Raw genomic sequence first — 117,987 nt, 5'->3', positions numbered from 1 at the left:
TCTACCATAATTGCAAGCAACAATTCAGCAATCCCAGTTCTCCTAATAAGCATCAATGTAATACTCGGATTCGACACAATGCGTAAATTGTTAATACAAAATATACAAATAAGAAGCGCCTCGCCTAGCCCCTTCACCTCCAACAGCTACTTCCCATGAAGACTGAAGAGAAGAGTCCAGAGTCTCCACTCTCCAGACCCCATGCGTGATTGAAGTTTAGCTTTTATTTTTATATTTTTTATATTTTTTTCATATATTTATATTTAGACCCCAGAAGTTTTGAAAATTTATAAAAATAACCCGTGCGTGTCGGAATTTCCGACTCGCGTGTCGGAGCGTGTCGGACATAGTTGACCGCGCGTCGGTTTTTCCGACTCGCGTTGACCGCGTGTCGGACACGTGTCGGAGTGTCGGACACGACACGAAGGGTCCCGGAGAGTGTCCGTGCTTCATAGCCTCCCCTTGCCTTTGCTCCTTTTTAGTGTGTTTTTAATTTTTATTTTATTTGATTAATTTATGGTTAAAAAATTAAAATTAAATATAAAACAATATTTAATTTTTTATCGTTTTAGTCTAGTATTGTAGGAGAAAGAAAATATTTAAAAAAGTGATGCCAACATTATCCGTTAGTCTAAATGGACGGAGTTTACGGAATGACTTAATTATAATAATTTGATAAGCTGTAGAATTTTTTATTGAGTTTTTTTTCACAAATCTTAGGATTCAATCACATATTTCTCCTTAACTATGTCAATTTAGATAAACGAGGAGGCCCACAGATTCTAAAACAGGAACGGGGTCAAAACCAGTGAATTCCAGCCTTTTCTAGGGTTGGAGCTTTGCGCCTGCACTGATCGCAGCTCTCATCTCCTCGCTCGCCTCCTCTCTCTCTCTCTCTCTCTCTCCTCTATCTGCAGCCGGAGCTGCTCGCGTCCCGACCGCCATAGAACACCGCTCCGAGGCCGCGGGTTTCTCCGCTCGGCGCGTCCTCTCTCGTCCATCGCGCGTCGGTTCCGGCGTTCCGCACCGCCGCCGCCGACGATCCGCCACCTGGGAGCGCGCGTTCCGTCCCGCGGGTTCGCCGGCGAAGTGACCGCCGTTGCTCGGGGCTAGCGACTGTGCTGCGGCGGCGATGGACGCTTTGAGGAGCTACGGAGCTCGGTTGAGGGAACCCGCTCTCGAGTCGCCGCGTCTTAGGAGGAGCGATGCTTGCAAGAGGTACGTTGCCCATGCGTGACTCCTTCCGTGGCTGATTACGTGTGCATGATGTCGTGTCGGATGACGCGATGTTGGATCGAATGGTTGACCGCGTTCTCGGCGACTCGTTCTTTCCGGCATTTGTATATTTAGGCGGCGCTTTCTTTAGAGAAAGACGAGCTCTTTGTCCTGTCCAGTGGCGGCTGTGAATATTGCCGGAAGAAAGCCGTTGAATTTGACGTGTTCTATGCGTGCCTGAGATGGTTTGAGAATAACCCGAAACGAAAATTCAGTTCGGTCTTTGTGAAAGGGCATTGGCTTTGTGATTGATTCTCCTCTGATGCGCATCATTGATGAGACCATGTGTAAATGATAAGTAGAGCGAGTTCGAGGATTTTATCTACCGTGGAGATCTATTCCAATGACGGAGAATTTAGAAATGATGAAGTGGGAACATCGGAGTTTACGGACTTGTGCATGGAATAGTGATTTTTATAATGCCACCAGATAGGTAGTGGCTTAAAAGAAGTAATTTTGGGCGACTGTGTTAGAAAATTGTGCACTTGATCTCTTCATTTCGTTCTATGTAAGCGGATTAGGTGGGGGCATTACAAGTTTTGCGCCACCCAAAACAATGACTTTTTTTGGATATGCAGAGTAATCTACCCTTTTATCAAGACAATTTCATGGAATAGTTTTACTTTATTACGCGCTCAGGTGTCGTGGGAAAAATTTTCAGTGTCTGATAACCGCTTGGACAGTTTTATCTAGTTTTAAGGGATTTTGTTCAAGTATGTTACCTCGAGTTGTGTATTCATTTAGATAGTTTGTATATCTCTAACAATGATCCTTGCCACGTGGAGCAGGAGGAATGTGCAATGGAGGTCTCCACGAGCAGCTGTCATACCTAATTTTCATCTCCCTATGCGTAGTTATGAAGTTAAAAACAGGTAGGCCATCTGAGAATGATGACGGTGGGATTATCAGGAGTTTGCTGCAAATGATGGATATTCTTTCCTTCTTTTCTTGTTTTTTTTCGTGTTTATTTGGGACATAGTTCTACTCCTTGCTTGCTTTCTCTATGTGCTTCCATGTGATGGTGGCTTTCAGTTTTCCAGCATCCTACTGAGATTTACTATGGTTGGAATTGTATAAGGGAAATTTATAGCAACATATGTTCCCCAGTTCTCATTCTGCTAAGAACTTGATAAAACATATTCAGCTGGCAGCCAATGTTCTCTTCCTCACTTGATTGAAGTGGCATCTGCTATCATTAACCCACGTGTTCTCCTGCTGTGTTTGTCAGAGTTCTTGTGCTTTGCTTTAGCAACCTCTATCTGATTTAGAGGAAGAAAATGAAGAGTGTTTGACAGAATTGAGAGAAATTTTATGATATTACATCTTTGAGATAGTGCATACCTTAGGAACCAAGGTGTCTGTCATGTTGTCTGTGCTGCATTTATTTAACAGTACACGCCCTTTTCACTTGGATATATTGTGTCACTGTAAGCGTAAATATGGATGATCTGGTTTCTTATAATGCGTCAACCATTGTTTGAGTAGTTGAGCTATAATAGGTTGCTGTGATGTGGTTGATTTTGCTTGATCGTATGGTTTGCATACTCCTCATATGGCTTATAGGTGCCATTATATTCGAACAGAAATCTGAGAAGACATCAACTATGCTGAGAATCTAGACCAAGGCTTTAAGATTTGGCACATTGCTTCTGCCGTTTCTTAGAAAAATTCCAAGTGAAAATATTGGTAGATTTGGATGCTTCTCCTATGCTAGCACAATCTAACTTTTTTTCAGTTGGTTCTGGTAGTGTTTTACAACAAGTGGGGTGGAGGCTTGTGTTGAACCTGTAACTTGACTGCTTAAATGCTATTACGTAATTCGTGAAGAAGATTACACTTGCGCAGCTGTTTCTTTTTCTTTTTTTCTTTTTTTGAGTTCATAATCCTCTCTTGTTTTCATCATGAAAATGATTGCACTCATCAACTGACAAGATGACAATAGGTTTTGTATAGCTTAGTTTTACACAACCATTTTGTGCTAGTTTTAAAATGGCTACATGGTCATAAAATGCAAGTAACTTTATTATTATTATTATTATTATTAATTATTTATACTTGCAGGACATCAACAGATGATATAAAGGCTCTTCGATTGATAACAGCCATCAAGACTCCATACCTACCTGATGGCAGATTTGATCTTGAAGCATATGATGACTTGATTAACATGCAGATTGTACAAGGTGTAGAAGGTGTAATTGTTGGCGGCACAACTGGTGAGGGTCAACTGATGAGTTGGGATGAGCACATCATGCTAATTGGTCACACAGTTAATTGTTTCGGTGGATCGATTAAGGTGATTGGGAACACTGGAAGCAACTCAACCCGTGAAGCAATTCATGCCACTGAGCAAGGGTTTGCTGTTGGAATGCATGCTGCTCTCCACATTAATCCGTACTATGGGAAAACCTCCTTGGAGGGCTTGATCTCCCACTTTGATTGCGTGTTGTCTATGGGCCCCGCCATCATATATAATGTGCCAACAAGAACTGGCCAAGACATTCCACCCCGTGTCATTCATGCCTTGGCTAAGAGTCCCAATTTGGCGGGTGTTAAGGAATGCGTTGGGAATGACCGGGTTAAACAATATACAGATAATGGCATTGCTGTTTGGAGTGGAAATGATGACCAGTGCCACGATGCCAGATGGAACTATGGGGCTATGGGAGTTATCTCTGTCACCAGTAACTTAATTCCAGGTTTAATGCGGGAACTCATGTTCGGAGGGAAGTATCCGTCTCTTAACTCGAAGCTCATGCCTTTGATGGAATGGCTGTTTCACGAGCCAAACCCCATTGGCTTGAATACTGCCCTTGCCCAGCTTGGAGTTGCAAGACCAGTTTTCCGTCTACCTTATGTACCGCTTCCTCGGGCTAAGAGGGTGGAATTTGTGAACATAGTTAAGGAGATTGGGCGGGAGTATTTCGTGGGAGATAAAGAAGTTGAGGTCCTCGATGATAATGACTTCACCTTGATAGGTCGCTACTAGACTGGTGCGATCTGCATCCTGGAGACTGGTTTTTTGCTCGGAAAATTATGTCAAAGAAAATATAATAGAGAACACTAAGGCGTGTAGGAGCTTTGGCTTGTGATGTTTGTGAATCCAATATGGATCTGTGGCTGTGACTACTTGAGTTAATGAAATATATTTTGTACCAGTAGATTTGGTAGACAACAACAGGTGTGCTGATTGGTTAGTAAACTTTGCTTTGAGGTATTACCTATGTTAAACCAACGGTGTGTCGACCCTTTCCGTTGTAATTTCTTTGGATTTTCGGAGATCAAGGGAAGTTCTATCTTGCATTTAATTTGTGGTTATCGTTGGGTTCCAAAGTCCCGATTAATACAAAAAGAAGTCTATCTGTAATCATCACGTTGCTTGGTCGATGAAACAGCCTATCTCTCTCGGCAGAGAAGTAGCACCTATCATTTACACCGGTGACCATCATCACATCCTCTGCACTCGGCGCGGGCCGCCGTGGCCATCGTCACTGATCTATTGCTTTTCGACTATTAGATTTTTTCGCGAGGATGGGAAATTTCCTTTGTTCTTTTTGTTGGGTTTAGGTCGTTAGTATAAAATGCTTCGCTGAAAAGCAAATTCCATGTTGAACTTGAAAGCAGTGTCCAGTAGCAGAGCCTCACACCCAAGATGCATATTTGAAATATAAAATCGGATATAAACCTTCGTCTGGATCAATACAACTTAGTGCTTGCTAGTTCGATTGCTTGCTACACTAGAGGACTACAGATGATCAAACGTACTAAGTGCAAAAAAATCAATATGAATACGCTCACTTAGAAAAAGCAGAGCCGTGGATTTTCCATTATTCCATCCCCACACCCCTAACGTTTACTCTAGCTTAGAATTCATAAAGGTCGATCGTTGATTGTCGTCGTCGTCGGTTCATTCGATTTTTTTGTGTTGTGTGCAGGTTCGGAGACTCGGGTTTCAGCTGGTTGGGCGAGTGAACTTGCTCTGGAGCTGAACGAGCAGAGCCCTGTTCTCTCGATGGAGAAACAGAGCTCTCTGCCTCAGCCGCTCGTTCGCCTCCATGATGCTCCGGTTCTCCACGTACAGCCTCAGGTTCTTCATCTCCATCTCCTCCTTCGCACCCACCAGCCGCCTCTTCGCCTCCTTCTCTTCCTTCGACGATCTCCTCGTCCTCCTCTTCCTGCAACAACGGAAACAGGGTGTCTCTGTTTACTTAATGAAGCCACGAGAAAAGAGGATGCATTGGAAACTGCAACCGAACGCGCGCCCCGAAATCGGTCTCTTTCCACGAAATCCATTTACGTAGAGAGAGCGGAAAGGACCTGCTCAGCGAGAGGACGCGAAGGTGACGTTGCTTCAGTGGCCGCCGACGGAGACTCCACCTCGAGGAACTCACACCCATGTTCACCCGCGTCCTAGAGAGAGAGAGAGAGAGAGAGAGAGAGGGTGGGGGCAAGAAGAGTAATGAACTGATGGAGATGGAGGGGTCGTTCGGTTACAGACGAACCGGATCGTCCGCGACTCACTGTTCGATGAGGAAAGGAGGAAGGAAGCGTCGGATTATATAAGCTGGAGCAAGAGACGTGTTCGCTGGTGTTATTCACCGTCATGGTCCTAGAGAGAGAGAGAGAGAGAGAGAGAGGGGGGGAGGGTCGTATTTTCGTCGCAATGATGACAGAGGGAGACTCATGATTACAGAGACTGATGAAAGGATGCAGGGGAAGAAGACGAGGAAGGGCGGAAGATGCCCCTGTTTTTCTCCTTCTCGTTATCTCTCTCTCTCTCTCTCTCTCTATTAGAAAAAAGATGAACTGTGTTGCTTTTTCTCGCCATGATGGCGAGAGCAGAAGAAGCAGCAACGCTGAAAACGACCCCCCCGGTTCTTCCTTCCGCATTCCACCCCACCCCTCGAAGCATACCTTTTTCGTTGCGCCTTATGGTTTTAGGGAAGTACATGTGAGGCCCATTTGCTAGTTCCGCTTGTGCCGAGCGATAAGTATGGTCTGAGTATTGTCTGCGTGGATGGTTTTAATTCAAGAATCGAAAACTACTCGTTAAGAATCGATTTCGAAAAATTGAAGTCGAAAACCATCAATTAATTTCACGGGTCCATCCAAGAACCAGACCGCCGGTTTAATATGGTATCCAGATGGGTCTATGGAGTTGATCCCATCAAATTTCCCACTTAGTGCGATATTTTTTAGAAAGCTAAAGTAAAGCAAAAAACAATATTCCATACTCTCAGTTGCAATGTCAAAAAAAAAAAGATTGAACTCTACTAAAAGTTGAGAGTCGAAACTATGGGTCGATGGGTGTTGAGTTTGAGAATAGAGGCTGTGAGTGAGAGATAGTGAGACGACTCAGATGAGGTAAGAGTGGGATGAGATGAACACTTAGTTAATTGGTGTTGAGCTCCAAATTAAAGGTTTTAGGGTTTTCATTTTTTTTTAAAATTATTTTTTGGTCGGAAACTTTTCTTAAAAATTAAATATATATTGTTATATAATTGGATGGGCGGTGGACGGTTTCACACCTAAAACTAATAATTGGTCCTAACAATTGGACCAGTAACCACTGCCTCCAATAAATTGAAATCAAGAATCGGATCGGCTCCCTAATCTAATTCCGAGTGATTTCCGATTCTTTTGCAAACCCTTACTTGCGCCACCCTCTCCATCGCCGTCGGTGAAGTCGTGATCGGTGCTCCGGGCCAAGCCGTCCTGGTTTTGTCTAGATCGGGTCCCCTTGCAATCGTGTCCCTCTCCCTCCCCGTATTTTTGCCCCGAGTCGTCGAGTTTGGCAACCCTAGAGGGATTGCTGCCTCCGGATCTAGGAGACTGTTTACACACACAAGTCTTGAAAGAAAAATCAAGTTCTTAATACAATGATGAAAAATACGTAGATGTCTCCATTTGAATCCCGTCGTGGAAGAAAGTTTCTTCATCACGTACTTCATCGGCGCGGCAAGGTCACAGAGTACATACATACATACATACATACATACATACATACATACATACTTTGGCTAATGACATAAATAATTTTTGAATTTTGGCTCAACATGCAATGTAGTCTTTAAATTTTAAATTTGTTTAATATAACCCTTGAACTTTTACTACTTGTTTAATGTAGTCATTAAATTATATAAAGATGTTCAACATTGTCATTCTATTAATTCAAGATCGGAGATAACATTGACAACATTGTACATTTTCATATAATTTAAAAATTATACTGAATAGATACTAAAAGTTCATAGACCACATTAAACAATTTAAAAATTTAAAAACCACATTGCATATTGGACTAAAATTTAATGACAACATTAAATAAATTAAAAGTTCAAATACCACGTTGCACATTAGAATAAATTTTAAGAATCATTTGTATCATTTACCCTATAAACTTTATCGATAAATTATATCATTAGCACTTTACCAAACCTCTTTGTAGCGGCCAATTATATATTTGAAAATGGACCTACTCAAGAATCCTTTTTTCTTCATTTTTTTTTCCTAAGAGACATGCTGGTATTTGATTGACGTCTCTCAAGTTTTTGTCCTACTTAATTTTACTAGTTATCTAAAATGTTTCGGGTCATTAGTTAAAGTATATCACAATGACTACTGAGCTCGTTCAAGTAGTTATATAGAATCCTAAGGCTCACGCATATACATTAGGAGTTAAATCAACCGCGGACTCTTTAACTTTGCTGCGAGCCATTATGAAGGTGACTTTCACTTTATAGGAGTTGAAAACTGGTACCCTATAGTGTGTAGGAAGACAATTCAGGAAAATGGAAGTGAGATAAATGTGAAAAATTCAAAAATATTATTTAATACTCTCAATCGAAGCAATTCGTCAAAAGGCCGTGTTTATAATAATACCCAAGGTATGTACCAGTCAAGGAGAGAGGGGGTTTGGTTTGAAAAGAAGACGGGAACTTTCTGAAACATCTTCGCTTTTTACACAGCTAAGAATGTCTGCTTGTCGGACAAATCAAATCCAAAACTTCAAGTCAGCTACAGGTTTAAGGTTAATCATTGGGATTATTAAGTAATGCTAATTGTGGGGACCATTTTTTAATTGGTGGTGAGATTTCCTTGGACTGACAAATTAGAGAGAGAAAAAACAAGTGCAAAGTTACCAACACTTGTATAGAAAGTTCGTCTAATCATATTAGTATTTTGGCATAAGCATGTTTACCTAATTGAAAATGCTTAGAATACTGAGAAGCCTTGTTATAGTTTACCCATAAAATAGAAGTTTTGGCAAGTTTCGATTTGGTATAATAACAAGTGAAGCCATATATTGAAGTATTGGGTTCGTCATATATCTAATATAATATTCTCACTTTCTAGTAATAAAATTTGAGTACGGTCTTTTGATATGGGTCATAAAAGGTGGCTCTAAACTTGACACCTAAGAGTTTGGACCGAGCTTAACCTGTTCATGAAATTCGCGCGGTGTTCCACGACCTTTCGGGCGGCCGGACCTCCATGCTCATGTCTTTGACTCGTCAAAAAGAAATTGCGTATGGAAAAATGAGAATTCATGGATGGTGTTCTTCCTTGGAAAGCAGGAGCCATGCATGTTGTGAAGCACGGAATGCTTGACCTGTCGGTTCATGTCAATCTATAATTGTTATTTCACGGGCATATATAAAAAGAAAGGGAGAGATAGTGATGAGACGTATTCGAAAGTACAAAAGGAAGGCCACGTGAGAAGAAGGTGGCTCATCAAGCGCAGGCCATATGAGAAGATAAAAGAGGGATGAGTGGGAAAAGGAGAGGAAGGTGAGAAGGAGCGCAGTCAATGGGGTTAGGTTCCTCCTTTCGTCCCTTTTCTCCATGCAATCGAGTGCCCCTCCCCAAAACCGTGCTCCTTCACTTGGAAAACGATAACCCCATCTTTGGCCTTTCTTCTTCTTCCTGGTCATCATCACCTAGCTCTCTCTCTCTCTCTCTCTCTCTCTCTCTCTCTCTCTCTCAGCCCACACGCATCCATTCCACTGCAAAAGTGACCATGATGATAATGATGATGATGGTGGAGGTGGTGGTGGTGGTGGTGATTTTTGTCCAACTTGTTCTGGTCCACTTCACATGGCTATCCTAGAAATCAGCTGATTTCTAATCCAAAGTACGGTGCCCGATTGAATCTTTTGGACATTGTGAAGTTTTATATGTTGTCTTGGGAGAACAATAAGAGATAGTCGGTCATGTGTTCACATGTGATCATTTAATACCGCATGTAATCCCGTCTCAAAATCTTTTTGCAAAATTGATCTCTCAGCAAAGGTGACTTGAATTTAAAAAAGAAAAAAGAAAAAGGATGAAACAAAACATTGTGTTGAATTGTCAAACAATTGATTGGATGTAGATAAACTCAATATATATAGTAGCTCGATATAACCTTGGAAGATATATATGCTGGTAATACGTTGCGTAATTTTGGTGCATAACAATTATATGGTGAATAAAGAGAATTTCCTATGTAGTCTATCATCAATGATTAAGTGCACATAGATAAACTCAATAAATAATCTTAAGAGCAAAGAAACCCATATAATCCCGAAAGCAATTTATATGCCCGTAAGATGTTGCCGTGTAACAATAGTAACAGCTTTATCATCTATACTATTATATATCACTTTTAAGGGGTTTAAATTATTTTGTCCTCTCCAGATATACTCAATTATTTATGAATTTTATAGCCATGAGTGAATATATACGTTAGTAGTTCTATATTCTCTCATATATTTTAATCTTGAAATTTATTTCTTTTTTCCCACATATGTGCATATTATTTTTTTGCACTGTCCATTTTTATTAATGACCTCTTCCTATCATTTAACGGTTCAAATCTTCCATATATAAATGAATTTTTGCTTAATTTTTCAAATGCCGATTTCTTGCATCATGCAACCCGTTTGCAAATTTGCTAGTGTTAATAGAAAGAAAATAAAGGGTTTTCCTGAGTTAAGGTATTAAACAATTTAAAACTGGTTCTCAAAAAGAAAAGACATCTTCCCATTGGCAATGGACCTAACAATCAACATAAATGAACAAGGGCATATTCCACGTCCAAAGTAAAGTGCATTGCTCCTGAGTCATCAATCTTATCTGCAGATGTCAACCCACAGCTTGTCTCATAAGACTATTCATACGCTCAACCACTTTTGGCTTGAACAGGTTCGTGTTTGATCTCACTGTCCTTGCTTCAAGATCTTAATTTGGTTTCGTCAGATACCTCTCTATCTTAATGAGAAAGAGTTTTTGTCGGTTCACGTCCCACTTGAACTATCCATACCAATCTTATGGAGTTGGCTCTTCTATTAAGAATAATATAGACAGTACACGTAATGATGCATCATAAATGAAAGATAAAAAAGCGATAAAGATAAATCTTGATGAGAATACGATCCTCTTCCTTTATCATCACCTTCCTTATCAAGGTGCATTCAAGAGCAGTACCCAATAAACAATATTGTTCCATACTCCCAAGTTAATAATCACTATAGCAATAGACCAACGTGAGACATAAAATATTTTCGTTTGATATCCTAACTTTTCCATGTCATATTCTTTGATCTCTGTTAGGCTGTTTTACAATTGCTTTATTGGCGGGGATCATTTAAAATGATCCTTGTCTTTTCTAACATGGTCAACCCTAAGAGCTCTATCCATCTCCTTTATCGGATAAATTTATACCAAATGCATTAGACTATGTGCATATATAAATTGGAAGGTCCACATATAAGCAAATCGAAAAAGGTGGGACGCTACACCATTTAATGATGGTCCCTTTGAATGAAATTCATTTATTGAGCTCTTTATGTAATTGAGGACTGTGTCTCCTCATTCCATTATATATATCAACCATCGTATATATCCTGCTGTGGAGTTTGGTGTTTATGTAGTCAACCAGGAAATGAAGCTCATCTTCTCTATTTTCAAGAATTACCTCAATTGCCCCATATGTGGATGTTTATACACCACATTCTGTATTGATGAGGCACAAAGACTTTTCAGAAAAAGTTTTCCTTCCATGGTACATCTGATTTTTTGTTGGTTTAGTGGGCTGGAGCATCAGAGGGTTTCCAACTCAAGAACTGAAGATCTAAAATCCCACAAATGTGTGCATGTAAATCCCTCTAGGTCAACGCGGCCTACAAATTATCATTATATCCATCATATTGGAAAATTAATAATCATAGTCGAGGGGAACACTTATACTAATGGTCCATAAACTTTGATTCAGTATGCAATGTCGTCCATAAACTTTAAATTTGTTCAATTTAGATCCTAAACTTTAGTTTGATGGGCTCGTTTTTTAACTTCTAATTTGCATGATGTGGTTTCTAAATGCTTAATTGCCGATAAGCGAACAGGATACTATTTCTTACAATTTCACATGCAGCCCCACTTGATAAGGACTCAGCATGAACTTCTCTCCACTCATGGGGTCCATGTAGACCACCAAATCGCCATCGCCATGTTCTCAGTGTTAGTCGATCATGCAGTGCAATCGATTGCGCTTCAGATATGTGCAGGGCCGCTCATCATCTTCACCTCCTAACTATTACCATCCTGACACTTTACATGCACAATAATGGCGTATGAGAATTATGTACTATCATGGTACAATGTCGAATGCGACAAGTTCGTGAAAGAGGCCAAACCCTATAACTCCTTTTACCTAAATTACGCTCAAAGGAATCATCATCATCATCATCATCATCATCATCATTAACGCCTTATCTTACTATCTATGCACATTAATCAGATGATAAAAACATGTTTATCCATGGCCAAATGGCATAATTAATGCAAAAAGAAGGCGCAGCTTACGTGGGTTTATTGACAATTTATATACGAGTTTAAGACCCTAAATAAAGGTGAGATTTAATAGTTTCAACACTTTTATCATTACCCATTTCATGTATATCAAGATATATGATCAACACAAGTTAGGTCTGAAACTAAAGCGTGGCAACTGACAATAATAGAGATCTCATAGTGCAATGTTCATAGTTCCCTACGGTATAATTTCTCTTAATGATATATACTTTTTGATAAGTTGACAGCGATCTTTGCCATATTTATAATAATGGCATGGGAATCATGCAGCATTCACGTGGCAAAATGTGACGATGTCTCGTAAAGGAATTTAAGAAGTGGAAGCAACGGGAAGGAAGATGCATGAATGCGGCATAAATATGGGAAAAGATGGGCTAGTGGGAATTGCATATGAAGATAAGACTCGTGGACAAAAGCACCGGTTGAAAAGCATTAACTCGATTCAAATTGAGTCGGCATGGATTGATTAACTTCATCTAATTCAAATCGACCTAACTCAATCCATCTGATTGCCAAGTCAATACAAAATGCTCATATAAATTGCGAGCAAGAGGATTTGGGCTGTGTTTGGTTCAATTTTGAAAGGATATAAAGCCATTTTCTCAACATTGATTAAACTTCATTGAATTTAAATTGAATTCATCCAATTGCCAAGTCGATACAAGATATTAATATGAATTGCGAGCAAAAAGATTCGAACTACAGATTCAACTTTGGAGGTATGTGAAGCCATTTCCATAAGGATCTTTGTGTAAAAAGTGCATTTGCTCGAAGAAAAACAATTTGGTTAAGGTGTATTTTCGCAAAGTAACTTGGAAATTGAAAGAAAAAAAAAAACATTTGCTCTCTGTCTCTATCGTCTCTATGAAAGTTTCATCGTCTCCATCGTCAATTGGAGAAAAGTGTGAGCCTAGGTGAGGGATCTGTGTCTTCATCGCCTCATCTCCATCTTCTCCACATGGAATTTCCTTTGCTCACTCCAAGCTTGGGCAAGGCGTTCAAGGTCGTGCAACCTCAGGTGGCCGAGGCAGCTCTAGCAACCCCGACGAGGACTACCTCTCCACCTCCCTCCATTTGCCTAGCACACCTTCGCCCTCTCTTGTCCCAACTCTTCATCTCAAGATCTTTCCATCTCGAACTCAGATTTGGCTGCATGAGGCCTTGGTTAGCGTTGCCCAACCCTCAGCTATTGTTGTCCAATCCTTGACCAGCATCCCTGACCTCCTTTGCGAATTCCCAATGAACAATTTCAAAGTTTTCTGAGATCTGGCCATGCAAGGTCTCCGTTGGTGTCCTTGGCCTCCTCCTTGGCCGTCGGCTCTATCATTAAGTATGGTCTTCAAGGGTAAAAATGGAGTCCAAGAATGGTAGGGAGGACAAGATGAGAAGAAAAAAGTCATCATGCCCTAGAATTTGCCTTAAAAAAATGTTGAAAGCTAAGGGCGTGCATGATAAAATTTATACTTCTCTATTTCTCTTTTTTCGTTCATCGAATAAGTTTGGAACATAAATCTATTTGGTAACACAATTTGATTTTTCTATTTCTAGAATATATTTCTATTCCAAAAATAGATTTGAAGAAAAAATCAGAAGTTAAAATTTTTAACTTCTCAATTTTTGTTTTAGAAATTGAGAAATCAATTTTTAGCCAAAAATCAATTTCTATTCCAGAAATTTTGTCATATGCACCTTAAAGGCGTGCATGATAAAATTTCTACTTCTCTATTTTTCTATTCCCCATAATAGGTTTGTAATAGAAATCCGTTTGGTAACGCAATTTGATTTTTCTATTTTTGGAATAAATTTCTATTCCAGAAATAGATTTGAAGAAGAAATTAGAAACTAAAATTTTTAACTTCTTAATTTCTGAAATAGAAATTGAGAAATCAATTTCTGGCCAGAAATTAATTTCTATTATAGAAACTTTGTCATGCGCATCCTAAATTTCCCCAAAGTTAAAAAAAAAAAAAAAAAAAAAATCACCAAACACCTCAATTTTTTCCCAAGGGCTCTAGGCTCTAAAGGTTCTTGGCAAAGCTGGACCGTGGCCTTAATATCTCTGAATCCACCATATTTCCTTGAATCATATCTTCCCAACACTAATTAATTTATTCAGTCTTACCTTAAGGAAACCTAACAATGTCAATGAATTATTTGAGTGATTCTTGAGGCACTGGTAATTGTTTGAAGTCCACATTAAGCTCTGCTCCATGCAAAATTCCACATGAAGCCCACATGGGCTAATTGGCTGAAAGCGGGCTGGCCCATTTGACTTACTTTTTGGGCTAGGCTTACACGTTTCTTTTTGGGCCAGGCTTACACGTTCACTTCAACTCTTTTTAATTGTCTCCTCTCTTTTATTTTCTGTTTTTGGGTGTTCATTAGAAAATAATTTATGGAAAGTTAACGTTGTGTAACCAGCTAATCGCCATTTCTTATATGCTATAAATCGCATCCTACTAAAGCGCCACTTAACATTTGATTAGCTTATTACATTAAGCGAATTAGTTTAACACATTTTATTACGTGTCGCCGTCACATGATGTAACCGTCACATGAAATACTTTCATTTTATTAGGAACTTTAACACATGAGAAGTGTACTTCAGGCCATAATTCTATTTCATAGCTCTTGGTGTAAAGATATCCATGCTGATATATTTTGAAATTATCTTAACTGCTCAAATAATTCAAGATATTTTGACATGATTGTTAAATTTCCTCACAAATATCAGAAATTATCAAATGATTGTGCCATGTTTATTGATATTGAATTCGGACATTTAAATCCGACGGGTTCCATGTGGTACATGTAGACCATGTCCTACACTCACTTAATACTTTTTCCAAATGCATCTCTAATACTAGTGATCTAGGCTCGAAGTGAACTAAATATCAATTCATAATACACTATATATACTTCATTAGGAACCCATTTATTGATTGACTGAGTTGAGTCAAGTTAGAGCTTATTGAAAACCTAATTAGAGTCGAGCTCGAACGAAGTACTAAACCTCTTGAAAATCAAGTTACACCAAACTTGATAGAGTAACGAGCGGTGTCAACTCGATCACACTCTTAATAGATATGAATTTCGGGTACCATGAGTTGAGGCTACTCTTTTGCTAATTTTCTAGAGGTCGGTCATTCCAAATCCTTCTCACCACCGCCCTTTAGCTATTCTTGGTTGAAAGGGATAGCTATTTCCGCTATCTAATTCCTTAATATGAGGGAAATGATTATTTTTCCGAACTTGCAGAATTCCAAATAGGCGTTGTCCCTTCTCTTCCGGCACGAACCCGACGGACATTATAACGAACCAGATCGATCGCCACCTCCGTGCTGTCTCGATTTGCATCCTCCAAATCTTCTTCCTCCTCCTCCTCCTCCTCCTCCTCCTCCTCCTCCTCCACCTCCTCCGCCTCGTCTCTCTCTTTGGACGAGCCGCTCAAATCGAAGAGTGAATGCCGACCTTGTACTGAACCCGGCATTCATACGAACCAATGCCCGTCCTTCCTCCCGCTCCCGGCCGTCCTCTGATGCTATAGCCTCTCCTGTGGTCCTGAAATACTTCAATTGTCTAGCCATAAGGATGGAGCAGTAAACTACGTGATGGAGAGCAACCGGGATGGAGACTACGTGAGATTAGAGGACGGAGAGGATGGTGACGGCGGCGTGAGGAATGTGGCGCCGCCGGACATCGCCACGAGTAGCGGAAGATGGTGGAGGTGGGGGGTCAAGGTGATCGGGCTGTGCATCTTGGCGGGCATCTCGGTGGTGATCATTGTCAATTGGCTCGGCCCACCGCTCATGAACAAGGTAGTCTCGCAATGATCGGGTAACAATAATCCACGACCACGAACTGATCTCTCCTTGGGCCGGAAAAACACGGCCGCGCTGATACCAGGATCTAAATTTTTCAATCGATGTAAACACCGAGTATATACAGGCGCTTAGCATTTCGGAAACACACGAGCGAAACTATTGAGAGAATTGCGAATCTGATATGACGCCGACACGGCTCGTTTCGAAGATTTTCTTGGAAAAGCACATCGTTCATCATGTCAGCTAAAACATAAGCTGTGGGACAAACGGAGGGTGCGATTCATATTGTCACCACCATGTTGCATATGCAGTCAACAACATAGATTGTTTGTATTTGGTGAATTCTTTTGGCATTGTTGATAGGCCTCGGCACCGAGTCTAAGTTGCAAATTGATCGAATACACGTCGGAGTTGCTTGGTTGATGATGAAATAGCCTATACAATGGACAAAGACGATGATGTCCGGGGTAGCGAAAATATCGAAGGCATTGTGCATCTGATCACTGGAAATGAACAATAACTAGAGTCAGGATACTTCTTGGACTTTTTTATTAATGGTGCATGTAGTATATCCAATTTCTGGTGACTTCAGATACAAGTTCTCCCAACTTTTGCAGTTTAAAATCCTTCGAACTCGAGCAAAACAACCTGTTTCGGTTTATCTGATTATCTCGAATTTTTTCCGGCTTCAATGTGCATCGTTTTTTCTGATGCTCCAGCTCTTTTCTAGGTGATTGTCCCGACTATTGATTGGGTGACGCGAAGCTTCGACCGTCCGACTCTGGCATTCCTGATTTTCGCCACGACCGCTCTATTCCCCGCCTTGATGTTGCCGTCTACGCCTTCCATATGGATCGCCGGGATGTCCTTTGGTTATGTGACTGGGTTCGCTATAGTAATGGCCGGAATTACGATCGGCGTAACCCTGCCTTACTTCATCGGTCTGCCCTTCCGGCAAAAGATTCAGGTACATGTATCTTGTGAATTCTTCGAACCGGTCTCCGTGAAGACAACCATTTCTCAAGGGTCACCTATCTTTCCAGAGATGGTTGGCGAGATACCCGAAGCAGGCGTCCGTTCTCCGACTAGCCGGCCAAGGGAGCTGGTATCATCAGTTCCAAGCGGTCATGCTGATCAGGATTTCTCCGTTTCCGTATCTACTGTTCAATTATGCCATCGTCGCTGCAGATGTTAAATACGTTCCGTATCTGCTGGCCTCACTGGTCGGAGTGGTGCCTGAAGTCGTTCTTACACTCTACGGGTCAGAGCCCTTCTCCATTTTTTTCTCTCAGACATTCTCGTCGTTCTCGTCGACTCTGCGTAAAACTCTAATGCCGGGCAATGCCTGCTACATATGGACGTGCGAATGTGCTTTAAATCGGCACTCGGGGAAGTTTTATGATTCTCCAGTATGACTTTTATCTCGATGCCGTCGGCCTAATGGGATCGAACTTTGTGTTGTTCAGAGGCAAGTTGATTCGCAAATTGGCAGACGCAACGGAGGATCATCACAGGGGCCTTTCGAGGCTGCACATAGCTGTCAATATGGTCGGTTTCAGCGCGAGCATGATCGCGACCATGATGAGCAGCCGATGCGCCAAAGTGCGGCTCGAGGAGCGGCGGAGGAAAGAGGAGCTGACGCTGGGTTAAACTTGGGAAGTGCACGAACGGACACGGACATGGAACGCGCTCCCTCGAAGAGTTCCGGCTCGGAATTTCGGAAGCAAAAGGAAGTTAAAAAGATGCGGATTTCGAAAGAAAGAACACTGAACGTGCGCCACATTGTCTGTAACGCTAAAGGTTTCTGTCGTTAGGCTGTGAAATCGTCGCAGTTTCTCTAATCTAAAGCATTTCGATTCGTTAGTTTTCAGCTACCTTTCCGAGTTAATCCGAACGAGGAGATGGCAAACGAAACAAAACAAGAAACAAGCCCCAAAGAGAGTTGAAAGGACCCCATTCGTTGATGTCTCATTGCAGATAATGCTGATGCAGAACTTCGGCTCGTGGCTTGGGAATGAACTCGAAACTCGTTGGTTTTATTTGTAAGCATAATTACACAAATAGTTCCTAAACTATGACCAAATGTGCAATATCATCCATAAACTTTTAATTTATTCGATATAATTAATAAACTTTAGTCCAATGTGCAATGTCATTCCTAAACTTTAATTTGTTCAATGCGGTTCATAAATTATTGATAAATATTACAACCGACCTATTTGAAAATATCCAACGTTATCCTTCCATCAATTCAAGTTTAAGAACAATATTGAATAGTTTTATATAGTTAAGATCACATTGATTTTAGGGATGACATTGTAAATTAGGCTAAAGTTTAGTGATCATATTGAATAAATTAAAAATTAGGAATGACATTGCACATTAGACCAAAATTCAAGGATTGTTGTAACTATAATAGTACCTATCGAATTTGAAATGGATTTATTTTTTGTGTTAGTATATAAAAAAGATTTGTGAATGTCAAAATGCCGTTGGTAAGAAAAGTTACCGGTCATTTACAAGCTTCAATTTATGTTTCTTACTAACACCTTGAATTTGTCTACTACTGTATAAAATTACCAACACTTACAGGACTTATCATTTTATCTTCAATTAAGCTATTTGACTTACCAAATCTCATTTAATTTTCTCATTACCAATCTTTATTTTTATTTTTAAATTTGCCAACTTTTCTGTTGAGCCACAACATTTTATTTTATTTTTGGCCTTTCTCGTCAACTTTTTGAATTTACCAGGGCGTTTTCAAAACCCCCAACTTCAATTAGAGTGATTCCCTTATTTTGCATTACTAACTCCTATTTGAGTTAGTTACCAATATTTATTTGATTATTTGTTTCAAACTACCAAATTCTCTTATACCTTATAAAAACAAAAACCTCTCTTATTGTTTAGCAACTTTTTTTAGACAATCGAACAGGGGAAGCGTAGAAAACGTTATGGTTCGAAGGAAAGAAGGCAAGGGTTATGGAAAGGAAAGACCCAAAAAAAAAATGACAAGCAACAATCTCAACAATGATTTGAAAACTTCTGCAGAGGACCAACAGGAGGCTTGCACTCACACGAGAATTTTAGTAATTCGAAAGAACTTGATGAAAAGTTCCCTTCTCAAATGCAGCTTTTGGAGGTATATCTCTGATCGTTGATCAATATGGAGTTAAGGTTATTGATGATGAGACTGATAGAATACGCTATTTGATGTAATCAGAAGATCCAGAGAGGTCATGGAATGAATCCAGCAGATAGAATGGGCATCCTAAAGACAAGAATGGAAGTAGTTCGAGGGGAAGTTGAAATCAGGAACGTTCAAGTGAAAACTGATGGATAACAAACTTAAACGTCCCCGAATATGATCCAATTGTTACACCAGTGATACAATAGAAAAATGGGGGAAAGCTTTATATATAAGTTATGCTCTAAAGGTAGCATTTATCCATCCTCGAGAATTTCTCTATGCAGATGCATACATGTAGTGCTGCAGTATTTGTAATTATACCTATGAAATGGTATTTTACCATCCAACGAGACATAACAACAGGAGCAGTTACTATCTCCACTTAGCGTGCTTTTTGGCTGTGAAGAGCTTGGCGCTGAGTTTCCACTATTGCCTTGAGCACTAAGGGCTGCGGCTGCAGCCATCCTTCTCTCGGCAGCAGCTGCTCTCTTTTCTCTCTCGGTAGCCTGTGCTGCCTTCAATTGCTCCTGAGTAAGATTGAGAGGAAGAGAACACAACAAAACATCAGTACTAATTTCACAAACTACTTCAGTGTACAATTTTCTGGATGAGATCAGTGAACCAAATTTTGCATGAATGGGCAGTGTTAGAAACAGCAGAAGAGGGGCAAAAAAGGATAGATCAATTGCAACTCCTAAAAACAAACAAAAATAGGACTTAGTGAGGGCTTGGCTTCTTGAGATTGTTTTCTTACCTCTTTGGACATTCGAGAAATTCCGCTAGGTTGAGACAGTCCTTTCCTAGCAGATGTATCTCCCGGAGCTTTCACATCATTTTGAGAGGCTGCAGCCTCAGCCTGGATTCACCCATTTGAGAAAAGGATGAAATAAGAAAGTGACATGATAGCATGTGGCATACCAACGTCAATTGCTAAGTTTAGTAGTTACTAATACTAAATAACACTGGCCTATGGCCCAGGCTTACGTCAGAGGCATGGCTAATCCTTGGCCAGCAAGGCAGAACACCACTAGCTTCTATTAGACGTGATAAGTGAACCAATCCATAGATGACATGGGAAAACCTAAAATTTCATCCCTCCTAACCTAGCTCTTAAGTAGGAACCTAGACAAAATCGAGTGAGCTCATTTTTCCCTTCACTGCTAAAGAAAAAGGGAAACCAACCATCATTCTCTTGCAAAAACGCCAAACAAACTCATGCACGAACAATCACCAAAAATGCCAATGATCTTTCAGAAGATATTGTCATGCACCCCAAAAGCCTCTATAATCACACATAATCTGCATCTAGGGGAAATATATAGAAGAAAACTACAACAACCTAGGGAAAAAATTACTGTAAGTATCAGAAAAAACAACTAAATACACACCTGAGCTTTCTTTTCTTTGGCCTTACGTAGTTTCTTCAACTCTTTTGCTCTGGCTTTTCTCTTGGCATCTTTCTCTGCCTGAAAACCTCCAGCAAAGTTAGTAATAAGATCGAGTGTGTAAAAGAATGACTTGACTGCTATAACAAAGGATGACAGAACAACAAACTAACACAGACAAATAGAAGGTATCACTTACCAAGAATAAGACTGACACTAAAAGACATAAAACAAATGCTCCCCCAGAAGACTGATGCCAAATCTTACAGTAATAGATTTTTGAAGTTTAAAGTACATCTGATGTGACCAATGGTACTAATGCCTTCATTGCACAAAAGAAGAATATCAAATTTAAGCAAAATTGTAGAATGAATGAACTGATTCTCTTATCATGCAAGACAACATGATTTATTGGAAAAATAATTCGAACCAGAACCAACTATAAAAAGTTTGACAAGATAGTCAGCCAGACAGATATTAAATCCTAAAGTACGAATGCTTCATGTATAAAACTCTTGTAGAACTTAACCCAAATCAATTGCTGATAGGAAAAGAGAAGAATTGACAACTACTAGGATCACAACCACAAAGTAATTAGCATGGCGCATGAAATCTACCTGTTTAGCAGCTTGAGATTCTTCCATTTCTTTTGTTAATGCACTGGGTACTTTAGCAGCATGCCAGTCCCACTTATCAAGGTTTGAGGCCATAAAACGTCTGTAAACATTTCTCACTTCCCTTTCACTTGCCAACATATATGGTGTCCGTCCCCTTTCATCTTTTGCGCAAGGGTCCCTCCCCTCTTCCAGGAGTTCCCAAACCTTCTGAGCATTTCCCAGTTCTGTCGCTTCATGCAATGGTGTCAATCTACCAATCACTTCATTATGGTCACTGTCACTTGATATTAAACAAGTTTCAATGATCTCCATATGTGCCAATTTTTTACCCAATTCATCCTTGATAGCAACCAGTTCATCGTGGAGCACAGCACTGTGGCTTGAAGGTGACTTATCTGCTTCCACCGATATTATTTCTTTCTCACCATTTTCATATGCAACTTGGGTTAATTGGTTGTATATACGTTTGGCTTCTTTAAGAGTAGGTCTCCGGACAGTAAAGGAAATGTTACGTGCAACGGATTGAGAATGACCAAAGTATGGCTTCTCTCCACTGAAAAGAAGCTGGCGGTTATTTGAAGGTGCATAAATGAAAACACTGGTACAAGCATCAAAATAAGGCTTCCAAGAAAGAAGTAACTCTTGAATATCCTGGAACACAGAAGTTTTCAATCTGTTAAGGATAGAGAGGCATAGCTATGCTAAACATGTTTATCTTCTACTTGATAATCATGCATGGAAAGGGAAAAGATAGTCATTCAGACAGTTTACTCTTACAAGCTCAGGAAAAATCTATGAAGAAATAAGGATAAAAGGCTTGATCACCCGAGACTGATAAAGATTTATGGAATAGTATGAAACTACGAAACAATAGCAGTCGAACTGGAAAAGACAAGTGCAGCAAAACTCCTTGCGGAGATACAATCAATTTGCTCCCCATGTTTATTTATTTTGCTTAAAGGGCTTTTACTTCACCACCAGCAAATAGTTTCTTGTAGAAGCATGATATCACAATTGCAGGAAATTGCTAAGTACTTTATGAAGGAGTCTGGCAAGATACCTTTTTTAAGGCAAGTTCATTATACCGCCGAAGTGAGGCTCCTGCAGAATGCGCAGCTCTGCCACTTCCATCCTTAACCGACTGCTTCTTGCCTGCCTTAGCCCTCACAACATATCTATATGCAAAGAAAATGAATTCAGAGAACATTTATTCCACGAGTATATTGTTAGGAGTATTATTCAGTGTACAAATCATTAATTAAATACAAGTGAAAATGAAAGTTAACTCAAGATGAAGTGAATCTACATTATCGTGAAAGTTATAGATGCATAATTGAATGATCTGAAACTTTGAATGCTCACAGTGAAATCCGGTTCAGTTTATTTTCTGATTATTTAACCTTTCAGACAGTAGAGAACTGACCTATGGAATGTCTTCTGAGCCACGACATTATTACCATCAAAAACACATCCAGCAAAGTGCCCCCCACTGGCAAGCAAGACAATCCTCAGACGAGTTTTATCCCTCGGTTCACAAACCAGATCGTTCAGCCTCTGAATGATTACATTCGCATTTAACGTGGTTGAGGAACTGCCGTCATAAACGGCGACTGCTTTACCATTTTCGAAGAGTATGACTTCCGACTCACTCTGAAGAAAGGACTTCCAGACAGAAACTATTTCGCCAGTCTGAAGCTGCAGAAAGATCTTCTGCTTAGTAATCGCATCCGAACCCTTGTTAAATTCACTGTGGACCCTCGGTCCCTGCTCAAGTTCATCTTCCGAACCTGATATGCTCGATATCTCATAGTCATTCAATGAATCAGACGCCAGATTATCGAAATCCTCCTCCTCCATTATATCTTTCCCAGCAACACTCAGCTTTACCTACACAAATCGCGCACGCCAATTCGTCGATCATCATCATCATCATCATCAAAACATTCGAATGAAGGCTCTCATCAATCAATCTAAGCTACGATCAAACACAGCCGCATCTACCTAATCCTCGGAGAATCGAGGTAACGAGAGAACGGGGAGACCGCGAAAGGTCAAAGGAGCTCACGTTGAGGCGATGGAAATCGGACTTGAAATGCGAGCGCTGGTCGAGGAGCGACTCGAACTCGACCTTGCAGGTGTTGCACGTCCATCTGGCCAGGGCGGCGCCGTCCGCGCTGCCCTTGCCGCCGCCCTCGCGGCTATCCTCTGGGGCTCTGACGTCGGAGGCGAGGGAGGCCTCGGCCTCGGGAGGCGGGACGAGGGCGGTCGCGGCGGAGGCGGCGGTCGTCGATGAGGAGGAGTGCGGAGATTGAAGGAGGACGCAGGAGTCGAAGAACCCGGGCGGTAATTCGAAGACGGACCGGCGGCCCTTCTCCGCCGACGGCGCGGCGCTCGTGGCGGCGGGGGTTGTGGCGGCGGCGGCGGTGGCGGCGGCGTGGGTATTGTCCGCCATCGGCGTTTATTTGGGAGGGTAACAGGGGGATGGCTTTTGACTTATCGTCGTGCGATTTATATGTGTGGAGACGATGTACGCGTCGTTAATTTTTTTTTTTATTGGAAAAAACCATTAAAAATAAAAAAGGCCATCGGCGTTTAAACACTAATCCTCACTTCTCATTTTATATTTTGTTATATCAGACGGCTCGATAGATTTATAATTGAAGATATTATGTTTACAAATTATAATTACAAAATTACAATATATAGCTACTTTGGTAAAATTTACGTTGACATGTCATAGTAAAGTTCATTCGATGCGATGAATACTAAAGATTGCAAGTGCGGATCATACTCAGACAAAAGAAATGTTTTGAAACTATTTGATTCGACGAAATTTTTGAATTTTCATTACCTTTTTTGTCTCACTCCTCTTTTTAATCTACATATATATGTGAGCGAGACTTACGAGGATTGGATCCCGGATCTAGTACTCTCTGACGTCATCCCCAATCCCTATAGCGACAGGGCTACATGGCCATCAGCTTTGAATTTTCATTGTCATTTGCAAGATTTTCCCCGCAATTTCGTTCGGTGAGAGAATGAAGGGAGAACGGTTTCTCATTTTTGCCTGCTGTTGGACATGACTTGGACATGTATCCTCCGTTTTCAGTCCGATTGAAAACCGGGGATACACTCATATCAGCAAATATAGGGCCCGTTTAGTTCGGCTTTTGGGGAATGCATTTGCCAAAACGCAAATACCTTTGGGTGAATGGGGTTTTCCAAATGCAAATATCGTTTGGTAAAATTTGCATTTGTAAATGACTTTTATTAAATTAAAAAAACAAAAAAAAAAATTCTATTTTCTTTTTAGAAATCCGCCACTGCACCCAGGATCCGGATCCGGCCACCGACCGGATCCGGCGGATCGGATGGGTCGACCGCCGATCCGGCGGCGGATGGCCGGATGGCGATCGCCCGGGTCGCGCGACCCGGGGCGTCACCGGGTCACGCGACCCCGGGCGGCCGTCGCCGAGGTCGCGCGACCCCGGCGACGGCCGCCCGAGGTCGCGCGACCCAAGCGGCGACCGTCGCCTGAGGTCCGGCGACGGTCGCCGGGGTCGGGGGACCCTTGGCCGGCGGTTGCCGGCGCATTACCGGCGCGCGCGACCCCTTGGCCGGCGGTCGTCGGCCTCCGGTCGGCTTCTCTCCGGTGAAGATGAACAGTGGAAGTTGCATTCCGAAAATGCAACTTCCCAATAGACCTCTCCCCCCTCCATTCCCCCAAAGCCCTTTCAGGGTGCGTTTGGGAACCACTTCCCAAAGCCCCTTGAGAGTCTAAAGCTCCTTGGGCCAAGTAAAGGGTGTTTGGCAAAAAAATTTAAACCCCCATTCTCCAAATGCTAGCCTTGTGAAGGCTGAAAGCCCAAGGCAGGGGTGGCCCTGCCTTGGGCTTTCGGCTTTTTCGGCATGCCCACGCGGGCACTGTTCATGTTTTTTATTTCCAAAATTACCCTTACGAACTTTTTGTTTTACCGTCTTTTGCCCTTGTGAGGACACTGTTCATCTTCACCATCTGTTCTTCGTGACTGCGAGGGGCCAGTGACGGCCAGAGGGACGCCGGCGTGATCGCGACAACCTACACGATCGTCGTTGGAGAGTCGGGTGACCTCCACGAGTCGCGGTGACTCAACGACGATAGCGAGGGGCCGCCCCGGCGAGTCGCAGAGGCCCAGATCTGGGTCCTCACGGCTCAGATCTGAGTCGGCGACGGCCGATCGAGGTCGCGCGACCCTCGCCGAGGTCCCCCGACCTCAGGCGAGGGTTGCCTAGCCTCGGCGACGGCCGATCGGGGTTGCGCTACATCACGAGGTCGAGGCGGCGCCGTAGCCGAGGCTGTGGTGGAGGTGGACGATGACGGAGTCGACGGCGCGGGCGGGGAAGGAGAGGAGGAGCTCGAGGAAGGCGAAGAAGGGAGGGTCGTCGAGGGTCCAGGGGCTGGTCTCGTCGGAGTACCGGCGGGCGACGGGGAGGGAGTGGGTCGGGGGCGAGCCGGTGGCGGTGGACCTCGAAGTCGGTGCTCCGGTAGGAGGGGACCAGGAGGAGCTTGACGCAGGCGGCGGCGGCATGGGGGCAGTGAGGTTGGGGATCGCCGGCGAGGGTCTAGGTTGAAGAAGGAGCGGTGCGAAGGAGGAGCTGCGCATCGTGCGGCACTGGGAAAATGACCAAAAGAAAGACTTTGATTTTTACTTGAAATTTCATTAAAAAATAGTCTAAACTTGGATTTTATTTTAGGTTATAAGTTATAAACTATTTTGATATGAATTTAATTAAAATCTTAAGTACATAATGTCTGTATTTATGACTCACACTAGTCAAATTTTTTTATTTTTCTTTTAGTAAATTTTTTTTTATCATAAAAGTCCTTTGTCCCCCAAACACCATTTTGTTCAAAGGTACTTCACAAAGGGCTTTCAAAGTACAATTTACCAAACACAGTTTGCATTTTGAAAAACACCTTTAACTCAAAGGTCTTTGCATTTCCTTAAAGACTTTCCCCAAAAGTCTTCCCAAACGTACCTTCAATTCCCTTGGAGATGCAATTGCATCCCCCCAAAGCCCTCAAAAAGTTGAACCAAACACCTTCAGCATTTGGCCAAGGGCCTTTGGAGCCCCAAAGTCCCTTCCAAATGCTGAACCAAACAGGGCCATAGTCCATGGTCCTTTGTCAACACCGTTCTCTCTTGGTCTTCCATCTCTCTCTCTCTCTCTCTCTCTCTAGGTTTGACAGTTTCCTCTCATGGCTAACGGCAGACTTGACAATTCTCGGGCTAGTGCAAGTTATAAGGCCGAAATGTCGACAATGCTAGTAGTGCCCGAGTGAAGTTGGTGGCCATATCATCAATGCCAACACGTTTTCTTTGAATGGCTTTCTATTTGTGAAACGCAACGTAAGAAGAAGTTCCTCTTCAAGTCGCCTTTCTGCAAAACAAGTACATTGATGCGCTCTCAACAACTTTGTATCTCAGAAAGCATCATCTTGGTTCGGAGGAAAGTCGATGGCCTGTATTTCGAAGCCGTCCTAAGCAGAAAAAGGGACACCAGCAAATGCTTCTGCCTCCGACAAAACATCTCAACTCTTTGCTTTTTCATCATTCCAATGAACGAACTTCCATTTACAACATACACAGCAAGCTAAATTACTATTTTGGCGTCCAATGATCCAATGGACCTCGTACTCGGATGTCATCCTAAACCTTCGCAGCCAAAGCAAACTCACACATTGCAGATACCCTCAGGATTTGCATTCTTGGTGATCCAAGGGTGATCCATTATCTTCTGAAGGGAGAGCCTCTTCGAAGAGTCCTTAACCAGAAGCTGCAAAAGAAAAGGAAAACAATTCAGTAAGCTCTTGAATATGCCCACTGCCACCACTCCTGCTGACAATGTAACAAGAGAGAACCGAATGCTAATATGCTTATTACCTGGCAAATAAGATTTTTGGCTTCTGGAGATACATGAGGAACGGGAGGGAATTCCAAATCCACCTTCATTATCCTGCATCCAAGTACGGGTCACACATTTGGTTTCTTGGACCGGAGCAAATTGAAAGAAATCGTATTTCTACCTCTTAAATGTATCACTTTGGCTCTCAGCCTCAAATGGAGGGACACCGTAGAGGAACTCATAGCAAAGTATGCCCACAGTCCAGTTATCTACAGCCTGGTCATGAGCTTTATTTTCCACCATTTCCGGTGCCAAGTAATCTAAAGTTCCACACATGGTGTGTCTCTTGCTCTTCGACTGTACAGACCATCCGAAGTCTGCAATTTTCAGCCTACCCTGGACAAATAACTTGTGTCACCAAACATCAATGAAATATTCTTCCATTCATCTTTTTTGCCAATGGGTTAGAAGATCTATCCCAGCTGACCTACAATGAAAATGATCTAACCAGTGATAGAATGGCCTTAAATACACGAGTCCAATTTCATCGAAGCTCAATATTGACAGACTCCAAAAGATAAACAACGATTCCAAGGTCCTGTTACTGTGATCTACAACATGAGAGGGTAAATATGCAAATGCTTGTTCAAGCAGAAACACCTCTAAATGACTAGTTAGTTATGCTTAATTATCTCATAACTGGATAAATGGCTTTATTGTATAGAAATCGTACATGGGGATAAAGCAGGACAACAACATGAGGAAGATAAGAGAAATAAGAACCATCACCCAGTTCCAAAGATCTTCAGCACAAACTGAACACCAAATCAGGTTCAGCTCTCTCCAAAAAGCAAGAATTCAAAAAATTAATCTTTCATAATGTCAGCCACATCCTTTAATGTGTGATTCTTAGAAGAAAATTTTTCCACGAGCAGATTCGAAGAAACCCAAACAAAACTTTCTCAAAACGAATTATGTCACAACTTTAAACTTTTTCCCTACCACCTCCATATGAACATGAAGTTAGCATATTTTAATTTCAAGGAAATGAACCGACTAAAGAACACAAATAGAATTGGGCGAGTACCTCATGATCAAGCAACAAATTTTCTGGCTTGATATCCCTGTGAATCACGTGGTTCTCGTGGCAGTAGGCCAACGCTTGCGCAAGGCTAGCAATGTACTGAAAGTTCAACAGTAAGAGGCACAATCAAAAACAACAAGGCTAAGGCCATAACCCAACTCCGAAATTGCATCGAACACGAAGAAAAATCCGGCGAAAAGAAGTAGGGCGTCACCGTGGCGGCGTGCTTCTCGTTGAGGCGGCCGTGCTTCCTCAGCACGTTGTACAGCTCGCCTCCGTAAGCGAACTCGAGTATCAGGAAGATGCGCTCGCTGTCGTGAAACCAGCCGTAGAGGCGGAGGATGTTGGGGTGCCGAAGGCTAGTTTGGATCTCCATCTCTCTCCTCAGCTGGTGGTGGATCCGGTACTTCTCGATCTGCTCCTTGAAAATCACCTTCAGCGCCACTATGTACTTGCTCTAAAAGCCAAAACCAATTGAAAGAAGAGAAAAAAAAATCAGTTCGAAACTGCAAACGGTCCTGAAAGGACAATTTACAGAACCAATCGAGAGCCAAAAGTAGCAACCGAATCCAAGTCCGTTCGCTTCAATAGCTACACAGATCAGGACGAAACGCGGCGCGCGATCCGACCGAATCGAGGCGAAACTCCGAACGCCCGGAGCGAGGACGCCGATAGGACCGCGCCGCGAAACCGTCCCCCGTTCAACGCGCTAACGGATTCGAACCGTCGCCGCCGCCGTCGTCTTCCGCGGATCCCCGCCGCCGCCGCGGCGAATCGGAAGGAGAGGAGGAGGAAATGGAGTTTACCTTGATCTCGCGGGCGAGGTAGACGCGGCCGAACTTGCCCTTGCCGAGGGGCTTGCCGATCTCGAAGTCCCGCAGCGACCACCCTCTCCTCGAGCTCCCCTCCGGCTTCATCTCCGCCGCGGCTCGTCGGGCTCGCGCTTTCCGCTGCGAATTTGCTCGCCGGCGGTCTTCGACGTGGGGGGAGAGAGAGAGAGTGTTGAAGGGAGCGGAGGGGAGGGAAGAGGTGGGAATTTGAAATCGCGGACGTTTTGCCGCCCAACGACGCCGTAAGGGGATTACCTCGTTTGATGGTTACATTTATTATTAGTTTGGGTTAATACCCTAAAAAACCCTAAACTGGTACACTTGTGACAAATTTATCCTAAACTATTTTTTTGACCACCAAAAACCCCAAACTGGTATACTTTTGGCAAATTTACCCCAAACTGGTACACATGTGACAAATTTACCTGATGTTAGTTTTCGTTAAATTTTATTCTCAAATTATTAAGTTAAATGACACGTGACAGTTAATCAGTATACCAATTTAGGATTTTACGCTCCGTTTGTCACAGTTTACAATTTTTGTGATTTTTTTGTGGTATTAATCCAATTTAGCAGAGAGTATATTTGTCACAAATTTACCAGGTTTAGGGTTTTTTTTATCAAATAAATTAGTTTGGGGTAAATTTGTCATAAATGTACCAGTTTAGGGTTTTTTATAGTCAGTCGGGGTAAATTTGTCACAGATTTACCAGTTTATGGTTTTTCATGGTCAAAAAAATAGTTTTGGGTAAATTTGTCACAAGTGTACCCGTTTTGGGTTTTTTAGGGTATTAACCCTATTAGTTTTGATTGCGGATTTATTATATTTTTGGCGTTTCATTTTAGGGCCTGCATGTTTGTGTTTCTTTTTTCTGTTTATGAATAAATTTTCTGTTTTTTTGTTCCTAAAAACAAAAAAAAAAAAAGAACAAAAATGCGTTTGTTTACGTTTTTGGTTAAAATCTATTTTTTTTTTTGGTTTCGGGAACAAAATTAGAACAGAAATAATAAACAAAAAAATTATTTTTTTTATTTCAGAAACACTTTTGAAGAATTGAAAGAACAAAACACAAGAAACACTTTTTCTTCTTCTTTTTCTTTGGCCGGTTGCCGCCTCGCCATAGCCGCAACCGGCCGTCGAGGGCCGGCGACCTCGCTGGAGGGTTGCCAGCCCCGGCGAGGCCGAGCGTCACCAACCCCTGGCAAGGCTTGGCCTCGCCTTGGCTAAACGAGCTCGAGCTCGCCCGGCCATCAACGAGGCTTGGCGAGCCCAAGCTTGCCCAGCCAAGGCGGCCGAGCCTCACCCAACCATAGCCGGGCTCGGCCTCGCTAGGGCCGGCGAGCCTCACCGTGGTTGGGCGAGGCTTTGGGCGAGGCCGTTGACCAAAAGAAGAAAAAAAAAAAAAAAGAAAGGAAAAATAAAATAAAAATATTAAAAAATATTAAAAAATTAAAAGAAACAAAAAAAATACAAATTTACTAAACATGTTTTTATTCATTTTTTATTCTCGAACAAGTTTACAAAACGTGTCTTTTTGATCAAAAATTGTTTTCTGGAATAGAAATAATTTTTTCTATTTACGTTAAAACAATTTTTGAACAAAAACACAAACAAATACACCCTTATTATCTGCACACTTTGTTTGGGGCCATCCCAACAACCTTAATGAGAGTGTGTATGATAACATTTTTATTTTAGGAATAGTTTCTTTTAGAAATATTTTTTTTTTTTCTATTATTGTTCTTGAGAACAGTTTCTAAGCATTTAAAAGCGTTTAGTAATTGAACAAAATTTTTATTTCGGAAGAAAATGCGGAAACCCTAAATATTTTTATAATTTAGAATTTCTTTTAATTTATTAATAATTTTATTCTTTTTCTTCTCCTTCCTTTAGCCGATCATGTGCACATGATAAAATTTCTACTTCTCTATTTCTCTGTTTCTCTGTTCCTTGGAACAGGTTTGGAATAGAAGTTCGTTTGGTAAAGCAATTTGATTTGTCTATTTCTAGAACATATTTTTATTCTAAAAATAGATTTTAAAAAAATCGAAGCTAAAATTTTTAACTTTTCAATTTCTGAAATAGAAATTGAGAAATCAATTTATGTTTTAGAAATTTTATCATATGCACCATAGCTGGCCATGCCATGGCTTAATGAGGTGACCTTGCCCAAATCTAGCGAAATTGAGTGTCACTCGACCATCACAAGGTTGGCATTGCCTGGGTGGGCGAGGCTCGACCTCGCCTGGCCACTATGAGGTTAGCGTCAACCTTGCGGTGGCTAGGCGAGCTTGAGTGACCTCACCAGGCCTCGTCTGGCTAGTCATTAGCCATCATTGAGGTTGGCAACCGGGTAGGGAAAGAAGAGAGGAAAAGAAAGAAAAAAAATTGTTTCTTATTTTTTGAATTGTTTCCGAAATAAGAAATATATATATTTTATTTCTTATTTCTGTTCCAAATCTATTCTGAGAACAAAAAAAAATTAGTAAACGCATTTTTGTTATATTTTTATTTCGAGAAAAAAAAATACAAGTGTTCCTCATAACGTTATTGAACAACACCTGAGTATGCATGATCACATAAATTCACATGTCTAGAAATAAAATAAAATAAATTAATATCATGAAAAATCATAAACTAAAAGTATATCACATACTAATTTTAAATTCTAAACTATTGCATCTATGAAAAATTTACCCTATGTTATTTTTCGTTAAATTTGATTAATATTATGAAAATCCAAAAATTGGAACGAAGGTGGAAATTTCAAAAAGGCCTCGAAGTGCCCTCGTTTTTTCCAATAAGAGTTCAAAGTAAACATTATCTCAAATAAAAATATAAAATGCCAATTCATCTCAAATAAGAGCCTTTAGTTGACCACTAACGATTCCGGCCATCGATGAAATGGTATTTTGGTAAAAAAAATTGTAACTTTACTATTTTTAATTTTTTAATTTTTGTTTTTTTTCCCTCTTCCCTCCCTTGACTATTGTTGTTGGTGGCCAGTGGACATCGCTTGCCTCTAGCAAGGCCATGCAAGGGTGAGGGTTTGCCCTTGCTAGATTCGATAAGCAACATCCTTGTTTGAGTTTGGCGACCTTCACCATGGCCAGCAGACAAAAAGGGGAAAATGAAAAAAAGAAAAGAAAAATAAAAAGGGAAGAAAAATAATAAACATAAAAAATTAAAATTAAAAGACGAAATGCCCTTTGATTAGGTAGATTAAGCCCTTTTTTTTTTTAAAACTAATATGGCTACTTCAAATCCTTATTTTAGACAATTTGACTACTTTGAGCCATTATTTAAGAAAACAAGACACTTCCAGCCCTCATGAAATTTTCCCTAAATAGAAGGTAAAATTTTAAATTAATACACCTATCAATTAACACGTATTATCCAACTCAGCAATTTAACAGAAAAATTTAACAAAAATTAATATAGGGTAAATTTATAATGTGTACTAATTGAACGGTTTTGGTGATCAAAAAAAGGTTAAGCTCCACTCCCCAAATAAAAATCAATGGAGTCAACAAGTTGCAATCGATGCTTGATCAAATGTGCAAATTGCTAACATGTTCGACACAAAAAGAATCCTAAATTTGCCCCTTTGAACGTAACGTGCGATTTTCAGAAGCGATGAATGAGCTGTCATTCTCCCCCAACAAAATTAGAAGCCCTCATTAGAAACTATAAAAGAAAAAGCAGAGAAATCAAGTGGTGCGATTAATAGCGTGTGCATCTCATCCATAATTCGACACGAAGTAATCGGAATAATATACACAATGCGAACTGGCTCAACCGAAGAGCACGATACAACAAATGAATTACACTGAATTGAAATTTATATACAACTTAATCCATCGCCACACAGTCTACATATCTGCATACAATTCAGTCAAGCTCTGCATTTGGCGACGGCTTCTCAACAAGCCTCGACAGGAATTCGTCGAGGAACTGAGATGAACCCTTTAACTGGAGCCAAACTCTTTGTTCCACTGCTCAAGTTCCTCCCACTTGCTTCTGTGTAAACTTGGTCTAATCACAGTCATTGCCTTTTGAAAATCTTCGTATCTGAGAGGCCTTACCTGGTGAAAACAGAATACCAATCATGGGAAATGAGGTATTCAATAGGTAAACAGGACGATGAGGGATTTTCATTGAGTTGCACCAAATGCAATGCTAATTTCGAACTATATCCATAGAAGCCCTTGCGGGTAATGCAGCAGTAAATGGAAAAGCTCCAAACATCAAATTAAATCACAATTTCCACAAACACGGATACTTCCAGGGTGATGTATTAGAGAAAGGTTAACGCTAGTATATGAATCAATGTGCTTATGAAATACAACAGCAAAAGTGCTGCATTTTACTGGAAAATAAATGCTGCAGATTTCTCCTCATTGGATTCTAAAACCAGATGGCCGCAGCAAAGGATATTTAAGATATGTATGTGGCTAAGGTGGGTACAAAGATGACAGGATGAAAACAAATAGTTGATAACACTCCTATTAGGCAACTCGCCCAATAGTCAGGCAAGGAGTCCTACAATCAGGCAACTGATTTGCCTGATAGTTAGATGATAAAGATGGTCACCTCAGAACAGGCATAACTTCGCTGTGTGACCTCCAATTTGAGCAATTCTCACATGTTGGAAAGCTTGTAATCTTTAGTCTCCGAGATCAATTATCAGCTAATTCTTTATGGATCCCTAGTTCCAAGGCCAAATTTGAATATGGGAGGGCAGTTCACTTTGAGAATGTTTAATGGGCGACTTGGGGGGACTTTTTGGCACCAACTTATGGCACTAGGCATAAAAACTAGGAGCTAGAAGCGAGAAGCTAGGTGTTGGCTTCTAACTTTATATCTTTCAAAGGGATGGGCATAGTTTAGTTTGGTTCGTTTTAGAATCCACACTGAAACAACCAAGCCAATTGAATTCAAGACCTAAAATAAACTCCAACCAAATAAGGATTTGGAACAGCGCTGAACAGAACCTACTTTTGGTAACTAATTTAGCTATGTAATCTTCGCTTAAGGTAAGATTGTCTACTAAATTAATGATTACTTATAAAACAATAAACCAGTCTGAAAACATACAAAAACAATTCAGTTTTAAAAAGAGCCCTCATGTCCAATCTGAACCAAACAATTTCAGTTCACTTCTGTTATTTTAACTGTTTAAAACAGTTCTTTGCCCATCCCTATATTTAGTTGACAAAATACTAATTTTAATGATTAAAAAATATTTAAACAACTAAGTGTAGATTTCCATCTGTTAGAAGATTTGAGTTGTTACAGATTGCTATCATACACAAAAAGTCTAATTCAATTGTTAAATAGAAGACTAATCACTAATGCAGGTTTCTGTAGCTGAAGCCAAAAAAGATACAGAGACAGTAAAAACCTAGTTAGCCACAGATAAGCTAATTCCTAAGCTCCCAGATATTGAATACAGTCCAGAAATCTTCTTCTGGCAAGAAGAAACTCACTACTAGGTTTGATGCCAAAATAGATCCAACCACTGGATTTTTTTCATTAGTAGCAACTTTTTCTTCACCCTCACACTGGATTTTTTCATTAGCAATAATTTTTCCTTCACCCTCACATAAAACCAAAATTTGCAACCTAACAACTCAGACACGGCCAAATATGTTGCATTTAAGCCAAATTTTACCAAACCCAATCTCTTTGTTCCCGCAAGAATGGAATAAGTATAGAGAGTAGCTTGATTATACTACCTGATTTGCCTTGACTTTGAGAATATTTGTTCCAAGCTCCCTTATTGGCATCATAGCGGCTTCTTCACATAAGGCTTGCAGATCACTTCCAGAATACCCTACATTGGTAGTTGACATTAATTTTATGGGGTACAGTAATGAGAATCACCCCAAAGTTTACACCGCGAAGCATCAAGGACTAGCATGAGCAAAGAGCTAAGTTACCTTCTGTATCTCTTGCAAGTCTTTCTAAATCTCCACCTGTACGTGATATGAAGTTAAACCTTTCTTTCAGCAAAAAAATTAAAGCAGCACATCAACTAGAAAATGCTCTAATGACATAACATACATCACCAAAAGCAGAAACCAAAATATTTTCTTGGCGACTGATACAGTAAGAATACATGTAAGTATAAGTGGATGAGCAGGAATCATTTTTTCCCAAAAGGGTAGAAGAGATTTGAAAGCTGAAAAGAAAAATTCCAAAAATATCATTCAAAAAGAATTTCTCCTAAATGTGAATATTCATGGAAGTGTGGGTGACGGCCAGGAGCTTAGAATAGAAAGAATCAGAGAAGTTTGAAACAAGCAAGTAGCAAAGAAGCAATTTTGGCTTTGTCAGGCACTGATTATGGCTTTGTACCATCATAGGAATCAGGTGACCTTGTTCACAATTTGAGCTTTTCTGACCTAATCGTAGCTAATTGGTAAGTGCAGAAATTGAGTATCAGTGAGCCAAGGTGAATCCTTTTTTCTTCTGAGCATCCTACTTATTCTTTGCAGTTCCACCATTCGCCATAATAAGCAAGAATCCCACCCTTTCTATATCTTTCAATTTTTAAGGCAAGTTTGACTACATTTCCATCACCAAGATAAAACCCATTAAAAAAAATAAAAAATAAATCCACAACTGCTCAGCCAAGTAATAAGAGAATCAAGCCAGCAAGAACCCCCTTGCAACGGTCACACTGGCCACAGTATAGAACCTCTCACCCAAAGCTATTTGTACCATTGACAAATGGACTACTCCTCTGAATCTATTAGCTATTTGGTTTCTGTCTATAAGTTGACCTCCTGTAGTTTGGGCAGAATGTAAGATCATCCTCTGTATCAATCAGCTATATGGTTTCTGCCTATTAGTTGACCTCCTGTACTATGAAGAGGAATTTTTTATCCCAAAAAAAAAAAAAAAAAATCACGAGGTCAAATTACAAATGGCTCAAAGTGCATAAGGTGTCTAGACACATTGCCCAACAAATCACCAAACACAAATAATGTAGTTCTTTAAAATCGGACATCTATCTTGCAAAGAACAGAGTAAGAACATGTATCCTTACTAGGTAATGAGAATGATTGGCCCTTGAGTTTGTTTCTCAAAAGAAGTCTCCTCACATTTTCATCTGGTAGCGGTATGTAGATTCTCTTCACCTGTTTATTTTCAAATTTCAGAGTAAAATCAGTCCAGTAACTCAACCATTATCGGTCAAGATTCTTCCTATTTCATATCCCAAAAGCATAGATTAACAATTGGAATTGCACTTCACTATGCATTTGCTGTGACAATGACTCACCAAATCTCAGTATTAGGACAACAAGATACCTAGAAAGATATTAAAAATAAGTAATGAGCACTAGAAAATAATAAGGCTGTTCCTCGACTATAATCAGTGCATTAACCAAAAAGACGTAAATGCCATTCAATAAAAGAGCATGGATGCAGACTTCCATGTCGATCATGACTACCAAAAAGACAAAAATGCCATTTAAATAAGAAATACAGATGCAGACTTTCATGTCGATCATGACTACAATAAACGAACACAACCGTGTAACCAGTCACATCACATCCCAAGCATATATAAAGTTAGCAATTACCCTCAGAAACACAAAATACTATAAGTAATCAACAAAAGAGTCATCACAGACTAGAGTCGATTTTGCCACTATTTTTCTTGCCAGTTAAAATTACTCACCAGTCTCCTCAGAACAGCATCATCCAATTCTTGTGGCTTATTCGTAGCACCTGCATTTGACACAAGTCATGCTAGTAAAGTGAAAAGAACTGAGCCACGTGATACAATCATACATCTTAAAGGCAGCAGTTCAGTTGCCATTAACTTCAAGGAGTCAGTAAAGGACCCAGATATCACACAGCAAATTTCAAATATACATGATAATTTCCTCTCAAATTAGTGCATTACATATTTATAAATTCTAAAGACAATATAGATCTCTGCACACAGAAGGTCTTAAGCTTATTCAAATATCAACATACACACAAGAACCATGTCCTCAATTGATCCAAGAGATGAAGAAGCCTCTAACTTGGAAATTTTCTGGAAGCAATCATTGCATTTAGATAGCTAAAGTCCAACACACTTGACATTCCAACAATTGTTGGATTGTTTACAAATTCATGAATTAGTTGACAAAATTAAGGAGGTACACCTCTGTTGGACTACATCAATAAGGACAAGCATCAGGAAATAATTGCATTTGCACTTGTGGTTTAGCCCAATTTAAAAAAAAAAAAAAAACTAATGTAAAAGCATAAGACATGAGCTTTGCCCAAAAAACGGGAAAGAGAAAAACTATTTCAACTAAGAATCCAAACTCACCAATGACAATCACCGAGTCGTTAGGGTTAGAGGTAACACCGTCAAACTGTATTAGGAACTCTGATTTCAATCGCCGGCTAGAATCATTCTCATTTGCTAATCTTGTAGACATTATGCTGTCGATCTGTTGAGAATTGAGAAGTATCAATTCCTCAGTCAACTTAAATTCTATATGTCACCATGCAAATATAGAATATGTCCGACAAATCAGACAACATAAGCCAGGTCCATTGAACAAGTTCTCATGAATAAGTCAGATCCAAGAGTTCAAACCACCACACAAATAGACAAAATAAAAAACCCCACGTTATAGCCACATATAATTGCACTTGTTGATGCTAAATACTGCCAATGGTGCCAAATAACCCATAAAGAGATTGCAAATTGACAAATGAGGCAGTACTTAAGATGAATAGCCTTTGGAAAACATTTATCAACATCCTTCCCTCCCTTAACACACACACACCCCCCCCCAAAAAAAAAAAAAAAAAAAAAAAAAAACAGAACAAAGAAAAAGAACACCCGCGAAAGGGAAAGCCATAATAGAGAATATTCCCATGAACACATTCAGAATTATAAAGACAAAGCAAAGCAACATTGTTCACATTATGGTATTTGGCCTTGAAAGAAAAGTCCAAAATGTCATGTGGCTTTTTTCCTTCAAATAGTAGTTATCTTCACTTTGATGTGCTATTTCGAAATTAAAATGTCTGAATAGAAAGAAGAAGCAGAAACTGACAAGGCAGATTATATAGTTTTGAAGGTTGTAGAGTCTTCAACATACTTCGTCCATAAAAATAACAGATGGCTGTCTGGAAATAGCAACCATAAAGAGAGTCCGCACAAGCTTTTCACCCTCGCCCACCTAGTACACAAATCACAAATAAATAGTCAAATATTACTGCTATTAGTGGTATATGAAGAGAATCCAGGTGAAAAGCTAACCCATTTCGATGTTAAGGAAGAAGCAGAAACGTTAAAAAATGTTGCCTCTGACTCTGATGCGACTGCTTTGGCAAGCATGGTCTTTCCATTACCAGGTGGACCAAATAAAAGCAGACCTGTAAAACAAAGTCCATAGTATTCACCCATTAGGCAAATTCTGGAAGGTCACAAGTTGATTACACAAGAGCATCTACATATATCAAATGAAATATTACCTCTGGCAGGCCTTCTCAGACCCGTGAATAAATCTCTTCTCTTTGTTGGCAAAATAACCATTTCCATCAAAGCCTGCTTAGCCTTGTCCAGACCAGCTGAAACAGACATCATTGGTCCATCACTCAAGATAGTAAAACCCAACCAGCAACGTTCAATGATAGAGGAGTCAAATCATAAGTTCTTACCAACATCTTCCCATTTGACTGATGGACTTCTATCCACTATTGCAGTATTTATCATTTCGACCAGTTTTGCTTCATAACCATTACCAGAATCCTGTGCTGGTTTTGCACTAGCAGCTTTCTCTGTCTGACTCCTCACTAGTCTATTGTTTCGACTAGGAGGAGAATTCTGAATTGCGTACCCAAGACCATTTGATGCCGTTGATGAAACTGGAGCAGCATGTGCATTGGTTAAGGTGCTCTGCATACAAGTTAGGAAAAAAAATGAACTAAAGGTATCCATTATCTAGCTCAATCGCCTGAGGATGACATACTTTTGGATGAATGATGCACTATACTTATTGAAGTTATAAGGGAGCAAAGGTCTTTCAATTTTCCAATGGAAGACAAAAACATTGCAGAGAAAATGATCGAGAGGAAGTAGCCAGAAAAAGACTAGCAAGCAGAGTCATTAAGCAGTTATTCAATTTAACCTATATGTATCATGTTATGACACTTGACCTACGTCCATCATGTTATGAAAAGTCATTTTCAGGTATCTGAGTAGAAACTTATTACTCAATTCACGTGATTTGTAATTCTCTGAAGTAATGATTCCATTCATAATTGATATCTTCACTTGGCATCTTTCGGGCAATGCCAACTGAATTCTTGGAGAAGAAATCTAGAAGAAGTATATATGCAACAGCAGACACACCTTGCTTGTCGATGCAACACCTGTTTGAGAAAGACAAAGAACAAGTAAGAGATGAAAGAGAAAAAAAAAATGACAGATGAATGGAAACAGTTTTCCTCATAGAAGGTACTCAACATACCAGCTCTCCGACCTAAAGCTTGCAATCTATCCGAGACTTGATCCTGCCATTTTGATATCTTCTGTCGATAGGATTTTACCTTCTCTTGCTCCCTAAAGAATTAAGGAAATCATACAGAAAAATTACATTTCCAATTTTGTTCGCAAACTATATAGACATGCTGTGCCTCTTTTGTATATGAATTAGCATTACTCCACTCTCTCAGTGAGATTTAGTTCTGTTGAGTTATAAAACAGTGTATATTTTATGTAATTAGTTTCATTTATTTCACATGCAAAAGCCATAACAATTTTATCTCAAATAAAGTAGACTTTATTCATGAGCTTCTCGTAAATTATGTACTACAAGAACTCTTCTGCACCAATTGCTGCATAGAACACTTCCCGACTAGCACTGCTCTACTACCCTGCAGACATAATGTCGGTTGCCCATTTAGGGCAAACACGGCATAATTGCATATGTAGCACATCACCGAAAATCTAAACTTTTCCTTATATAACCCAATTCAATATGCATATGTTCCAATCACCTCTCTCGGAGCACATGCGACGACTTTAGGGGGAAGCACGAATGCACGAGCGCATACTCCAATCATCACCTAAACAAGATGATTCTAGTAGCTAAAGCAAGCTAAATTCTCCGACAAGATAGTTCCAGGAGCTAAAAAATTAGCTAAATTGTCCAGAGCAAAATGGAGCCAACCAATCCGAAAGGCAAACCATACTATCCCCACGCAAACATCATCTCCGAGCACAAGAAAAGCAAGAAGAAACCGCGTTCAAACTCCAACGATCGGCTCACCGAGAGCTGATATACGAAGGCACCGGCGTCGAGCTGCCTTCGAGCAGGATGCGCTGGGCGTTCCGGTAATGGGCGATCGCGTCGTCGACCAGCCCCCACTCCTCGGCCCGGACCGCCTTGGCGATCTCTTCCTTGGCCAAGTCGAAGTACCCCTTGAGCTTGTAGGCCGTCCGCTCGTTCGCGACCGAGGTCACCGCGGCCCCGCCGCCGCCGGCGTCCATGGACGGAGGGGGATCGGGGGAGCCGGAGCCCTGCCGCCGGTGGGAGCCGTACGGGGGGGAGTCGCCGTCGGCGAAGATCGAGCCGAGGGAGTCGACGATCCCCCGGAAGAAGCTCATCGCTGCGAGGAGCGGATCAAAACCGGGTCGAATCGAATCAAATCAACGAGAGAGAGAGAGAGAGAGAGAGAGATTACGTGAAATTGAGGTTCCATTGAAGAGTTCAGGAGCGAGTGCATTTGATTCGAGGAAGGGAAAGCGTCTGTTTGTTGTCCATTAGAAGAAAAGCCAGCAAAACTCAATTCAACATTCCTCAATTTTTCCTCTTTTTTTTTAATTTTTTTAATTTTAAAGGAGATAAATTCAAATTCGAGACTAAATCGAAATTGATACGACTTGACTTGTTTTTTGTCAAATCATAATTATCGAATGCGTAGTGCATTTCAGAGTTAATAATAACACAAATTTACTGATTTGCCAATTAAGGTGGCCTTCGATTTCATCCGCTTTCATTTGCTCGAAATGTAAAGTTTTTTTTGTTGTTATTGGTAAATTGGACGGAAATGGGTGAGATTAGTGATGTGGGAGTATTGGATTGGATGAGATAATTACACAAAGCCCAACTCCAAATTAATCAATACATTCACTCAATCATTACTCATGCAAGTGAAAATAAATTTCAGCCACAACGTGATTCAATAAATCCAAATTTAAAGATGTCCATTTTTCATGCTAATTATCGGCTCTATAGATCGATAGTGGATCGTCTATCAAGATGTTGATTTTACAAGTTTGTTATTGATTTGAAGATTAGTAATCACCTACCTAGCAATTGAAGAGTATTCTTTTGACCAAAAAAAAAAAAGCTTGAGTGTGTTGTAATCTACATCCATTGCTATTTGTCATCATCTAAGGAGGCCGTCCGACCACCTTTAAATGCATTAAGTTATTAAGCCTCTTGAGGGTTGGTTACCAATTGAATTTATGAATCTTTATTACAATATCAATTTCAAGAGTCTTAATTATGTAAATGCTCTAATAGTCATATTGATTTTTAGGATTCCAAAAGCCGATTTCTTTTGTTCCGCAGGATCCCCTATTTTGTAATCTCATCGTACGCCTACCAAACTTGCTTGCGTTTGAATATATGTAAAATTTTCATCAAGTAAGCGAATTTCTTATTTCAATTCTTTATTAAATTTTTTTCAGTAAGCCTAAAAGTCCTTTATCTTGGCCAATGGTGTTCCACTTATAAAAATATATATATTCCGAAGTTCGACATATCTTATTTGTCACTCAAAACAGATTCCCATCAGACATCAATTAATACCTAGAACCATCCCTAAGCCGTCGAAATGGGATTATTGCTCAAAGGACGTCACCAATTGAATGATGGCGACCCTTGCTCCTCATGGCAAACTAGACAAGAGTCGTCGGCCCAAGGTTGGGAAAAAAAAAGAAAAAAAAAATTCATAACTTTAAAAGTTACCAAAATTTGTCCACATCAATATTAACTATGTGTTAAAAATCAGCTAACGCTAATTAGGCCGCTATGTCAAATTTGTTCAGAAAGACTAAATTGATAAATCATCAAAATATCTTAAATTAAGTCGGTATAATTAAAGAATAAATTAACAAATTGCGAAAGAGAGTGTCGCGGCCCTTCAACGATAATCGATTAAACTCCTCGCACCTCGTAGTAACTGTGAAATCACTGTTCAGCTTCGAGATGTCAATGCGTCCAGTCTAACAGCGCACCTTGCAAGCACATGTAATTAATGTTATGTTTGACGGTTAGGATAAACGTCGCAATCTTTTGAACAGATTTCAGGCCGACCGACCAACCACAAGCACCGAGCTCCTCTCGCTTCTCCGATTAAGCTCTCGCCTGCCGAAGCGAAGCACATGGCTTTTCGCGTCCCGATACTGACTCCTCGTCTAAGCACGACAGCTGTCGTGCGCGCTCGTCCGACGTGTCCCCAACCAAATAAAACGAGAAAAACCAGCCTGTCAGGTAGTGCGAATCCCGCTGACCACGATCGCTCCGCCGCCCTCGCGACTGACCCGCTCCGAACATGGCCCCGGGTTTCGTCTCCGACCCAATCTTCTTCACGGCTTCGGCTCTGGTCCTGGCTCTGGCCTTGGCCCGTCTCTTCGCCAAGACATGGGAGCGTCGCCGGAGCAGGAAGTACCACCCCGTTGCCGGGACCGTCCTGAACCAGCTCCTGAACTTCGGCCGCCTGCACCACTACATGACCGACCTCGCGGGCCGGCACCGGACCTACCGCTTGCTCGGCCCTCTCAGGAGCGAGGTCTACACCTCCGACCCGGCCAACGTGGAGCACATGCTCAAGACCAACTTCGAGAATTACGGCAAGGTGCGTTGGGGTTCGGGGGTTGATGATGGATTTTGCGAAGTGCCCATGAACTGTTTGGGTTTATGAGTGAGTGCGTTTGGGGCTCTTTTTTCCTTGGGGGAAGCAAGTTCACTCGGTCTGAAATATTGTGCTCTGCATCTGTCGATCCAGACGACTAGGTGTCCATAGGCAAAGTGCCCGCGTCGATGAACATGTGTGGCTTGGATTTTAGGGGGAAAGATGGGAGATATGTTCACGGTCTCGTACCCATTTCAGAGTTTCGATTTGTCTCGATATGTATCTGCTATGTGGCCGCGCTGAACTGCACGTATTGATTTTGAGTCGTCGATAAGGGTTGAATCTTAATTCTAGTAATTAATTTCCCGCAAATGGGATTTTGGTTGCATCTTTTCGATAATACGGACGGAAATGCATTTTGATTATTTGGTAATGTCTCAAACGTGTTTTTTATACTAAAAAGCGACATCAATTCATCAATTCTTGCCATTCGTGGTTGATGGGCCAGTGACTGGTTATCCATTTACAGTGCTGTTGGTGTTACAAAGTTGAGTTATTATTTTTTGCATGGCAGCGTGGGTGGTTTAGTTCTTCTAATGGGGTGGGCGGGCAGATTCCCTTCAGAGCTGGTAGCCATGGTGAGATGTCGGTGGTGCCTGACTGAAGTCTGTGGCATGCTGGGCAGCTTTCTAATTGTGATTGCTGTTTGTTAGCTAATAGCAGTGGTGTTAGCCAAGCAGAAGCCAGATAGTCAATTAGTGTTAAATTTACTAGTTGAAAAGAATATGAGATCGCACTGGTTAATGGGTTTCTAAAAAATTGTGGATTTCATTCACCCGAGAAATCCACTTAATAGTTATGCTTTTAAAACTGGAATTGTCATAACAAGGTGAAAGTGTTTCTTGATATCAATTCTGGATATTAAATCAGCTGTGGGAAAGTTGGATGCTAAAGATTTGGTTATTCATAGAGATATAGTGCAGAAGCCTAAGTCTGAGGATTGCGTGATATGACAACCATGTGCAGGGATGGCACAACTACACCATTCTAAAGGATCTATTAGGGGACGGAATTTTCGCAGTCGATGGTGATAAGTGGCGCCAACAGAGGAAAGTTTCAAGCTATGAGTTTTCCACGAAAGTGTTGAGAGACTTTAGCAGTGTAGTTTTCCAAAGAAATGCTGCTAAATTGGCAAATATTTTGTCTGAAGCAGCAAGTGCCAACCAAATTGTAGATATACAGGTAAATTTTGCATTATCAGATATGACTTGGCTAATCTTGCTGTAGTTTCTTCATCATATATATAACCAGATGTTCTATTCAGGATTTATTTATGAAGTCAACTCTGGATTCCATTTTTAAAGTTGCATTTGGAGTCGAACTGGATAGCATGTGTGGAACAAGTGAAGAGGGCGCTGAATTCAGTCGGGCTTTTGATGATGCAAGTGCAATGACCCTGTGGCGATATGTTGATGTCTCCTGGAAGATTAAGAAATTTCTGAATATTGGATCAGAAGCAGCACTGAAGAAAAACGTCAGAATAATTGACAATTTTGTGTATAAGCTCATTAGGAGGAAGATTGAGCAAATGCACAACTCGACAGACAATACTTCGGTAAGTTAACAATCCTCTGGCTCCAATATTTTCATGGAAATATCATGACAGAATGTTGCATGAATCTTGCAGATGAAGAAAGAAGACATATTGTCGAGGTTTCTCCAAGTGACCGAGACTGACCAGACATACTTGCGGGATATAATACTCAACTTCATTATTGCTGGCAAAGACACAACTGCAGCCACGCTTTCCTGGTTCATTTACATGCTCTGCAAACATCCAACGATACAAGAGAAGGTTGCACGAGAAGTGAAACAAATGAGCAATGTCAAAGAGATTTCAGATTTTTCCAGTTGTGCTGCTAGTATGGGTGAAGAGGCTCTAGAAAAGATGCACTACCTCCATGCAACGATAACAGAAACTCTCCGGCTCTATCCTGCACTTCCAGTGGTGAGGAATATCTCGATTTTTTCTATCTGCACAGTCCATGGAAAGCTTGTGATCCTAAATTTATTCATAAAAGATATATAAGTTTGCCTTATTGAGTTATTTGATTCTCAGTGGTTAGTTACATTAGCTTTGAACTTTTAAGGGTTGGCCTACTAGGTAAAGGCCATTTTTCTTCAGGAAGTAGACCCACGCTCAGGCCTCAACCCTTCCCTCATCTTAGCTTGCACAAAATGCGTTCAAACCCCTTCTTTTTTCACATAGAAAATGATAACAAAGATGATCAGTTAGAATTCTTTTCTTAAGCTCTTGTGATCTTATTCTTTAATTTTATTAAAGTTGCTATCAATTCACTTTTCAATTTAGACATATCTGTTGGCTTTTCCAATAAATTTTGAAATTATTGTTCAATCAGGACGCGAAAATCTGCTTTTCTGATGATGTTTTCCCAGATGGGTTCAATGTGAGGGAAGGAGACATGGTATCCTTTCAGCCGTATGCAATGGGCAGGATGAAATTCATATGGGGTGATGATGCAGAAGATTTTCGTCCAGAGAGATGGCTGGATTCAAATGGAGTGTTCCAGCCCGAAAGCCCTTTCAAGTTTACAGCCTTTCAGGTCAGAAAAAAATGCACTTAAATTCATTGGCATTAACCTGGGTTGGACCTTCATTCACTGCACGTGCCTTCAGTTGGACCTTTATACTGGAGTATTGCCAGAATTAAGTAATCTGGATAGGAACAAGATTACTTGCATCATCTCATTCACTTCTTCTCCCGTTCTTCATCTCAATATGAACACCTACATTCAAGTTCTCTCAGATCAAGGAAACAGACTATTCGAATATTGACTTTAGCAAGTAGCAACACAGTTCTTTTCTTTTCTCCTCCTCCCCCCCCCCCCCTCTCCTTAAGTTTTGTTTATCTTAGCGTCTATTGTTGCTTAGCAGGCTGGACCAAGGATTTGTCTCGGTAAAGAATTTGCTTATAGGCAGATGAAGATATTCTCCGCCGTGCTGCTGAGCTGTTTTACGTTCAAATTGGCTGATGCAAAGAAACCTGTCAACTACAGAACGATGATCAATCTTCACATTGATGGAGGTCTCCCTGTTTCCATCACCCGCAGATATGAGAGTTAAGATCACCAATCTGTTAATGCTGTATATGATAATGAAGTAGTAGTGAGAACCCAAACAGAAAATGAAGACTACCATCAAAGAATGCAGACCTTTTATTCCACTACAGTTCTGCAGTCTTCTTTCTTTGTGACAATGCTTGTCCATGAAAGCAATCTATTGAAGAGGTGAAATGATCTCCAGGCTTATATCTGATTCGTATTTGCAAAGACGTTGTGGGCCTTCCATCTCTAAATTTCTCCCAGTTAAGTTTGAAGGATTCTGAGGATTCTTACTGATATGTGCTTGCTTGAAGATGGCATGATGACTTCGAAGTTGCAGGGAAGGCGCAAGCTCTTCACGGAAGGTTTGATTGGTAAAATTCGTCGGTAACACGTGTGAACACTATGCTTCAGATGGTGTTTCACAATGAATTAACTTCCTTGATTTTTCAGGTGAAGCACGACTTTCCTTGGCAAGTTGAGCTGCCAATACAATCAGAATATGAAATGTGTTCAAGAGAGCAAAAGAGGCAAAGAAACTACTACTGTTATAAAAAAGCAGATGGAAAACATGCTAGAACGTTTATTTAGGTGCTTTTGTCACCAAAAACTCTAAATTTAAAAAATATTTTTCAAAAATCGATTGTTTATATCTTTTAAAATAATTAGTGAAAGAAAAAAGATTTTCATTATCAATGAAGCTGGTTAGATATAAAATGTCGTCCATAATAAAGAAACTAATTTTTTTAAGTGATATAATTAATTATTTTTTGAAAAATAAATATTGACTGAGTGATGGATGTGATAGATTACACTCAAGTAACCATGGAGGCCGTGTCCCCCGTTCTGTAAGTGCGGTGGGGCGGCTAGTGTACATACGAAGGAAAGTCAAAGCTGAATATTTCGAGATTCTATATCATTTGGGTAAAAATAATACTTAGTCCCCTTGGCCAAATGGCATGAATGCCTGGAAATAGCAATAATTTCAGCCTTGTATGCCTCCACCGAAATTCCGCTTCATTGGATATGTCAAGGGGGAAGTCCAGCAGATGCTACATATGCGGTGGGAAAGGCCAATTTGCAAGAGGTTACATGCAAGCCATGGAAAAATGGAACACGTATGATTCAACAAATTGAGTACCAACGAGTGTCACGCTTTAAGAAGATAATCTTGAGTTAGTCTTCTCCTTAGAAGATAAGACTAACTCCAAAATTAGTCTCTGCTCTCCCGGCTTTACTTGATACCAGCAACAACAATTAATCCAGTGATAAGATTTTTATGATTACCCCCATATATTCCAGAGGATTAATAATAAGAAAAATATCAAATTGCTACATTTTTGATAAATTTATTGCAAACTAATTACTACAAACCTGTAAACCTTGACAAATTCATATTTTATTACTTTCTATTAAATTTTACCATAAAATTGATGAGTTGGACGACAATTGACAATTGATGAGTGTACTAATTTGGGTTTTATCCGCTATTCATCACAAGCATACCGGTTTAAAGTTTTTCGTAATATCTAATTTAACGGAAATTAATATAAAGTAAATTTATCACAAATGTATTAATATTGAATTTTTTTCAAAAAATTAATTTTAGGTAAATTATCATAAATATACTAGTTTTGGATTTTTTTTTTTTTTTGTGATAATCCAAACCCTTGATACCTAGAGCATCAAGCATCTCTTCATGTTTCAATCTATATCTTCCTTACCAAGTATGATAAGCCCATCCCTTGGCAGTATTCAGAGCCGCTGGAGTAACAGCAATTAACATAAATTCTTCTTGAAAAACTATGGGAAAATCGTGCCTAGTATTTCCAGTCAGCTTGGGGGAAAGCTTTGGCTACTCGATTGAGGAGCAAACTCTTTGAAATACAATTCACCATTAGTTGAAATCCCATGACCAGCCCAAATTAAGACTTTTGCCTCAAGGAATTCGATTGAAAAGCCAATTCCAACCTTTCGTCTACAGGTTCACCTAGGCCAGTCCCCTCAACGAGAACCAATTATTGTGTTGGCTGGGGGTCCACCTCTTGTGGAGCCCAGCTAACATAAAACAAAACAAAAGAAAAGTCAAAAGAAAAGAAAAGACCAAAAAGAAAAGGTGAGTGTCTGCTTCGTGCAGGAGACCAGAGGAGAGATGAGCAAAAAGGTGAGCCCCCTCGTCCGAGACCACCAAAAAAACAGAGGAGAAAGAAGAATAAAGAGGACTACGACTTTGTGGTCCCTATTTGAAAGTCAAACATTGTTAGGATCGGCTCAAATTTTAATATGTTGTCCCTGAAACCGATGGCTATGAGTTGATAGTTTTTGTTCGTCAATAACTGCCTTTGAATTCCTCAATTGCAGTTAGAATTTTCTAATATTATTTATGTTTTACACACCTTTGTGGTGAATAAATAAGCTTGTAATGCTTATGTGAAGTCGCTAGTGTGTGATTACAAAAAATTACTTTGTGTATCCTACTATTCTTAGTGATTAGTAAAAGTTTTTGGACAGTTTGTGAATTTTCCCACATTGGGTTTTCACATTAAATCTTTGGTGTTATTGTTGACTTTATTTTCTTATCAATTTGGTGTTATATTGCTTATTCCGAGATTATATTAGCTGGTTGTTGTTGGGGCTAAGTTAATTTTGGTCGGGTTAGTTTTAGGAGAGAAATTGATTCTAGATTATGTTTGGCTTGTGGTGAATTGGTATCCCCGGTTCTCCCCAACACTTTGCAACCATAACAATAGCTTGAATAGATTCACACAATTGTCCTAATCCATTATGGAAGAATCTAGAGTTCTTACTTCGGCTTGGAAAAAATGAAGGCATTAATCCAGCCAAGGCTAATCATTTAGGGGATGAATCTAGAACATGAAAAGCCAGCCCTACTAGAATGTGATGAATTACTTCCGCAAAATTTGACGAGAACCTTGAAATTGCCCAATGGATTTGTGAAGCATTTTTTGTACCAAACAAGCCATAGGAGAGTCTAAACTTGCTATCGATTATCACTCGTAGGATGATTAGTTTCCCCTTCCAAACAAGAACACATTTGTTCTCAAGTATCCCATAAACCAAAATAGTTCCTATATAAGATATCAAAGTAGGATTTTGGCAATTCGGTATTCACAAAGAAAAAAAGGCCTAAAATAGGATTTTCTATTCTGATCCAACATTTTCCATGGGTGGTGATGTTGCTTGGATTTAGGAGGAGAACCTTCATCTTCCATGTTTTCAAAACCTTCACTATTTCAAGAGGGTCATGCGCAAGATTTTTCCCACCTATTCTCCTCGGTGCTCTCATCTACATGGATCTTGGAGACAAAAAGTTTAAGCCACGAGAGCACAAATTTCCTAATCAAAATATCTTTCTCAAAAGCAAACCCAGCAATTCCTTTGCATGGTCAACTATCTTAGTCCTTTGCAGAAGCTGCTCAAAAAGAATCTACCGCCATGGATACAGACTCAAACCAAAATCATCTAGGTTTGGAAGAAAAGCTGCAGCACCTTCCGCCTCTACAAATCCCTTCTCATGGGAAGAGGATTCTCCAAACAGTTGCGCAGCAGCACTTCAAAAATTTAACTCCAAAATGTAGCAAAATAGTGGGGTCAATAGTTAAATAGCAAAAGTCATAAAAATTGATTGAAAAATATTTAAATTGAGTGGGGTCAATTTAATGGTACATTGTTATTTGAATAAAGTATAAGAATAATGGAATAATTAAATGAGCAAGATAGAGCATGTATAAGCATAGAATATACTCCATGATTTCATAACTATTCAAAAACTTTGATTTTGTTTGGTTCATTAGAATTCCTCCGAGGAATAATCTACGTCCTTTAAAGTTGGAAAAACATTCCCCGTATAGTTTAAACTACATGATGATTAAATCCATATTTTCTCCCCTTTCCTTTTCATTTCATCCTAAACTGTGAGTTATAAAAATATTTTTCTAATTAGCTGCCAATATTTTATCGATATAAGCCCTAATACATTTATTTCTAATTAGAGATTAGATATGTGATTTCTTGATTACTTGTATTAAGCAATATGTCATTACCGCGTTTATATCAAAATTGGTGATAATTCTAAATTAGGATTAATTGGAAAACCTTGTCATCGGGAGTGTTCAATTTGGTGATGTTAAAGTTACGCTACTTAAATTAAATTTCAGAATGACTTTAAATCTTCAATTTCTATTTAAACAATAATAACCAAAATAACAATAGTAGTAATACTAACAATAATAATTGTAAAGAAATAATATGTGTGAGTGCGCCATGCTTGCGTGTGTGCATATATAGGTTAATATCACGAAAAATTTCAAACTGATACACTTGTAATAATTTTACTCTCAAATTTATTTTTTGACAGCCAAAAACCTTAAATTGAAATATTTATGACAAATATATCTTTTGTTAAATTTGATTAATATCACAAAAACTTTGAAACGGATATAACTGTGACAATGAAGAGTAAAATCTCAAACTAGTACACTAGTCAACTGTCATTTATCATCTAATTTAGTAATTTAACTGTAAAATTTAATGAAAACTAATAAAGGATAAATTTGTTGGAAGTGTACCAATTTGAGATAAATTTGTTAAAGATGTACCAGTTTGGGATTTTTAATAGGGTTCTTCTATAACCCTTGTATTATATAAATATATACGCGAGTGTTTGATCAAAATATATATACACACGCGTGCGCGCACATATTACACCTTCATATTACAATTTAGCTAGCTTTTAAAATAATCAGAAATGGTCTCACATAATCTCGCAACTTCAAAAAGCATGAGTGATTCGATGGTTCTTAGGAGGTGTCGTCACTGAGCACGAGCAAATCCCTCAACTTTAGAATATCCATGATAAAGACCAGCGCGAGGGATTCACGGTTGTCGCGAGGCATCGTCACTTTGTATTTCAGCCGAGCTCGAATAATCCTATGGTTGTTAGGAGAGCCGCCGTCACCTCATATTCTCTCACTGTCAAGGCGTGCCTTAAATCTTTGCGTCATGACAATGACTTCTTATCTCGCGACATGGATTCCCATGCACCCTCGTGTGGACAAACAAAACGAGACAAGAACCAGCCTGTAAGAAAGTCACGAATCCCGCTGACCAGCGACCGCGATCACTTCCTCCTCCAAACATGGCCCCGGATTTCGTCTCCCACCCGACCTTCTCCACAGCTTTAGCTCTGTTCTTGGCTCTGGCTTTCGTCCATCTCTTCGCCAAGACATGGAAGCGTCACCGGAGCAGGATGGCGGCCGCGGCGGCCAAGAAGTACCACCCCGTTGCCGGGACGGCCTTGAACCAGCTCCTGAACTTCGGCCGCTTGCACCACTACATGACTGACCTCGCGGGCAAGCACGGAACCTACAGGTTGCTCGGCCCTTTCTGGAGTGAGGTCTACACCTCTGACCCGGCCAACGTGGAGTACATGCTCAAGACCAACTTTAAGAATTACGGGAAGGTACGTTGGGGTTCAGGGTTGATCATGGATTTTATGAAGTGGTGACTATTGTCAAAGTGCGTGCGTCAATGAACATGTATGTCTTGAATTCAGGATTTTCGCCTCTGATATCATACGATGTTTTTGACCGTCAAATATTCTAAAAACTTGAATCAAATGTTCTAAAAACTTAAATGATTAGATTCAAGGCATGATTTTATATTTAAATATTCTATCACATCTCTTCAAAAATACGGAGAGGCGTGCATTGCAAATATTTGATAATAACTGGAACATGTTTACAACTAAAACGACATCAATTCATCGATTCTTCCCATTCAGTGTTGATGGGCCAGTGACCGGTTGTCCATTCGCGATGCTGGTGGTCCTATTTTTTGCATGGCAGCGTGGCCGATTTAGTTCTTTTAACGGGGTGGGCTGGCAGGTCCCCTTTAGAGCCGGTGGCCACGGTGAAATGTCGGCACCACCGATGTTTGTGGCATGTTGGACAGGTAGATAGTTGGGGTTGTTGTTTGTTAGCTAATACCAGTGACGTTAGCCAAGCAGAAACTAGACAGTCAATTAGTGTTCAATTTGCTAGTTTGAAGAATATGAGTTTACACTGGTTAATGGGGTTCCAAGATTTTGTTGATTTCATTCACGCAAGAAATCTACTTAACAGTTATGCTTTTAAATCTGGAATTGTATGACAAAAATAAAATAAAATCTGGAATTGTAATAACAAGGTGAAGTATTCCTGGATATCATTTCTGGCTATTAAAATGAGCCGTGAGAGAGACGGATGATAAATAGCTGGTTATTCATGGAGATTTCTGTGCAGAAGCCCAAGTTTGAGGATTGCATGATGTGACTTAAAAGTTAAAACTGTGCGCAGGGACGGTACAACTACAGCCTTCTAAAGGATCTATTAGGGGATGGAATTTTCGCAGTCGATGGCGATAAGTGGCGCCAACAGAGGAAAGTCTCAAGCTATGAGTTCTCCACAAAAGTGTTGAGAGACTTCAGCAGTGTGGTCTTCCAAAGAAATGCTGCTAAATTAGCAAACATATTGTCTGAAGCAGCAAGTACTAACCAAATTGTAGACATGCAGGTAAATTTTGCATTATCAGATATGACTTAGCTAATCTTGCTGTAATATCTTCAGCATATATATAACCAGATCCTTTATGCAGGATTTATTTATGAAGTCAACTCTGGATTCCATATTTAAAGTTGCATTTGGAGTCGAACTGGATAGCATGTGTGGAACAAATGAAGAGGGCGCTGAATTCAGTCGTGCTTTTGATGATGCAAGTGCAATCACCCTACGGCGATATGTTGACATCTCCTGGAAAATTAAGAAATTTCTGAATATTGGATCAGAAGCAGCGCTGAAGAAAAACATCAGGATAATTGACAATTTTGTGTATAAGCTCATTAAGAGGAAGATTGAGCAAATGCACAATTCGACAGATGATCCTTCTGTAAGTTAAGAATCCTCTGGCTCCAATTTTTAATGGAAATATCCTGATGAAAGGTTGCCTAAATCTTGCAGATGAAGAAAGAAGACATATTGTCGAGGTTTCTCCAAGTGACAGAGACTGATCAGACATACTTGCGGGATATAATACTCAACTTCATTATTGCTGGCAAAGACACAACTGCAGCCACGCTTTCCTGGTTCATCTACATGCTCTGCAAACATCCAACGATACAAGAGAAGGTTGCACGAGAAGTGAAACAAATGAGCAATGTCAAAGAGATTTCAGACTTTGCCAGTTTTGCTGCGAGTATGGGGGAAGAGGCTCTAGAAAAGATGCACTACCTCCATGCAACGATAACAGAAACTCTCCGGCTCTATCCTGCAGTTCCAGTTGTGAGGAATATCTCGATTTTTTTTTTCTGCACAGTCCATGGAAAGCTTGTGATCCTAAATTTATTCGTAAAAGATATATAAGTTTGCATTATTGAGTTATTTGATTCTCTTAGTCACGTTAGCTTTGAACTTTTAAGGGTTGGCCCACTAGGTAAAGGCCACTTTTCTTCGGGAAGTAGACCCATGATCAAGCCTCAACCCTTCCCTCATCTTAGCTTGCACAAAATGAATTCAAACGCCTTGTTTTTTCACATAGAAAATGATAACAAAGATAATCAGTTAGAGTTCTTTTCTTAAGCTCTTGTGATCTTATTCTTTAACTCCATTATGGTTGCTGTCAATTCGCTTTTCAATTTAGACCTATCTGTCGGATTTTCCAGTAAATTTTGAAATTGTTGCTCAATCAGGACATCAAAATCTGCTCCTCTGATGATGTTTTCCCAGATGGGTTCAGTGTAAGGAAAGGAGAATCGGTATCCTTTCAGCCGTATGCGATGGGCAGGATGAAATTCATATGGGGCGATGATGCGGAAGATTTTCGTCCAGAGAGATGGCTAGATTCGAATGGAGTATTCCAGCCCGAAAGCCCTTTCAAGTTTACAGCCTTTCAGGTCAGAAAAGAATGCACTTAAATTTATTGGCGTTGACCTGGGCTGGACCTTCATTCGCTGCATGCACCTTCAGATTGACCTTTATTTTGGTAACTTGGTGTATTGCCAGAGTTAAGTAATCTGGACGGGAACAAGATTACGTGCATCATCCCGTTCATTTCAATTGGAACACCTACATTCAAGTTCTCTTAGATCAAGGAAACACACTATTTGAATATTGACCTATGGCAAGTAGCAACCCAGTTCTTTTGTAGCCCTTAAATTTTGTTTATCTTAGCGTCTATTGTTGCTTGGCAGGCTGGCCCAAGGATTTGTCTCGGTAAAGAATTCGCTTATTGGCAGATGAAGATATTCTCCGCCGTGTTGCTGAGCTGTTTTACGTTCAAATTGGCCGATGACGAGAAACCTGTCGACTACAGAACGATGATCACTCTTCACATCGATGGAGGTCTCCATGTTTCCGTCACCCGCAGATACGAGAGTTAAGTTCACCAATCTGTTAATGCTGAATATGTTAATGAAGTGGAAACCCAAACAAAAAAAGGAAAACTATTATCAAAGAACGCAGACCTTTTGTTCCACTGCAGTTCTGCGGTCTTCTTTCTCTGTGACAACGCTTGTCCATGAAAGCAATTTATTCAAGAGGCAAAGTAATCTCCAGACTTATATTCGATTCGTATTTGTAAAGACCTTGCGGATCTTCCATCTCTAAATTTCTCCCAGTTAAGTTTGAAGAATTCAGAGGATTCTTATTAATATGTGCTTGCTTGGAGATGGCATGATGACTTTGAAGTTGAAGGGAAGGCGCAAGCACTTCAAGGAAGTGTTGATCGGTAAAATTCGTCGATAATTCGTGGTGAACACTGTGCTTTAGATGGTGTTTCACAATGAATAACTAAACTGATTTTTCAGGTGAAACACATGATTTTACTTGGCAAGTTGAGCTGCCAATACAAACTGAATATGAAATGACCAAGACAGCAAATAATGCAAAGAAACAGATCCAAAGAAAGAGATGACTTTACTTGGCAAGTTGAGCTGCCAATACAAACAGAATATGAAATGACCAAGACAGCAAATAATGCAAAGAAACTAATAATTTTATAAAAAGCAGATGCTCTCCTGAAAAAAAGTGCTAGAAGGTTCATATAGGTGCTTTTGTTTTATGAAAAAATCTAAATTTGAAAAATATTTTCAAAAGACAATCGTTTGTATCACTTAGAAAAAATTAATCAAAGAAATAGATTTTCATCATCCACAAAGATAGTTAAATATAAATTGTTATCGATAATGAAAAAGCTTTCCATTAACTAATTTTTCTAAGTAATATAATTAATTATTTTTCAAAAAATGTTTTTCAAGCTTCAAATTTTTTTTTTTTTTTTTTTTTTCAAATCTTGAGTTTTCTGCAAAATAAATGCACCCTTAACTTCTTTTAAATGGATCGAAGGAAATAACTGCGTCACTAATCCAAATGTCAAACATGCTTAGAAGAGAAAATGAAAGAACATGAAGTGACAATACGTCTCTAATTGAATCATTCCTACTTAGATGAAAGAAATATGGAGTGACAATACCTCGCCAGAACCATGGAATCACTCATGCTTGTCTTTATAATGAATAATTTGTGAGATTTTGTGAGTCCATTTCCAATTATTTTAAAAGCTGATTAAGATGTTTTTTGAATTGCATTTAGTATTGGGTGTAATATCAAAAGTTCCCCTTAGTATCATTTCCAAATATGAACTTGAAAAGACAGCTGTTCGCAAAGCTTATTCATTCTTACAGAAATCCCGATATCTCCAAACTAAACAATATAAGGTGTGAGGAGTTGATCGGACATCGTTTAAGTACCTTCGTCCTTTTTTTTCCAAGTTGTTTGAATATTACGAGAGCATTTGCGTCGAGCGTGCTCTTAGATTATTGAAATTGTATTAATACACATGTCGAGATATGAGAAATAGGACTTTCATTGGATCTCACAAAAAAAATGAATCTAGCCATTATTTTCTTATGGAATGCGTCTGTTTGAAAGGAGTAATTATTTTGTTTTCAATTTATCTTTCTAATGAAGTTGCAATTTTCTCCAAATCTAAAGGAGTCATCCCTCGACACTTGACCAATATAATAGCTTCAGCTTTTCACTATACATATACATATATTTGTATATTATGTCTTTACAAATATTATTGTTAGTATTACTATTATTGTCATTTTGGTTATTATTATTTAAATAGAAATTGAAAATGTTAACTAATTCCACAATTTAACTTAAATAGCGTAAGTTTAACATTATCAAATTGACAGATCCCAATGACAAGATTTTCCAATTAATCGTAATTTAATATTATCACCAATTCTGATATAAATGTGGTAATGGCATACTTGTTAATGCGAGTAATTGAGAAATCACATATCTAATCTCTAATTAGAAATAAATGTGTTGGGCTTATATCGATAGACCATTATCAGCCAATTAGAAAAATATTTTTATAACTCACAAACTTAGGGTGAAATGAAAAGGAAATGCGGAGGAAATTTGGCTTTAATCGTCATACAGTTTAAACTACATGGGGAACGTTTCTTAACCTTAATTAAAGGACATAGCTTATTCCTCGGAGCAATTCTAACGAACCAAACAAAACCAAATTATTTGAATTGTTATTAAATCATGAAGTATATATTCTATGCTTCCTGCTTTATTTTACTCATATAATTATTCCTTTATTGTTATACTTTATTCAAATAAGAATGTGCCATTAAATGGACCCCACTCAATTTAAATATTTTTCAATTAGTTTTTATAACTTTTCCTATTTACCTATTGACCCCACCAGTTTGCTACATGTTGCAGTTAAATTTTTAAGGTGCTACTGTGCAACTATGGAGAATCCTCTTCCAATAAGAAGGGATTTGTAGAGGCGAAGGTGCAGCAGCTTTTCTTTCCAAACCTGGATGGCTTTGGTATGAGTCCGTAGTAGCCTATGAAGCACGGACACATTTCCCGTGCTTCCGTGTCGTGTCCGACATGTTGACACGGTCGGACACGCAGTCAACGCGTGTAGGATTTTCCGATATGTGGTCAAACACGTTTTGACACGTGTGTCTAGAAGATGGAGGGTGGAGGCAAGGGTGAGGGAGCAGAGACGAGGTTGCGAGTGACGGCGAGCCTGCGATTGCGAGAGACGGCAAGAGACAGAAGAGGAGAGGAAGGCAGTTGTGAGGCGAGGAGGAGGAGAAGGATCAAGAGGAAGAGGAGAGGAAGGGGGTCGTGCGGCGAGGAGGAGAAGGAGAAGGATCGAGAGGAAGAGGAGAGGGAAGGGGGTCGTGCGGCAAGCGACGAGGAGGAGGAGGAAAAGGAGGGCTGGCTAGGGTTTTTGATAAGAAAACTCAAAAATAATAAAAAAAGGGGATCTGATGGCGTGACTTTTAATTTTTCAGGGGAGGGGAAGTAACGACCTATCTATCATTTTCAGGTGGTGGGGAGGGAAATAAAAGTGTAATAAATTTGGGGGAGGAGGGAAACGGACGAGGGAAAGAAAGGAGTTGGGGGTGTGGGGATTTTTTCTTAAATGGAAAAATAAATAAATGAGATTAAAAAATAATTTTGAAAAATAAAAGTACTGAATTCTGGATAATGATAAATTTTGGTCATTTGTAGAAGATCATGAATTTATTTAAATAAATTTATTTTAATTTCTTACTAATCATTAGTTTCGTCAATAACTTTTTTAAAGTTAAAAACATGTTTCCAAACATAGATACACATTAACTATGAATATATTTTTCGAATTTTCAATGAATTGATTTATTAATATTATTAGTGTAAATTCATTGTAGACTCTTTTAAAATAATTATTTATTTATGAATTTGAATCAAATTAATTAAAAATAAAAATATTCAATTAATATATAATGTGTCTCAACGTGTCGAAATTCTCTATTTTTGAGAAATGACGTGTCGACGTGCTATGTTGCATGTCGGTGCTACTTAGGTAGCAACTATGAAGCACATACATGTTGCTGGTGCTTCCGTGTCATGTTTGACATGTGTCGGAGTGTGTTGGACATGTTGACACGCTTGGACACGATCGGACACGCGGTCAACGCGTGTCGGATTTTTCGACACATGATCAAACACGTTTTGACATGCGTGTCCAGAAGATGGAGGGTGGAGGTGAGGGCGAGGGGGCAGAGACGAGGCTATGAGCGACGACGAGCTCGCGATGGCAAGAGACGACGAGAGACAAAAGAGGAGAGGAAGGCGGTCATGTGGCGAGGAGGAGGAGAAGGATCAAGAGGAAGAGGAGATGAAGAGGGTCGTGTGGCGAGCGGCGAGGAGGAGGAGGAGGATTTTTTTATAAGAAAACTCAAAAATAATAATAAAAAAAGGGGATTTGATGGCGTGACTTTTAATTTTGGGGGGAGGGGAAGTAATAGCCTATCTATCACTCTTAGGTGGTGGAGGAGGAAAATAGAAGTGTAATAAATTTGGGGGTGGAGGGAAACGGACGAGGGAAAGAAAGGAGTTGGGGGTGTGGGGACTTTTTTCTTAAACGTAAAAGTAAATAAATGAGATTAAAAAATATTTTTGAAAAATAAAAATACTGAATTTTGAATAATGATAACTTTTGGTCATTTGTAGAAGATCATGGATTTATTTAAATAAATTGATTCTAATTTCTTATTAATCATTAGTTTCGTCAATAACTTTTGTTAAAGTCATAAACATGTTTTCAAACATAGATACACATTAACTATGAATATGTTTTTTGAATTTTCAATGAATTGATTTATTAATATTATTAGTGTAAATTCAATGTATGCTCTTTTTTAATTAATTAATTATTTATGATTTTGAATCAAATTAATTAAAAATAAAAATATTCATTTAATATACAATGTGTTCTAATGTGTCGGAATTCTCTATTTTTTAAGAAATGACGTATTGATGTGTCGTGTCGTGTCGTGTTGCGTGTCCGTGTCGCATGTCGGTGCTACTTAGATAGCAGCTTCTGCAAAGGTAGATAATTTGCGTTTGAGGAAGATATTGATTAGGAAATTTCGAAAGTTCCTCTGCAATGTCTTCTCATGGCTTGAACTTTCCATCTTCGAGATGCATGCCCAAGAATATCATCCATGTAGATGAGAGGGTGTGGTCAATGGACTGGAAAATCTTGCACATAGCCTTCTTGAAACAGTGAAGGTTCCGAAAACATTGAAGATGAAGGTGCTCCTTTTAAGTCCAAACAACATCACCATCCATTGGAAATGTTGGTTCGGAATACAAATCCTGTTGTAAACCTTTCTTCTGGGGGAATTCCCCTTGCCAAGTCTTGCTTTGATATCAAATCTAGAAACTATTTTCATTCATGGGAGATTTGAGAAACAAGGTGTTCTTGTTTGGTAGATGAAACTTATCATCATACAAGAAATGGTTGAGCGCTTTATAATTGATTACACAAACCCATGGTTCTTATCAAATTTTGCGGAAGTAATTCATGGCATTCCTGTAGGGCTAGCGTTGCATGTTCTAGATTCATACCTCAAATGATTGGTGTTGGTCGAATTAATGTCTTTTCATTTTTCTTGAAAGTAAGATGAAGGTAGAACTCTAGATTTTTCCATAATGGAAGAAAGCATTTGCGCAAATCTGTTTAGGCTACCATTATGGCTTGAATGATTGGTTTTAGATGAGAGGATTAGGCTAGGTAAACATGTAGATGTCAACGAAAGGTTGGAATTGGCTTTTCAATCGAACTGCTCGATGCTATAATCTTAATCTGGGCAATTCGGTTAGGTGATCTCAACCAATGACGAATTGTATTTCAAATGATTTGCCCCTCAATTGAGTAGCAAAAGCTTTTTGCCCAGCTGATTGGAAATATTGGGCATAGTTTTCCCGAAGTTTCTCAGGAAGAATTTACATTAGTTGCTGCTGCTGCCGCATTAGTATTCCTGAGTGGGATGGGCTTATCATACTTGGTAGGGAAGACATAGATTGGAATATGAGGAGATGCTTGGGTGCCCTAGATATCTAAGGGTTTGGGTTATAGGGGTGATCATATATATACTCTCACTAGTCTAATCATTGTTACTGGTATCAAGTAAGGCCTGGAGATCACAGACTGATTTTGGAGTTAGTCTTATCTTTTAAGGGGAAGCCTAACTCAAGACCATCTTCTTGAAGCGCAATGCTTGTTTGGTACTCAATTTGTTGAACCAGGTGAATTCCATTTTTTCCTGGCTTGCACGCAACCTCTTGCAAAAATGGCTTTTACCACTGCATTCGTAGCATCTGCTGGATTCCCCCCTGGACGTGCATTCTTTTGTTTTACCCATTGAAGAGGGAATTCGGTGGAGGCATAGAAGGTTGAAATTCTTGCACTTTCATGGCACATATGCCATTTGGCCAAGGGTACTAAGTACTATTTTTAGCCAAGTAATATGGAGTCTCGGAATTTTCGGCTTGACTTTCCTTCGTATACATACACATACAAATCGCCTCGCCACACATATAGAATAGAAGGCACCACCTCCAAGGTTACCTAAGTGTGAGACACCGGGATTCGAACACGACATCTATCACATCCGATTCCAGCATTTGATCACTTGGTCGATAGTTGGAGGTTAGGGGACAAAGCATTTCACTCTCACCATATTGTTATACTTTATTCAAATAAGAATGTACCATTAAATGGATCCCACTCAATTTAAATATTTTTCAATTAATTTTTATAATTTTTCCTATTTACCTATTGACCCCACCATCTTGCTACATGTTGCAGTTAAATTTTTGAGGTGCTGCTGTGCAACTGCTTGGAGAATCCTCTTCCCATGAGAAGGGATTTGTAGAGGCGGAAGGTGCTGCATCTTTTATTTCCAAGCTTGGATGACTTTGGTATGAGTCCGTAGCAGCTTCTGCGAAGGTAGATAATTTATTTTTGAGAAAGATATTGATGATGAAATTTCGAAAGTTCCTCTGCAATGTGTTCTCGTGGGTTGAACTTTCTGTCTTCGAGATGCATGTCCAAGAATATCATCCATGTAGATGAGAGCGCGTGGCGAATGGGCTAGAAAATCTTGCACATGGTATTCTTGAAATAGTGAAGTTCTGAAAACAGTGAAGATGAAGGTGCTCCTTTTAGTCCAAACAACATCACCATCTATTGGAAATGTTGGTTCGAAATACAAATCCTGTTTTAGACCTTTCTTATGGGGGAATTCCCATTGCCAGGTCCTGCTTTGATATCAAATCTAGAAACTATATTCATTCACGGGAGATTTGAGAAACAAGGTGTTCTTGTTTGGTAGGTGAAACTTATCATATTACAAGAAACGGTTGATCACCTGATAATTGTCTCACCTCTCCACTGACTTGTTTAGGACTAAGAATGCTACACAAACCCATTGGGAATTTGATGGTTCTTCTCAAATTTTGCGGAACTAATTAATGGCATTTTTGTAGGGCTAGCTTTGCATGTTCTCAGTTCATCTCCCAAATGATTGGCTTTGGTTGGATTAATGTCTTCATTTTTCTTGAAAGTAAGATGAAGGAAGAACTCTGGATTTTTCCACAATCGAGGAGGACATTTGCGCAAATCCGTTTAGGCTACCATTATGGTTTGAATGATTGGTTTTAGTTGAAAAGATTGGGTTAGATAAACCTGTGGATGTCAACAAAAGATTGGAATTGGCTTCTCAATCAAATTGCTCGAGGCAAAAGTCTTAATTTGGGCAATTTGGTTAGGAGATCTCAACTAATGATGAATTGTATTTCAAAGGGTTTGCCCCTCAATTGAGTAGCAAAAGCTTTTCCCCCGCCTGACTGGAAATACTGGCAAAGGTTTCCCAAAGTTTCTTAGGAAGAATTTACATCAGTCGTTGCTGCTGTTATCTTAGTATTCCTGAATGGGATGGGCTTATCATACTTGGTAGGGAAGACATAGATTGAAACATGAGGAGATGATTGGATGCTCTAGATATCCAAGGGTTTGGTTTATGGGGGTGATGATATATATACTGTCACTAGTCTAATCATTGTTACTGGTATCAAGTAACGCCTGGAGATCACAGACTGATTTTGGAGTTAGTCTTATCTTTTAAGGAGAAGACTGACTCAAGATCATCTTCTTGAGGCGCAACGCTTGTATGGTACTCAATTTGTTGAACCATGCGAATTCCATTTTTTCCTGGCTTGCATGCAACCTCATGCAAAAATGGCTTTTACCACTGCATACGTAGCATCGGCTGGATTTCCCCATGCATTCTTTTGTTTTACCTGTTGAAGAGGGAATTCAGTGGAGGCATAGAAGGCTGAAATTATTGCTCTTTCCAAGCATATATCCAATTTGACCAAGGGGACTAAGTACTGTTTTTACCCAGGTAATGTAAAGTCTCGGAATATTCGGCTTGAATTTCCTTCGTATACACACAAATCGCCTCGCTGTACGTATAGAACAGAAGGCACCGCCTCCAGGGCTACCTGAGAGTAAGGGTATCAGGAATCAAACCGAAAACCGAATCGAAAAATTCAATTTTTTTGGTTCAGTTCTCATTAAAAATTAATATTTTTTATTGGTTCAGTTTTTATCGGTCAACCAAACCGAACTGAACCACGAACTGAACCACGAACCAATAAAATCCACAAACTGTTTTTATCTCTCCCGACTCCCGTCTCCTCCTCTCCTCTCGTGTCTCGTCTTGGTCAGCGACGGCAACTGCGACGGCGACGGCGGCAGGGACGGCGACCGATTGAGGGATTCTTGGCGGCCGATCATGATTCGCTTCGGAGCCCAGTTACAGCCGATTGCTCCTTCCGCTCCTGCGTGCTGTTCGTTTCGGTTGATTATCGAAGCGAAACCTGGTATCGTCCTCGCATCGCGAACCCTTAATGCCCATTTGATCGGCATCGAAATGCGGATGTCTTGTTGTGCAATTTTGCGAGAAAGTTTTCTTTTTTCTTTCTTTCCCTCTCTCTTTCCAACGATTGCGAATGATTGATTGGGGTTGGCTTGGCTTTTTGGTTCTTAATTGTCTCCCCCGGGGGGTGTGATCTCGGAGGCCAGGCTGTCCTAGAAATGGGTTTACTCCTTTGTAGCTCGTGGATGATGAGGGAGTGAGCTTGCCCAAGTTTGTCTCACGTGTAAATCGTGGAACTTTTTCTGTGGGAGGAATGCTTCAGACTAAGTATAGTCTAGCCAATATGTGGTTACGAACGTTGTGGTTGGGGGTTCATCGGGCAATATTTTGCGGCTGCTCGAATGGGTTCTGAATTTCCAATGATCTTGTGTGGAGGGCTTAGACTCTTGACTGAGGATTTGAACTCGTCGAGGACTGCCGAGTATTGCAGAGTCTAGCAAGATAGTCTATGTTAAGTAGTTCGTGTGCTTGTGCTTCTTTTAATGATTGAATGGGATAACAGCTTACACGAAGTTGTTGGTTGGTGGAACATCGGGTTAGTTATGACCATTCTAATTCTTGTTTTCTGGATGACAGTGGTCGCTAATCAGGACATGCACCAGCTTTGACTTTGTTTGCAATTTTTGGATGACAAAGTGAATTTATATATTTGTTTTTTGGAAATGATGATAGATGCATTTTTAATGGAAACGGGACACTCTAGGAAGATTTGGTTCTAGCAGCACAAGAAGGTGTCTTTGTCAATGTTGACAGCGAATTTGACTTGGAGAACATAGTTGCAGCTGCAAGAATAGCTGGCAAGAAGGTTAATGTCCTACTTCGTATTATCCAGACGTGGATCCTCAGGTAGTTTTGGTTCTTCCACTCATAAGACCTTTACATTTCATACCTTACATACTATTCTCTGTCAAGCTCATTTTTTTTTACAGTATTTGTTGTGTGCATTTCATATGAATTATGGCTGGTGTGTCACTGGTTCCTTCCTTCTCCTGAAAAAGTCTCAGGCTAATTTTGTGGGTTTTTTTATTTTTTATTTATTTATTTTTTAATTCAGGTCCATCCATATGTTGCCACGGGAAACAAGAACTCTAAGTTTGGAATTAGGAATGAGAAGCTGCAGTGGTTTCTTGATGCTGTAAAATCACATCCAAACGAGCTGAAGCTTGTGGGTGCCCACTGCCATCTTGGTTCCACAATTACCAAGGTATGGTCTTAATCTTGTTTTGAATCACATTAAAGATTACAGCAGTCAAAGCTGTTATTGTCTAACTATTGGTTTACCTTTGACTGGTTGTACCTAACTGAGTATGAGGATCATATGAATCTCTCTGTACTTCATGTGTTTTGCCCATCTATCTGTCAATTCTAATTTACCCAGCAATTGGCACACTTGTGATATTGATCTCATACTTCTCATGTTGACATATTCAGAGATGCTGCAGTTCTCGTGGTAAATTATATCGACCTGATTTGTGAGCAAGGATTTGAGGTTAATTATTTGAATATTGAACAATAGAATTGTCTCTTATAGAATCATCAAGAGAGATTATGTTAAGCAATTGTTTAAATTGGATATCATTATTTGGCCAATACTTAAAAAAGGGAATGAAGTATATGATCTAAATTGTAAAATCCTCTAAACTTGAAGTGCAGTAACATATTGAATTTCGACTATTTTGAATTGAACATTAAAAAAAAAAAAAAAACCAAAATCTGAAAACCAAAAAATCGAACCGAACCAAATTCGGTTCTCATTCGGTTCGGTTCAAAAGATTTTTCTAATAGTTTAATTCAGTTCGATTTTTCAAAAAAATTAAATTGAATTGAACCATTGACACCCCCAACCTGAGTGTATGACACCAAGATCCAACACAACATATAACATTCAATTCAAGCATTTCACCAAAATTTTCGGTTGGAGTTATTGCACTTTTTAATCGGACCAGGTATCGGTTACCTCTCACGTCATGACAATGACTTCTTTCTCTCGCGACGTGGCTCCTCGTACTCCCTCGTCAAACAGAACAAGAAACCCGCCCATAAGAAAGCACGAATCCCACTGACCACGATCACTTCCTCCTCCGCTGCCTGCTCTAAACATGGCCCCGGGTTTCATCTCCGACCCAACCTTCTTCACAGCTTCGGCCCTGGTCTTGGCTCTAGCTTTCGCCTATCTCTTCGCCAAGACATGGAAGCAACACCGCAGCAAGCCAGCGGCAGCGGCGACAGCCAAGAAGTACCACCCCGTCGCTGGGACAGTCTTGAACCAGCTCCTGAACTTCGGCCGTCTGCACCACTACATGACCGACCTCGCAGCCAAGCACAGGACCTACAGGTTGCTCCGCCCTTTCAGGAGCGAGGTCTACACCTCTGACCCGGCCAACGTGGAGTACATGCTCAAGACCAACTTTGAGAATTACGGCAAGGTACGTTGGGGTGCAGGGTTGTTGATGGATATTATGAAGTGCCCATGAATAGTTTGTTGTTTGTTATTGCCTATGGGAGAGGACGTAATGGGGCTCCTTTTCCCTTGGGGGGAAGAAAGTTCGCTCAGTCGAAAGATTGATCATATGATGCTTCACATCTATTGATCCAAACAACTGGGTGACTATAGTCAAAGTGCCTACGTCAATGAACATGTATGCCTTGAACTTATGAGCTCGTGTTCAGATATCATAACCGTTCAGTATTTTAAAAACTTAAACTGTTAGATTGAAAAACGTGATTTAATGTTTAATAATTCTATCATATCTCTTCGCAGATACGAAGGGCATGCATTTCAAATATTTGGTAGTGTCTCACATACGTTTACCATAAAATTCTTGCCATTTGGCATTGATGGGCTGGTGACTGGTTAACCCTTTGCGATGCTGGTGGTCCTATTTTTTTGCAGGCTAGCGTGGGCAATTTAAGCCTTGTTTGGTAAATTTTGTTTTTGTTCCTCGGAACAACTATTTCTATTCTTTTGTTTCAGGGAACAAAAAAAGAATATAAACTTGTTTGGTTAAATTTTTATTTCCGGGAACAAAAAATTTATATTTTTGTTTTAGGGAATAAATTTGGAATAGAAATAAAAAGTAGAAAAAAGTAGCTTCTTGTTTCCGAGAAAAATTTCCAGAATCCATTTTTTTCTCTCTTTTTCTCTTTTCTTCTTCTTCTTCCTTTTGGCCAGCCTTGGCCATAGTCGGCGCCGGCAACTAGCCAGACGAGGGCCGGCAACCTTGCTAGAGCATCGCTGGCCCTCGGAGACGCCGAGCCACTGCAAGGCTAGGCCTCCCTAGTTGGCACGAGGCTAGGCCTGGCGAGGCCGAGGCTCATCGTGGCTAGGTTGGCCTCCGGTGAGCTCGCTGGGCCTTGCCCAACGGATCATCAGCCACTGCGATAGCCGGCGATTGGCCAAAGAAAAAAGAAAAAAGGAAAAAAAGAAGAAAATATAATAAAATAATTAAAAATTAAAAGAAATAAAAAAAATCCAAGAATCCTACCAAACGTATTTCTATCCTAGAACTAGAAATTTTAGGAAGTTACCAAACGCATTCTTTTGCTTAGAAATTGTTCCCGATAGCAGAATTAGAAAAAAAAATTTCAGATAAAAAATTGTTCCCCAGAACAAAATCATGACCAAACACGCCCTTGGTTTTTTTAATGGGGTGGGTGAGCTGGTTCCCTTTAGAGCCAGTAGCCTTGGTGAAATGTTAGCACCACTGATGTTTGTGGCATGTTGGGTAGGTAGCTAGTTGTGGTTGCTATTTGTTAGCTAACACTAGAGGTGTCAAAATGGGTCTTGAACCATAAATGGGTCATACATGAGTCACTTACATTTTGAAGAGACTAGTTAAATGAGTTTAAAAATTGAAAATTCAAGATGAAAGGGTCTTAAATGGGTTGGACTTAAGATCCATTTTCAACCCAAGCCGCACATTCTCTCTTTCCCTCTTTAACTTTATAATTTTTTTATAAAAATTAAAATTAAAATTATTTTTTATATTTCATTTTTCTTTTTCTTTTATTCTTTTTTTTTTTCCTTTTCCCTCCTTCTTTAGCCAATGGCCAGCACAACAATGGTTGGTGATTGGCTAGGCAAGGCTCAAGCTCATTGGCATCGGGCGAGCTCGAGGTCGCCAAACGACCGGCGAGGCTCAAGGCTCGTCGATTTGGTGAGACTCAAGCTTGCCGGCGTCGAGCAAGCTCAATCTTGTTGATCTGGCAAGCTTCAAGCTCACCTTCATCGTGGCCAGCAATCGGCTGAAAAAAAAAATAAAAAAATAAAAAAATAATAAGAGAGAAAAAAATAATTGAAAATATAATTAAAATTTGGATTTTTTAAAAATATTTAAAAAAATATAAAATTTGTCCATAAAATTTGTATTACATGAAAGTGTTTTAGCAATATTTTTTTTAAAATATGATAAGAAATAAGCTTTATTAGACTTAATTAAAGGTTTTTCACATTTTTTTTTTATTTTTTATTAATTTTTTTATTGTTTGATTTACTTTTTAAATTTGATGTGAAGGTTTTATTTAAGTAACATATATGTGAAGAGCTTAAAGTGAATTAAATGAGTGAGAGTGGATTGACCTAAATTGAGTTAAATATTAATGTATTCCCATAATATAGGTCGGGTCGGGTATAGGTCAAGTCAAGTCAAATATGAGTCATCAAATTTACATTGCATGAAAAATGGTTAAAATAGGTTTAAATGGGTTAAATGGGTCACTATGGGTTAGAACATTTTCGACCCAATCCAAACTCACCTCAACCCGACCCGGCCCACTCATTTGATGGCCCTAGCTAATACTAGTGACATTAGCCAAGCAAGAGCTAGATAGTCAATTAGTGTTCAATTTACTAGTTTAAAAGAGTGAGATTACACTGGTTAATGGGGTTCTAAGATTTTGTTGATTTCATTCATGCAAGAAATCTACTTAATAGTTGTGCTTTTAAATCTGGAATTGTCATACAAGGTGAAGCATTCCTGGATTTCATTTCTGGATATTAAAGGAGCTGTGAGAGAGTCGGTAGAAAAATAGCTGGTTATTCGTGGAGATTTCGTACAGAAGTATAAGCTTGAGGATTGCATGGTATGACTTAAAAGTAAAAACCTTTGTGCAGGGATGGTACAACAACAGCCTTCTAAAGGATCTATTAGGGGACGGAATTTTCGCAGTCGATGGCAATAAGTGGCGCCAACAGAGGAAAGTGTCAAGCTATGAGTTCTCCAGGAAAGTGTTGAGAGACTTCAGCAGTGTGGTCTTCCGAAGAACTGCTGCTAAATTAGCAAACACATTGTCTGAAGCAGCAAGTACTAACCAAATTGTAGACATGCAGGTAAATTTTGCATTATCAGATATGACTTAGCTAATCTTGCTGTAATTTCCTCATCATATATATAACCAGATGCTTTATGCAGGATTTATTTATGAAGTCAACTCTGGATTCCATATTTAAAGTTGCATTTGGAGTCGAATTGGATAGCATGTGTGGAACAAATGAAGAGGGCGCTGAATTCAGTCGTGCTTTTGATGATGCAAGTGCAATCACCCTACGGCGATATGTTGACATCTCCTGGAAAATTAAGAAATTTCTGAATATTGGATCAGAAGCAGCGCTGAAGAAAAACATCAGGATAATGGACAATTTTGTGTATAAGCTCATTAGGAGGAAGATTGAGCAAATGCACAATTCGACAGACGATCCTTCTGTAAGTTGACAATCCTCCAGCTCCACTTCTTAATGGAAATATCATGACGGAATGTTGCATGGAACTTGCAGATGAAGAAAGAAGACATATTGTCGAGGTTTCTCCAAGTGACAGAGACTGACCAGACGTACTTGCGGGATATAATACTCAACTTCATTATTGCTGGCAAAGACACAACTGCAGCCACGCTTTCCTGGTTCATCTACATGCTCTGCAAACATCCAACGATACAAGAGAAGGTTGCACAAGAAGTGAAACAAATGAGCAATGTCGAAGAGATTTCAGATTTTGCCAATTTTGCTGCGAGTATGGGTGAAGAGGCTCTAGAAAAGATGCACTACCTCCATGCAACCATAACAGAAACTCTCCGGCTCTATCCTGCAGTTCCAGTGGTGAGGAATATCTCGATTTTTTCTTTCTGCACAATCCATGGAAAGCTTGTGATCCTAAATTTATTCGTAAAAGATATATAAGTTTGCATTATTGAGTTATTTGATTCCCAGTGGTTAGTCACATTAGCTTTGAACTTTTAAGGGTTGGCCTACGAGGTAAAGGTCATTTTTCTTCGGGAAGTAGAACCATGTTCAAGCCTCAACCCTTCCCTCATCTTAGCTTGCACAAAATGCGTTCAAACCCCTTCTTTTTTCACATGGAAAATGATAACAAAGATGATTAGTTAGAATTCTTTTTCTTAAGCTCTTGTGATCTTATTCTTTAATTTTGTTACAGTTGCTATCAATTCGCTTTTCAATTTAGACATGTCTGTTGGCTTTTCCAATAAATTTTGAAATTATTGTTCAATCAGGACGCAAAAATCTGCTTTTCTGATGATGTTTTCCCAGATGGGTTCAATGTGAGGAAAGGAGATATGGTATCCTTTCAGCCGTATGCAATGGGCAGGATGAAATTCATATGGGGCGATGATGCAGAAGATTTTCATCCAGAGAGATGGCTGGATTCAAATGGAGTGTTCCAGCCCGAAAGCCCTTTCAAGTTTACAGCCTTTCAGGTCAGAAAAAAATGCACTTAAATTCATTGGCATTAACCTGGGCTGAACCTTCATTCACTGCACGCGCCTTCTGTTGGACCTTTATATTGGCGTATTGCCAGAATTAAGTAATCTGGATAGGAACAAGATTACGTGCATCATCTCGTACGCTTCTTCTCCCGATCTTCATCTCAATATGAACACCTACATTCAAGTTCTCTCAGATCAAGGACAAAGACTATTCGAATATTGAACTTAGCAAGTAGCAACCCAGTTCTTTTTTCTTTCTTTTTTTTCCTTAAGTTTTGTTTATCTTAGTCTCTGTTGTTGCTTAGCAGGCTGGACCAAGGATTTGTCTCGGTAAAGAATTCGCTTATAGGCAGATGAAGATATTCTCCGTCGTGTTGCTGAGCTGTTTTACGTTCAAATTGGCTGATGAAAAGAAGCCTGTCAACTACAGAACGATGATCAATCTTCACATTGACGGAGGTCTCCCTGTTTCCGTCACCCGCAGATATGACAGTTAAGATCACCAATCTGTTAATGCTGTATATGATAATAAGGTTGTAGAAGAACCCAAACAGAAAAAGAAGACTACCATAAAAAAATGCAGACCTTTTGTTCCACTACAGTTCTGCACTCTTCTTTCTCGATGACAATGCTTGTCCATGAAAGCAATCTATTGAAGAGGTGAAATGATCTCCAGACATATATCTGATTCGTATTTGCAAAGACATTGTGGGCCTTCCATCTCTAAATTTCTCCCAGTTAAGTTTGAAGGATTCTGAGGATTCTTACTGATATGTGCTTGCTTGAAGATGGCATGATGACTTCGAAGTTGAAGGGAAGGCGCAAGCTCTTCACGGAAGGTTTGATTGGTAAAATTCGTCGGTAACACGTGTGAACACCATGCTTCAGATGGTGTTTCACAATGAATTAAATTCCCTGATTTTTCGGGTGAAACACGACTTTCCTTGGCAAGTTGAGCTGCCAATGCAATCGGAACATGAAACGTGTCCAAGACAGCAAATAAGGCAAAGAAACTACTACTGTTATAAAAAAAAAAAAAAAAAAGCAGATGGAAAACATGCTAGAAGGTTTATTTAGGGTGCTTTTGTCACAAAATCTCTAAATTTGAAAAATATTTTTCAAAAAATGATTATTTATATCATTTAAAATAATTAATGAAAGAAAAAGATTTTCATTATCCATGAAATTGGTTAGGTATAAAACGTCGTCGACAATAAAGAAACTTTTCGCTGACTAATTGTTGAAAGTGATATAACTAATTATTTAAAAAAAAAAAAATGACTGAAATGGACGTGATGGATTACTCTCAAGTAAACATGGAAGCCGTGTCCTCCATTCTATATTTGCGGTGGGGAGGCTTTTGTGTACACGAAGGAAAGTCAAGCTGAATATTTCGAGATTCTATATTACTTGGGTAAAAATAATACTAAGTCCACTTGGCCAAATGGCATGAATGCCTGGAAATAGCAATAATTTCAGCCTTCTATACCTCCATCGAAATTCCGCTTCGTCGGATATGTCGAGGGGGAAATCCAGTAGATGCCTACATATGCGGTGGGAAAGGCCAATTTGCAAGAGGTTGCATGCAAGCCAGGGAAAAATGAAATCCGTATGATTCAACAAATTGAGTACCAACGAGTGTCACGCTTTAAGAAGATAATCTTGAGTTAGTCTTCTCCTTAGAAGATAAGACTAACTCCAAAATCAATCTTTGTTCTCTCGGCCTGACCTGATACCAGTAACAATAATTAATCGAGTGACAAGATTTTTATCATCACCCCTATATATTGTAGAGGTTAATAATACGAAAAATATCAAACTGCTATATCTGTGATAAATTTATTACAAACTAATTTTTTAACCACAAAAAACTGCAAACTTGTAAACCTCGACAAATTCACCATTTGTTAGTTGCCATTGAATTTTATCATCAAATCGCTGAGTTGGATGACAATTGACAGTTGATGGATGAATCAATTTTGGGTTTTATCCGCTATTTGTCACGGGTGTACCGATTTTGTGGTTTTTTTTGTAGTATTAATCTAATTTAGTAAAAATTAACGGATGGTAAATTTGTCACAAATATACTAATGTGAAATTTTTTATACTAGTTTTGAATTTTTCGTGATATTAACCCTAATCCAAATCCTTGATACCTAGAGCATCCAAGCATCTCTCCATGTTCCAATCTATATCTTCCTTGCCAAGTATGATAAGCCCATCCCCTTTGTGGCATTCAGGGATACTAGAATAGCAGTAATTTATGTAAATTCTTCCTGAAAAATTATGGGAAAACTGTACCTAGTATTTCCAATCAGTTGGGGGGAAAGCTTTGGCTAATCAATTGAGGAGCAAACTCTTTGAAATATAATTTGTCATTAATTGAGATATCCTGACCAGCCCAAATTAAGACTTTTGCCTAAAGAAAATTTGATTGAAAAGTGGATTCCAACCTTTTGTTGACATTCAGAGGTTTACCTAGCCCAATTCTCTCAACTAGAACCAATCATTGTGTCGGCTGGGTCCACCTCTTGTAGAGCCCAGCTAACATAAAACAAAACAAAAGAAAAACAAAAGAGAAAAAAGAAGAAAAGTCAAAAGAAAAAGCGAGTTGCTGCTTCGTACAGGAGACCAGAGGATAGAGGAGCGAAAAGGTGACCCCCTCACCCGAGAGCACCAAAGAAACCGAGGAAAAAGAAGAAGAGAGTTGCAATTTTGTGGTCCCCATCGGAAGGCTAAATATTGAGGGAATCGCTCAAATTTTAGTATGTTGTTTTCGTTCATCGAGAATTGTCCGAATTCCTTAATTTCGATTAGGATTTTTTAGTACCATTTATGTTTATCCATTTTTGTGATGAGGAAATGAGCTTATAATACTTATATGAAGCCTCTAATGTGTAATTATAGAAAACTATTTTATGTATCTTATTATCGTTAGTGATTAGGGGAATTTTTTGGCGGTTCATGATTTCTCCTGTATTGGGTTTCCATGTAAAATCATTGGTGTTATTGTTGACTTTATTTCCTTATCGAGTTGGTGTTATATTGCTTATTCCGAGCTTATATTGGCTGATTATTGTTGGGGTAAGTTGATTTTGGTCGGGTTAGTTTCGGGGGAGAAATTGATCCTAGATCATATTAAGCTCGTGGTGAATTGTTGTTCCGGGTTCTCCACTACACTTTGAAACCCTAACGATAGCTTGAATAGATTCGCGCAAATGTCCTAATCCATTATTGAAGAATCTGGGGTTCTTACTTCGACTTTCTTTCAAGACATTAATCCAGGCAAGACAAATCGTTTAGGGGATGAATCTAGAACATGCAAAGCTAGCCCTACTAGAATGTGCTGAATTACTTCCATAAAATTTGATGAAAACCCTCAAATTGCCCAATGGGTTTGTGAAGCATTCTTTATACCAAACAAGTCATAGGAGATATGAGACTTGTTATGAATTATCACTTGTAGGATGATTAGTTTCCCCTTCCAAACAAGTTCTCAAGTATCCCATAAACCAAAATAGTTTCTAGATTCAATATCAAAGCAGGATGTTGACAATTGGGCATTCAACAAGAAGAAAGGTCTAGAATAGGATTTTGTATTCTGATTGAACATTTTCCATGGACGGTGATGTTGCTTGGATTTAAAAGGAGAACCTTCATCTTCATTTTTTTTTCCAAACCTTCGCTATTTCAAGAGGGCCATGTGCAAGAATTTCCCACCTATTCTCCTCGATGCTCTCATCTACATGGATCTCGGAGACAAAAAGTTTAAGCCACGAGAGCACATCGTGAAGGAACTTTTGAGATTTCCTAATCAAAATATCTTTCTCGAAAGCAAACCCAGCAATTCCTTCGCATTGTCAACTATCTTAGTCCTTTGCAGAAGCTGCTCAAAAAGAATCTACCGCCATGGCTACAGACTCAAACCAAAATCATCCAGGTTCGGAAGAAAAGCTGCAGCACCTTCCGCCTCTACAAATCCGTCCTCATGGGAAGAGGATTCTCCAAACGGTGCACAGCAGCACTTCAAAATTTAACTCCAAAACGTATCAAAATAGTGGGGTCAATAGTTAAATAGCAAAAGTCATAAAAATTAATTGAAAAATATTTAAATTGAGTGGGGTCAATTTAATGGTACATTCTTATTTCAATAAAGTATAACAATAATGGAATAATTATATGAGCAAAATAGAGCGTATAAGCATAGAATATACTCCATGATTTCATAACTACTCAAAAACTTTGATTTTGTTTGGTTCATTAGAATTCCTCCGAGGAATAATCTATGTCCTTTAAAGTTGGAAAAACATTCCCTATATAGTTTAAACTGACGATTAAATTAAAATTTTCTCCACATTTCCTTTTCATTTCATCCTAAATTGTGAGTTATTAAAATATTCTTTTAATTAGCTGACAATAGTTTATTGATATAAGCCCTAATACATTTATTTCTAATTAGAGATTGGATATGTGATTTCTCGATTACTTGCATTAATATGTCATTACCACATTCATATCAGAATTGATTGGTGACAATTCTAAATTAGGATTAATTGGAAAACCTTGTCATTACGAGTGTTCGATTTGGTGATGTTTAAGTTATGCTATTTAAACTAAATTCCAGAATGACTTTAAAATTTTCAATTTCTATTTAAATAATAATAACCAAAATAACAATAGTAGTAATACTAACAATAATAATTGTAAAGACACAATATATATTTATGTGTGTGTGTATAGGATTAATACTACAAAAAAATCTCAAACTAGTATACTTGTGATAAATTTACTCTCAAACTAATTTTTTGACCGCCAAAACCCTAAACTAATATATTTATGACCAATATACCATCCATTAAATTGAATTAATACCACAAAAAACTACAAAACGAATACAATTATGACAAACGGAAAGTTAAATCTCAAACCGGTACACTAGTTAATTGTCACTTGTCATCTGATTCAGTAATTTAACTGTAAAATTTAACAAAAACTAACAAAAGATAAAGTAAAGTTGTCACAAGTGTACCAATTTTGAGTAAATTTGCCAAAAATATACTAGCTTGAAATTTTTAGTGGCAAAAAAATTAATTTGAGATAAATTTGTCACGAATATATCATTTTGGGGTTTTTGATGGTATTAACCTTATATATTCTTTTAATAGGTTTCTCTTTTAGCCCTTGTACTATATATATATATATATGCGCTCGTGCATATTACACCCAGAATTAAGCGCAATTCATATTACGGTTTAGCCAGCTTTAAAAATAATAAAAAATTGTCCCACAAAATCTCACAACTTCAAAATATCCATCATAAAGCTGAGCATGAGTGATTCTATGGCTCTTAAGAGGTATTGTCACCTAGTATGAGCAAACTGTATTAGTTTAATGCAAACTAACAAATGGTTTATTTGTTAAAAATGTACCAGTTTAGAATTTTTAGTGGTAAAAAAATTAGTTTGGGATAAAATTATCACAGGTATACCATTTTGAGGTTTTTGATGATATTAACTCTATATATTCTTACCACCCATGGTGGCGGCATAGGTGGTTGGGCGCTGGTTCCTCTCACGAAAGGTCCAGTATTTGATCCACGGCATCGTCTGTTTTGAAGGAAAGGAACTCACGACTTACCCGGCAAGCAAGGGTGGTGACGACTCTACCTATCGTCCAGGGTTTATCCGCCGGCTGCCGGCTGTACGGGACTCCTTAGGTAACAAAAAAAAAAAAAAAACTCTATATATTCTTTAAATAGGTTTCTCCTTTAGTCCTTGTACTATATATATATACGCCCCTACATATTACACCTAGTATTAAGCTCGATTTATATTACAGTTTAGTCAGCTTTAAAAATAATCAGAAATGGTCTCACAAATCTCACAACTTCAAAATATCCATTATAAAGTCAAGCATGAGTGATTCGATGGTTCTTAGGAGGTGTAATCACCGAGCACGGGCAAATCCCTCAACTTTAGAATATCCATTATAAAGACGAGCGCGAGTGATTCCACGGCTGTCGCGAGGCATCGTCACTTTGTGTTTCACCCGAGCACAAATAATTCGATTGTTGTTAGGAGAGACGCCGTCACCTAATATTCTCTCACTATCTAGGCGTGCCTCAAATCTTTGCGTCATGACAATGACTTCTTGTCTCGCGACATGGCTTCGCATGCACCCTCGTGCAACGTGTGGACAAACAAAACGAGACAAGAACCAGGCTGTAAGAAAATCACGAATCCCACTGACCAGCGACCACGATCACTTCCTCCTCCAAACATGGCCCCGGATTTCGTCTCCCACCCGACCTTCTCCACAGCCTTAGCTCTGTTCTTGGCTCTGGCTTTCGCCCATCTCTTCGCCAAGACATGGATGCGTAGCCGGAGCAGGACGGCAGCAGCGGCAGCCAAGAAGTACCACCCCATTGCCGGGACGGTCTTGAACCAGCTCCTGAACTTCGGCCGCTTGCACCACTACATGACCGACCTCGCGGGCAAGCACGGAACCTACAGGTTGCTCGGCCCTTTCTGGAGTGAGGTATACACCTCTGACCCGGCCAACGTGGAGTACATGCTCAAGATCAACTTCGAGAATTACGGGACGGTACGTTGGGGTTCAGGGTTGATAATGGATTTTATGAAGTGGTGACTATTGTCAAAGTGCGTACGTCAATGAACACGTATGTCTTGAACTCAAGACTTTCCGCTCTAATATTATATGAGGTTTTCATTAGATGACCATCAAATGTTCTAAAAATTTAAATGATTAGATTCAAGGCATGATTTTATATTTAAATATTCTATCACATCTCTTCGAAAATACGGAGAGGTGTGCATTGCAAATATTTGATAATGGCTGGAACATGTTTACCACTAAAACGACATCAATTCATCGATTCTTCCCATTCAGTGTTGATGGGCCAGTGACCGGTTGTCCATTCGCGATGCTGGTGGTCCTATTTTTTGCATGGCAGCGTGGGCGATTTAGTTCTTTTAATGGGGTGGGCTGGCAGGTCCCCTTTAGAGCCCGTGGCCACGGTGAAATGTCGGCACCACCGATGTTTGTGGCATGTTGGACAGGTAGCTAGTTGTGGTTGCTGTTTGTTAGCTAATACCAGTGACGTTAGCCAAGCAGAAACTAGACAGTCAATTAGTGTTCAATTTACTAGTTTAAAAGAATATGAGATTACACTGGTTAATGGGGTTCTAAGATTTTGTTGATTTCATTCACGCAAGAAATCTACTTAATAGTTATACTTTTAAATCTGGAATTGTATGACCAAAAAAAAAAAAGAATCTGGAATTGTCATAACAAGGTGAAGTATTCCTGGATATCATTTCTGGATATTAAAATGAGCTGTGAGAGAGACGGATGATAAATAGCTGGTTAGTCATGGAGATTTCAGTGCAGAAGCCCAAGTTTGAGGATTGCATGATGTGACTTAAAAGTTAAAACTGTGCGCAGGGACAGTACAACAACAGCCTTCTAAAGGATCTATTCGGGGATGGAATTTTCGCAGTCGATGGCGATAAGTGGCGCCAACAGAGGAAAGTCTCAAGCTATGAGTTCTCCACAAAAGTGTTGAGAGACTTCAGCAGTGTGGTCTTCCGAAGAAATGCTGCTAAATTAGCAAACACATTGTCTGAAGCAGCAAGTACTAACCAAATTGTAGACATGCAGGTAAATTTTGCATTATCAGTTATGACTTGGCTAATCTTGCTGTAATTTCCTCATCATATATATAACCAGACCCTTTACGCAGGATTTATTTATGAAGTCAACTCTGGATTCCATATTTAAAGTTGCATTTGGAGTCGAACTGGATAGCATGTGTGGAACAAATGAAGAGGGCGCTGAATTCAGTCGTGCTTTTGATGATGCAAGTGCAATGACCCTATGGCGATATGTTGACATCTCCTGGGAGATTAAGAAATTTCTGAATATTGGATCAGAAGCAGCGCTGAAGAAAAACATCAGGATAATTGACAATTTTGTGTATAAGCTCATTAGGAGGAAGATTGAGCAAATGCACAATGCGACAAACGATCCTTCTGTAAGTTAACAATCCTCTGGCTCCAATTTTTAATGGAAATATCCTGACGAAAGGTTGGCTAAATCTTGCAGATGAAGAAAGAAAACACATTGTCTAGGTTTTTCCAAGTGACAGAGACTGACCAGACATACTTGCGGGATATAATACTCAACTTCATTATTGCTGGCAAAGACACAACTGCAGCCACGCTTTCCTGGTTCAGCTACATGCTCTGCAAACATCCAACGATATAAGAGAAGGTTGCACGAGAAGTGAAACAATGAGCAATGGCAAAGAGATTTCAGATTTTGCCAGTTTTGCTGCGAGTATGGATGAAGAGGCTCTAGAAAAGATGCAGTACCTCCATGCAACGATAACAGAAACTCTCCGGCTCTATCCTGCAGTTCCAGTGGTGAGGAATATCTCGATTTTTTCTGTCTGCACAATCCATGGAAAGCTTGTGATCCTAAATTTATTCGTAAAAGATATATAAGTTTGCATTATTGAGTTATTTGATACTCTTAGTCACGTTAGCTTTGAACTTTTAAGGGTTGGCCCACTAGGTAAAGGCCACTTTTCCGCGGGAAGTAGACCCATGCTCAAGCCTCAACCCTTCCCTCATCTTAGCTTGCACAAAATGCATTCAAACCCCTTGTTTTTTCGCATAGAAAATGATAACAAAGATAATCAGTTAAGAGTTCTTTTCTTAAGCTCGTGATCTTATTCTTTAACTCCGTTATGGTTGCTATCAATTCGCTTTTCAATTTAGACCTATCTATTGGATTTTCCAATAAGTTATGAAATTGTTGCTCAATCAGGACGTGAAAATCTGCTTCTCTGATGATGTTTTCCCAGATGGGTTCAGTGTAAGGAAAGGAGAATCGGTATCCTTTCAGCCGTATGCAATGGGCAGGATGAAATTCATATGGGGCGATGATGCGGAAGATTTTCGTCCAGAGAGATGGCTAGATTCGAATGGAGTATTCCAGCCCGAAAGCCCTTTCAAGTTTACAGCCTTTCAGGTCAGAAAAGAATGCACTTAAATTCATTGGCATTGACCTGGGCTGGACCTTCATTCGCTGCATGCACCTTCAGTTTGACCTTTATGTTGGTAACTTGGTGTATTGCCAGAGTTAAGTAATCTGGACGGGAACAAGATTACGTGCATCATCTCGTTCATTTCTTCTCCATATACGGTCTTCATTTCAATTGGAACACCTAGTTCTCTTAGATCAAGGAAACACACTATTTGAATATCGACCTATGGCAAGTAGCAACCCAGTTCTTTTTATACCCCTTAAATTTTGTTTATCTTAGCGTCTATTGTTGCTTAGCAGGCTGACCCAAGGATTTGTCTCGGTAAAGAATTCGCTTATTGACAGATGAAGATATTCTCCGCCGTGTTGCTGAGCTGTTTTACGTTCAAATTGGCTGATGAAGAGAAACCTGTCCACTACAGAACGATGATCACTCTTCACATCGATGGAGGTCTCCATGTTTCCGTCACCCGCAGATGCTAGAGTTTAGTTCACCAATCTGTTAATGCTGTATGTGTCAATAAAGTGGTAACCCAAACAAAAAAGGAAAACTATTATCAAATAATGCTGACCTTTTGTGCCACTAAAGTTCTGCAGTCTTCTTTCTCTGGACAATGCTTGTCCATGAAAGCAATTTATTCAAGAGGCAAAATAATCTTCGGACTTATATCTGATTTGTATTTGTAAAGACCTTGCAGATCTTCCATTTCTAAATTTCTCCCAATTAAGTTTGAAGAATTCAGAGGATTTTTATTAATATGTGCTTGCTTGAAGATGGCATGATGACTTTGAAGTTGAAGGGAAGGCGCAAGCACTTCAACGAAGTGTTGATCAGTAAAATTCGTCAATAATTCATGGTGAACAGATGCTGTCGCGACCTAAATTTTAGGTGCACCACCTAAGGTTTTAGGTTAATAGACTACTAAATCTTAAACTTAGCTCAGCTCTCCCAAGCCCATACCAATTCAAGCTCATACCAATTCAAGCCTATACCAATTTGCAACTTAAATTCAATTTTTTTTTAAATGGATTTTATTTAGGAGTTGTCACTAATCAATTTACGGTAAGTCAATTAGACACCCAAGTACTACAAACCAGAGACTTTGGGTACGGGGACACTAGATTTCTCCAATACCCTTTATGTACTATTCTTTTATTTTCAAAAATGTTTTTTGCATGCAATTTGGATTTATTTAACCTAAATCACTAGCATGCAATGGGGTGATTACACGGATGCTCAACCATTATTAAACATTGAATAAAATAAATTGCACCAAAGGAATTCAACGCACTAAAGTAAGTAATTATTTTTTTGGGATTTTTTCTTATCTTGAAATTAAAACTTACCTATATATTATGCACTTTAACTATATGACCTAACTTTACTAACAAGCAAATTCCAATTAAATGAACCTAACATGCGAACTATGTGACATGCACCTAATTTTTTTTGTATTTTTTTTAAGATTCGTAATAAAAAAACTAATTAAGTTATCTAAAATGAATAATTTTCTAATCTATTTTAGGGGTTAATTTTACTTAAACCCTATCTTACCTTAAAAAAACTATTTTTTAAAGAAAAATGATTATTAAAATGTGCAAACATTATCTAAGACCCTATCTATAAAATGTTATTTAAATCCAACCCTAATCTATTCCAAAAATTATCTAAACGTGTAATCTAAAAATGCAATCATAATTTACGAAACGAACATGTTCAGATGCAAGATTTGATTTTTTGATTTTATTAGTGTATGACAAGCAAGTATCATATAAACATTATATCTAAACTAACCAAGATATTCATCAAACGAAATATTAAAATAATTGAAAAAATAATCCATCATCTCACGGATTAAATTAATGATTATTTTAACCCTAAACATCACAACATATGAGAAAGTTCAAAATAATTAGAAATTTGATCCGAAGTCTTACGAACCAAATTAGTAATTATAATGATTTAATAATCAAAACATTATCAAAATGCCTCAAAATCAATATAATTAAAAAATGATCTGACATCTTACGAAAATAATGCCTAAAATATTCAAATAATTAACATCAACATACCATCTTCCAACTTAAGCAATAATAACAAAACTCAAAAAAATAATAACAAATAAAATAAAAATAAACCACCTAAGTGACTCAACACAACAGGCTTCGGGGTGGTGCTGCTGGTATGTGGACGGAGAGGCAACAGCGATGGTGGGCGGCGCCGGGCAGAGGGAGGCGTCGGCAGCAAGCGCCGGCGACGGGCGGAGGCGCAGCAGCAGGGGCGAGGACGTCGGACGCCGGGCGGATGGTGGCAGGCGAGCGATGGCGGCGGCGTCGTCGGGGCTGCAGGCGCGGTCGTCAGGGCTGTAGTCGTCGGGGACAGGCAGAGACGGAGCGGTGGTGGCCGGGAGGAGCAGGCGTCGGGGCGGTGTTGAGCGGCAGACAGAGATGCTCGGGCAGAGGGCAGCAGGCGTCAGGCGCCGGATCGCAGAGGCAGCTGCTGCAGGCGGCGACGGAAGTGCTCCTGTGGTGCAGCAACGTCGGCGGTGTGGCTTCGCCGGAAGGAGGGAGGCAGGGGCGTCGGCTGGGTGGCGCTCGGCAGAGGCGCGGAGGGTGGATGGCGCTCGGCGACGGAAGGGTGGCGGAGGTCGCAGGTGGGGCGTCGGGCAGAAGCCAAGGAAGAAGACACTCCTTTTTTTTTTTTTTTTTAATGTTTATTTGCCTTTTCCCTCTCTATCTGCTCGAGGGAGGGGGCTTCTTTTCTCTCGTCCTTTTTCACTCTCCTACACGATTTTTTTCGATTTTTTTTTTTTTTTTTACAATCAACTCGATTTTTCCTCGATATTTTGCCTTTTACCGGACTTCTTGCCTTTTTATTCACCCGATTTCTTTGACCGATAATTTGCTTCCATAGTATTACTATGATTTGAATATTCGCCGGAGCAAGGGTAGTTAATCGAAATTTCTACCTTTCATTCATAATCAATCAGATTTTTCCTTTTATTTGCTCTGATGTAATTTTTTTTTTTTAGGACTTAAAAATCAATCCATAATTTTCTATGAACAAATAACTAGATCACCAAAATTTAGGTGTCAACAGATGATGTCTCACAGTAAATAACTAATCTGATTTTTCAAGTGAAACACATGACTTTACTTGGCAAGTTGAGCTGCCAATACAAACTGAATATGAAATGACCAAGGCAGCAGATAATGCAAAGAAAGAGATGACTTTACTTGGCAAGTTGAGCTGCCAACACAAACAGAATATGAAATGACCAAGACAGCAAATAATGCAAAGAAACTACTAATGTTATAAAAAGCAGATACTCTCCTTCTAAACCAAATGAAAAAAGTACTAGAAGGTTCATATAGGTGCTTTTGTTTCACGAAAAACTCTCAATTTGAAAAATATTTTCAAAAGACAATTGTTTGTATCACTTAAAAAAAATTAATGAAATAAATAGATTTTCATCATCCACGAAAATAATTAGATATAAATTGTTGTCGATAATGAAAAAACTTTCCATTAACTAATTTTTCTAAGTGATATAATTAATTATTTTTCAAAAAAATGTTTTTCAAATCTTGAGTTTCTGCAAAATAAATGCACCCTTAACTTCTTTTAAGTGGATCATAGGAAATAACTACATCTCTAATCCAAATGTCAAACATGCTTAAAAGAGAAAATGAAAGAACATGAAGTGACAATACCTCTCTAACAACCATTAAACCGTTCCTGCTTAGATGAAAGAAACATAGAGTGACAATACCTTGCCAGAACCATGGAATCACCCAAGCTCATCTGTTAATGAATTTTTTGTGAGATATTGTGAGTCCATGTCAATTATTTTAAAAGCTGACTAAGCTGTTATTTGAATTGCTTTTAGTATTGGGTGTAATATCAAAAGTTCCCCTTAGTATCATTTCCAGATAAGGACTTGAAAAGACAGCTGTTCGCAAAGCTTATTCATTCTTACAGAAGTCCCGATATTTCCAAACTAAACAATATAAGGTGTGAGGAGTTGATCAAACATCTTTTAAGTACCTTAACGCCCTTTTTTTCCAAACTGTTTGATTATTACGAGAACATTTGTGTCGAGCATGCTCTTAGGTTATTGAAATTATATTAATACACATGTCGAGATATGAGAAATAGGACTTTCATTGGATCTCACAAAAAAATTAATAAGTTGCCATATATGTAATGGGATGTATTCATCGTATCATTTAAAAAATGAATCTAGCCAACATTTTCTTATGGAATGCGTCTGTTTGAAAGGAATAATTATTTTGTTTTCAATTTATCTTTCTAATGAAGTTGCGATTTTCTCCAAATCTAGAGTCATCCCTCGACACTTGACCAATTAGCTTCAGCTTTTCACTATACATATACATATATTTGTATATTATGTCTTTACAAATATTATTGTTAGTATTACTATTATTGTCATTTTGGTTATTATTATTTAAATAGAAATTGAAATGTTAACTTCTTCCACAATTTAATTTAAATAGCATAAGTTTAACATTATCAAATTGACAGATCCCAATGACAAGATTTTCCAATTAATCGTAATTTAATATTATCACCAATTCTGATATAATGTGATAACGGCATACTTGTTAATACGAGTAATTGAGAAACCACATATCTAATCTCTAATTAGAAATAAATGTGTTGGAGCTTATATCAATAGACCGTTGTCAGCCAATTAGAAAAACATTTTTATAACTCACAAATTTAGGATGAAATGAAAAGGAAATGCAGAGAAATTTTGGCTTTAATGGTCATACAGTTTAAGCTATATGGGGAACGTTTTTTAACCTTAATTAAAGGACATAGATTATTCCTCGGAGCAGTTCTAACGAACCAAACAAAATCATAGTATTTGAATTGTTATTAAATCATGAAGTATATATTCTATGCTTCATGTTTTATTTTACTCATATAATTATTCCACTATTGTTATACTTTATTCAAATAAGAATGTGCCATTAAATGGACCCCACTCAATTTAAATATTTTTCAATTAGTTTTTATAACTTTTCCTATTTACCAATTGACCCCACCATTTTGCTACATGTTGCAGTTAAATTTTTAAGGTGCTGCTGTGCAACTATGGAGAATCCTCCTCCCATGAGAAGGGATTTGTAGAGGCGAAGGTGCAGCAGCTTTTCTTTCCAAACCTAGATGGCTTTGGTATGAGTCTGTAGCAGCCTATGAAGCACGGACACATTGCCCGTGCTTCCGTGTCGTGTCCGACGCGTTGACAAGTTTGGACACGATCAGACACGCGGTCAATGCGTGTTGGATTTTCCGACACATGGTCAAATGCGTTTTGACACATGTGTCCAGAAGATGGAGGGTGGAGGCAAGGGTGAGGGAGTAGAGATGAGGTTGCGAGCGACGGCGAGCCCGCGATTGCGAGAAACGGCGAGAGACGGAAGAGGAGAGGAAGATGATCGTGCGGCGAGGAGGATGAGAAGGATCAAGAGGAAGAGGAGAGGAAGGGGGTCGTGCGGCGAGGAGGAGAAGGAGAAGGATTGAGAGGAAGATCAGAGGGAAGGGAGTCGCGTGGCAAGCGGCGAGGAGGAGGAAAAGGAGCGTTGGCTAGGGTTTTATATAAGAAAACTCAAAAAAAAAGAGAAGGGGATATGATGGTGTGACTTTTAATTTTGGGGGAAGGGAAGTAACGGCCTATCTGTCACTGTCATGTGGTGGGGGAGGGAAATAAAAGTGTAATAAATTTGGGGGAGGAGGGAAACGGACGAGGGTAAGAAAGGAGTTGGGGGTGTGGGGACTTTTTCCTTAAACGGAAAAATAAATAAATGAGATTAAAAAATAATTTTGAAAAATGAAAAATACTGAACTTTGAATAATGATCAATTTTGGTCATTTGTAGAAGATCATGGATTTATTTAAATAAATAAATTTTAATTTCTTATTAATCATTAGTTTCATCAATAACTTTTGTTAAAGTTAAAAACATGTTTCCAAATATAGATACACATTAACTATGAATATATTTTTCGAATTTTCAATGAATTGATTTATTAATATTATTAGTGTAAATTCATTGTAGCTCTCTTTTAATTAATTATTTATTTATGAATTTGAATCAAATTAGTTAAAAATAAAAATATTCAATTAATATATAACGTGTCACAACGTGTCGAAATTCTCTATTTTTTAGAAATGACGTGTCGACGCGTTGTGTTGCATGTCGGTGTTACTTAGATAGCAGCTATGAAGCATGGACACATTGCCCGTGCTTCCGTGTCATGTCCGACACGTGTCGGAGCGTGTCGGACACGTTGACACACTTGGACATGATCGGACACGCGGTCAACGCGTGTTGGATTTTCCGACACATGATCAAACACGTTTTGACATGCGTGTTCGGAAGATGAGGGTGTAGGCGAGTGTGAGGGAGCAGAGACAAGGCTGCGAGCGACGATGAGCTCACGACGGCGAGAGACAATGAGAGACGAAAGAGGAGAGGAAGGCGGTCGTGTGGCGAGCGGCGAGGAGGAGGAGGAGGAAAAGGAGGGCTGGCTAGGGTTTTTGATAAAAAAAAAACTAAAAAAAAGAAAAAGAAAAGGGGACTGATGGCTGGCTTGACTTTTAATTTTGGGGGGAGGGGAAGTAACTACCTATCTGTCACTGTCATGTGGTGGAAGAGGGAAATAAAAGTGTAATAAATTTGGGAGAGGAGGGAAATGGACGAGGGAAAGAAAGGAGTTGGGGGTGTGGGGACTTTTTCCTTAAACGGAAAAATAAATAAATGAGATTAAAAATAATTTTGAAAAATAAAAATACTGAATTTTGAATAATGATCAATTTTGGTCATTTGCAGAAGATCATGGATTTATTTAAATAAATTGATTTTAATTTCTTATTGATCATTATTTCATCAATAACTTTTGTTAAAGTTAAAAACATGTTTCCAAACATAAATACATATTAACTATGAATATATTTTTCGAATTTTCAATGAATTGATTTATTAATATTATTAGTGTAAATTCATTGTAGGCTCTCTTTAATTAATTATTTATTTATGAATTTGAATCAAATTAATTAAAATAAAAATATTCATTTAATATATAACGTGTCCCGACATATCGAAATTTTCTATTTTTGAGAAATGACGTGTCGACGCGTTTTGTTGCATATCGATGCTACTTAGATTGCAGCTATGAAGCACGGACACATTGCATGTGCTTCCGTGTCATGTCCGACATTAGTTAGAGCGTGTCGGATATGTTGACACGCTTGGACACGATCGGACACGCGGTCAACGCGTGTCGGATTTTCCGATACATGATCAAACATGTTTTGACATGCGTGTCCAGAAGATGGAGGGTGGAGGCGAGGGTGAGGGAGCAGAGACGAGGCTGCGAGTGACGACGAGCTTGCGACAGCAAGAGATGATGAGGAGAGGAAGGGGGTCATGCGGTGAGCGGCAAGGAGGAGGAGGAGAAGGAAAAGGAGGGCTAGCTAGGGTTTTTGATAAGAAAACTCAAAAATAATAAAAAGGGGATCTGATGGCATGACCTTTAATTTTGGGGGAGGGGAAGTAACGGCCTATCTGTCACTGTCATGTGGTGGGGGAGGGAAATAAAAGTGTAATAAATTTGGAGGAGGAGGGAAACAGACAAGGGAAAGAAAGGAGCTGGGGGTGTGGGGACTTTTTCCTTAAACGGAAAATTAAATTAATGAGATTAAAAAATAATTTTGAAAAATAAAAATACTGAATTTTGAATAATGATCAATTTTGGTCATTTGTAGAAGATCATGGATTTATTTAAATAAATTGATTTTAATTTCTTATTAATCATTAGTTTCATAAATAACTTTTGTTAAAGTTAAAAACATGTTTCCAAACATAGATACACATTAATTATGAATATATTTTTCGGATTTTCAATGAATTGATTTATTAATATTATTAGTGTAAACTCATTGTAGGCTCTTTTTTAATTAATTATTTATTTATGAATTTGAATCAAATTAATTAAAAATAAAAATATTCATTTAATATATAACGTGTCTCAGCATGTCGAAATTCTCTATTTTTGAGAAATGATGTGTCGACGCGTTGTGTTGCGTGTCGGTGCTACTTAGATAGTAGCTATGAAGCACGGACACATTGCCCATGCCTCCATGTCATGTCCATCACGTGTCGGAGCGTATCGGACACGTTGACACGCTTGGACATAGTCAGACACGCGGTCAACACGTGTCGGATTTTTCGACACATGATCAAACACGTTTTGATATGCGTGTCCAGAAGATGGAGGGTGGAGGCGAGGGTGAGGGAGCAGAGATGAGGCTATGAGCGATGACGAGCTCGTGACGACGCGAGACGACGAGAGACGGAAGAGGAGAGGAAGGCAGTCGTGCAGCAAGCGGTGAGGAGGAGGAGGAGGAGGAGGAGGAAAAGGAGGGCTGGCTAGGATTTTTGATAATAATAAAAAAAAAAAAAAAAAAAGGATCTGTTGGCGTGACTTTTAATTTTGGGGGAGGGGAAGTAACGGCCTATCTATCACTGTCATGTGATGGCGGAGGTAAATAAAAGTGTAATAAATTTGGGGGAGGAGGGAAACAGATGAGGGAAAGAAAGGAGTTGGGGGTGTGGGGACTTTTTCCTTAAACAGAAAAATAAATAAATGAGGTTAAAAAATAATTTTGAATAATGATCAATTTTGGTCATTTGTAGAAGATCATGGGTTTATTTAAATAAATTGATTTTAATTTCTTATTAATCATTAGTTTCATCAATAACTTTTGTTAAAGTTAAAAACATGTTTCCAAACATAAATACACATTAACTATGAATATATTTTTCAAATTTTCAATGAATTGATTTATCAATATTATTAGTGTAAATTTATTGTAGGCTCTTTTTTAATTATTTATTTATTTATGAATTTGAATCAAATTAATTAAAAATAAAAATATTCATTTAATATATAACATGTCCCAACACGTCGAAATTCTCTATTTTTGAGAAATGATGTGTCGACACGTTGTGTTCCGTATCGGTGCTACTTAGATAGCAGCTATGAAGCACGAACACATTGCCCATGCTTCCGTGTCATGTCCGTCACGTGTCGGAGCGTATCGGACACGTTGACACGCTTGGACACAGTCGGACACGCAGTCAACACGTGTCAGATTTTTCGACACATGATCAAATACGTTTTGACATGTGTGTCCAGAAGATGGAGGGTGGAGGCGAGGGTGAGGGAGCAGAAACGAGGCTACGAGCGATGACGAGACGATGAGAGACGGAAGAGGAGAGGAAGGCGGTCGTGCAGCAAGCGGCGAGGAGGAGGAGGAGGAGGAGGTAAAGGAGGGCTGGTTAGGGTTTTTGATAAGAAAATTTAAAAACAAAAAAAAAAAAACAAAAAGGGATCTGATGGCTGGCTTGACTTTTAATTTTGGGAGGAGGGGAAGTAACTGCCTATCTGTCACTGTCATGTGGTGGGGGAGGGAAATAAAAGGGTAATAAATTTGGGGGAGGAGGGTAACAAATGAGGGAAAGAAATGAGTTGGGGGTGTGGGGACTTTTTCTTTAAATGGAAAAATAAATAAATGAGATTAAAAAATAATTTTGAAAAATAAAAATACTGAATTTTGAATAATGATCAATTTTGGTCATTTGTAGAAGATCATGGATTTATTTATATAAATTGATTTTAATTTCTTATTAATCATTAGTTTCATCAATAAGTTTTGTTAAAATTAAAAACATGTTTCCAAACATAGATACACATTGACTATGAATATATTTTTCGGATTTTCAATGAATTGATTTATTAATATTATTAGTGTAAATTCATTGTAGGCTCTTTTTTAATTAATTATTTATTTATGAATTTGAATCAAATTAATTTAATAAAAATATTCATTTAATATATAACGTGTCACAACGTGTGAAAATTCTCTATTTTTGAGAAATAATGTGTCGACGCGTTGTATTGCGTGTCGGTGCTACTTAGATGGCAACTATGAAGCACGAACACGTTGCCCATGCTTCCATGTCATGTCCAACACGTGTCGGAGCATGTCGGACACGTTGACACGCTTGGACACGATCGGACATATGGTCATTGCGTGTCGGATTTTCCGACACATGATCAAACATGTTTTGACATGTGTGTCCAGAAGATGGAGGGTGGAGGCGAGGGTGATGGAGTAGAGACGAGGCTGCGAGCAACGACGAGCTCGTGACGGCGAGAGATGACGAGAGACAGAAGAGGAGAGGAAGGCAGTCATGCAGCGAGGAGGAGGAGAAGGATCAAGAGGAAGAGGAGAGGAAGGGGGTCGTGCGGCGAGAGGTGAGGAGGAGGAGGAAAAGGAGGGATGACTAGGTTTTTTTATAAGAAAACTTAAAAATAATAATAATAATAATAATAAAAGGGATTTGATGGCGTGACTTTTAATTTTGGGGGAGGGGAAGTAACAGCCTATCTATCACTGTCAGGTGGTGGGGGAGGAAAATAAAAGTGTAATAAATTTGGGGTGGAGGGAAACGGATGAGGGAAAGAAAGGAGTTGAGGGTGTGGGGACTTTTTTTCTTAAACGTTAAAATAAATAAATGAGATTAAAAAATAATTTTGAAAAATAAAAATACTGAATTTTGAATAATGATCAATTTTGGTCATTTGTAGAAGATCATGGATTTATTTAATAAATTGATTCTAATTTCTTATTAATCATTAATTTCGTCAATAACTTTTGTTAAAGTTAAAAACTTGTTTCCAAACATAGATACACATTAACTATGAATATGTTTTTTGAATTTTCAATGAATTGATTTATTAATATTATTAGTGTAAATTCAATGTAGTCTCTTTTTTAATTAATTATTTATTTATGAATTTGAATCAAATTAATTAAATAAAAATATTCATTCAATATACAACGTGTCCCAACGTGTCGGAATTTTTTATTTTTAAGAAATGACGCGTCAACGTGTCATGTCGTGTTGCGTGTCGGTGCTACTTAGGGTAGCATCTTCTGCAAAGGTAGATAATTTGCGTTTGAGGAAGATATTGATTAGGAAATTTCGAAAGTTCCTCTGCAATGTCTTCTCATGGCTTGAACTTTCCATCTTCGAGATGCATGGCCAAGAATATCATCCATGTAGATGAGAGTGTGTGGCGTATGGATTGGATCTTCTTGAAGCGCAATGCTTGTTTGGTACTCAATTTGTTGAACCAGGCGAATTCCATTTTTTCCTGGCTTGCACGCAACCTCTTGCAAAATTGGCTTTTACCACTGCATTCGTAGCATCTACTGGATTCCCCCCTGGACGTGCATTCTTCTGTTTTATTCATTGAAGAGGGAATTTGGTGGAGGCATAGAAGGCTGAAATTCTTGCACTTTCCTGGCACATATGCCATTTGGCCAAGGGTACTAAGTACTATTTTTACCCAATTAATATGGAGTCTCGGAATTTTAGGTTCGACTTTCCTTCGTATACATACAAATCGCCTCGCCGCACATATAGAACAGAAGGCACCGCCTCCAGGGTTACCTGAGTGTGAGACACCGAGATTCGAACACGACATCTATCACATCCGATTCCAGCATTTGATCACTTGGTCGATAGTTGGAGGTTAGGGGACAAAGCATTTCACTCTCACCAAATTTTTTGTTGGAGTTATTACACTTTTCAAGCAGACAGAAGATTGGGTGCTTCTCATGTCATGTGTTGGTAGGGAAGGCAAATGAGTGGATCGGGTCGAAAATGGGTCGACCCATATTTGACCCATTTAACCAATTTTGACATATATTCTTGTAGTGTAAATCTAGTGACCCATACCCGACCCGACCCATATCTGACACATATTGCTAAAATCTATTAAGATTCTAGGAAAACTCACTTCTACCATATGCTAATTGGATTAAAACTTCAAATTAAATTAAAAATAGTAAATAAAATAAAATAAAGTTAAAAAAACCTATAAATTGAAATATTTATAAAAAAAAATTAGACTATGCACATGCTTCTCTTATTTTAAGTGAACATATCATTGAATAACTAAAAACCGTAACATGAAAAAAATTAACTAAACCTAAAAAGCTCATTATTGTTAAAACATTTTTAATGCAATACAAATTTTTTAACAATTTTTATGCAATACAAATTTAATGGAAAATTTTTATAATTATTTTAAAAATATTTTTAAAAAAATCAAAATTTTAATTTTTTAAATATGATTTTTATTCCCATTTTGTACTCCTCCAACCAAAACCTACCTTTTGACTGTTTGAGAAGCCATATTCCCAGCGACTGAATATTTATTCCATAAGGGCTTATTCGATCCAATCGTACCACATAATCCTTTAAAGGGTATGCTGAGTGAGTTTCGACTCAGGAGTACTACTAAAGTGTTTCACAAAAGTGCGTTAGCTACAGCATTGCACGGGTTAATATGCACAGCACCTAGTATCCATCATTTCAAAAAAAAAAAAGAGGGAAAAAATATTATTTTTAATTTTTAATAATTATTTTTTATTTTTTCTTCTTCTTCTTCTCCTGGCTCGGCCATGATGACGACCGGCGACCGGCTACAGCGAGATCAAGCTTGCCGGCATTGGGCGAGGCTCGATCTCGTTGATCTAGCGGGCCAAGGCCCCACCCATGCTGGCGAGCTCAAGTCTCGCCTGATTCGACGAGGCTCAAGCCTCGCCAATCGTTGGCAAGGCCAAGCCTCATCGGATCTAGCGAGACTCGAGCTCGCCGGCATCAAGCGAGGCTCGATCTCACCAATCCGGGCGAGGCCGAGGCCCCACCCAATGCCGGCGAGGCTCTTCGTCAACGACCTGCCAGCAAGCTCGAGCCTCGCCCGGCTTGTCGCAGCCGGTGGTCACCGGCGGCTAAGGAGAAAAGGAAAGAAAAATGAAAAGAAAAAAATTGAAATATGAAAAATAATTATAATTTTGATCTTTTATATAAAAAAAAACATTTTTATAAAGTTATAAAAGGCCATGGGTTTAAACTTTAAAGTGAGTTTCCTTTTCTTTCCTAACAACCCATTTATACCCTCTTTTATGTGTTTTATTTTCTCAGATCCATTTTTAACCCATATTTAACTTTCACTTGACCCATTTCTGACTCATATTTAACTTTCATTTGATCTATTTCTGACTCATATTCAACTTTTACTTAACTCTTATATAACCCATTTAACTAAAAATGGGTTATAATATGAGTTTATAACCCACTTTGCCAGCTCTATGCCTCAGACATTCTACTTGGTCCTTTCCGTCATAATGACTTCTTATCTCGCAACTTGGCTTCCCGTACTCCCTCCTCAAACAGAACAAGAAACCCGCCTTTAAGAAACCACGAATCCCACTGACAACGACCACTTCCCCCTCCGCTGCCCGCTCTAAACATGGCCCCGGGTTTCATCTCCGATCCAACCTTCTTCACAGCTTCAGCCCTGGTCTTGGCTCTAGCTTTGGCCCATCTCTTCGCCAAGACATGGAAGCATCACCGCAGCAAGACGGTGGCAGTGGCGACCGCCAAGAAGTACCACCCCGTCGCTGGGACAGTCTTGAACAACCTCCTGAACTTCGGCCGCATGCACGACTACATGACTGACCTCGCGGGCAAGCACAGGACCTACAGGTTGCTCCGCCCTTTTAGGAGCGAGGTCTACACCTGCGACCCGGCCAACGTGGAGTACATGCTCAAGACCAACTTTGAGAATTACGGCAAGGTACATTGGGGTGCAGGGTTGTTGATGGATATTATAAAGTGGCCATGATTAGTTTGTTGTTTATTACTGCCTACGGGAGAAGACGTAATGGGGCTACTTTTCCCTTGGGGGAAGAAAGTTCGCTCAGTTGAAAGATTGATTATATGATTTATTGATCCAAACAACTGGGTGACTATAGTCAACGTGCCCATGTCAATGAATATGTATACCTTGAACTTATGACCTTATGTTCAGATATCATATAAAATTCCGTGGAACGATTGTCAAGTGTTCTGAACTGTTAGATTATAAAACGTAATTTAATATTTCATAATTCTATAATATCATTTTTGAAATACGAAGGGGCATGCACTTGAAATATTTGGCAATGTCTCAAACATGTTTACCATAAGATTCTTGCCATTTGGTGTTGATGGGCTAGTGATTGGTTATCCCTTTGCGATGCTGGTGGTCTTATTTTTTGCAGGGCAACGTGGGCGATTTATTTCTTTTAATGGGAAAAAAGTACAACCCAAGTACCAAAACTTAGCACGAATTAACACTTAAGTGTCAAAAGTTAGAAAAGTGACACTTGAGTGCCACTTTTTTTCTAAAAGTGGGACACTTAAGTGACATCTCCAACGAACCCTACCGAAAATTCCACGTGACAATTTTTTATTATTTTTTTCATTTACGTGGCTCGCTGGAGTGTTGACTCAACAAAACAAAAATGACATCATTTTTAGCAGATTTGAATTTTAATATAAAAATAATTTAATTTAATTATAAAAATAAATAATTATTATTTAAAATTTTAAAAAGGGGGAGGAGGTACTTTTTAATAAATTTTAAATAATAATTATTTATTTTTATAATTAAATTAAATTAATTTTTATATTAATTATATACCACGTGAAAAATAAAAATACGTCGTTTTTGCTTTTATTTAGCCACGTCAACATGCAAAACAATGTCATTTTGCACTTACCTCGCTGGAAAATCGCCACGTCAACATTTTGGCCGAATTTTGGCCTGATTGATACTTAAGTGATCCATTTTATTATGATTTTGACAGTTAAGTGTCACTTTCTTAATTTTTACACTTAAATGTCCCTTCCTGCTAAGTTTTGGCACTTCAAGTGTCCAGCACTCCTTTTAATGGGGTGGGTGGGCTGGTTCCCTTTAGAGCCAGTGGCCTTGGTGAAATGTTGTCACCACAAATTATCGTGGCATGCTGGGTAGGCAGCTAGTTGTGGTGGCTGTTTGTTAGATAATTCTAGATGTGTCAAAATGGGTCTTAAACCATAAATAGGTCATATATAAGTTACTTATATTTTGAATAGACTAATTAAATGGGTTTAAAATTTGAAAATTTAAGATAAATGGGTCTTAAATGCGTTGGACTTAAGATCCATTTTCAACGCAAGTCTCACACTCTCTCTTTCCCTCTTTAACTTTGTATTTTTTTCTAAAAATTGAAATTACAATTATTTTTTATATTTCATTTTCTTTATTCTATTTTTTTCCCTTCCTCCTCCTTCTTTAGCCAATGGCTGGCACAGCGATGGCTAGTGACCGGCCAGGAGAGGCTCGAGCTCACTGGCATCAAGCGACCTCAAGGTCACCAAACAACTGGTGAGGCTTGAGCCTCACTAATCTAACGAGACTCGAGCTTGTCAATGTCGAGCAAACTCGATCTTACCGATCCGGCAAACCTCAAGCTCACCTTTGTCACGGTTGGCAACCGGCTAAAGAAGAAGAAAAATAAAAGAAGAAGAGAAAAATAATTAAAATTTTCCCTTTTTAAAAATATTTAAAATATATATTATTTTTATTATATGAAAGTGTTTTGGAAATATTATTTTTTAAAATATGATTAGAAATAAGCTTTCTTAAATTTAATTAAAGGTTTTTCGCTTTTTTGTTTTATTTATTAATTTTTTATTGTTTAATTTACTTTTTAAATTTGATGTGAAGGTTTTATTTAAATAACATATAGGTGAAGAGCTTAAAGTGAATTAAATGAGCGAGAGTGGATTGACCTATATTGAGTTGAATATTAATGTATTTCAGTAATACGAGTTGGGTTAGGTATGGGTCGGATCGAGTTGAATATGAGTCATCAAATTTACATCGTATGAAAAATGGTTGAAACAAGTTAAAACGGTTTAAATGGGTCGATATAGGTTAGACTATTATCAACCTAACCCAAACTCGAACCGACCCGACCCACCCATTTGACAGCCCTAACTAATACTAGTGACATTAGCTAGGCAAGAGCTAGACAGTCAATTAGTGTTCAATTTACTAGTTTAAAAGAGTAGGAGATTACACTGGTTAATGGGGTTTTAAGATTTTGTTGATTTCATTCACGCAAGAAATCTACTTAATAGTTATGCTTTTAAATCTGGAATTGTCATAACAAGGTAAAGCATTCCTGGATATCATTTCTGGATATTAAAGGAGCTGTGAGAGTACCGACCAAAAAAAAAAAAAAAAAAAGGAGCTGTGAGAGAGTTGGATGAAAAACAGCTAGTTTTCATGGAGATTTTAGTGCAGAAGCCCAAGTTTGAGGATTGCATGGTATGACTTAAAAGTAAAAACCTTTGCGCAGGGACGGTACAACTACAGCCTTCTAAAGGATCTATTAGGGGATGGAATTTTCTCAGTCGATGGCGACAAGTGGCGCCAACAGAGGAAAGTGTCAAGCTACGAGTTCTCCACAAAAGTGTTGAGAGACTTCAGCAGTGTGGTCTTCCGAAGAAATGCTGCTAAATTAGCAAACATATTGTCTGAAGCAGCAAGTACTAACCAAATTGTAGACATACAGGTAAATTTTGCATTATCAGATATGACTCAGCTAATCTTGCTGTAGTTTCTTCATCATATATATAACCAGATGTTTTATGCAGGATTTATTTATGAAGTCAACTCTGGATTCCATATTTAAAGTTGCATTTGGAGTCGAACTAAATAGCATGTGTGGAACAAATGAAGACGGCGCTGAATTCAGTCGTGCTTTTGATGATGCAAGTGCAATCACCCTATGGCGATATGTTGACATCTCCTGGAAGATTAAGAAATTTCTGAATATTGGATCAGAAGTATCGCTGAAGAAAAACATCAGGATAATTGACAATTTCGTGTATAAGCTCATTAGGAGGAAGATTGAGCAAATGCACAATTCGACAGACGATCCTTCTGTAAGTTAACAATCCTCCAGCTCCACTTCTTAATGGAAATATCATGACGGAATGTTGCATGGACCTTGCAGATGAAGAAAGAAGACATATTGTCTAGGTTTCTCCAAATGACAGAGACTGACCAGACATACTTGCGGGATATAACACTCAACTTCGTCATTGCTGGCAAAGACACAACTGCAGCCACGCTTTCCTGGTTCATTTACATGCTCTGCAAATATCCAGCGATACAAGAAAAGGTTGCACAAGAAGTAAAACAAATGGGCAATGTCAACGAGATTTCAGATTTTTCCAGTTTTGCTGCGAGTATGGGTGAAGAGTCTCTAGAAAAGATGCACTACCTCCATGCAACGATAACAGAAACTCTCCGGCTCTATCCTGCACTTCCATTGGTGAGGAGTATCTCGATTTTTTCTTCATCCACAGTCCATGGAAAGCTTGTGATCCTAAATTTATTCGTAAAAGATATATAAGTTTGCATTATTGAGTTATTTGACTCTCACTGGTTAGTCACGTTAGCTTTGAACTTTTAAGGGTAGGCCCCCTGGGTAAAGACCACTTCTCTTCGGGAAGTAGACCCATGCTCAAGCCTCAACCCTTCCCTCATCTTAGCTTGCACAAAATGCATTCAAACGCCTTCTTTTTTCACATAGAAAATGATAACAAAGATGATCAGTTAGAGTTTTTCTTAAGCTCTTGTGATCCTATTCTTTTACTCTGTTATGGTTGCTATCAATTCGCTTTTCAATTTAGACCTAGCTGTTGGATTTTCCAATAAATTTTGAAATTGTTGCTCAATCAGGACCCGAAAATCTGCTTCTCTGATGATGTTTTCCCAGATGGGTTCAGTGTAAGGAAAGGAGATTCGGTATCCTTTCAGCCATATGCGATGGGCAGGATGAAATTCATATGGGGCGATGATGCGGAAGATTTTCGTCCAGAGAGATGGCTAGATTCGAATGGAGTATTCCAGCCCGAAAGCCCTTTCAAGTTTACAGCCTTTCAGGTCAGAAAAGAGTGCACTTAAATTCATTGGCATTGACCTGGGCCGGACCTTCATTCGCTGCATGCACCTTCAGTTTGACCTTTATGTTGGTAACCTGGTGGAGTGCCAGAGTCAAGTAATCTGAATGGGAACAAGATTACGTGCATCATCTCGTTCATTTCTTCTCCATATACGGTCTTCATTCCAATATTAATACCTACATTCAAGTTCTCTAAGATCGAGGAAACACAATATTTTTATATCAACCTATACAAGTAGCAGCCCAGTTGTTCTTTTTTCCCCCCTTAAAATTTTGTTTATCTTTTCGTCTATTTTTGCTTTGCAGGCTGGACCGAGGATTTGTCTCGGTAAAGAATTCGCGTATTGGCAGATGAAGATATTTTCCGCTGTGCTGCTGAGATGCTTTACGTTCAAATTAGCCGATGAAAAGAAACCTGTCAACTACAGAACGATGATCACTCTTCACATCGATGGAGGTCTCCATGTTTCCGTCACCTGCAGATACGAGAGTTAAGTTCGCCAATCTGTTTACGCTGCATATGTTAATAAAGTGGCAGAAGAGCCCAAAACAAAAATGAAAAATCGTCATCAGATCATGCAGGCCTTCTGTACCTCTACAATTCTGCAGTCTTCTTTCTCAGTGACAATGCTTGCCCATAAAAGCAATATATTCCCTCAGACAAAATGTTCTCCATACCTACTATCTGATTCGAGTAATTGCCGAAAATGTTACATACCTTCCATCTATCGATCTAAATATTTTCAGCTTAAGTTTGAAGAATCCCTAGGATGCTTATCAGTATATGCTTGCTTGAAGACATCCTGAATTTGGTGGTTTAAGAAGTTTTAATGCATATGCAGTTGCTTGTGACAAATTCAGTTTGAGCTGTATAAATGGAGATCAACCGATCAGTTGTGTAGTCTCTGTCCATTTTCTGGGTCTTTCACTTCATTATTGTCTCATAGTCACAGGTGAATACTGACTTCGATGTTAAAAGGGAAGGCATAAGCCCTTTGCGGAAGAATCGATTGGTATATTCGTCAGTAACTCAGTGGGAAAACACTGCACTTTCGGATAGTGTGTCGCAGAGGACAACTCCCCTGATATTTCCAGGTGAAACAAGTGACTTTCCTTGGCAAGTTGAGCTACCACAATACAAACAGGAATATGAAATGACCAAGAACAACAAATAATGCAGAGAAGCTACAATTGTTTAAAAAAGCAGATGCTTGCCTTCTAAACCAAATGAAAAACATGCCAAAAGGTTCATTTAACTCCTTTTGAGTGGATCAAAGGGCCACTTGCACCACTAATCCAAATGTCAAAAATTCCCGAAAAGTGCAATTACTCCAACCGAATGGTTTGGTTAAAGCGAAATGCTGTCCCCTGACGTCCGAGTGTTGACTGAGTGATCAAGCGCTTAAACTAGATGCGACAGATCTCGTGTTGGGACATTGGTGTCTTATAACCTTGGAGGCCATGCCCTCCATCTGTATGTGCGGCGAGGCGGTTTGCGTGCATAGAAAGGAAAGTCAAGCTGAAGATGCCAAGACTCCATATTATCTGGGTAAAAGTAACACTTTGTCGCCTTGGCCAAATGGCAAGTATGCCTGAAAAGGGCAATAATTCCAGCCTTCAATGCCTTCACCGAATTTCACTCTTCATTGGATAAAAACAGAAGAATACATGTCCTATGGCCAAATGTCAAACATACCTGAAAAGGGCAAGAAGCTTCAATCTCATTGTCTTGCAAGAAGCTTCAATCTCATTGTCTTGTTTTTGTCTCGTCTTTTTCTTGGATGGACCCTGGGAAGCGAAGAGAGTTTTCAACTTCAAGTACCAATGACAAACGTTTTACTGTGTGTCCTTTTATATGTTGTGCTGGTAAAGATTCCAAGTCCTTTCTGGTCAAAGCGAATTTGGATGAATTGCCTCAGAAAGATTCTTTTGCTTATTGTTATGTTGAAATGCATTCAATTCCTCTTCCACCGCATGAAGCCATTCATCTTCAAGAGTGATAATCTTCGTTGCCTCCCTCCTGATATCGTTCTCTTCCGGTCATCGGAACCGTCATCGAGCTTGGTGAACATCACCATAATGCCCTCCCTGAACTCTCCAAAACATATGGATCCATAATGACCCTAGAGCTAGGGAGCATCACCACCATAGTCATTTCATCCCCCAAAGAAGCCAGGAAAGTGTTAAGTAATCAAGTAATGAATTGGTGGCCGGCGGCGCCGGACGCCATTTGGCCCCCAAATCACCACGAGTACTTGGCTTTGTCCATTTCTATTTCCGCCCACAGGCATAATATAAGAAGCATATGCTATTCCAAGATGGCTTCTCTCGGAAGCTTGACTCCAATGTAGACCTCCTCGAAACACGTTTTCTTATCCATGAGTCCTACACCTTTTAATGATTTATCAATGTAGTCAAAAATCGCCGACGTGAATAACAGCCATCTTTCATGGCACAATTGGTAATAACATCGACAAATTTCACAATTTTTTATAATCTCTTTTTTTCAATGGGGTCCGGCGACCCTTGCATCTTTACAATCAAGTTGTTCCTTTATTTTTCATTTAGGTTCAGGTGATGAGACTTTTAGTCTTGAATTCGAATGTGATTGACTAGGCATGTGATTGGCATTTGGGAGATCTACTTATTCGTCGTTTTTGTGGCTCATCATCTACAGCTCTAATCCTAGATAGTGCTTGCTACATGCAACAGCTTCCGTCCTTATAGCTCCATTCTTCGTTATTTCTGGGCCTTAAGAATGGAATAGTAAAATCTCCTTAAGGTTTTTTGTTACATCTCAAGCAAGAACTTTGGCATTATTGATCGATGCACGATCTAGTCTTGAGGAATTCGACAAAGCTCCTTACCTTTTTAGTAAAATCTAAGCGTGTGAACCTATTATAAGTGAGTGATTCCATTTTGTCACCAAGGATGATTGTCGATAGGTGGGGGCCTAGTCGTCACAAGTATAAGCTAATTACGGCAAGTGACCATATGTCACAACTAGTGTAACTTTTTTTTGAATAGTGGCGATCAAACCGTTCTTAAAGACTTGGAAGAAGATACTCCATCTTAGGAGAGACTTTTGTCACTCCTTTCAATGGAGTATTGGAGATGGCCACTCTATGTCCCTTTGGTTCGATCATTGGCATCCTAGAGGCCCCCTTAATTTGTTTTTCTCAAACACTCGCATCTACCAATCGGGTCTACCCAGGATGGCTTCAGTTGTGGACCTGTTCTCAGCAACAGGCCAAGAGATCAAGGCCATTTTGGAGTCGTGTTAGTTTCCTCTCCCCGTCCTTTCGCAAAACCTGGACCATTTCCATTGGATCGAGAGTACCTTAGGAACCTTCTTAATAGCATCTGCGTGGGAAACCATTCAGCCTAAGAGAACCTTAGTTCCTTGGTTCTCGTTTATTTGGAGCAACTCGCTCACTCCGCGATATCAATTCAACCTGTGGCTCATTGTTAAGAACCGGCTTCCTACCTAGGTTCTTTTACTTTCCTATGGGAGGATTGAAGACATCTTGTGTGCCTTTTGCAATTCTAGGCCAGATTCTATTGATCATTCAATTTTTGGTTGTCGCATTACTGCCAGCCTTGCGTCCTTTTGGGCGGCTAGATGCAACCTCCCTTGGCAGAAACAAGACTTGGACCGACAATCTCCAATGGGCCTTGAAGTTTCTCTCAGGCAATGAATTCTATCAATGCATTGCTCACTTCTCTTTTGGAGCCCTATGCCATGTGATCTAGGAAACGTGGAACAGTATTCTTTTTCGGAAACAAGCTTTGTTTCTTTCGGCCTTGAAGAATCACCTCGTCAAAGTCATCAAGGACAAAGCCTTGACTTTCAGTAACATTGCAGACACTTCAAGAAATAGAAGGATTCAACACAGCTGGAGAATTGACCGTTCCATTCTCTCTTGTGTTGTCCGATATTTCCCTGTAATTTGGGTTGTTGGTGCTGCCGCTGCTTTTTCTCGTGCATCATTTTTGGGTGTCAAGTCCTTCCTTTGTCTTAGTTTTCAGGGTTGCCAATGTTTAGTCTTTCCCTCCTTTCTTTTCTTGGCAACCTTCCACTCAATTTGACTTGTCTGTCATCCAGAGTGCAAGTTTTTGATGCCGAGTCTTTTGTATAGCTTTTTGGTTTAAAGTCAATATATATCTTACATTTACCAAAAAAAAAAAAAAAAAAAACCGTTCTTAGAGGGCATCAGGCACTTGGTATTTAGATAGTGGTAACATCTTGCCTCCTGCAATAAAATGAGATTTAGGTGGAGACTAGCTATACCCATGAAGAAGTGTCACTCGTCTTGTCAAAGGAAAAATTATACTTACAAACAGTGATATATCTAATACACTCATGTCAATTCAATCTTAAGTCTTTTAATTGTGCCTATTAAATCATAAATATTTTCATATATTATTAATTGAGTCTATCCAGTCAATTTTTACGACAATCCAGTCAGCGCCTCCAATTGTCCTATTCAATGTATCCGAGTCTTTTTTTTTTTTTTGGTCGTAAATGTATCCGAGTTGACATGGGTAACTTCTTAAAAGTTTTTTGCATTTTTTTTCTCTTTTTCTATTTTCTATTTTTTTATTACTTTTTTGTTGGTGGCTTGTCTCAAGTGATGGCTAGGTATTAGCGATGGTTGAAGAGGGTTGGGCGAGGTTGCCCTCGCTAGCCACGAGCAAGGGATGTCCCGCTTGTCTGAGGGTCGCCCTTGCCAAATCTGGGCAAGGTGGCCTTGCCTGTGCCTAGCAAGGGCAACCCGCACACAACGCTGAACCTTTATCGGCACTTCATAAAAAAATTAAAGAAAATGAAATAATAAAATTCAAAAAATTATGAAAATATTATTTAAAAATGTCTATATCAATGCCGGCGGTGCCACTAGTTTTCAAATCAAAGTTGATTAAATGGACTCAATTGATAAAATGTAAAAATATTTAGAATTCAATTAGTATAATAAATAGATTTAAGATTAAATTAATACAAATATAATATGTTTAATTTTTTTTAAAAAAAAATCCCTTTTGTTGGGCATAATGAGGACACATGGTGTTGCCTAACGGCCAGTCAAATCAATCATTACCAATGCCTAATCATTCGCATGTGTGCACTCCCAAATCGAATCCCACAAAAAGAAAAAAAAATACCATGAGTTCTTGGACCATTTCTATACATGTCATTGATGGAACTAGCCTGCATGATATTTTACAATTTGTATGGAAAAAAAAAAAACAAAACAAAACAAAAGGCGAAGAGAGGTGATCCGTGTAATTAGAAATTTCATTTTTACCTTCAAAGTATGAACGTGTTATGGGATGTCCAATTTGACTTTTGAGTCATAACAACTCGGTATTGCCCCGTGGCCCGGAATTTAAGGCTACAGAATCCATAACCATAATGGTATTAAGGTGCTAGACATTCAAAACCGATCCTCAAAAAACCACGTATGCATAGTACTCTTGCTAAACTAAATAGCACAGACACGCGATAGTAACACGTAACACGATATGACATAACATCCGACACGACAATTCTCACAAATAGAAAATTCTGACACGTGGAGATATGTTGTATATCAAATGAATATTTTTATTTTTAATTAATTTGATTCAAATTCACCATTAAATGAATAATAATAAAAAAGAGTCTACAATGAATTTACACTAATAATAGTAATAAATCTATTTATAGGAAATTTGAAAGACATTTATAATTAATGTGTATCCATATTTGGGGACATATTTCTAACTCTAACAACAATTATTGATGAAATTAATGATTAACAAAAAATTAGAATTAACTTATTTAAATAAATCTATGATTTTTAACAATTATTCAACATTCAGTACTTTTATTTTTTGAAATAATTTCCTAGCGTCCCTTATTTATTTTTCCGATAAAAGAAAGTCTACCGGGATCCACCTCCAACGCTCACCCCCAAATTTATTTCACTTCCATCGTTTCTCATTCTTTCCCTCGTTTGTTTCTTCTCCCCCTTCCCTAAATCCATGACTTCTTTCTTGAAAATTGAACACACTCTTGTCCACCCCACCTCCCCTCCCTCCAGGAAAGAAAGAATCACGCCAAAGTCCCATCAAATCCCATTTTTATCTTTTTTTTAGTTTCCTCCCTCACAAACCCTAGCCGTTGCCTCCCCCTCGCACGACCCCGTTCCTCTCGATCTCTGCTCTCTCTCGGTTGCCTCATTACAATTGCTCATTGCCTCGCCTCAAGCCCTCTGGCCCTTCTTCCTTCGCAGCCGTAGCCTCACCGCTGGCCTTCCATCGTAGTTGTGGCTTGGTGTCTACTCTTCCTATGGCACTCCCTCACCGTCGCTTGTGGCCTAGCCTCAGCTCCCTCACCCTTGCCTCCACCCTCTATGATCTTCTTTAATGATCCTGTCTCTTGGATACGCATTTCGGAATATGTTGAGAAGAGTTGACCATATATTGAAAAATCTGACACGTGTTAACCACGTGTCCAAGCGTGTCTAACACATTAACACATTTTTGACACAACACGGGCATCATATCTGTGCTTCATAGATCATAACAACTGGGTACTACCCATGGCCCAGAAATTTAAGGCTAGAGAATCCATAACCATAGTTGCATCAAGGTGCTAGATATTCAAAACCGATCCTCAAGAAACCACATATACATGATGCTCCTGCTAAAGGTTTTCAACTTATGATCTCATCTTTCCAGACCAATTTCATCACAATCATATAATATGTCAAATCGACACGAAGACATATATGAGATTCACAAAGTAAGATAGCGACAATCGAACTGATGGATCCTCTAGACAGAAAAGCCTATATCTTTTTATAAGTAAAATATGCTAAGTGCTAAGTGCTAACAACCTCTTCAGCGTCGCCGATAGGATTTCACATCTAAAGGAAGTGTAAACACGCCCATCATGCGAGTCAACAGCTGCTCCTCCTCCTCCTCCTTAAAAAGTCAACTCGAAGCGAAATCAATCATCGTCAGTTCAAAACCTCTCGCGGAGATCAGCGACACCAGAGAGAGAGACCCACGCAAAGACCGGCCCCAAAAAAGTCGCCAGATCAGACGCCTCGCGATGGCCGCCGCTACCAATCCGACGGCCCTCGCGCTCTTCCTCTTCCTCGCCGCCGCCTCCTCCGCCCCCTCCGCCGTCGCCGCGTACGCCAACTACACCGTCGGCGGCAACTCCGGCTGGTTGTTCAACGAGACCACTAACGCCACCTCCACCAACTACTCCGCCTGGGCCGCTTCCCAGACCTTCAACCTCGGCGACTACCTCCGTAAGCACCTCCCTCCGTTTCTCAACTCCATCTTGCGCATCCACAGCACCGATTGATCCGAGAATGTACGCATTAGGTCAACGCACTCGTTTCGATTGTCGCTAATTTCGACGCTCCGATTCGTCGCGAACCGCTCGATTCGGTCGGATTTCCGAATCTGATTTCTTTTTTCTTCCTGACTTGGGCGATCTGTGCGTGCGCAGTATTCAACACGAACTCCAACCAGACCGTGATCCAGACTTACAACCTCACGACCTACCAGGCCTGCAGCGTCGACGACGCCTCCGACGATGACTTCTTCCAGTACGGCGGGGGCAGCGACCAGTTCGGGGAGGCGCTGAGCGTCGCGGTCCCGCTGACCCACGAGGGCACGAACTGCTTCTTCTCCGACGCCGACGACGGCGTCCAGTGCCAGAGCGGGATGCGGTTCCAGATCGACGTCCAGCACGGCTCCGGCCTGCCGCCGAGCCTCAACCAGCCGCCGCCGCCCCCGTACGCCACGCCGCCCGGCCCGGGCGCGGCGGAATCCGCCCGGCACGGCGGTGAATGCGCCGGGGAACAGCGGATCCGGCGGATCCGGCGGGGGAGCGGGCGTGCGCGGTGCGGCGTGGGGCGGCGTTTCTCTGCTGTTGGCGACGCTGTTTTTCTGAATATTTCTTTTTCCGACTTTTTCAAAAAGCGCGGGGCACATGTGGTAATTTCGGTGTTGCCGGAGGGCCTATATGGAAATTCGAATGCGCATCGATCGGGGGCCCTGTCCTTTTCAGTTTGAAATATTTTGGGCTTTTTCTTTTTTGGGGGGTTTGAATTTGAACATCGTTGAATTTTGTCATATGTTTCGATTGAATTTACAGAGAGACAGTTCCAGAACAACGAGATTTCTTCTTCTTTTTCTTTTCTTTTATTTTAATTTTCACGTGGTCGGTAGGATTTTCAAATTCGTTCTGTTCTTCACTTGGCGTCGGCAATGTGGTTTTATATTGCGTTTGCTCTTATTGGAATAATTGTATTGAAAATGACATACGAAGGTTCTAGGAATGTGATGTAGCGTGGACCGCCTAACAGTAACAGCTACGTTTCTGTCCCTAGCAATGCTACCAAACAGAAAACTCAAAAGGGGCGAAATATAGCGCGTCAAACACTTTGTAGAATAACTCGTTTCAATATATGATATGATGTAGTGGATTGTTGTTGTCATACCGTGTTAGGTATGATGTATGCGAATGAATGTTTGTTTATTGATTAAGGTGAGAAGAGAGGGACAGAAATAAGAATGATGTTTATAAAAGGTGGCCGAACTTCTTCAAATAGTTTAATCAGGTTGCTGGATTTTTTTTCTATGTAATTGGAACTTTAAATTAATACTAAAAGTACATTTTTTTTGTCGTAATATTAAAAGTACATGTTAAAAAATAGGAAAAAAAATAAACTCAAAAAAAGCCCTTCATGGGCCTTGCAGGTTCGCATGACCCCAGCCCAATTTGGCCCAAGCTAGTGCGACTTAGACTAGATCTTGCCATCATCGATTCACCAAGGTCAAGCGACCCTAGCCAACCATCTCCTATAGTCCTCTAAATTGTTGATAGCCAACAAGGGCTCAATTAGGGGTGTACAACGGGAACCGCTCAAATCAGACCGAGCCGATTGGTTTTGGGCAATTCCTAAAATGGCAGTTCAAATCTCAATTTCCATTCTAAAAACCAGTAGCCGGTTAGTCCGGTTCCCGGTTCCAAGGTGGAAATTGAACCGACCGGACTAGATTGGTTGATATTAAAAAAAAAAAAGAAGAACAAAACAAACAAACAAACTAAGAAGATCCCTTTGCCCATTTTAGGTTTTGCTTTCCCCTCCTTCCCTTTTTCCTTTCTGCTTTACCTTACCTTTTTGCTTTCTGCTTTGCCCTAAGTCCAACCTCATCCGTCTCGTCCCAACGGTGGCCTCCTCCACAACCTCGAGTCCTCCATCATCCAGATTATCGACTACACCCGCCACACCGTCTCTATTTCTTCATGGCACGGTTCTTACAATTCAGATTTGTGTCACCTTTGTAACAAGGGACCTCAACAATGCCACTCGTGTTCTGGGTCACGCTGAGCAGATCAATTTCTTCCATGTTTATGAAGTAATGAAGAGATCAAAACTTCCAAAACATTCCCAAGGCCCTCTAAGGAGTCAATATGGAAGAGAGCACGGTGGAGAACAAGAAAATATGAATCGTATCCAAACAATAAATTATTTTTGCCCTCAAACAACAAATTACCGATTCCACCGAATCGGTCGGTCGATCCGATTCCCAGTTCTAGGACCAATCGGTCTAGTTCACGATCCTAGAATTTAGGAACCGTCATCACAGTCGAGTTCCCAATTCCATCTTGGAACCGGATCGGACCAAGAACTAATCAATTCTAGGCTTAATGGTCCTCGTCGATGTGTGGGCGTCACTAGCATTAGTACTGCACCTAATCGCCTCCCTTGTCCCCCCTTCCCAGTTTATTTTTTATTAAAAAAATCAAATACTTTATCTAGTCAACACTTAAAAATAATATATCCAATTAGTGTTGACTCGATAATTACGAGTTAGTCCACTTTGCATTTCCAATTTTAGTTTTGATTGAAGGGCCAACTCCAAAAAAAGAAAGAAAGAAAACACATACTTTACTAAGCCAATTGTACAAAAAAAAAAAAAAAATTTCTCTATAACTTTTATGATTCTCTTAAGTATATTTTCTTAGGTTATTATCATAGATAAACTCATAAAATATTTGTTCTTTTGGTTCTAGTTAAATCAAGCAAAAAAAAAAAAATCTTATCACAAAAAAAGAAGAAGCATATTTAGATGTTGAAAGATTGTGAAAAAACTAAACTGACGTTAGATATATCTTTACAATTTTTTGGTGTTTAATACAATGGAAATTTACTACTATACATTTTAATCCGCACTTAGCAAGTTAATGGCGAATATATTTAGTTGATGAAAAAAACTATGGTATGAAAAGAGCATTATGGATTACTAATATTTCCTGCACACAAAATCTAGGCTTTTATGAATACCACCAGTTGCTTTCATCTCGATTTAGGTGGTTAGGTCACTTTCTCTCTATGCCTAATATTAGGTTTTCAAACGACTTAGGATCAAGTAGCTTAGCTTGTAACTCTAGACTGATTAGTTGGAAACTTATTGTGGAATAAATTGCCTAAACCTAGAACTGGAAACACTTTTGGGAACATGAGATGCGGCTAATTGGCGAATTTATGTTTTCAAAATGCTGAGTTGCTGCATATATTTCGACATTGCGTGATGAATTTATTATGCCATATTCTTTTTCAGTTGAAAAATAAAGATGAAATATTTTAACATTTAGCAACTTTTCTGCTTTGTGGCAAATTACATAAACCAAATATACGAGGTCGCAAATGGAAACTTGATGTCGACCTCGCTAATAATGTCTTCTTTTGCCATTATTTCGCTAACGTAGAGAAAGGCTCTAGAGAAAATTCAGATAGAAGGAACCGACAAGATCCTTAATCCACGGAGTTCATTAAGAACGTCGACATATGAGAGTGACTATTTAATTAATTAACGTCCACGAGTCAATACCGATGCCACACCGGATTTCTTATTTCTCAATAATATTGAAGGTAAAGAGAGATTTTTTCTTAAATTTACGCCTTTAATTTGGAAAAAAAATTACGTCCGTGTCTTTGATATTTTACTTGGTGACTTGATGTATTTATTTTGATATTTCTCCTTAAATTTTAATGGTTAAGTAAGACAATCGACAGCGACCTTCCTTTCTTATTTGTGTTTTATTGCTCTATGCACATCCCGTACATCACTAATGGAAAAATGAATGCAAGCGGAGTTTGGAGAGATTGGGATATCCCCACCATGTGACAAACTATTACATAGGCGTATCATCACATGCGCACTATGTAGGAAGTTAGAAACTAATCCAAATCAAAATCGCATTTGGTAATCCGAATTTGAGTCTAAATAAAATAACAAGATATCCATTTGATATTTGGCAATGTCCTGCAATTCGGATAAACTTGGACACATCTAATAAAATGCCAAAAAAACCCAAGCTAATGGGTGGTATAAATTTGGATTGGATAAAAAAATTAAAAAATAATTCAACACTTATCTTCTAATGATAAAGCAACACATTCGGCCACCGCGCAAGGATCACCTTCATGACAACCTATCATCATTGCCTTCGACCATCGCCGATCGTCTTCGTCAGTCGATCTTGTTCCGACAACTAAGGTGAAAAGGAGAGGACATTGCTGATGATCATCGTCCACAGTGCACATCCTCCCATAAAATTTGAAAAAAAAAATAATATCTAGCTCTGACGATGAAAATAGATTGGTTGTCACATATTACAACAACATATTGTCATTGCCGTTGGTAATCTATGGCGGTGCAACAATGGTGACTTTTTGTCTCTGGCAAGGAATAACCACATCATAATTGCATTATGTCTATACCCAAATTGCCAAAACGATCTTATATCAAACGGTAATCTCGTCCATTAAAACCAAATCAAAGAGATTTGACATAGGTAAATTACAGATCAATAATCAAGATTTTTCAAGATATTTGGTGCCCCTCACTACCCAAGATTAGCTCCCACATCAAGTGGCGTCCGAGCTTCGCGTGCGGCATATACCACCCATTGCCATCCTTCAACTCTGCCTCGTCTGCTACCACCTCGTCTTCCAATTGGTCGCCCAACACCTCCCTTGGTCACTTTATGATCCCTCGGCGACTCGAGGCTCGTCTTCGCTGGCATTCAATTAGCCTCCGACGTAGTGAAGTTGAGCAAGGAGTATGGCCTAGCGATGGATTTGGCGATGCCGGCGGCGAAGAAGACAAATCAGAGGGAGAGTGGTTTTGATGAGCTGATCAGGAGGCTTAAGAGGTAAGATCTGTATATCACGAGAGATTGCCCTACGCAAATGAGATTTTTCAAAGATTTTTAATCATATCTTGGATTGTACCAAACATATGATTGAAATTTTTTTATAACTTGGAGGATATTTGGAGGATTTCTAATCCTTCCTTATTCTGATCTATCCCAATCCAAATCCGGACATTCAAATGCGACCTGTCAAGTTTCGCATGGACTCCTCGTATATCCCTTCAAATTTGACTATTTTAATTTGATTTAGGGTTCGTTTATTTCATAGTTTTTTGGCATTTTGTTTGCTTATAAAAATAAGTCAATGGAAATTTTTTTCATACTGAAACTTAAAATCATTAAAATGATTATCTATTTGAAAGAATCAAAAAACATTTTCCAAAATATGACTAAATATTAGCCTTAAACCCAAAACTCTACATTTGGACATGAAAGCCCCAATGTTGACTCCCAAGTTCCGGCGTTCAAGAATAGGTCTTTGACGACCAAGCCTAGGACCTTGGTGCTCGGGCCTAGGCCCCCAACACCCACACCCTAGCCCATCGAGGCCAAGCTTGAACTCTTGGTGCCCATACTCGATGCTTCGACACTCGAGCTCTAGTCCATAAAGGTCGTGCTCGGGTCCTTAACGCTCAAACTTTGGTCCCAACCCTTAGGCCTAGCCTAGGTAGGGGTGAGCATAATCGAGTTGGACCGGTCCACCCCCTAACTCTAGGACCAACTCACACAATATTAGTTCTCAATTTTTGAGACCGAAAACCAACCCTATTGAGCTTGGGACCAAGGACCGAACCGACCTAATGGGTTCAAGCCGATTCCTAGGTCAACCAATAATTTTTTTGTTTCATTTTTTGTATTCCTTAAAAAGGCAAACCTGCCATTTCAAATTATATATCCATCGACAATGTGGCATTATGCAACCAAAATATAAATACCACTACATATTCAATAAATTTAAGATAAGGTATCAATAGAAATTCCATACTTGCTAAAAGTAAGAAACCATAGAAACAATTAATACCACTCATAGAGATATAGGACAAGATGGAAAATTAAGCAACAAGTAGGGAAGTTAAGCGGGACAAGTATCGAGCGGCAAGTGGAGAAGTTGTTTTTTAATTGAAGACTAAGAGAACAAAAAAGACAGAGGAGAACAAGTACTAGAGGAGGGCATCGTCAAGAGCCGTTTAATATTGTTTATGTTGTTTTGGACGCCGTGAGAAGATGTTTAAAGCTGTTGATGCCGTTTGACTTAGGGTTTTCTCTTTAGAATAATAGATATATATATATATATATAATTATAAATAATATATTAGATATATAATATATTAAATATATTATAATAATATATACGATTATGGTTAGTCTGGATTAGACCGACCCTAAACTCTCGGGATCAATAACCAACTCACATAGTGCTGGTCTAGGGATCTTAGGACCAATGATCGACCCAATGTCCTTTGAAACCAAACCAGGACCGGTAGGATTGAACTAGTCCAGAGTTGATTTGGGGTTAACTCGGGATCAATGCTCATGCCTAGGCCTAGGTTCGCAAAGGCCATGCATAGGTCCTCCATACTTGGGCTTGGGTCCTTCATTATTGAAACTTTGTTCTATTTTAAAAAATCGATTTTTTAATTATTTTGTCATTTTATATATTCTTTTCTTTGTCTTTTCCTTTTTTTTTTGTCTTAACAGCGATGGTTAGCAAGCAAGCTTGTCCAAGGCCAGTGAGCTCAAACCTTGCCATATCCAATGAGATTGAAGGCCTTACTTGAAACTTGTTGGCCTTAGGCAAGCTCAAGCTAGCTTGTGGTTGATCACCAACCATTGTTGTGGCGGGCAATTGGCTAAGGAAGAAGAAAAGGAAAATAATAAGAATATAATATATATAAAAAAATAGTAATTAAAAGTAATTGAAAAAAATATGAATTTTTCAAATAATTCTTCCCATTAGATTTTCCTTACCAAACAACAAAAAATACTTTCCAAATCTTTTTTGAGTTTCAACCATACACCAAAAATAAAAGTTATTTTTCTAAAAAATATTTTCTAGAAATGATACATTTTCCACAAAGCAAATGGATCCTTAATAAATGAACTAGGTGCATTGAATTACTTTCTAAAGAATCATCCAGAAAGTCTTAAATTTATTGTATTGATCTCAATTCAATCATTAACTTTCTAATTTAGTCAATTTAGTCCCAGGCCTTTTACCAATTTTTCAATTTAGTCAATCCAATCAAGTTTGGTTGAAATTTTAAAAAATGGTTTTCTAGTCTTTCCCTTCACTATCCTATGTAGCACAACCAACAACTAATGTGGACAAGATATCATTGTTTTGAAATTTGAAAAAATTAATTGAAACTGGCAAAAGGACTATAATGAAAAATGTTGAAAAGTTTATAATAAAATTAGTAAATTGATAAGTCAGGATTAGAATGGAGGCCCAAGCAATAGGATCAGGACTCCATTGGACAATTGTCCTAATTGATTTCTGCCGACTTCAATCGTGATAGGTCAAAGCCGTGCACGTCCTTACAGGTTCATAGCCAATCATGCCCTGGCCTTGTCGACTGTCCGTGTCTTCACATCACCACGCGTGTTCTACATGGGCCGACACACCCGAGAATCGAAGGAGACGGTCGCGTTAATTATCCGCGGCAACAGGAAAGCGCATCAATCAATATTTGTCTCTCGCCATTCGAATTTGCTGGATGGTGGCCATACCAAAAGCCTGACCTAGCCCTTTGATTTTGTCGTTAATCGATCATATATTTAATTAAAATAAGAATGAATTTTTCTCTCTCTTAGAACTTTCCCGTTGTCTCTTTTCTCTTGATTTTTCATCTGAAGTAATGTCTTTTCTTAATTTTCTTATGTTAATACCGTGATTAGCAAATCGATTTTACTGGTAAAATTTGGGGGTTGATGATGGGAATTTCGCTTTTTCATGCATGTGATGTGTTAATCATTTGAAATGGGAATAGAAGGAGAGATATATGCAAAATTTGAGGAGAAATTTCGCTTTATCCAGTCATGGTCATGGTATAAATATAATAGTGAAACAAAATCAATGGAATAACACTTGCCGGAAAAGTGCATGGTATGTACTTGAATGAGTAGTGTCTTGAGGTACTAACATCAATCAAATTCCCCTTATTAATTGTGAAAATAATGGATTTTTTTTAAATGCTCTTTAGAAAGTCTTATAAAAAAGTCTTAGTTATTAGAATGAAAGAGACTATTTATAATCGATTGTAAAAATTAAAATCCCCATTAGAAAGACTATTATTTATTATATAAAGGGGAATTGGAACCTGGTATGTAAGTGATGCAATATTGTATTCAATACCCCCCTTTTGCATATAAATTGGAATGAAGAATGTTAGGACACTTGTGAGACTAGAGGCCTTGCTCGAAACTCACTGGCCGTCACAGGGGCGCTCACTAGTTGTCACTGTGGCTGGCGACCGGCCAAACAAGAAGAAAAAAAAAAAAAAAAAAAAAATAAAAGAATATATAAAAATAACAAATGTAGAAAATAAATGATAGATACAAATTTTTTGCTAATTTTTGTCCTCGGATTTTCTTTATCAAACAATAGAAAATACTTTAAGATCTTTGGGTTTTGGCCAAACACCAATACATAAAAGCCATTTTTCTAGAAAATGTATTCTAGAATTGGTACATTTTTTGTGAAATAAACGGATCCTTAATACATGTACTAAGCGCACCAATAAATTTTTGGAAATTTATCCATAAAGTTCTAAATCTATTATACCGCCCTCAATTTAGTTAGTTTAGTCCTAGATCTTTTGACGATTTCTCAACTTAGTCCATCCAATTGAGTTTGGATGTAAATTACTAATGTGACGGTCCTATCAACATTGATTGTCCAGTGAGGAAAATTGGGAAAAAAATCCAGAATTTTTTTTTCTAAAAAAATGTGAAACAACGTTGTTCGAGGGATGGTCTATATTGACTGAATCGTTGCATTAGTGATTTATAGTCGAAGTTGGCCAATTCAATGAAAAATTTAAAATTAAATTGATCAAATTGATGAATTTGGAACCCAATCGGCACCTGCACAATCGGTGCAAGATTGTTTTTGGACAATTGTCCCGATGATTTATGCCAACTTCAATCGTGATAGGTCAAAGCTGTGCACGTCTCACAGCCAAATCATGCCTTGTCTTGTCTTGTGGATCGTGCATTTGTTCGCATCTATCTTCACGCGTGTTCTACAACAACACACCCAAGAATCGAATGAGAGATGATCGTGTTCATCGTCCGCAGGAACAGGAAAGCGCATCGATATTGTCCCCATACAAAGCGATTGACCCAGCCCTTTTATTTTGGTCATTAATTGATCATATATTTAATATTGAAAAAACGTGAATTTTCGCTTTCTCAGAACTTTCTTTTTCCCTTTCTCTTAATTTTTCATTTGAAGAAAGTTTTCTTAAATTTGGAGTTGGTGGTGGGAATTTTCCTCTTTTTTTTTTTTTTTTTTTTTTTTTTTTTTTTTTTTTAATGCAAGTGATATTTTACTCTTTAGAAATGGGGACATAATGAGAGATATAGAGAAAATCTAAGAAAAATTTCACTTTACCCCATCTTGGTTATGTGCTTGATATATTCTAACGAACTGAAATCAATGAAATAACGCTCGCCATAAAGGTGTATTTTTGAATGAGTAATGTAAAATCAACTCCTCTAATGATTGTGAAGATGATATAAAATGTTTTAAATGTGCATTAGAAAGTTCAATCCAAAAATTTAAGTTATTAGAAGCAAATAGACTATTGCACAAAGGGGAATTCAAATAGCGTATTTAAGCGATGTGAGATTGTATTCAACACCCCATCTTGCTTATAAGCTGGAATGAAGAATGTGGGGACGATTGTGTTAAGCATGAATTATAGAAGAATGGAGAGCCACGAAGGTGCGATAAACCTAGGGCATGATGGAATTGGAGAATCTAGTTTTGACATTTGTCAAAACTTCCAACTCAAAAAATTTAAGTACTGAACTAACTGCTGGATATATATTATTTAGCTTTAATTTGGTTATGATAGAGCGACATGGCACTACATTTGATATCTAACAAAGCCTATCGGCGTAAATAATATTAGCATATTTTCTAAATTTTAAATACATAACATATATGAAGGACAAAATTGAAAAACTGAAATAGTAATCCCAAATACCTACATAAACTTGAGAGATAGTATTGTACGTTAGTGGTAGTTATTTTAGTAGGGACGTGGATTCATAAAGTTGGTCGGTTTCTAAAATGTGATGTGGGATCATTGATAACTCCATAAAAATAGAGTTATTTTACCTATTTTAGGCAACAATTAATGCATTATCTATGAGAAAATATTTGAATTTCCTTCTGATTATTTAAATTTTCCTTGTTTATGCAGAATAATGAGATATGGAGAAGATAAGGAAAAGAAGGGCAATTATCAGGAATTCAAATAAAAGCAGCGATGGAAGATGTATATCAAATCAGGAAATTCTTGATTTTGTTCCCTAATGTTATCTACAATTAGATATTTTAGATTTCCTATATATAGGAAGAGAGAGCAGCTAGGGTTTAGAGGGGGTTAGATCGTTTTCCATTGTTCGAGAGTTTTTCAAGTATTTTGAAGAGAAGACAAAAGTGGTGATAGAATTCTTGTCCTTTGATTCAAGATGCTGGGTTTGATCTATATTTCTATTTTTATTTCTTATTCTACTATGTTCTAATTTTCTTTTGTTAGGGCTACGATGTAGCCTAACCATGATGATATGAATTTCATGATTTTTATGTTTTACAATTGATTTCATTCATGTGAGTTATATATTATTGCGTTTACTGTTTTTGAGTGACTAGCCACCACTTGAATGATCGATGTGCATGTTTGAGGCGAGAGGTGATAATATGCAATTGTTCATTATAATATATAACCATAAATTAAGCGTGGATAGAAATATACCTCGTTATTTGTGTAGCTTTCGGTGATAAGGTGATCCAAAAGACTCATTGTAAACCGAGAATATTCATAGTTTTTAATGCACTCATGTTTATTTTAATTCACATAGAGATATAGTGGATTAATAAGCTGAGTAGGTTTGCTATACCTAGAGATAGGATAGTAAATAGATTAGGAAATTCTGCTATCACATGTTTGATATCGTTCTTGTATTCACAACAATCTGAAATTCATATATAGTGGTTATGGTGAAATCGGATGCTCTAACATATTTATCTGATCGATTTACTGCATTTAGTCTACAAATTTCGTTTTTAATTCATTCTTAATTATATTTTGATTTGTTAGATAAATTTTAGAATTAGTCTATTTTAGTATTTAATTGGTTTATTAATCATCGATCTCCGTGGGACGATACTTTATCTCATCATTATATTACTTGTTCGATACGTGCACTTGCGTTTAGAATTTTACGAACAAGTTTTTGGCGCCGTTGCCGGGGAATCGTTTGTTTAATACTAATTAATATTGATACCAGATAATTCTAAGTTTAATCTAGCTTTTGTTTTGTTTTATTTTTCAGGGTGTACATCGGTTTATGACACGTAGCCAACAAGGGAAACTTGTCGAACTTGATCCAGAAATCGAGCGTACATTCAAAAGGCGACTAAGAGAACAGAAAAATCACGCTAAGATGGCAGACGGTGATAATGAAAATCCACGTAGACTCTTAAGAGATTATGCTGCGCCAACAGTTCAAGGCACCACATCAAGTATCGAAGACCTGCAATTCAAGCTAACAACTTTGAGATTAAGCCGTCACTTATTCAGATGCTTCAACAATCGGTGCAATTCAGTGGGCTACCAAGCGATGATCCAAACGCTCATATCGATGCTTTTCTTGAAATCTGTGACACCATTAAATATAATGGAGTTACAGATGATGCTATTAAATTGAGATTATTTCCATTCTCTCTTAGAGACAAAGCTAAAAGTTGGCTTTCTTCTCTTCCCGGAGGATCAATTACTACATGGAATGATATGGCTCAGAAATTTCTTGGTAAGTTCTTTCCACCTGCAAAGTCTGCGAAGATGCGTAACGATATTACTAATTTTATGCAGATGGATAATGAATCATTATATGAAGCATGGGAAAGATTCAAAGAATTTCTTAGGAGATGCCCACATCACGGACTACCCGTATGGATGCAGGTACAAACTTTTTATAATGGCTCTAGTGCAAATCTTCGTTCTATGATTGATGCAGCTGCAGGGGGGACTTTAAATAATAAAACACCAGAAGAAGCCTACAATTTATTAGAAGAGATGGCGTCCAATAATTATCAGGTGGCCTACTGAGAGATTACCAATGCGAAAAGTTAGCGGAGTTCATGAAGTGGATGCTTTTGCTGCAATTGCTGCACAATTTGAAGCAATCAACAAAAAGCTTGATAATATGAGTGTTTCAGCCATGAAAATTCACACTTTGACATGTGATTTTTGTGGTGGGGGACATGTTAGCACGAGTGTCGGTAGTAGTAATACTTTCAAACAATCTCATGAAAATTCTAACTTTGTTGGGAATTTTAACAGGTCATAGAATAATCCCTACTCCAACACATACAATCCGGGATGGCGCAATCATCCAAATTTTTCATGGAACAATCGAATGTGACGAGACCACAGGATTCAAACAATCGAAGAGACAAAGTCAAATTTAGAAGATATAGTCACCAAACTTGTTAACACAACTCATGATTTCATCAAAAGCATGGATATGAGATTTCAAAACCAAGAGGCTTCAATCAGAAATCTAGAGATACAAGTGGGTCAGTTAGCAAGCATGATGTCGGGAAGGCAACAAAGGGTTCTTTGCCGAGCAACACAGAAAAAAATCCAATTGAAAACATAAAGGCTATTACCCCGAGAAGCGGTAAACAAGTAGGAGAAGAAGAGATTGTCGAGACAAGGAAGAAGTGGTCAATAAACAATCAAAGGAGACAAGCAAGAGTAAACTTTTTCCGATAATCCCAAGCCATATGTGCCGCCAATTCCATTCCCTCGGCGACTCCAACAAAAATAGATAAGCAATTTTCTAAATTTCTTGATGTGTTTAAAAAATTGCACATTAACATTCCTTTTGCAGATGCTTTAGCGCAAATGCCTAGTTATGCAAAATTTTTGAAGGAGATTTTGGCAAACAAAAGGAAACTGGAGGATTATGAGACTGTGAAGTTAAACGAGGAGTGTTCAGCCATCCTACAAAACAAATTGCCTCCGAAATTAAAAGATCCAGGGAGTTTTACTATTCCTTGCACTATTGGGGATTCTTACTTTGAAAAAGCATTATGTAATTTAGGTGCAAGTATTAATCTGATGCCTTATTCTGTTTTCAAGAAATTAGGATTGGGCGAGGTAAAAGCAACCACAGTGTCACTTCAACTGGCTGATCGATCAATTAAATATCCGAGAGGTATTGTGGAAGATATTTTGGTAAAAGTTGACAAATTTATCTTTCCTGCAGATTTCATAGTTCTTGACATGGAGGAAGATTTTGAGGTACCACTTATCTTAGGTCAACCTTTTCTAGCAACAGGAAGAGCTCTTATTGATGTACAACAAGGGAAGTTGATCCTTAGAGTTCAAGATGATCTTGTTTCATTTAATGTTTTTAAAGCAATGAAATATCCATCTGATGATAATTCTTGTTTTAGAGTTGAGACAGTTGACAAGTTGGTGAATAAGGTTTTCCAGGAAAATATTTTTGAAGATCCACTTGAAGCATGTCTGATTCAACCAAGGGACAAAGATATTCATAATGAGGAGATAAAGGAGTACGCAAATTTCATGGAGGCAATTCCACCATATTCAAGGCAAAAGGCAATTAAATTTGAAGAGTTGGGACAACACATTACAAAGCCTAAACCATCAATTGAAGAGCCTCCAATTCTTGAACTCAAACCCTTACCTTCTCATATGAAATATGCTTATTTAGATGGAGTTTCTTCTTTACCGGTAATTATATCTTCTTCTTTGACATATTTGATGGAGGAGAAATTGCTCGAGTATTAAGAGAGCATAAAGGTGCAATTGGATGGAAAATAGCTGATATCAAGGGAATTAGTCCTTCAATTTGCATGCACAAAATTTTGATGGAAGAGCAATATAAACCCACTATCCAACCTCGGGCGTTTGAACCCGAAG

The 117,987-nt window shown here is 39.0% G+C and overlaps 11 protein-coding genes, 1 long non-coding RNA gene and 2 other non-coding genes across 15 annotated transcripts; 9 read left to right on the top strand and 5 right to left on the bottom strand.

Annotated features, from left to right (window-relative positions):
• The first annotated feature begins 801 nt into the window (after positions 1-801).
• Positions 802-4,583, top strand: LOC104442233 (4-hydroxy-tetrahydrodipicolinate synthase, chloroplastic). Its single transcript, XM_010055586.3, has 3 exons — positions 802-1,218; positions 2,064-2,147; positions 3,337-4,583. Exons 1-3 carry the CDS (start codon positions 1,133-1,135, stop codon positions 4,262-4,264), a joined length of 1,098 nt encoding a protein of 365 aa, XP_010053888.2. The 5' UTR covers positions 802-1,132; the 3' UTR covers positions 4,265-4,583.
• A 345-nt stretch (positions 4,584-4,928) lies between these two features.
• LOC104442232 (protein LITTLE ZIPPER 2) lies at positions 4,929-6,034 on the bottom strand. The gene is made up of 2 exons (XM_010055585.3): positions 5,593-6,034; positions 4,929-5,450 (listed from the first exon to the last, which is right to left on the bottom strand). Exons 1-2 carry the CDS (start codon positions 5,670-5,672, stop codon positions 5,228-5,230), a joined length of 303 nt encoding a protein of 100 aa, XP_010053887.1. The 5' UTR covers positions 5,673-6,034; the 3' UTR covers positions 4,929-5,227.
• Positions 6,035-15,740: 9,706 nt separating this feature from the next.
• Positions 15,741-17,603, top strand: LOC104443258. The gene is made up of 3 exons (XM_010056590.2): positions 15,741-15,947; positions 16,684-17,106; positions 17,364-17,603. The coding sequence occupies exons 1-3, from the start codon at positions 15,741-15,743 to the stop codon at positions 17,601-17,603; spliced, it is 870 nt and encodes a 289-aa protein (XP_010054892.2).
• A 1,689-nt stretch (positions 17,604-19,292) lies between these two features.
• LOC104442231 (ankyrin repeat and zinc finger domain-containing protein 1) lies at positions 19,293-23,615 on the bottom strand. Its single transcript, XM_010055583.3, has 7 exons — positions 23,214-23,615; positions 22,572-23,035; positions 22,209-22,323; positions 21,149-21,799; positions 20,535-20,612; positions 19,901-20,002; positions 19,293-19,673 (listed from the first exon to the last, which is right to left on the bottom strand). The coding sequence occupies exons 1-7, from the start codon at positions 23,598-23,600 to the stop codon at positions 19,401-19,403; spliced, it is 2,070 nt and encodes a 689-aa protein (XP_010053885.2). The 5' UTR covers positions 23,601-23,615; the 3' UTR covers positions 19,293-19,400.
• A 3,087-nt stretch (positions 23,616-26,702) lies between these two features.
• Positions 26,703-29,147, bottom strand: LOC104430554 (serine/threonine-protein kinase Aurora-3). Its single transcript, XM_010043297.3, has 6 exons — positions 28,925-29,147; positions 28,333-28,575; positions 28,122-28,217; positions 27,216-27,430; positions 27,073-27,145; positions 26,703-26,965 (listed from the first exon to the last, which is right to left on the bottom strand). Exons 1-6 carry the CDS (start codon positions 29,033-29,035, stop codon positions 26,864-26,866), a joined length of 840 nt encoding a protein of 279 aa, XP_010041599.1. The 5' UTR covers positions 29,036-29,147; the 3' UTR covers positions 26,703-26,863.
• Positions 29,148-32,641: 3,494 nt separating this feature from the next.
• LOC104442229 (spastin) lies at positions 32,642-40,769 on the bottom strand. Of its 2 annotated transcripts, XM_010055581.3 has the most exons (14): positions 40,659-40,769; positions 40,244-40,583; positions 39,443-39,534; positions 39,325-39,344; positions 38,631-38,868; positions 38,445-38,540; positions 38,230-38,345; positions 38,069-38,149; positions 37,285-37,408; positions 36,640-36,689; positions 36,004-36,094; positions 34,892-34,927; positions 34,688-34,785; positions 32,642-33,034 (listed from the first exon to the last, which is right to left on the bottom strand). In XM_010055581.3, exons 2-14 carry the CDS (start codon positions 40,579-40,581, stop codon positions 32,918-32,920), a joined length of 1,497 nt encoding a protein of 498 aa, XP_010053883.2. In that variant the 5' UTR covers positions 40,582-40,583; positions 40,659-40,769; the 3' UTR covers positions 32,642-32,917. The 2 variants fall into 2 exon arrangements, with proteins under 2 accessions (XP_010053883.2, XP_018727973.2); XM_018872428.2 differs by lacking the exon at positions 40,659-40,769 and having other exon boundaries at positions 40,244-40,642.
• Positions 40,770-42,452: 1,683 nt separating this feature from the next.
• On the top strand, positions 42,453-46,257 carry LOC104443256 (cytochrome P450 704C1). Its single transcript, XM_018872426.2, has 6 exons — positions 42,453-42,839; positions 43,863-44,078; positions 44,161-44,451; positions 44,524-44,844; positions 45,257-45,460; positions 45,792-46,257. The coding sequence occupies exons 1-6, from the start codon at positions 42,537-42,539 to the stop codon at positions 45,978-45,980; spliced, it is 1,524 nt and encodes a 507-aa protein (XP_018727971.2). The 5' UTR covers positions 42,453-42,536; the 3' UTR covers positions 45,981-46,257.
• A 4,812-nt stretch (positions 46,258-51,069) lies between these two features.
• Positions 51,070-54,533, top strand: LOC104443254 (cytochrome P450 704C1). Its single transcript, XM_039311393.1, has 6 exons — positions 51,070-51,440; positions 52,315-52,530; positions 52,613-52,903; positions 52,975-53,295; positions 53,703-53,906; positions 54,204-54,533. The coding sequence occupies exons 1-6, from the start codon at positions 51,117-51,119 to the stop codon at positions 54,390-54,392; spliced, it is 1,545 nt and encodes a 514-aa protein (XP_039167327.1). The 5' UTR covers positions 51,070-51,116; the 3' UTR covers positions 54,393-54,533.
• Positions 54,534-60,452: 5,919 nt separating this feature from the next.
• LOC108959140 lies at positions 60,453-64,032 on the top strand. The gene is made up of 4 exons (XR_001986666.2): positions 60,453-60,535; positions 60,695-60,835; positions 63,501-63,674; positions 63,883-64,032. It is a non-coding gene; the product is annotated as an uncharacterized LOC108959140 (long non-coding RNA).
• An 854-nt stretch (positions 64,033-64,886) lies between these two features.
• LOC104443255 (cytochrome P450 704C1) lies at positions 64,887-70,250 on the top strand. Its single transcript, XM_010056588.3, has 6 exons — positions 64,887-65,254; positions 67,942-68,157; positions 68,240-68,530; positions 68,602-68,922; positions 69,336-69,539; positions 69,857-70,250. Exons 1-6 carry the CDS (start codon positions 64,928-64,930, stop codon positions 70,043-70,045), a joined length of 1,548 nt encoding a protein of 515 aa, XP_010054890.1. The 5' UTR covers positions 64,887-64,927; the 3' UTR covers positions 70,046-70,250.
• Positions 70,251-75,827: 5,577 nt separating this feature from the next.
• LOC104430382 lies at positions 75,828-79,355 on the top strand. The gene is made up of 6 exons (XR_005550276.1): positions 75,828-76,151; positions 77,013-77,228; positions 77,311-77,601; positions 77,655-77,992; positions 78,399-78,602; positions 78,918-79,355. It is a non-coding gene; the product is annotated as a cytochrome P450 704C1 (transcript).
• A 12,681-nt stretch (positions 79,356-92,036) lies between these two features.
• On the top strand, positions 92,037-97,065 carry LOC104431495 (cytochrome P450 704C1-like). Its single transcript, XM_039310938.1, has 6 exons — positions 92,037-92,363; positions 94,957-95,172; positions 95,255-95,545; positions 95,617-95,937; positions 96,348-96,551; positions 96,877-97,065. The coding sequence occupies exons 1-6, from the start codon at positions 92,037-92,039 to the stop codon at positions 97,063-97,065; spliced, it is 1,548 nt and encodes a 515-aa protein (XP_039166872.1).
• Positions 97,066-103,421: 6,356 nt separating this feature from the next.
• Positions 103,422-104,747, top strand: LOC104442225. The gene is made up of 2 exons (XM_010055577.3): positions 103,422-103,874; positions 104,078-104,747. Exons 1-2 carry the CDS (start codon positions 103,508-103,510, stop codon positions 104,644-104,646), a joined length of 936 nt encoding a protein of 311 aa, XP_010053879.2. The 5' UTR covers positions 103,422-103,507; the 3' UTR covers positions 104,647-104,747.
• Positions 104,748-115,873: 11,126 nt separating this feature from the next.
• LOC120293033 lies at positions 115,874-115,979 on the bottom strand. The gene has a single exon (XR_005550693.1). It is a non-coding gene; the product is annotated as a small nucleolar RNA R71 (small nucleolar RNA).
• Between the last annotated feature and the right edge of the window lie 2,008 nt (positions 115,980-117,987).

Source organism: Eucalyptus grandis, chromosome 4, assembly GCF_016545825.1.
Source record: "Eucalyptus grandis isolate ANBG69807.140 chromosome 4, ASM1654582v1, whole genome shotgun sequence".
In the NCBI taxonomy this organism is placed as follows: Eukaryota; Viridiplantae; Streptophyta; class Magnoliopsida; order Myrtales; family Myrtaceae; genus Eucalyptus; species Eucalyptus grandis.
The sequence above is the reverse complement of the archived record's forward strand: the minus strand, read 5'-3'. Positions and strand labels throughout refer to the sequence as shown.

Coding starts and splice junctions, on each gene's coding strand:
- LOC104442231 (XM_010055583.3), bottom strand. CDS start 23,600: ATGGCGGACAATACCCACGCCGCCGCCACCGCCGCCGCCGCCACAACC. Junction 23,036..23,213: donor CCGATTTCCATCGCCTCAAC/GTGAGCTCCTTT, acceptor CGATTTGTGTAG/GTAAAGCTGAGTGTTGCTGG. Junction 21,800..22,208: donor ATGAACTTGCCTTAAAAAAG/GTATCTTGCCAG, acceptor TCTGTGTTCCAG/GATATTCAAGAGTTACTTCT.
- LOC104430554 (XM_010043297.3), bottom strand. CDS start 29,035: ATGAAGCCGGAGGGGAGCTCGAGGAGAGGGTGGTCGCTGCGGGACTTC. Junction 28,576..28,924: donor ACCTCGCCCGCGAGATCAAG/GTAAACTCCATT, acceptor TTTGGCTTTTAG/AGCAAGTACATAGTGGCGCT. Junction 26,966..27,072: donor CCAAAAATCTTATTTGCCAG/GTAATAAGCATA, acceptor TTTCTTTTGCAG/CTTCTGGTTAAGGACTCTTC.
- LOC104442225 (XM_010055577.3), top strand. CDS start 103,508: ATGCGAGTCAACAGCTGCTCCTCCTCCTCCTCCTTAAAAAGTCAACTC. Junction 103,875..104,077: donor CAACCTCGGCGACTACCTCC/GTAAGCACCTCC, acceptor GTGCGTGCGCAG/TATTCAACACGAACTCCAAC.
- LOC104443256 (XM_018872426.2), top strand. CDS start 42,537: ATGGCCCCGGGTTTCGTCTCCGACCCAATCTTCTTCACGGCTTCGGCT. Junction 44,079..44,160: donor ACCAAATTGTAGATATACAG/GTAAATTTTGCA, acceptor TGTTCTATTCAG/GATTTATTTATGAAGTCAAC. Junction 44,452..44,523: donor ACTCGACAGACAATACTTCG/GTAAGTTAACAA, acceptor TGAATCTTGCAG/ATGAAGAAAGAAGACATATT.
- LOC104442232 (XM_010055585.3), bottom strand. CDS start 5,672: ATGGGTGTGAGTTCCTCGAGGTGGAGTCTCCGTCGGCGGCCACTGAAG. Junction 5,451..5,592: donor CGCGTCCTCTCGCTGAGCAG/GTCCTTTCCGCT, acceptor CCGTTGTTGCAG/GAAGAGGAGGACGAGGAGAT.
- LOC104442229 (XM_010055581.3), bottom strand. CDS start 40,581: ATGAGCTTCTTCCGGGGGATCGTCGACTCCCTCGGCTCGATCTTCGCC. Junction 38,346..38,444: donor TCTGAGAAGGCCTGCCAGAG/GTAATATTTCAT, acceptor TTTGTTTTACAG/GTCTGCTTTTATTTGGTCCA. Junction 34,928..36,003: donor CCAATCATTCTCATTACCTA/GTAAGGATACAT, acceptor TATCACGTACAG/GTGGAGATTTAGAAAGACTT.
- LOC104431495 (XM_039310938.1), top strand. CDS start 92,037: ATGGCCCCGGGTTTCATCTCCGATCCAACCTTCTTCACAGCTTCAGCC. Junction 92,364..94,956: donor ACTTTGAGAATTACGGCAAG/GTACATTGGGGT, acceptor ACCTTTGCGCAG/GGACGGTACAACTACAGCCT. Junction 96,552..96,876: donor TCAAGTTTACAGCCTTTCAG/GTCAGAAAAGAG, acceptor TTTGCTTTGCAG/GCTGGACCGAGGATTTGTCT.
- LOC104443258 (XM_010056590.2), top strand. CDS start 15,741: ATGGAGAGCAACCGGGATGGAGACTACGTGAGATTAGAGGACGGAGAG. Junction 15,948..16,683: donor GCCCACCGCTCATGAACAAG/GTAGTCTCGCAA, acceptor GCTCTTTTCTAG/GTGATTGTCCCGACTATTGA. Junction 17,107..17,363: donor ATCAGGATTTCTCCGTTTCC/GTATCTACTGTT, acceptor ATGATTCTCCAG/TATGACTTTTATCTCGATGC.
- LOC104443254 (XM_039311393.1), top strand. CDS start 51,117: ATGGCCCCGGATTTCGTCTCCCACCCGACCTTCTCCACAGCTTTAGCT. Junction 51,441..52,314: donor ACTTTAAGAATTACGGGAAG/GTACGTTGGGGT, acceptor AACTGTGCGCAG/GGACGGTACAACTACAGCCT. Junction 52,531..52,612: donor ACCAAATTGTAGACATGCAG/GTAAATTTTGCA, acceptor TCCTTTATGCAG/GATTTATTTATGAAGTCAAC.
- LOC104443255 (XM_010056588.3), top strand. CDS start 64,928: ATGGCCCCGGGTTTCATCTCCGACCCAACCTTCTTCACAGCTTCGGCC. Junction 68,158..68,239: donor ACCAAATTGTAGACATGCAG/GTAAATTTTGCA, acceptor TGCTTTATGCAG/GATTTATTTATGAAGTCAAC. Junction 69,540..69,856: donor TCAAGTTTACAGCCTTTCAG/GTCAGAAAAAAA, acceptor GTTGCTTAGCAG/GCTGGACCAAGGATTTGTCT.
- LOC104442233 (XM_010055586.3), top strand. CDS start 1,133: ATGGACGCTTTGAGGAGCTACGGAGCTCGGTTGAGGGAACCCGCTCTC. Junction 1,219..2,063: donor AGGAGCGATGCTTGCAAGAG/GTACGTTGCCCA, acceptor CACGTGGAGCAG/GAGGAATGTGCAATGGAGGT. Junction 2,148..3,336: donor AGTTATGAAGTTAAAAACAG/GTAGGCCATCTG, acceptor TTATACTTGCAG/GACATCAACAGATGATATAA.